This window comes from Hibiscus syriacus, unplaced genomic scaffold, assembly GCF_006381635.1.
Source record: "Hibiscus syriacus cultivar Baekdansim isolate YM2019G1 unplaced genomic scaffold, ASM638163v2 tig00117027_pilon, whole genome shotgun sequence".
Taxonomy (NCBI): domain Eukaryota; kingdom Viridiplantae; phylum Streptophyta; class Magnoliopsida; order Malvales; family Malvaceae; genus Hibiscus; species Hibiscus syriacus.
This window is the reverse complement of record NW_024063530.1, coordinates 338,859-475,182: the sequence shown is the minus strand read 5'-3', so window position 1 is coordinate 475,182 and position 136,324 is coordinate 338,859. Positions and strand designations below refer to the sequence as shown.

General features: G+C 33.3%; 12 protein-coding genes, 1 long non-coding RNA gene and 5 pseudogenes across 17 annotated transcripts; 4 read left to right on the top strand and 14 right to left on the bottom strand.

The window, feature by feature from the left end:
• The first annotated feature begins 6,975 nt into the window (after nt 1-6,975).
• LOC120196136 (leucine-rich repeat protein 1-like) lies at nt 6,976-21,519 on the top strand. 3 transcript variants are annotated; one of them, XM_039198010.1, is made up of 8 exons: nt 6,976-6,991; nt 18,188-18,210; nt 18,246-18,536; nt 19,889-19,960; nt 20,127-20,270; nt 20,527-20,598; nt 20,687-20,758; nt 21,368-21,519. In XM_039198010.1, exons 3-8 carry the CDS (start codon nt 18,328-18,330, stop codon nt 21,438-21,440), a joined length of 642 nt encoding a protein of 213 aa, XP_039053941.1. In that variant the 5' UTR covers nt 6,976-6,991; nt 18,188-18,210; nt 18,246-18,327; the 3' UTR covers nt 21,441-21,519. The 3 variants fall into 3 exon arrangements, with proteins under 3 accessions (XP_039053941.1, XP_039053943.1, XP_039053942.1); XM_039198012.1 differs by lacking the exon at nt 6,976-6,991 and having other exon boundaries at nt 18,189-18,229; nt 18,303-18,536; XM_039198011.1 differs by lacking the exons at nt 6,976-6,991; nt 18,188-18,210 and having other exon boundaries at nt 18,236-18,536.
• A 3,906-nt stretch (nt 21,520-25,425) lies between these two features.
• Nucleotides 25,426-28,647, top strand: LOC120196137 (protein ETHYLENE INSENSITIVE 3-like). The gene is made up of 2 exons (XM_039198013.1): nt 25,426-25,615; nt 26,479-28,647. The coding sequence occupies exon 2, from the start codon at nt 26,536-26,538 to the stop codon at nt 28,366-28,368; it is 1,833 nt and encodes a 610-aa protein (XP_039053944.1). The 5' UTR covers nt 25,426-25,615; nt 26,479-26,535; the 3' UTR covers nt 28,369-28,647.
• Nucleotides 28,648-31,072: 2,425 nt separating this feature from the next.
• On the bottom strand, nt 31,073-32,028 carry LOC120196165 (NDR1/HIN1-like protein 13). Its single transcript, XM_039198035.1, has one exon. The coding sequence runs from the start codon at nt 31,953-31,955 to the stop codon at nt 31,173-31,175; it is 783 nt and encodes a 260-aa protein (XP_039053966.1). The 5' UTR covers nt 31,956-32,028; the 3' UTR covers nt 31,073-31,172.
• A 1,973-nt stretch (nt 32,029-34,001) lies between these two features.
• Nucleotides 34,002-38,403, bottom strand: LOC120196167 (annotated as a pseudogene).
• Nucleotides 38,404-39,173: 770 nt separating this feature from the next.
• Nucleotides 39,174-41,193, bottom strand: LOC120196162. The gene is made up of 3 exons (XM_039198033.1): nt 41,046-41,193; nt 40,369-40,696; nt 39,174-39,581 (listed from the first exon to the last, which is right to left on the bottom strand). Exons 1-3 carry the CDS (start codon nt 41,191-41,193, stop codon nt 39,377-39,379), a joined length of 681 nt encoding a protein of 226 aa, XP_039053964.1. The 3' UTR covers nt 39,174-39,376.
• A 7,348-nt stretch (nt 41,194-48,541) lies between these two features.
• LOC120196140 (60S ribosomal protein L30-like) lies at nt 48,542-50,207 on the bottom strand. Its single transcript, XM_039198018.1, has 5 exons — nt 50,092-50,207; nt 49,873-49,978; nt 49,449-49,550; nt 48,884-48,952; nt 48,542-48,790 (listed from the first exon to the last, which is right to left on the bottom strand). The coding sequence occupies exons 1-5, from the start codon at nt 50,110-50,112 to the stop codon at nt 48,750-48,752; spliced, it is 339 nt and encodes a 112-aa protein (XP_039053949.1). The 5' UTR covers nt 50,113-50,207; the 3' UTR covers nt 48,542-48,749.
• A 2,131-nt stretch (nt 50,208-52,338) lies between these two features.
• LOC120196157 lies at nt 52,339-55,702 on the bottom strand (annotated as a pseudogene).
• A 217-nt stretch (nt 55,703-55,919) lies between these two features.
• LOC120196143 (L-ascorbate peroxidase 1, cytosolic-like) lies at nt 55,920-58,055 on the bottom strand. The gene is made up of 10 exons (XM_039198020.1): nt 57,946-58,055; nt 57,720-57,843; nt 57,452-57,626; nt 57,286-57,351; nt 56,902-56,950; nt 56,705-56,790; nt 56,525-56,604; nt 56,321-56,423; nt 56,171-56,229; nt 55,920-56,091 (listed from the first exon to the last, which is right to left on the bottom strand). The coding sequence occupies exons 2-10, from the start codon at nt 57,836-57,838 to the stop codon at nt 56,076-56,078; spliced, it is 753 nt and encodes a 250-aa protein (XP_039053951.1). The 5' UTR covers nt 57,839-57,843; nt 57,946-58,055; the 3' UTR covers nt 55,920-56,075.
• A 522-nt stretch (nt 58,056-58,577) lies between these two features.
• Nucleotides 58,578-59,210, bottom strand: LOC120196156. The gene has a single exon (XM_039198030.1). The coding sequence runs from the start codon at nt 59,208-59,210 to the stop codon at nt 58,578-58,580; it is 633 nt and encodes a 210-aa protein (XP_039053961.1).
• Nucleotides 59,211-69,767: 10,557 nt separating this feature from the next.
• Nucleotides 69,768-76,661, bottom strand: LOC120196155. The gene is made up of 14 exons (XM_039198027.1): nt 76,557-76,661; nt 76,256-76,396; nt 74,661-76,151; nt 73,645-74,574; nt 73,409-73,535; nt 73,244-73,332; nt 72,857-73,101; nt 72,253-72,339; nt 72,037-72,136; nt 71,657-71,864; nt 71,443-71,578; nt 70,533-70,683; nt 70,371-70,496; nt 69,768-70,016 (listed from the first exon to the last, which is right to left on the bottom strand). The coding sequence occupies exons 1-14, from the start codon at nt 76,659-76,661 to the stop codon at nt 69,768-69,770; spliced, it is 4,185 nt and encodes a 1,394-aa protein (XP_039053958.1).
• Nucleotides 76,662-87,003: 10,342 nt separating this feature from the next.
• LOC120196154 lies at nt 87,004-88,574 on the bottom strand (annotated as a pseudogene).
• A 3,790-nt stretch (nt 88,575-92,364) lies between these two features.
• LOC120196185 lies at nt 92,365-96,000 on the bottom strand (annotated as a pseudogene).
• On the top strand, nt 93,938-116,478 carry LOC120196189. Its single transcript, XR_005523140.1, has 3 exons — nt 93,938-94,067; nt 107,126-107,131; nt 116,468-116,478. It is a non-coding gene; the product is annotated as an uncharacterized LOC120196189 (long non-coding RNA).
• On the bottom strand, nt 104,847-105,442 carry LOC120196187 (protein EARLY FLOWERING 4-like). The gene has a single exon (XM_039198053.1). The coding sequence runs from the start codon at nt 105,363-105,365 to the stop codon at nt 105,015-105,017; it is 351 nt and encodes a 116-aa protein (XP_039053984.1). The 5' UTR covers nt 105,366-105,442; the 3' UTR covers nt 104,847-105,014.
• On the bottom strand, nt 106,862-109,206 carry LOC120196186 (DNA replication complex GINS protein PSF3-like). Its single transcript, XM_039198052.1, has 6 exons — nt 109,049-109,206; nt 108,878-108,946; nt 108,688-108,788; nt 108,011-108,103; nt 107,213-107,352; nt 106,862-107,014 (listed from the first exon to the last, which is right to left on the bottom strand). Exons 1-6 carry the CDS (start codon nt 109,091-109,093, stop codon nt 106,905-106,907), a joined length of 558 nt encoding a protein of 185 aa, XP_039053983.1. The 5' UTR covers nt 109,094-109,206; the 3' UTR covers nt 106,862-106,904.
• LOC120196188 lies at nt 110,406-114,994 on the bottom strand (annotated as a pseudogene).
• Nucleotides 116,479-123,571: 7,093 nt separating the features above from the next.
• LOC120196139 lies at nt 123,572-125,358 on the top strand. 2 transcript variants are annotated; one of them, XM_039198017.1, is made up of 3 exons: nt 123,572-123,924; nt 124,849-125,131; nt 125,242-125,358. In XM_039198017.1, the coding sequence occupies exons 1-3, from the start codon at nt 123,648-123,650 to the stop codon at nt 125,294-125,296; spliced, it is 615 nt and encodes a 204-aa protein (XP_039053948.1). In that variant the 5' UTR covers nt 123,572-123,647; the 3' UTR covers nt 125,297-125,358. The 2 variants fall into 2 exon arrangements, with proteins under 2 accessions (XP_039053948.1, XP_039053947.1); XM_039198016.1 differs by having other exon boundaries at nt 123,581-123,924; nt 124,849-125,125; nt 125,238-125,335.
• Nucleotides 125,359-126,028: 670 nt separating this feature from the next.
• On the bottom strand, nt 126,029-129,982 carry LOC120196138 (cytochrome P450 90A1-like). Of its 2 annotated transcripts, none has more exons than XM_039198014.1 (8): nt 129,387-129,982; nt 128,472-128,621; nt 127,920-128,162; nt 127,172-127,258; nt 126,984-127,062; nt 126,797-126,908; nt 126,550-126,726; nt 126,029-126,427 (listed from the first exon to the last, which is right to left on the bottom strand). In XM_039198014.1, exons 1-8 carry the CDS (start codon nt 129,912-129,914, stop codon nt 126,337-126,339), a joined length of 1,467 nt encoding a protein of 488 aa, XP_039053945.1. In that variant the 5' UTR covers nt 129,915-129,982; the 3' UTR covers nt 126,029-126,336. The 2 variants fall into 2 exon arrangements, with proteins under 2 accessions (XP_039053945.1, XP_039053946.1); XM_039198015.1 differs by having other exon boundaries at nt 126,550-126,680; nt 126,802-126,908.
• Between the last annotated feature and the right edge of the window lie 6,342 nt (nt 129,983-136,324).

Below are 136,324 nucleotides of genomic sequence, written 5' to 3'. Positions count from 1 at the left end.
TGTTCCTTTTCCACTTTTTTCATCTCTACTGTAATAGTCATTATGTCATTATCTCAGTTAATTTATTTTTTAAGTAAAGTTAGGAATTTAAATCGTCGTGTTTGCGAATAGAGCAAATTGGATTGAAAGAACCGTTATTACCTTTATAGTACTCAATCCAAATTAGTTAATTAATAAATTGAAAACCGATGGTTATAAAAAAAGTCATTATGTTATTTAATCACTAAACCAATCTATATAATTATATATTTTTATCAAAATTTGTATTGAGTTAATTTAAAATCGAAATTAATTACATTTAAATTAATTATTACCTTATATCACCCTAAAAATTATATGTATACTATAATGGTTTCTCACATTTGTTGCAGTTTTAATAGAATTTAATTAACTATATCTTTGTTTTGAGAATATAAGCTCAAATCTCATATGTTAAATCTATTTTTTTCTAAAATTTATTATATTTTAAGATGAAACTCTTACTGTTTAAATCTCATCAAGTATAATCATGTTTTAATTATATATATATTATTGTTATTAAGAATTCATAATCACTAAGAGAACTAAAAGCAAGTCCAACATAAATAAGGCACGTATAATAAATAAGATTTAATATAATTTGATTTAGTTAATTTTCATGGTAGAAAGAAATAATAATCCATTATAAATATATAGAGATCATTGACGAATCTATAATTTTTTTTAAGATGAGCATATATATACCAATAACAAAAATTATTTATATGGGATAGACACAAATAAAATTGAAAGGTGGATATTATCAGTAAAATTGACAACTACCCTAAAAAAGTTTAAAATTTAGTGCACACCCTCAACTATTACATCAACCACATATAGAGATCATGAAGAAAATAAATACACGATATTTATAATTTGATATATCCCAAAACATTTTTTTCAACATCTTTACAAAAACTACCTTGTTCCTTTCAACTTGCTATTTGGGAAAAACACAAAAGAGTTGCATATCTTTAAAACAATTATCTCAATAATTTAAGAGGTTAGGCAGAATTGAGGCAATAATCCAAGCGAGCCGTTTATTTAGCCCAATAGGGCATCATGGTTTTTATTTTGGTATCTACGGCAATTGCTATAGTCTCCATGAAACTCGTCACACCGGTGTGACGAGTTCTAACGGCTACATTTGAATTTTAAAAAAACTAGATGTTTATAGCATTTGGATGGTGTAGTATTGTAACACCCCAATTTAGGGGCTAAATTTAAGAAAATATAAATTGGTGGATTTAATTTGGTATTTTGAAAGAAATAAGGGATTAAATTGTAAGATTTCAAAGTTGATAGACCGTTTTAAGAAGTGCATGAAGTTCGGTGGCTAAACTCTTGGTTTAGCCATTTTTAATTATGAGATGTTATAAACCCCAGACTCCCGTATGTTTCTGGAAAATTTTCCAGTTTTCCTCTCCCGTTCTCCCTACTTCCAACTCCGATCTACTCGTCGTCCGACCTCCAAACGACAAGCCGAAACAACCATCGTGTTCGTTGTCAACCGAGGAACAAAACCCCTCAAACCTTTCGTCGTGAATCATCGCCGTTCGTCGTGAATTTCAGTCGGAAGTATCGTCGGTAATAACTCGGTTTTAGTTGGTTTTTCATCGATTCACGACGATCGGGTCATCCGTTTACGACACCTCCCAAACCATCGTGTTCCTTGTGCCGTTCCGAGTCCACCGGTGTTCTTCTTTTTCTCCGGCGGCGTCGGCGCGTTGGGAGGTGAACCGGTCAAACTTCCCGATTTGTTGAAATCGAGCTCTCCGCCGTTCAAAATTGTGAACCGAGCTTTGTAAGTATCTCGAAATCGCTTAAAATAATTTTTAGAAAATTTTCCGAGATTTTATCACTGTTCACGCGCCCCCACGCGCCGCCATTGCGCGTGGGGAAGGGAAAAGTGACCGGTTTGACCGGTTTTGGAACTGTTTTGACCGGTTTGACCGGTCACAACCCGACCCGACCCGTTGACCCGACCCGACCCGTTGACCCGACCCGACCCGACCCGTTGACCCGACCCGACCCGTTGACCCGACCCGTTGACCGTTGACCCGTTGACCGTTGACCGGAGTTGACCACTGTTGACCAAAACTTTGAATGGCTTTGATCGGGCATTAAACGACCTTTGACTTCGACCGAGTATACCTATCCTGACATTTTTCGACGTTCCAAATCCGATTCCGCTGTCCGTTTTTCGAAATTAGAACCCGAATGCCTCGAAATTGTCAGTCAAACCCGTTGACTTTGATTTTGACCGAAAATTCCAAATTTCCGAAAAGTCATATTTTATGCTTTCAACGTCCTGAATCCGAATCCGAAGTCCGTTTCGCCAAATTCGAACTCGGTAAGCCATCTTTCACTGATTTATCACCCGATTCGATCCGTTTATCGTAATTAAGCTCCGTTTCTGATATAATTTATGTTGATATGTATCTGAGGAATTATTGGAAGTTGAATTGAAGATCAAAGGCGTTCGAATGGAATTTTTATGGTCGATCAGTATTGCACGAAAATCGAGGTAATACTTTACTACCTCTTTATGTTTTATAGAACATGTTGGTATTGGTAAATGCATGAATGGAAATGTTTGGTCTTATATGTGTAATAAATGAAGATCTACACTAGATATGAATACGGTAGAAAATAGATAACTGAATATGGCTCAGATGATTATTATAAGAAATTAGAGGACAGTTGGAATTAAATTACAAGTTCTGAAATTAAGTGATAAAAGAATCAATCATGGATTGTATATTATAATTTATCTCATTAAAGGTACTTAGATGATAAATTATGAGAATATTTCGATTAGGTAAAATTACGAAATTACCCTTATGGTGGAAAATGACAAGAATTGTCTCTGGAAGTAGATTAATAATCTGAAAAGAATTATTGATCTGCTAAAACTATTCATGTGCATAAGGAAATGTTAGTTTTACTTGGAAATTATGGATAACCGGTTTTTAACACCAAGAGGGTTTATGCAAGATACTATAAGTCTGTTAAGGAATCACTTCAAGATCAGAGAAGGTTCGAGAAAGCAATTAATCATAAGATCTCTAAATTATATTATTTTCGTTAAAAGCTAATATCGAAATTATCTGGTTAAGAAATTACAGAAATACCCTTAAGAGATCGAATAGTCTGAGTTAACCCTGAATGAGAAAAATACTTAGAGGATTCGTACTTAAGTCGATTAAGTACAGATTTGATTGTTAAGATCATGACTTAGCATGAAAATTCATGATATTCCGTTTGTAAAATTTGAGAAGACACTTGACTCGAAAATATCCGAATAATGAGTAAATACTTGAAGAATAATTTAATGGGGGTATTTTGCTGTCAGAATTGTTCGAAAGGACTAAAGTAAAAGATATAATTGGAATTAATAATAAGACCGAATGGAGGAAAAAGATTGAAATACCGTGGATCTGTAAAATGACCAAAATACCCCTGTAATGGAAATGACTCAAGAATGTCACCAAGCTAAGGAATGATTGGATATCATCGAGCTCTGAAATGAATGGAATAAAACTGAACATCAAAATTACCAAAATACCCTTATGGCCTAAAGTAAGTAAATGTCTTGGATTAATTAAAGAATCCAAATAAGCATAGGTATTGGCCTACCTTTAAAAGTAATTGAACACAATTTAAGTGAGTAGATCAACCCTAAAGCTATGTCAATACCTGAATGACATAGATATTACTGGAATGCGTGTTCGTCTTCTTAAGTTTGACTCGATGATAAATTTTAGAAGTATTCAACTTAGTTCAACTCTGGATCGCATTCAGTACTAAGAATTGGATGTTTGCACGACAAATCAGCCACAAAGACCAAATTGAATGTAACGGAAGTGCAACATGTGTCTGAAAAATCAGGAACGCTTGAATTACTCTGGAAAATCCCGAAGTATCTGGAATGGACTTGAATGCTAAATAAATTAAGTAACCACAAGGACTGAGGATTGAATAAGTGAGTTGGATGAATCTGGAAATGTTAATGAACATATATGATGTAATGTTCTTATGGATTATGAATTACAAAATCAAGTACGTCAGTATTTCATGATATGGTGAAAACGTGAACATGAAATAAAGACATTAGAAGATTTATTCAACGTTAATTTCGAAAATGAAATATGAACAAGAATTTGTGGTATTAAAGGGTAAATACCCTGGAAGGAAAATGAATTGACCAGTCGACATAGATTGTTAAGGTTATGAATCTTCGTTCTCAAGTTGTTCGATTATCCGATCAATTGACATGGATGTAAAGGATTCTGAATACCCTTCTGATTACGTACAACTTCTGAAAATTGTCCGAATAAGATATGATCCTGATAATTCACATTCTGAATAACTGATGATTCCGTCAGTTATTGAACTTTTTACAATAGTGATTCTAAATTCCGACATTCTATCGGTATACTGAAGATCCATATTTCTCTACTTGCTAAGATTATCCAGTACCTTTGAATAATATTTGTAAACTCTGGTGTGTTCCCTACTTATATGAATATTTTATCTGATTTCTGATTTGAATTCTGTTTTGACATCTGATCTGAAATCTGTTCTGATTCCTAACCTGGATTCTGTTCTGATATCTGATCTGAATTATGTTTTGATTTCTGATATCTCCGTTTACCGACGGATAAATGTTTTATCTGGGGGTTTATTGTTGGAGGAAGATTATCTGCAGACTCCTCGGCTTTGTGCTCAGGGTCTAAATGGCATGTGCGGTTGGGTGTATGGTTCTGGGGAACCTACACATTTATGATGTGAACGGATGGGGGTATATATATATATGTTTTAAAAGATCTGTATCTTTTTACTGAATTTTTCGAGAACACACTAGAAAACCTATTCTGATCTCCTCAACTCAGTCATCCGAATATTTCTCTGAACTGAAAGCTCATTGTCCGTTACCACCCGAAATATCAGTAGAATCTCTGCTCAGCATAAAAATATGTAAATGCTCAGAAGCAATAAGGAAATAAATATTTATCTGTATCTGCACGTTCATCAGCATCATCTGGTAGTTCTGTATTACTGAGCTTTCCAAAGCTCACTCTATTACTCACCTTTTCAGGTTAAAAGAATTGTACCAGTGCATCTATCGACTTCAGTAAGGGAGTTCTTCCGGCGTTGTTGCAGAGTATGGTACATGTGATTAGGGGGCATGTAATTGTATTTTGATTTATATACGAGTCTGGAAATATGTTTTATTTTTAAATAGTGACAAATGATTTTATAAGTTTACATGTTCTGATAAAAAGATTTAAATTTTTCGCTATTTTTACAATGGGTCGCTCCGGTGGCCCTAATGTGACTTCCCGGATCGGATCGGGCTACCCTTATCGGTCTGTGGGGGTTACATTTAGTGGTATCAGAGCTATGGTTTTGAGTCAAAATTTTCAAGATAGACCGGCCGGTCAAATGTCAAAATATGTCTGATCAGTACATGCCCCTAGACTGCAATCGTACCTCTCTGAGCCGGAACTCCAGGGCTGAGTCCCTATCTGTATTGAGTAAACCAAAGTTTCTATCTGCTAAGACTATACTTGTACAAAAAGGAATACCAGTAACATCTGTCTAAACGCTGTAAAGTATCTCATGAGCCATGTGAGAGTTATTCATCTGAGAATTTCTGACTCGACTCCGGAAATGAAATTGAGATATGTTGCTGCTCTACGAGCCTATTCACGTATCCAATGCTGAATTGATTTCACAAGAATAAAGTTGTTCTGATTATTTACTTGGACTGAGGGAGAATTCTGAAGAGATTGATTACTCGAGAAAATTTTAAATTCTTTTATTGAAATAAGGAAAATTTATGATAAGAATGTATGCTCAGTTGGTTAAGGATAAGTGGATGAATCGTACTTTTATAAAAGCTATTGATAGATTTGAAAGAACTGATGGAAGTTTCATTTATGCAATTATGTGACATGAATGAATTTCGAGGACGAAATTTTTTTTAAGGAGGGGAGAATTGTAACACCCCAATTTAGGGGCTAAATTTAAGAAAATATAAATTGGTGGATTTAATTTGGTATTTTGAAAGAAATAAGGGATTAAATTGTAAGATTTCAAAGTTGATAGACCGTTTTAAGAAGTGCATGAAGTTCAGTGGCTAAACTCTTGGTTTAGCCATTTTTAATTATGAGATGTTATAAACCCCCAGACTCCCGTATGTTTCTGGAAAATTTCCAGTTTTCCTCTCCCGTTCTCCTACTTCCAACTCCGATCTACTCGTCGTCCACCTCCAAACGACAAGCCGAAACAACCATCGTGTTCGTTGTCAACCGAGGACAAAACCCCTCAAACCTTTCGTCGTGAATCATCGCCGTTCGTCGTGAATTTCAGTCGGAAGTATCGTCGGTAATAACTCGGTTTTTAGTTGGTTTTTCATCGATTCACGACGATGGGTCATCCGTTTACGACACCTCCCACACCATCGTGTTCCTTGTGCCGTTCCGAGTCCACCGGTGTTCTTCTTTTTCTCCGGCGGCGTCGGCGCGTTGGGAGGTGAACCGGTCAAACTTCCCGATTTGTTGAAATCGAGCTCTCCGCCGTTCAAAATTGTGAACCGAGCTTTATAAGTATCTCGAAATCGCTTAAAATAATTTTTAGAAATTTTCGGATTTTATCACTGTTCACGCCCCCACGCGCCGCCATGCGCGTGGGGAAGGGAAAAGTGACCGGTTTGACCGGTTTTGGAACTGTTTTGACCGTTTGACGGTCACAACCCGACCCGACCCGTTGACCCGACCCGACCCGACCCGTTGACCCGACCCGACCCGTTGACCCGACCCGACCCGTTGACCCGACCGTTGACCGTTGACCGGAGTTGACCACTGTTGACCAAAACTTTGAATGGCTTTGATCGGGCATTAAACGACCTTTGACTTCGACCGAGTATACCTATCCTGACATTTTTCGACGTTCCAAATCCGATTCTGCTGTCCGTTTTTCGAAATTAGAACCCGAATGCCTCGAAATTGTCAGTCAAACCCGTTGACTTTGATTTTGACCGAAAATTCCAAATTTCGGAAAAGTCATATTTTATGCTTTCAACGTCCTGAATCCGAATCCAAAGTCCGTTTCGCCAAATTCGAACTCGGTAAGCCATCTTCACTGATTTATCACCCGATTCGATCGTTTATCGTAATTAAGCTCCGTTTCTGATATAATTTATGTTGATATGTATCTGAGGAATTATTGGAAGTTGAATTGAAGATCAAAGGCGTTCGAAGGAATTTATGGTCGATCAGTATTGCACGAAAATCGAGGTAATACTTACTACCTCTTTATGTTTTATAGAACATGTGGTATTGGTAAATGCATGAATGGAAATGTTGGTCTTATATGTGTAATAAATGAAGATCTACACTAGATATGAATACGGTAGAAAATAGATAACTGAATATGGCTCAGATGATTATTATAAGAAATTAGAGGACAGTTGGAATTAAATTACAAGTTCTGAAATTAAGTGATAAAAATCAATCATGGATTGTATATTATAATTTATCTCATTAAAGGTACTTAGATAATTATGAGAATATTTCGATTAGGTAAAATTACGAAATTACCCTTATGGTGGAAAATGACAAGAATTGTCTCTGGAAGTAGATTAATAATCTGAAAAGAATTATTGATCTGCTAAAACTATCATGTGCATAAGGAAATGTTAGTTTTACTTGGAAATTTGGATACCGTTTTTAACACCAAGAGGTTTATGCAAGATACTATAAGTCTGTTAAGGAATCACTTAAGATCAGAGAAGGTTCGGAAAAATACTTAGAGGATTCGTACTTAAGTCGATTAAGTACAGATTTGATTGTTAAGATCATGACTTAGCATGAAAATTCATGATATTCCGTTTGTAAAATTTGAGAAGACACTTGACTCGAAAATATCCGAATAATGAGTAAATACTTGAAGAAGAAATTTAATGGGGTATTTTGCTGTCAGAATTGTTCGAAAGGACTAAAGTAAAAGATATAAATTGGAATTAAATAATAAGACCGAATGGAGGAAAAAGATTGAAATACCGTGGATCTGTAAAATGACCAAAATACCCCTGTAATGGAAATGACTCAAGAATGTCACCAAGCTAAGGAATGATTGGATATCATCGAGCTCTGAAATGAATGGAATAAAACTGAACATCAAAATTACCAAAATACCCTTATGGCCTAAAGTAAGTAAATGTCTTGGATTAATTAAAGAATCCAAATAAGCAGGTATTGGCCTACCTTTAAAAGTAATTGAACACAATTTAAGTGAGTAGATCAACCCTAAAGCTATGTCAATACCTGAATGACATAGATATTACTGGAATGCGTGTTCGTTCTTAAGTTTGACTCGATGATAAATTTTAGAAGTATTCAACTTAGTTCAAACTCTGGATCGCATTCAGTACTAAGAATTGGACGTTTGCATGACAAATCAGCCACAAAGACCAAATTGAATGTAACGGAAGTGCAACATGTGTCTGAAAAATCAGGAACGCTTGAATTACTCTGGAAAATCCCGAAGTATCTGGAATGGACTTAAATAAATTAAGTAACCACAAGGACTGAGGATTGAATAAGTGAGTTGGATGAATCTGGAAATGTTAATGAACATATATGATGTAATGTTCTTATGGATTATGAATTACAAAATCAAGTACGTCAGTATTTCATGATATGGTGAAAACGTGAACATGAAATAAAGACATTAGAAGATTTATTCAACGTTAATTTCGAAAATGAAATATGAACAAGAATTTGTGGTATTAAAGGGTAAATACCCTGGAAGGAAAATGAATTGACCAGTCGACATAGATTGTTAAGGTTATGAATCTTCGTTCTCAAGTTGTTCGATCCGATCAATTGACATGGATGCAAAGGATTCTGAATACCCTTCTGATTACGTACAACTTCTGAAAATTGTCCGAATAAGATATGATCCTGATAATTCACATTCTGAAAACTGATGATTCCGTCAGTTATTGAACTTTTACAATAGTGATTCTAAATTCCGACATTCTATCGGTATACTGAAGATCCATATTTCTCTACTTGCTAAGATTATCCAGTACCTTTGAAATATTTGTAAACTCTGGTGTGTTCCCTACTTATATGAATATTTTATCTGATTTCTGATTTGAATTCTGTTTTGACATCTGATCTGAAATCTGTTTGTGCTCAGGGTCTAATGGCAGTGCGGTTGGGTGTATGGTTCTGGGGAACCTACACATTTATGATGTGAACGGATGGGGGTATATATATATATATGTTTTAAAAGATCTGTATCTTTTTACTGAATTTTTCGAGAACACACTAGAAAACCTATTCTGATCTCCTCAACTCAGTCATCCGAAATACTCTGAACTGAAAGCTCATTGTCCGTTACCACCCGAAATATCAGTAGAATCTTGCTCAGCATAAAAATATGTAAATGCTCAGAAGCAATAAGGAAATAAATATTATCTGTATCTGCACGTTCATCAGCATCATCTGGTAGTTCTGTATTACTGAGCTTTCCAAAGCTCACTCTATTACTCACCTTTCAGGTTTAAAAGAATTGTACCAGTGCATCTATCGACTCAGTAAGGGAGTTCTTCCGGCGTTGTTGCAGAGTATGGTACATGTGATTAGGGGGCATGTAATTGTATTTTGATTATATACGAGTCTGGAAATATGTTTTATTTTAAATAGTGACAAATGATTTTATAAGTTTACATGTTCTGATAAAAAGATTTAAATTTTCCGCTATTTTTACAATGGGTCGCTCCGGTGGCCCTAATGTGACCCGGATCGGATCCGGGCTACCCTTATCGGTCTGGGGGTTACATTAGTGGTATCAGAGCTATGGTTTGAGTCAAAATTTTCAAGATAGACCGTCGGTCAAATGTCAAAATATGTCTGTCGTACATGCCCCTAGACTGCAATCGTACCTCTCTGAGCCGGAACTCCAGGGCTGAGTCCCTATCTGTATTGAGTAAACCAAAGTTTCTATCTGCTAAGACTATACTTGTACAAAAAGGAATACCAGTAACCCTGTCTAAACGCTGTAAAGTATCTCATGAGCCATGTGAGAGTTATTCATCTGAGAATTCTGACTCGACTCGGAAATGAAATTGAGATATGTTGCTGCTCTACGAGCCTATTCACCCAATGCTGAATTGATTTCACAAGAATAAAGTTGTTCTGATTATTTACTTGGACTGAGGGAGAATTCTGAAGAGATTGATTACTCGAGAAAATTTTAAATTCTTTTATTGAAATAAGGAAAATTTATGATAAGAATGTATGCTCAGTTGGTTAAGGATAAGTGGATGAATCGTACTTTTATAAAAGCTATTGATAGATTTGAAAGAACTGATGGAAGTTTCATTTATGCAATTATGTGACATGAATGAATTCGAGGACGAATTTTTTTTTAAGGAGGGGAGAATTGTAACACCCCATTTAGGGGCTAAATTTAAGAAAATATAAATTGTGGATTTAATTTGGTATTTTGAAAGAAATAAGGGATTAAATTGTAAGATTTCAAAGTTGATAGACCGTTTTAAGAAGTGCATGAAGTTCAGTGGCTAAACTTGGTTTAGCCATTTTTAATTATGAGATGTTATAAACCCCCAGACTCCGTATGTTTCTGGAAAATTTTCCCGTTTTCCTCTCCCGTTCTCCCTACTTCCAACTCCGATCTACTCGTCGTCCGACCTCCAAACGACAAGCCGAAACAATCGTGTTCGTTGTCAACCGAGGAACAAAACCCCTCAAACCTTTCGTCGTGAATCATCGCCGTTCGTCGTGAATTTCGTCGGAAGTATCGTCGGTAATAACTCGGTTTTTAGTTGGTTTTTCATCGATTCACGACGATCGGGTCATCCGTTTACGACACCTCCCACACCATCGTGTTCCTTGTGCCGTTCCGAGTCCACCGGTGTTCTTCTTTTCTCCGGCGGCGTCGCGCGTTGGGAGGTGAACCGGTCAAACTTCCCGATTTGTTGAAATCGAGCTCTCCGCCGTTCAAAATTGTGAACCGAGCTTTGTAAGTATCTCGAAATCGCTTAAAATAATTTTTAGAAAATTTTCCGGGATTTTATCACTGTTCACGCGCCCCCACGCGCCGCCATTGCGCGTGGGGAAGGGAAAAGTGACCGGTTTGACCGGTTTTGGAACTGTTTTGACCGGTTTGACCGGTCACAACCCGACCCGACCCGTTGACCCGACCCGACCCGTTGACCCGACCCGACCCGTTGACCCGACCCGACCCGTTGACCCGACCCGACCCGTTGACCCGACCCGTTGACCGTTGACCGGAGTTGACCACTGTTGACCAAAACTTTGAATGGCTTTGATCGGGCATTAAACGACCTTTGACTTCGACCGAGTATACCTATCCTGACAATTTTTCGACGTTCCAAATCCGATTCTGCTGTCCGTTTTTCGAAATTAGAACCCGAATGCCTCGAAATTGTCAGTCAAACCCGTTGACTTTGATTTGACCGAAAATTCCAAATTTCCGAAAAGTCATATTTTATGCTTTCAACGTCCTGAATTTCGACGTTCCAAATCGATTCTGCTGTCCGTTTTTCGAAATTAGAACCCGAATGCCTCGAAATTGTCAGTCAAACCCGTTGACTTTGATTTTGACCGAAATTCCAAATTTCCGAAAGTCATATTTTATGCTTTCAACGTCCTGAATCCGAATCCAAGTCCGTTTCGCCAAATTCGAACTCGGTAAGCCATCTTTCACTGATTTATCACCCGATTCGATCCGTTTATCGTAATTAAGCTCCGTTTCTGATATAATTTATGTGATATGTATCTGAGGAATTATTGGAAGTTGAATTGAAGATCAAAGGCGTTCGAATGGAATTTTTATGGTCGATCAGTATATTGCACGAAAATCGAGGTAATACTTTACTACCTCTTATGTTTTATAGAACATGTTGGTATTGGTAAATGCATGAATGGAAATGTTTGGTCTTATATGTGTAATAATGAAGATCTACACTAGATATGAATACGGTAGAAAATAGATAACTGAATATGGCTCAGATGATTATTATAAGAAATTAGAGGACAGTTGGAATTAAATTACAAGTTCTGAAATTAAGTGATAAAGAATCAATCATGGATTGTATATTATAATTTATCTCATTAAAGGTACTTAGATGATAATTATGAGAATATTTCGATTAGGTAAAATTACGAAATTACCCTTATGGTGGAAAATGACAAGAATTGTCTCTGGAAGTAGATTAATAAATCTGAAAAGAATTATGATCTGCTAAACTATTCATGTGCATAAGGAAATGTTAGTTTTACTTGGAAATTATGGATAACCGGTTTTTAACACCAAGAGGTTTATGCAAGATAATAAGTCTGTTAAGGAATCACTTCAGATCGAGAAGGTTCGGAAAGCAATTAATCATAAGATCTCTAAATTATTATTTTCGTTAAAAGCTAATATCGAAATTATCTGGTTAAGAAATTACAGAAATACCCTTAAGATCGAATAGTCTGAGTTAACCCTGAATGAGAAAATACTTAGAGGATTCGTACTTAAGTCGATTAAGTACAGATTTGATTGTTAAGATCATGACTTAGCATGAAAATTCATGATATCCGTTTGTAAAATTTGAGAAGACACTTGACTCGAAAATATCCGAATAAGAGTAATACTGAAGAATAATTAATGGGGGTATTTTGCTGTCAGAATTGTTCGAAAGGACTAAAGTAAAAGATATAAATTGGAATTAAATAATAAGACCGAATGGAGGAAAAAGATTGAAATACCGTGGATCTGTAAAATGACCAAATACCCCTGTAATGGAAAGACTCAAGAATGTCACCAAGCTAAGGAATGATTGGATATCATCGAGCTCTGAAATGAATGGAATAAAACTGAACACAAAATACCAAAATACCCTTATGGCCTAAAGTAAGTAAATGTCTTGGATTAATTTAAGAATCCAAATAAGCAAGGTATTGGCCTACCTTTAAAGTAATTGAACCCATTTAAGTGAGTAGATCAACCCTAAAGCTATGTCAATACCTGAATGACATAGATATTACTGGAATGCGTGTTCGTCTTCTTAAGTTTGACTCGATGATAAATTTTAGAAGTATTCAACTTAGTTCACTCTGGATCGCATCAGTACTAAGAATTGGACGTTTGCACGACAAATCAGCCCAAAGACCAAATTGAATGTAACGGAAGTGCACATGTGTCTGAAAAATCAGGAACGCTTGAATTACTCTGGAAAATCCGAAGTATCTGGAATGGACTGAATGCTAAATAAATTAAGTAACCACAAGGACTGAGGATTGAATAAGTGAGTTGGATGAATCTGGAAATGTTAATGATATATGATGTAATGTTCTTATGGATTATGAATTACAAAATCAGTACGTCAGTATTTCATGATATGGTGAAAAACGTGAACATGAAATAAAGACATTAGAAGATTATTCAACGTTAATTTCGAAAATGAAATATGAACAAGAATTTGTGGTATTAAAGGGTAAATACCCTGGAAGGAAAATGAATTGACCAGTCGACATAGATTGTTAAGGTTGAATCTTCATTCTCAAGTTGTCGATTATCCGATCAATTGACATGGATGCAAGGATTCTGAATACCCTTCTGATTACGTACAACTTCTGAAAATTGTCCGAATAAGATATGATCCTGATAATTCACATTCTGAATAAACTGATGATTCTGTCAGTTATTGAACTTTTTACAATAGTGATTCTAAATTCCGACATTCTATCGGTATACTGAAGATCCATATTTCTCTACTTGCTAAGATTATCCAGTACCTTTGAATAATATTTGTAAACTGGTGTGTTCCTACTTATATGAATATTTATTGATTTCTGATTTGAATTCTGTTTTGACTGATCTGAAATCTGTTCTGATTCCTAACCTGGATTCTGTTCTGATATCTGATCTGAATTATTTTTGATTTCTGATATCTCCGTTTACCGACGGATAAATGTTTTATCTGGGGGTTTATTGTTGGAGGAAGATTATCTGCAGACTCCTCGGCTTTGTGCTCAGGGTCTAAATGGCATGTGCGTTGGGTGTATGGTTCTGGGGAAACCTACACATTTATGATGTGAACGGATGGGGTATATATTATATATGTTTTAAAAGATCTGTATCTTTTTACTGAATTTTTCGAGAACACTAGAAAACTATTTGATCTCCTCAACTCAGTCATCCGAAATATTTCTCTGAACGAAAGCTCATTGTCCGTTACCACCCGAAATATCAGTAGAATCTCTGCTCAGCAAAAAATATGTAAATGCTCAGAAGCAATAAGGAAATAAATATTTATCTGTATCTGCACGTTCATCAGCATCATCTGGTAGTTCTGTATTACTGAGCTTTCCAAAGCTCACTCTATTACTCACCTTTTCAGGTTAAAAGAATTGTACCAGTGCATCTATCGACTTCAGTAAGGGAGTTCTTCCGGCGTTGTTGCAGAGTATGGTACATGTGATTAGGGGGCATGTAATTGTATTTTGATTTATATACGAGTCTGGAAATATGTTTTATTTTTAAATAGTGACAAATGATTTATAAGTTTACATGTTCTGATAAAAAGATTTAAATTTTCCGCTATTTTTACAATGGGTCGCTCCGGTGGCCCTAATGTGACTTCCCGGATCGGATCGGGCTACCCTTATCGGTCTGTGGGGGTTACAAGTATAAATGGATGTTTTGGTTGGTTTGATTATTTACTTTAAATTAAAAATTCTATTGAGATTAAATTTTTTTTGTTGAAATGGCATCCAGATAATAAATATTACGTCTTGATGATGTTCATATTTCCTCGACCGAGCTGACTACGGTAAAATTTCATTCTTTTATTTGATTTTTGTAAAAATTGCAATATTAATATTTATTATTTTTAAATTTTTATTAATTATTTTATTTTATATTTGTAGCAAGAATAACAGGGCATTCATCATCGAGGAATAACGAATGAAAAGCCACATGAGCAAATTGTGATTTATCTTCAACAACCCAGATTGTATTTAGCCACATTTTTCGTGGTTTTAAGGTGACGCCGACATTAATGTCGGCGTTGATTGAACGTTAGAGGCCCAAAACTCATACGTTTCATTTTCCTTGTGATAGAGTGACCATAACATTAGAAGATGTTGTGTATCAATTTGGCGTTTCGATTAATGGAATGTCATTGATGATTTACAACAATTATGCGCGAGATATGTTTATTTATGATTTATTGGGAAATGAGGCTCCAACCGATGTTATCGATGGGATGCGAATACGAATGACATAGTTGGAAAAATAATTTAGAGTGAATTAACAATCAACCGAGCAAGAGGTGAAATATGCAGCCTGAACATATCTTATGACGTTGATTGGAGGGTTCTTGTTATCGGATAAATCGATGAATTTGGTGCACGCCTAATATATTTTGGTATTGGAAGATTTCCTTATATGTCGCCAATATAGTTGGATTCCACGATTTTAGCTTTTTTGTATCGTGAACTTTGCAAGACGACCATAGTGATTAGAGGACAAAAAACGAATATAGTGGGTTGTTTAGTTTTACTCCAATCATGGGCGTGGTATCGTCTCCCGTTTTTATGCCTATTACATCCGCTCCTATCGAGTTTCTGTTCCCCGCAAGATAAATTTATATATTTAAATTATAGAAATTTTTGAAAATTACAATAAATAGTGTAGTTGTTAATTTGTATTTATTATGTTGTTTAGATGGCGACACTGAATAACCGTACAAAGTTGTCGGATGCAACCAAAGTAGATATCCAGATGATGATCAATATTATCGATAGACATGCAGTAAATATTATTAATTTTTCCATTAACATTGAAATTTATAATATTAATTCTTTAACTATACTAACATAATATTTTTGATAATTAGAACTCCAATATAATCGTTAAAACTCGTCATACTAGCGTTACGAGTTCCTTTGATTTAAAAAAAAAAATTTATTGTTGGCCAATGGTTCTCTCAACAACAAAAAAATTCAAATTTCCAACTTGGAAGTAGTCACTCTTCCTTGTCCCAATAAAAAAATATTACTGTTTTTAAAATCTTTTTTATTACGAAAAAATAATTTTATTGGGTGATGAGTCCCCAATAATATATTAAATAAATTAGGTTTGCAGGACCCACGTACATGAGAACATTAAATAATATTATCTCATGCGGTAAATATTATTAATTTTTTTATTAAATAAAAATTTACAATATTGATTCTTTAACTATGCTAACATAATATTTTTTATAATTGAAACGCTAATATAGTTGTTGAAAATCGTCATACTAACGTGACGAGTTCTGTTTGATTTTTAAAAAACTTGAACGTTGGCCAACGATCCCCTCAACGGCCAAAAAATTCAAAATTTCAACTTGAAAGTTGTCACGCTTTCGTGTCCCAATAAAAAATTATTACTTTTTTAAAATCTTTTTTATTACAAAAAATATTTTTTTATTTGACTCGTCACGTTGAAGAACCTAAAAAATTCAAATTTTCAACTTGGAAGTCGTCACGCTTCCGTGTCCCAATAAAAATTATTACTTTTTTTAAAATCTTTTTTATTACGAAAACAATAATTTGTATTGGGTCATGTGTCCCCAAAATATATTAAATAAATTAGGTTTGCGAGACCCACGTCTCTGAGAACATTAAATAATAATATCACATAGAACTCGTAACATCAGCGTGTAACTTCTATAAGGACTGTAACAATTATCGTAGATCCCAAAATAAAAACTTATTTACCCTATTGGGCTAAATAAATGGCTCGCTCAGATTATTGCCCCAACTCTGCCGAAAGGTTAGTACATATTCTATTTTAAATACTTGATCATCAAAAACCTTTGTTTCATAAATATTTTTATATAAGTAAATTTAATTATCAAATAATCTTTTATCATTAAAATTATTATAATAAACTAATTTAATTATTAATTAAAAATTTAAATTAATATCTAATAATTATTTTAAATATATAATTAAAGAGTATATACAATACAGCATCATTTATAGTTTAAATTTTATATAAATGAATTATTAGTAATCTCTTAAATTTTATATAAATATAAAATATGACGCAAATATATGAATTGCCGCGTTAAATGAGTATGAAACAAAGATTTGGACGTATTCAAAAATTAAGTCCACTATATTATTATTTTACATATAAAACCAAAGTGGTGGAGCTGGTCAGATTCCTCATACTTTTCCAACAGTAATTAGGAAATAAATTGTGATTAAATATAATATAAGGTATATTTCCTTTCAAATTTAAATTAAATATTTATTATTTTAGTATGACTTAACTATTTGAAAATTCGAGCGAATGTAATTAAATTAACCAAATTACAGTTTAGAAATAACAAAAGAAATGATTGAGATTACTTAAAGCCACTTTTATTATCCAATTTTCCTTACATTTATTTATTCATTTTTATAAAAAGAAAAAGAGAAAAAAACTATTTAAAGTATAAATTATATGTTTAATCAAATTTTTGTTTCAATAAAAAGAAAATAATTTTAAAATATAAATGAAGTTGAATTCATTAAATGATTTCAATGATAAAAGTAAATATTATATTTTAAAAAACTTAAATTAAAATATAATTACGTCTGTAAATGTATATATACATTATAGATTAATTTTTTTAAATAGTTTAGAATGATTCTAGGATACCATATATTCATAATCTTTCTTACCTTACAAACATAACTACTCGAACCTAAAATCTAAAAAAATAATACTCTATTTAATCATTAAAATTATTTAATATATTCATAAATTATAAATATTAATCTATAATCATCCAAATTAATAAAAAAAACACCAATGAAATTAATGTTAGATCTTAGATGGGCCCGTGTAAGTCAATAGAAGACTTTAGTAGTTGCACATATTGTACGCAAAGTTGATTGTGGAAAAAAGATGAATCAGTTTAGTCAAACAAAGACCAACTCACCCCAAAACCAACGTTTTCCTCTTCCTTTTTCCACCGTCGCTACTGATTTTTACGTTGATTTTACTTTATTTTCCTTAAAAAAAAGTTGGGGGGGGGGGGAAGAAGCATAAAAGGAGAGACCATGTTTTACTCTGCCATTCCCCTTGGAAATTTGGTGGAAGTAGTGGCTAGAATCTTTAAAAAGGCCAACCCCTCATCTCCATCTCATTTCTTCTTTGTTGTCCTCTCTTCCTTATCATTAAATACTAGCCCCAACAGAGCAGCTGCAACTAACATCATCCATGGCGGCACCGATCTGGCTATGGGCTTTTGCTGTGTCCCTGGCTCTGATTCCATCTGCTTTTGGAAACTCCGAGGGAGATGCTCTTTACACGTTGAGAAAAAGTTTAGTCGATCCGGATAACGTACTCCAGAGCTGGGATCCGAACCTTGTTAATCCTTGTACTTGGTTCCACGTTAGTTGTAACCAAGATAGTCGAGTCACCCGAGTGTATGCTGATTTCTCTCTCTCTCTCTCGTTTGTTTTTTTGAAATTTTTCGTTGTTTTCTTTTTATTTGTCCTTTTTAAGAAATAAAAGAACTAAATTGTTATATATGATTTGAGGACATGTTAGATCCCTTGTACTTGCTTCGTTTAAACTGGGTTTGGATTTTTTTTTGTTTATTTTACTCTCATGTTTTTTATCGGGAAAAAGTGGGTAAATTCTTTAGAAAACTGTTGGATTGAACGAGCTTGTACTTCTTCTGCTTATTAGTAGTAGTTATTACAAAAAGGCAACTACGGAGCTTATTGAAGTTTTTTCATCCGGAATATTGATAGATTTGGCTCCATAATACCCTTTATCTTGGTTAATTGTGACGTTTGAATCATATTCTAGTTTATGTTTTAGATCTTAAATAGTGTTGTAATGCCCAAGGTTTTGGTTTTTGGAGGATTCATTTCCTTTGCAAGTGTTGGGTTATGCTGTTATAAGCAGAATTACTTCACAGTTCACATTTTCCTTAACATGTTTGTGTTTGTTTCAACGGAAGTTGTACAATTGTCTGCCTGAATAAGAGCTATATATGTATTTTAATCTTCTTTTCCCTTTATTATGGGAAGAAGATTGCCTTTTTGCCCTGTTGTTTAGTTTTTTGTTTGTTCTTCAATTTGGAGCTTTAGATATTTTGAGTGTTGCTTTTGTCGAAGTTTGGAACTAGATGTGTCTATAACCTACATGTCCCTTTGAGAAGAGCAGCTTTGTAATTTATGACATAGAAAGGGTTACAAGGTGGTAGGTTTTTTGTTGGTTTTGATTAAACAGTTTTAGAAGTAGGTTTCAATTTGGTAAGAGGTGTACCATTTGCATGCTTTGGAAATCACGTCTTATGGGATTTTGACATGCCATGTCAAATGGTAAGTGGTTTATGCCTTTGGAGAATTCCTTTCTGTCAAACGATACATCGGGTTAGGCTGTTATAAGCAGTGTCACTTTGCAATTTCTGTAACATTTGTGTTTGAATTGATGGAATTCTTACCATTGCCTGCCCGAACAAGAACTATACATGTATGTTCATCTCCATTTCCCTTTATTCTGGAATAGAAGATTGCCTTTTTGCGTGGTTATTTAGTTTTTATCTATTCTTCAATTTGGATCATTAGACATTTTAAGTGTTTGCTTTTGTGGAAGTTTGAACTTATGACATAAAAAAGAGTATACAAGTGGGATACTTTTTGTTGGTTTTGATTAAATAATTTCAGTAATTTCTAAATACAACTTTTTATTTTATTTTCTTGAGAATTAGCACCTCGGGATTATGACATGCCATCTGAAATGATATTTTTTCCCTTTCTTTTTGCAGAGATTTGGGTAATTCCAACCTGTCTGGACATTTGGTACCTGAGCTTGGGAAGCTTGAACATTTGCAGTATCTGTATGTTCTTTCCCCTTTAACCTTTGCCCACTTCTGCTCATAGTATCTGAATTCTGGAGCTACCAACATATTTGCACGTGCATATTATTTGTTTATCAATGTTTACTTGATTATACATTGCCATGCATAGAAAACTTCACTGGTGGTTATCTTCTCTTCCATGCAGGGAGCTTTACAAAAATAACATCCAAGGAACCATCCCTGCTGAACTTGGGAACTTGAAGAGCCTCATTAGTTTGGACCTATATAACAACAACATCTCAGGGACCATTCCTCGGTCACTTGGGAAACTGAAGCATCTTGTATTCTTGTGAGTGCTCATGTCCAAGTGTTAATCACTTTATGCTTGAATAGATTATAGTCAAGCTTTCATTTCTAGAATCTAGACTTAAGAAAATGAATTATCAGGGCTTAAGATTACAGGAATTAGATAATGGTTGTCCTCTACTGGTGTTCAAAGAGTGCCACCATGATCACTCCCTTTCGAGTTATTCTCATGTCACGGACTGCAATGCTGGTAAATTTTTGTTCTTTTTGTTTTCACTTATTGCCGTTTCATTTTACAGGCGGCTTAATGACAACAAGTTAACTGGACCTATCCCTAGGGAACTTGGTGGTGTTTCAAACCTCAAAGTTGTGTAAGTATTGTGACTTTAACTACCATTATCTGGATTTCTGAGAAGCCTTAGACTTATGGTCTTTGAAATTTTACCTCGTTTCTTCTAGTGATGTCTCAAACAATGATTTATGTGGACCAATTCCTACCAGTGGACCATTTGAGCACATTCCTCTGAACAAGTGAGCTTACCCCCCCTCTCTTATTATTATTTTTTTAAATCTGGTTACATTTCATGATCATTTACTATGATGTCAGTTGTACGTGAAACCTTTAAAGCTGTAAAGGTTAAGCTGGATTTCTAACTCTTTTTTTTATGCACATGTGGTAATAATGATAATTTTGATTTTGGGATAAACTATAAAGACTTTGAAGAGTTTCTCGAGGAATGTTTAAAATTAAATGTAAATGACTACATCATTTAAAGCCTTTGGAGAAGATCAAGCTCAATTTATATCTGCTCTGTAGATAAGCTAGGCATATTCCTTGTTTGTGGCCTTCTGCCCTTCACTGTGCTTTTGCTATCAGTCTTAGTTATTAATGGCAGTTTTGCAGAAAGACACCGTGCTCTTTATTCCTTTACACCATAATGCACATTAACGAGAGTCTCTTGGCTAGTATAGCTTCAGTTATTTTAGGTGTTCCTGATTGACGATCTGCCTTTAAGTTTCTGCTTTATTTCTTCATTGACGGCTTCGTTGGTGCACATTGCTAATATTTTAGAGCTATTTGTTTCTTTTGTTTTCCGTGTGCAACGTCACTGATCTTCAATATTTTTCCAAAATATGTAGCTTCGAGAAAAACCCTCGCCTAGAAGGTCCCGAGCTTCTGGGGCTCGCTAGTTACGACACGAATTGCTCGTGAAGTACAGGTTGATGTTATAAAGGTTGGAGTTGAATATGTACTCGCATGGTTTTAGGCCTATAAAAAATTCATAGATGTGAGAAATGATGATAAATGTTACATCTTAAATATCTTATTATGTAATTTATATCAATTTTAAGTTTTTAAGTGTTAATTAACTTCATAAATGATATTATAATGATATAACACATATCACGTTATTATTTTATGTAATCTTGTACATGCTATCTTATTATGTTATGTGATAAGACTTATGATACATTATTAATTAAGTATATATAAAAATGTCACATCAATAAAATATATTGATCATTTGTTGATTAATGATTTTTATCTAATATGGGAATTTCGATCAAAAATATTGATGTGACATTTCACAATACTAATATAGTAGTGTACAATGTCGACTTGATTAATGATGTGGTCAATAGGTTAAATTGTTTTTTTCTACTTGAGTTTGAGAGTCAAATTGATATATATATATTTTTTAAAGTTCAAAGACTCTTTAAACTTTTTGATAATAAAAGCTCATACCCTTGACATATTTAGTGTTCAAACCCAAAACATCAATAGATAATAACAAATCTCTTAACCATTGAGATCGTTTGATTCGTACTACTTAAAATATTTAAAAAACCATAACACATACGTTAAATTCTAAACCCTAAGATCAAATATTAAAGCGTAAAACATATAAACCTAAACTCTAAACAAGACACTTAACCAATATGAAACTATGGAGACAAATATAAATGATAATAAATAAGTTAAATCTCTAATTATTTTTTTGAACGAAAAATATGTATTAAGTAGCAATAGCATTTGAAAGAATAACATGTACAATACGATATGACAAACATAAGAAAAATAATAAGATTGGCGATGGGAGGTTGTCCAATGAGCAAGTTCATGCATTTCGTATTAGCATTCCGACAAATATACGAAACTTTGATATAAAAATCATCACTGATATAAATTTAATTATTAAATAATTAATATAAAATTTTAAAATTATAAGATTATGATTTATTTTACCTAATTTTAAAATTAATAAGAATTTAATTAATATTTAAACTAAAAAAAATAAGAATTACACCTAGTTTATTTAATTTAAAATAAATAGGGACATATTAAATATTTAAATAAATAAATACGATCAATACTTTATGTTTTTCTAATGTTAAAATTAAAAGAAATCTTAAAAGTAATAGTATTAAAAATTATAATTTTTAGTTTTAAAAGTACGAGAGACTTAAAAAATAATTTAACCCAAAAATAATTTAACTCATATGATAACTTCATCCCTATTACACGTGAAATATTTTTTTTCAAATTAGTATAAAAATATTTTTATATGTATTCATTTTCTATGGTCTCTAATTTATTTCATTTAGGTAAAATTATTATTTATTAAATAAATTGCACCAACAATCAGTTGGCCTAGTTAGATATGACACTAGATTCATCAAGTAAAGTCAGAAGTTTAAATTTTGATGTTTGCGTATGGAGCAAACTGAGTTGGGAGGATCGTCCTTACCTGTACAACACCCGATTTGAATTAATCAATTATTAAATCAGATACCAACAATTATATCCAAATAAAAACTGATGTTAGCCTAACATCAAAGTAATTACGATTTTGTATAGTCATATGATATTTTTATATTTCAAAAAATTATTTGAAAATTTTAAAAATATTAAATTATTTTTAAAATATTTTTAAAATTGTAAAAAAATAAAGTATATAAAATATTTAGAAAATATAAAAAATTATTTTAAAAAATCATAAATTTTACGTAATAAAATTATAACATGTTATGATACAAAGTACTTTGAGACTCGATTATAAAAATTAATTATTAAAATATCTAAAATAATCACGATCAAAGTTTAAACATGAAAAATTTAATAGAAAATAAACTTAATGAGATGACAGGAATGATAAAATACCACACCCATTGTTTCAATCAATTAAACCAAAAACTATATTTATTTAATTAAAATTACATTTTAGATATAATTAATTTATTAATTAATTCATTTTCTTAATAATTAAGAAAATTTGTTTTCCTTTGGATTTCCAATTTGAAATTCGCTTATACATAAATATGAATTTTTACTATAAAAAAACTTGAAATACTTTAACGGTGTGTTTGGTTAATGTAAGATTACTGGCGAGAATATGATTACAGGCGGGAATAAGATTACCGGGAATGTTGCATTGTTATGTTTGGTTCTTTTAGCAGGAATATAAGATTACAGTGTTTGGTTAAAAGAATAAAAGATTATTGGAATGTATATTTTACCAAAATATTATTATTATATATTTGTTTTTAACAAGTTGAATTCTACTATAATTAATTTATATATTTTCTTTAAAAATTTTAAATTCATAAAATTTATATAATTTTTTACAAAATTGAAAAGATAAATATGTTTAATGAAAAGGTTAAATTTTATTTTAACTCCTAAACTTCATATAAAATTCTAATTATGTTTTTTTTTGTAAATCTAAAATAGTTTAAGGATAAATTTACAATTTAACATTCGTAGGATTTTTTTTATTCAACGACAGAAGAAAAATATTTTTGAAAAAAAAAATTAAGGGTATTTTAGTCCAAAACACCAGGAATGTAACAATACCTAAGGGAAGGAGGGAATCACATTCCCGACAATATACACCAAAATATCACTGTTGGGAATAACTTATTACCGGGAGTTGAGAATGTTTACGAATCAAACAGGGGAATCACATTCCATTCCCCGGATAATGTGAGATACCCCAAACCAATCACCCCCTAAACATATAATATTTTATATTTATTCAAATTTATTAAAGTAAAAAGAAGGGAAAAAAACGTAGGAAATGGATCTTATCGGCTCAGCCTTCATCTTGGATTTTGGTTATGGGCATAAAAGAATAGTAAATAAAAGAGGGCTATATGGTGTACGTGTCAAAATAGTGCTCCACAAGATTACCATTTTCTATTAATCCTTTAACATAAGCAACGGAATAAACTAATACTGTTGACTAAACCATGCGTTAATTTGTTTCTGGTCCAATCATTTTATTCTTTTTATTATTATTTTATTTTAATTTTTTGCTATATTATTTTACGACAAAAAAATTACAAATTTCTTTGATACACCTGTTTACTAAATTTTAAAATATATAATATTCCCTCGTCCTCCTAAAATTATTAATAATTAATTGGTTCATCCTTTCACAAAGTTGTTTTTATATTATGTATATATATATATATTCAAACCGTTTTATAGGTTCATGCTTTCACAAAAGTTTCATTCTTTTTAATTTTTATTAATTAAATTAACAGAAGAAATATTCTCTAGTTAAAAAATAATATATAAAATGACATAATTGTTTGATTATATGAATTATTTATTGAGAGTTAAAAAGGGGAGGCATATGGTAAATATTGTGAAAAATAAAAAGATTAAAGATTTATTTTAAAATTTGAGGGATATTATAGTAAAATCCATAGTATTTAGTGGCTGTCAAACATTCAGTAAAGTCGTTCTCTTATGCAAGTTTTTGAAAGTTATTCAGTTATGACGACTTCAAATATCTCATACATACTTTAAAAAATTATGATAAATTGTTAACAATTCAAAAAAATTATCGATAGTTATCAACAATTTTTAAGTTAAATATCGACGTCTGGAAAAATATATAAACACGTAAATACAAAAAAACCTAACTACTGATTAAAGAATCTAAATCCTATAAACAAAGAATGAATTATAGTAAATCATAAAATTTCAGATGATAGAAAATTAAAATAAATATAATTAGATAAATCAATGCAAATGATTTTATTACATTTTTTTCAATATATATTTTGATTTTACAAATCCCTAGCAGTTATGACAAACACACACACACACACTCTGCTTTTAAATCACCAAACAGGGAGCCAGGTAGCCGCCACCTTCACTTCTTACCCTCTCTTTAATATTTCTCTCGTTTGGGGTACCAGAAAAGTTCCTCCTTTACAAACCTCAAAAAGGGATAAATATTCATTTCCTTTCCTTTCTTCCCATCCCTCCCTTCTCTATACATCCATTTTCTTATTTTTCTTGCAGTATCGATTTGTATGAGCTTTGTGGAATAGGCCAAAATCTGGGTTTTTCTTTCTTTCTTTTTGTTTTTACTGGTAAGTCAGTTTGGACTTGGTTTGAGTGGATCTCCATATGTCTTACTTGATCTTAGTACTTTATATGGAGTTTTCTACCACTTCTCTGATATCGGTTCTTTCTTTTTTATTATTGTGGATTCATAACAATTTGATGTTTTGATTTCCTCTGATAATTATCCATATCGTGTTTTCATTATTGGTTGATAAAGTTGAGGTTTGGTTTTCCGGGTTGTTTTTCTTTTCTTTTCTTCCTTTTCTGATTTGGGTTTTAGTTACTGCTTGGTAAAAAAATTGTTATTGATTGAATGTATTGAAGTTTTGATTATCTTTGGGATTTTCTACTCTCCTATTGTGTTTTTTAATCGATTATCAAACTTGAAGCATTGATTGTATCAGATACAATGAATCTGAGTTTGGTTCTATTTTTCAGTTATTTTTTATTTTTAATACACGTAGTTGTCCGGAGATCTGACTTTTATCTGACTATTCCTTAATTTAAGATTTATGAATCAGATTTTGTTTTTTGGTCTCTTTTATGTCTTGATAACTAATTCGTATGTAGCTGATCGGGCTTAGTTTGATATGTTCAATTTTCTTACAATCTTTTTTGTTTTTGGACCACTTAATAGTCTATGTCTTAACATAGGTTTTAGGAATTCGACATCTTTGTTTATGCTTTTATGGCATTGGCTTAACTGAATTGTCAGTCATGTTGTCGGTGAAGTTGTAGGGTTTTAAATTGTTGCAGTCATTTTTTTATATTAAATTTATGTGTAGACTGTCTTTTGATCACTTCACCTTTCTTATGATGCTGTTTTATCTGGGAAATTAACGGCACTTGCATGGTTTTTGTTAACCGATTTATTTATTTTTATGTGCAGGCTTAACTTGATTCCTTCAAGTTTCAGACTTATCTGGGAGTCGGATCCGATCTTGGAATGATGATGTTTGATGAGATGAGTATTTGTGGAGATATGGATTTCTTATGTGCTCCCCTTGGGGAAAAAGATGTGGCGGTCCCGCGGATGGAAGTAGAGGCCGCAGTAGAGGATGATTTTTCTGATGAAGAGGTTGATGTCGATGAACTTGAGAAGAGGTTGTGGAGGGACAAAATGCGGCTGAAACGGCTCAAGGAACAGCAGAAGGGCAAGGAGGTGATTGATATCGCCAAACAGCGTCAGTCCCAAGAACAGGCGAGGAGAAAGAAGATGTCCAGGGCCCAGGATGGGATATTGAAGTACATGTTGAAGATGATGAAGGTTTGCAAGGCTCAAGGTTTTGTTTATGGGATTATTCCGGAAAAGGGAAAACCGGTAACTGGAGCATCTGACAATCTTCGAGAATGGTGGAAGGATAAAGTCCGGTTTGATCGTAATGGTCCTGCTGCTATTGCCAAGTACCAGGCAGATAATTCGTTTCCTGGCAAGAACGATGGCTGTAACTCCACTGGCCCGATCCCGCACACCTTGCAAGAACTTCAAGATACAACGCTTGGCTCTCTTTTGTCTGCACTGATGCAGCATTGTGATCCCCCTCAGAGGCGGTTTCCTTTAGAGAAAGGTGTTCCCCCACCATGGTGGCCTACTGGCAATGAGGAATGGTGGCCACAACTTGAATTGCCCAAAGATCAAGTCCCTCCTCCTTATAAGAAACCTCATGACTTGAAGAAAGCTTGGAAAGTTGGGGTTCTCACGGCAGTAATCAAGCATATGTCGCCTGATATTGCCAAGATTCGCAAGCTCGTAAGGCAGTCTAAGTGCTTGCAGGACAAGATGACAGCAAAGGAGAGTGCAACATGGCTTGCTATCATTAACAAGGAGGAGGCTTTGTTACGAGAGCTCTACCCTGATTCCTGCCCACCACTGTCCTCGGGTGGAGGAAGTGGGAGTTTTGTTCTCAACGACTGCAGTGAGTATGATGTTGAAGGGGCTGACGTTGAGCCGAACTTCGATGTGCAAGAGCTTAAACCCGGGAATCTCAATGCATTCAATTTGGGTAATACAATGAGGACCGTTCAACAACAATCATATCCTAGTACTGGAGTTGTCAATAATCTGGATTTCATGCGAAAGAGGAAACCGTCTGATGATTTGAACATGATGGACCACAAGATCTACACTTGTGAATTCCTGCAGTGCCCTTATAATGAACTTTGCATGGGATTTCATGACAGGATTGCCAGGGACAATCATCAGTTAACTTGTCCGTACAGAAACTCCTCCAGACAGTTCGGTGGTTCAAATTTTAACGTGAATGAAGTGAAACCAGTCATTTTCCCTCAACCTTTCGCGCCATCCAAGCCGGCTGCACCATCTATTACATCTGTTACAACACCCTATGACCTATCAGGACTTGGTGTTCCAGAAGACGGGCAAAAGACGATCGGCGAGCTCATGTCAATGTATGAGAACAACATGCAAGGCAACAAGAACATGAATTCTGGAATCAATCTAGTTACCGAAGGTCAAAATATCCTTCAGCCGAAAATGCAACAGCAACAGGATGAATTCTTCGGCAGTCAAGTCATGGTGGGGGGAAATTTCTTCGGGGAATCCAGCATGCCTCGTAACCATCAGATATTTTCGCAAGGGGAAGGGCAATTTGACCATTTTAAAGCTCTGAATCCTCCGTCCGAGACCAACCACAATAACAACAGCTTCCAGATGATGTTTGGTTCTCCGTTTGATCTTTCTTCTTTTGATTCCAAGGAGGATCTACAAGCAGCTGGGGTGGATACCATGCTGAAGCAGGATGGTCCATTCTGGTATTGAGTAACAAAGTTCTGATCACATTTGGCAGCTCACCACAGTTTTCTTGCAGGAAGATCTACCTTTTACTTCCCCTAATGTCTTTCTACACAGAACTAGCTACAAACCACATTTTTTTATTTGGTTTTTGTATTTTTCTTAATGCTTGTAGAAGCTAGCAAGTTTAGCAGGTCTTCATATTAGGCTTTCAATAGAAACAAAAAGCCCCATAATCCTGCTATTGATTTACATAGGATGCTACTTTTTCCTAAATAAGTTTTATGTATTGTCACTGTTTTTTTCTTCCCCTTCCATTTTCACTTGTTAATCAGGTTATACCATTCTCATGTTTTGTAGGCTTCTGAGTGTTTTTGTCCTGTAATGGGTACATAGTTGACAGGTTGTGTTGAATGGAAACTGTTTGTCTTTTAGTGTAGACCTATCCTTGTTGTTCATCCCTCAGCAGTTAATGCAAAGAAGATGGTTAAGGATCCTGTCTTTGGTGGAAGATGGAACCGGTCTGGTTTTGTGCCAAGTGTGCCAGTGTTTGGTGGGGTCGGCTTTCTTTGGCTTCGTTCAAAGTTTGGAACTTTTCTTTTCAATGGTCCCCATTTCAGTAAAAAATAACAAAAGCCAGGAAATAAAATATTTCATTTCCACCCAAAGGAAAAAGGGGCAACGATCCAAATATTCTTGGCGTCATGGTGTTTTATATATATATATATATATGTATATGTTGCATATGAGGTTTTATCTGCAAAATTCATCTCCCCTTTTAGTATTTTGGGTCCTTTCTTTCATACAAAGCCAAGATCACATGGCCATGGTACGTGGCTTAAAAAGGAGTATTATAATTTATTTTTGTGGCTTAAAAAGGTATTATAATACATTTTATCTTGAATTAGAATTGATTTTTATTGTGCATTCAAAATAAGATTTTATAGTGTAAATATCATATTTCCTGTCTTAAATTAGAATTGGTTTGTCTTTTTTTCTTGTGTATTTAATATAGGATTACAGTTTAAGTATCGTACTTTATGTCTTAAATTAGAATTGATTTCTTAATATGGTTATGTCATTTTTCTTGGGCATTCAAGAATTTGTCTACAAAAATTATATACGATTGATTGATTCTTTTATCATTGTGTGGTCAAAGATATAATTATAAACGACAAGGGAAACAAGATAAAAACAACAAATTATGATTTTCAATTAAAAGAAAATCTTAAATAAAACCTACAAATCATTTTTACTATCTTTAAATTATTTATGGCAACACGTGACGACAATCATCTTTAAAAATAATAATTAAAATTGTATAACAAATAATAAATAATTCACCTTTTAACCATAAACGAATACAACCTATGTTGTTCAAATGCGGATCTGATGTCCACCACGAACATGCAGATGATTTGAGGATAATCAAATTTTAAAATAATATAATATAACTCTTATGTCATAATTTTATATTCATATTTGATAAAAAAAATCGTATATTTATATTTAAATATACATCAGACATCCTTTCCAAAAAAAAAAAAAATTCAGACCTACGTTTACACAGAATTCAAGAGCAAGTTCAAAATTGTTGTTGCGGAATTGAGGAGGCGGGTGACGGTGGTTCGGCGGTGGCGGAGTTGGAGCGTGGGTTGATTAGGGTTTAAGATTGAGATGAGTATTCGATTGAGTCGATTTGAGTCTAAATATTTCGAATTAGTTGAATTGACGAATCTTATTTTATAGTTTAAACTTTATTTCGATTTTTTTTCTAGTCGAGTTGTTCGAGTTTTTGTTTAAATTTAACTGTAAATATTTATAATGTTACGATATTATTTCATTTTAGTTTAACCGATTTTCTATAACCATATATGATATATATTGTTTTTTTTATATTTTTCATATGTAATATACATATATTATATATCATGTAGAGTTAAAGATTCGACTCGAACTTGAAAATCAATCTAATAATTATTAAAAAAGTTCAAGTTATTCAAGCTCTATTTTATACCTTGACTTGAATTTGATTTTTTTTAATTAATTAAAATGAATAAAATCATGAGTAAAATTAAATTAAATTAAAAAAAATTGTACTCCCCAAATTTAAAACTATACATATAGGAGATGAAAGGCTTGGTAGGGCTGAGAAGTTTTTATACATAAAAGTAGGCGAAGTAGCCTAGGAGGGAATACTTGGGTTTGAGCCTATAATCCATCATTTAATTACCCAGGTCCAATAGGTTAGGTGTTAGAAGATGACTTAACCCCACATTTTATTTGAAATCTCTTGTTCTGTTTCTTCATTTCTGCCATTAAATAAAAACATTATTAGAATATTATTACTCTCATATTATATATTTTACATTAAGTCATATCAATAATTAGTTATTACAGTAAGATGAGATATTAAATTTTTTAAACAAAACTAAGAGTATGAATCTTAATATTATAAATGTAATAAATTAAGTTACGAAAATTACATTTAATATAGACTTTTATAATATCTAATTTGAATTAATCAACCAATAAATAAAATACTAATGAATATAAAAAATATTACATCAAAGTCATGAAACACATTACACTATGCATCTTTCTTGGTAACGATATATATATATATAAATTCCTGCATTCAAATTGAAATTTTACACTTTTGAAATTACAATCTTTTTATAGAAAAATAATTAAATAAATCGTATCTTATAAATTTATTTAATTGAAAATATGTCATGTATGCCACTACTATGTATATAGAATAAAATATTACATTCATGGCGCACTATCCCTGCAACCAAACACTCTAACTGTACCAATTGCTACAATCTTTACCAGAGATCAACTCCATAATCGCAATCCTTTGATACAATCCTGGACGCCGCCGTTAACCTGTCCACCGTAATCTTGCACGTCACTTTAACAGTAATTTTCCACGTCTTAAAGGACCCCACTTTGATCTTAACTGGCGCTCTCAGCTTCAAACGAAACGGCACCGCTCTCTTGTTTTGCTGGTCGGAAAGAGCCCTAAGCGCGCCGTTTGTTAGTTCAATTGCAGAGCCCTTTAAAGCTGTTTTGAACACCGTTACGTTATTCGTCGGCTGGTAAAAAGCTGGCAACCCGCCTCTACAGAGGTTAATGTCTTCGTAGTAAACTCCAACGGAGCTGCCTTTATCGTAGTAAATGCCAATTTTGTCGTTGGGGTTGTGTGCCCGGACGGTGATGTCGAATTCAGGAGAGATCGGAGATGATGAATTCAAGTTGAATCCCTTGATGACAACGTTCTCGACGGAGTAATTTGGAGACTCGGGCTTGTAAACGAAGTAAATCACCGCGGCAGCAATGGCGGATACGAGGAGTAGGACGATGACGGTAATCAACAAGCAGAAACAGCAGCTGCGACAGCTACTCCGACGAGCCTTCCGTTTGGATAGATGCTCATAGCGGCGCGCGTTATCCGGAGAAGGGACGCGGTAGATTTGGTCCTTGGGAATTTGGATGACGTAAGTTCCAGGTTGTGGAGCAGGTTTCTCGGGGGACGAAGTTGCTGCTTTTGAAGTTGGGTATTCGCCGGAGGTGGGTGGAGAATCGGCCGGGTGGACTCGTTCGGCCATCGCGATGTTAACTCAGTAGATCCTATAAGAAGAAAGATGGAGAAAGCAGCAGTTCAGTGTTTTGATTGTCAGAGACAGAAAGCAGAGGTTTAAATACTAAAGATTTACGCGGTTTAGGGGGGAAAATATCCGGATTTCATTAAAACAGGGGCGTGTAAATTGACTGTAATCTTAATCACTAAAGTCACTTTCCTCTACAATAACCATTGCACTTTCCATAAAAGAAACAAACAAATTAATGATAATATTTTCCCGCGAACTAAACGGTTACATTGCTTTGGCACACTGAATCAACTCGTAATGCAATGACTATTCCATCGAACCAAACGCGGCAATAACCAGCTAGAAGTCGAATTTAAAGATTGAACATGCAAGAAAAAAAAATGTAACAATGGAAGAACATACCTGAAAATAAAGAGAAATCAAAAGTCCAACAAGCTTTTATTTTCGTTGCTCAATGCTTCTGGTGCCGTATACTGATAACTTGATGGAAGAATAAAGGGTTTGGAGAGCTGGCCAGTATGATGAATGAATCAAAGGGATTTATTTTGCTTTTTAGAGAGCGAAATGTCAGGAAATGGCGTCTTATCTGATGTGTGGTTGGCGTACGTGTTTCTTCATTATTGGGTTTTATCTGCCGCTTTTCATTGTTCCTCCCTGTGGAAGAATTCAACGTGTGCCACTTGGCATTGGGCCCCTTTTCCAATTTTCATTTTTGAGGGATAAATATATTATTTTTTTATTCACAAATTTTCAGTTGAGAAAAATGACAAGAGAGGCACGTTTCACCGTTAATGATATTCAGACATAATTCCCTCTTCTGTTGGTTACTTGGTTTACTCAAAATGAGAAGGAAACACGACACCAATTAGAGTAGTAAACAAATGTTAGTGTAATATAATTTAATATATCATGTCAAAATATGATTGGAGCGACATGAATAGGAATATTAAGTGAGTGGAATAGTTCGAGTTTAATTTAATTAAAATTCGATCAATTTTTTACTCGAGTTGACTTGATTAGAACTCGAATTCGACTTAAGAACTTAATAAATCGAATCGAAAAATATCTAACTCAACTCGATAAATTCACATACATATCGTTAATTTTTTATTATTTTATCTTAAGATGTTGATTTTCTCAATTTTAAGATTAATTATGTATTGACAACTCAAGAATAGTTGTAATATGTTAATTTGATGTTTTCTTAAATTGTTCCTTTGAATGTAATATGTTTGTTTGGTGTACTTGGGTTTGTAAATTGTTAGTTTGGAGTTTAAAATTTGAAATTGATTGACACACTTTTTTAATTTTCTTTTTTTTTTTTGGCACAAAAAAGTTTAGTTCAGTAATTGCTCCCACAGTCCAGGACATACCTTTATGAATGACTCTCTCAGTCAAAGGCATATTTAAGACTCAATTAGAATTTATATAAAAATTTACAGATTGCTGTGACGGTGGTATAACTATTTTGATTTTCTTTGTTAAACTATATTTATATTAAGCTCTATATACCATTAATAGATTTTACATATATTAAAAAGAACTAGATTTTACATATACTTAAAAAAAGATAAAAATTCTAACGAATTCAACAAATAAAAAGTATAACCGGGTAATGATTTTTTTTAACGAGCATGAATCGAGTGAAATTTTATCGAACATCGAGTCAAGCATGAATGAAACAGTTTTTGAGTGAGTCAAGCACTTCTCAACTCATCGACTCCCGAAAAACACCCCTAGGCATGGGAAGAGGGCAAAATATTTTTGTTCTTGCTCAGTGCCCACAAATTGAAAAGCCCCAAAACATTCTCAAACCTGATAGCCTGGGTTGATGTTCTTCATTATGCCTGCCACAGAAACTAAATTAAGCCTACCGTTTTTGAACCTATAAATGTGGTTAGGAAGTTCAAAGATGGGCTGCAAAAGGCATCTCCACCAACTCTTGTGTTCTTTGTTCCACTAGAATGTTTAAGATTAGGAAATATGAGGTAAAATGTAAAGAAACATAGGGCTGTATAAGAAGGCTTGTATTACATGGAATGAGTCGAATGAAGAATATACCTAAAGTTACAGTCATAAAGAAGGGTTAAAAAGGAATGGTCAACCCACCATCTGAAACTTTATTCCTTCCCACTAACCCTATCCGAATGATATTTACTACACGAATGGAAGTAAAGAACCAATAAATGGGAGTTTAGTAGTTAAGCTACGCGGTTATAACCCCTTTTGTTTACCTTTCTGTGACATGATTACCGAGAGATCTTCGTAAACTGATTTCATATCGGGCCTCTCTTGTGCCGGTAGGATGCATCTCAGAGCCACCTGTAGCATGCCATCCAGCGTTCTCTGCGTGTCTTCAACGTAATCCCTTTCCAATATCATAGGATCGAAGCAGTCACTGGAACGGTTTTCCGATGCTAACAACCTCACCCAGTCAGTTAGATCAACCATACCTGTGCTCCCTGAAACTATCTCTCCCGAACTCTTTCCTGTTAGAAGCTCCATTAGTATAACCCCAAAGGCATATACATCACTTTTTAAGGATGGACATGGTTTGCTTGAGCTAGCAAACTCAGGGGGGCGATAGCCAAGAGCACCTGCATTCAGAACTTGTTCAGTGGTGCCTGCTGACGTCAGTATCCGATGGAGTCTGTAATCAGTGAGGCGTGCATTCAAATTTGGAGTTTCTAGTAAAATGTTTGAAGATAGAACGCCAAACATTGTGCATTTATGTAATTTGATATGATCAACTTCTCATGCTCCTTGGGTTCCCAATAATAACCCTGAAGAGAAACTAAATTTGGGTGTTTGATGTACCTGAGTTTCTTCACTTCCCTCGCGAATTCCTTTTTACCTTTTGCCATCCTTCCTTCAACCATTTGATAGCCATTACATTACCAGAGTCAAGTGTAGCTTTATACAATGTACCGTGGCAACTCCTTCCAATAATTTCAGCCGGAGCACGTGAAAGTTCGTCTGCGGTCAGTGTCAGAGATCCATCAAAGAGATGCAGATCCCCGGCCAGTTTATCAGGAGAACGAACCTTTAGTGCACTCGAACTCTCAAATGGAAATTGGTCTTTTGGTGGAGATGCATTTGAAGACGACAATATAAACATTGGAGAAGCCAAACCATCATCTCTTCTTGTGGACTCGAGATGACATAGATATTTAGGGTCATTTAAGACGAATGAACTGTTTCCCTGATCATAAGCAGAACCCTTTTTGGTCGATGACAAAAGCTTTTGACGGAAACTAAATGAAGACGAGGATGAATCCTTGCTTCTGTAAGGTGCTGATGTATAAGAATGGGAATACTCTCCTTGATGTACAGTTTCTTTGCTGCTGTTTCTTTTCAGGCCCTCGCTTGTAGTTTCCTGCCAGTTGTTCCTATAATAAATCATTACGCTCACAAGAGCTATTATAGCAGCACCACCAACCAAGCCTACAATCAAGGCAATTCTGGCGACAGGTTTCAGCTGAGACCCGTGAGCCTTCAAATTCAGGTCTTAAGAACCTTTTGGCGACAATGGAAAAGAAACAAACTTCAGTAAGGAGTTTCCGGGATGGAATGATGAGTTGGGATATCCCCTCAAGTTTTCAGATACAGCACCAGAGAAATTATTAAAAGACACATTGAATCCTTTCAGTTCATTAGGAAGACTATCAGGGATGCTACCCTCGAATTTGTTATTGGATAGGTTAAGAACCTCCAAGTTATGGAACTTGGCGATTTCCAGGGGCAAGCTGCCGGTTAATGAGTTATAAGACAGATCAAGAGTCACCAGGCTAAAATTTTCTGCAGAACTTATGGAAGGCATGTTCTTTATGTCCTGAAGAGGTAGTGAACCAGTAAAGTTATTGCCTGAAAGATTGAGATCAGTCAATTTTGTTGACATGAAGAGGCTGGGAAGGAGAGATCCGTTAAGGTAGTTGAGGCTAAGATCGATGACCTTTAGTTCTGGGTATGTACCTAAAATTGATGGAAGCACACCTTGTAATGAGTCGTTTGATACCTTGAATGTAGTCAGCCTTAAAAACTGAGAAGTTTGGTTCGGCAAGGTCCCAGTCAGAGAGTTTGAATTGAGTTCAATAACTTCAACATAATTCCCCCAGCCTTCAATTCTTGACAAGTCCCCTGAGAGTATGTTGTTACTGAGGTCTATGACGGCACAATGCCCTATCCTATACGGTAAGGACCCCGAGAGTTTGTTTGATGATATGTTGAGCTTCTTTAGAGTTGATGAGGTTATACTTCCTACTGGCCCTGCATGGATGTGGATTCATGAAGAAAAAAATTATTAACAAAAAATTGTTTGAAAATATAATAGCCTGGAACCAGAAGTAATCAGCATATGAAACCTTAAAGAATCGACTTTGAACTACACATACGGAATCGATAGAAAGGACCTACTAATTTTGGATAAACGAAACAATGTACAAGGTAAACCTCCAAGATAAATAATATGAAATACACTTGCTAGCTGTAAACTTCTTTTAACATATTTTAACTACATTTAAGGTCAAGGTGTGATACTATTTTCAAACACTTAGTGTAACTTATTGTCATGTTGCATAGCTACCATGTTAGTTTGATCATCTCTCAAATGATCCGAGACAAACTTGTTTGCAGGTTTAGGGTTTAGTTCAAGATATGGAGACTATGATGTTTTCTGAAAGCTGGAAGAAAAGAAGCATATGTTATAGGTACAGAGGCATAATGCGACGCTCCAAGAATGCCATTGCACTGCACATTACTTAATTAGCAATGCAGGGTAAAATTTATGATATAAAGCAAACTAGGATTGAATAGCACAATACATTGACAGATGCAATTGCTCACTGAAGTTATGAAATAAAGAGAAAATACCTTCAAGTTGATTAAGGCTGAGATCGAGTTCGGATAAGATCATGGAGCTTTCTTGCAAAAGTGCTCCCGGTAATGATCCTGACAACTGGTTGTTCCCAAGCCGAAGGATCCGCAAAGAGACTATAAAATTGAAAGAAGGTATAGTTCCCACTAACTGATTATTACTAGCATCCAAAACTTCTAAACTGTCGAAATACCGCGTTCCATCATGAGCAAAGAGCTCTCCAACCACCAAATTCTGGCTTATATTTAGATACTGAATCGAAGAAACCAAACTGGAGCTTCCAAGCCCCAAGTCCAGTGAACCAGATAACCGATTGCTGCTCATGAAGGACACTTTCCAATTGTGATATAAGATTCATGATATCCCCAGAAAAGCCATTTGTTCGTAAATCTAAATATTTCAACCTCTTAAGGTTGCCAAACCCAGAGGGAAATGTGCCTTCGAAACTATTTGAAGAGAGATTCAGAAGAACCAATCTTTTAAATTGACAATGCCTGATGGTATAACCCCATGAAAGGCATTAACCGAGAGGTCCAAAAACTCGAGAGACCGAATCGAGCCAATGTTTGAGATGGTCCCTGTCAACTGGTTGCTTGAAATGGATAAATTTCTAAACGACTTAAGACCAACAATGACAGGGAAACTGAAGTTTCCAACCAAACCCAGGTCATTTAGAGTGATTGAAGCTACATGGCCTTCATCACAGGTGATGCCAAACCAATTCTTGGGACACCCATCAGATGCCAAGGACTTCGAGTCCCATGAATCAAGAGCTTTACCAGAAGGGTCTTTCTCAATTACTTTCTTGAGCTCTAAAAGTGCTTCAAAATCAGATTGGGCTAATGCAGTCGCTACCAGAAACAATAAAAATACAAAATTGAATCTCCGCATTCCTTCAAAACAAAGTCCCCAAACCTCCACCATCACAAATCTCAGTGAATATATCAGAATGGAACAGGAGCTATAGAGAACTTCTATAACAAGCTGCAATGCTGAAATGAGCTAAAAAGACGACACAAAAATGTAGTTCAAGACTGAAAGAATTCAACTATGTCAACAATGGGATACTTACAAAAGCCAAGGATGCTTCCTTTTTACACTAATCTAAGGGGCCAATGAATGAACTTCAAAACCCATGTCCATTGAGATAAACTGAAACCCAAATCAAGTGAAACAAGCTTAAAAGCGCCAGCTATATCATAAAAAGAGTCTAACATCACACGAAAGAACTGAGCCTGAGAGTGAGAGCCAGGCGAGAAGAAAATGCTTGGCAACAAGGAAAGAAGAGAGCAACCGTGGAAAAAGGGTAGCTAAAAGCCTTAAAGTGAGAATCTTGATCCTGAAGTGGCTTAGGAAGTTGAAAAGAAAGTACGACAAAATGAATTGAGATGGGAAGTTATTTAAGTAAAGAGAAGGTCAAAGATGCAGGGAAAGACCAGAGACCGAGGGAGGAAAGGCCATGTTAAAGAGTGAGATAAGGCCTAAGGGAGGTGTGTGTGAGAGAGAGAGTGTGGAAACGAAATGTGTTAGGTGGTCTGGGTTTTAATGTGGTCGTAAATTGCAGACACATTTAATGAAGAACACTAAAGATTTAAGAAAACAAAGCAATGATTTGTGTTTCTGGGTGTTGACTGGTTCTTAAAATCAGATAATTATTTCATTGAAGAAAACATAGTAACATGCAATGAATTGATGAACTAATTAGCTGGTCGAGTTTTTGATTAATCCCAAGACTGTTTTACTTCAGTTTTTTTATGCAGGTTGAAATATTTTATTACTCTCTTTGCTAGCTTTCACCTAAGAATCTTCCATTTAACTTTGTTCCACCATTAATGATCCATATATTTATTACTACATTTTTTTCTTCTGATTTCAGCTATTAATTTATCAAAAAACCCATTCTAATTTATAAAAGTTTAAGACCCAAAGAGTGAACTGGAATGAAATAATTCTTATTACCGAACAAACCATGTTTTTTTAAACTATTTTGTGATAAAAATTCAAGGGTTAGCTTGAATTTTATAAATAATCAACCTTTCTTTTCATGATTGGAAAGTTTGTCGCTCAATTATTTCACTTTGCCGATGTTGTTCAGTGAAAAATGACATCCTTCAATGAAAAATAAGCACCATTAGCTGAGGCTGTTTAAATGCCCTTGAAGGGAGGGTGTTTTTTTTCATTGGGTACCATAGCTACTGCACTTCCAGACAAAAGTGATGAGAAGAAGAAACCGGGTCCCTTCGTTGAATTTTTTGTCTTTAAATGACAATGAACTTCGCCGAAAATCTTGCTTTAGAAATTCACATATAAAGTGAGGTTATTTAGAGAAAACATAGATAATCTGAGAAACAGTGATCTATGTAAGTGATCGTTAAGAACAAAACAACATCGACCATTGCTGGAAAAGTGACCATACCATAAACACAGACAAGACTGACTAGCAAGAAGAGAACAATCTTGTAATCCACTTATGGCACAACGAACATTTTAAAGTGGATGATGGGATCCTCTAACCAAAATATATGCCCGCGGGATGCTGCAGTACTCAAAGACCAACGATTTTCCTGTGCACGTTATGTCCATGCAAGCCTTCGTCTCCATCATGATCGTGAAAAATGAGTGTTAAGATCCCTACCAAGCATAGCACCGAACCCACAAGAACTTTGTCATATCGCTCCACCCAACGAAACTTGAGCTGGCTAGCACCATAGAAGGATAAAGCCACCAGCGAGGTCATCACAGCTATAGTGCTGCAAACCCAATGTCAGCTTAAGTTAGCCATGCAAGTAAAGCCGGGGTTATAGGCTTATAACAGACTAGGCCATCTATACAATATCTTGTCTGATTAACAAGAACTTTAGTATTCCAGTAGATTATTGACATTCAAAATATCCCGTGTGAAACACAAACAAGAGCTACTGAATTCTCACAATCACATAGAACACTTTTCTAGTATATTTTCTCCAACTCAAATCAGTTCCTCATAATATAAAATCTTATGCAAAGAAAGCTATTGCTACCAATTAACGTTAAGAATTTCAGCGTAGATTACAGGTTGAAGATGGAGTCAGTTATAGAAAATTATTGCCGGCAGAGATAAGTATAGTGCGAACATCTTAGTCCAAGTAAAGTAGTAGATGCTAATGAAAAGAATATGAAAATCACGCAATTTGTTTTCAAGAAACGAAGTACTTAGCTCAGCACAACAAAAGATGATTTATGTCTAAAAGTAATTCAATAGTCTACTGGGTTTCCGATATCTGCCGCCAGTTCATTATTATAGCACAAATCAGTCTCTATCCCCATGCCCTTAGGTATTCTAAGTTTCTGCTAAACATACATAGTAAATAAATAGCACCACGACTCTCTCTCATTTTCTAATTTACCAAGAAAAAAAAGAGATTGAAATTAATATGAATGATGGAGACATACATCAAAATTAATTGCATGCTACTAACACCAGTCTAGGGATAACTGAAGAAGATATACCAATTGAAAACACGATTCACAAAATTTAGAATCCCTTGTCATGTATACCTGAATAGCAGCACTAGAATGGCAAGTATCATCATGGAGGAAGAATTTCCGACAGCTAGAAACACAGGAAGAGTGGTTGCACAAGGAGACAACGCCGGAACAAGGACAAGGCCGGCTACTGCCATTCTCTCCATGGGTTGGTTATGAGAATGACTGTGACCACCCTTACCACACAAAAACAACAATATATAGCTAGCACCAAGGACTATGAGCAAAAGCGAAGCGAGTTTATGCACTGTTTCTTCACCAGCAATTGTGTTCGCCATAGTTATGGCTGCTATACCAAGAACCGAAGTGGATATTACATGCAAAACCGCTCCAAACGCGGCTGCGCATAAACAAATAACACAAAGATAAAGAAGAATGATCAAAGCAATGCCCAAAAGGAGTTTGAACGTTTAATAGTATTTGCTTCTCTTACGTTTAACTTTCTGCAATAAAATATCTTAGCTTTGCTCAAATTAAAGAAACCTAGAAAGCAAATCCACTGCAAATCAACATATTAGAATCAATTGTGATATTTAAGCATGGTAAAATTATGGTCCCAAGAACTAAAGAAACGACAAATTATGAAATGAAAATAAAGTGTTTTTTCTTCCTTTTCTTCTAAAATCTGGGCGTGGGCATATGCAAATTGGAGATCTAAAAGCATATATAGTGAGATAAATGGAACTTACTGACGAAAAGGGTACGGGAAAGGGTCCATTTTTGGGCACGGCCGACAATGGAGAATGGAAGCCAATGGGTGGGAATGAAAGAATGAAGAAGAGATACAGTGGCTATGCCGCCTATTGTTGACAGATCTCCGGCGCCGAAACTCTCCATCAGCGTTTCTGTTTCAGAGTGAATGGAGATTAAAGAATTTGGGATTCTCTAAAAACTCTATTAGATTCAACGAATACTTTCCGATATTACATCGACATTTGTTTTACATTTTTTAGGGTGGAGAAATGGTGGTGGATTGGAATAAATGGGTTGTTTAGGTGTCACCTGAAGCTTTTGAGAAAGAGATCTGAAAATGAAATGAAGCAGAGGTAAAAGGAAATCAGAAACACGATGGGTTTTCGCTGATGATGTCTTTTCACCAAAATTTCTTCAATTTTACATTGAAATATATTCAGAATTTATAATTAAATTGTTATAATTAAAAAGTAAAAAAACGAACATATAAGCTTTATTCTCATCTATTCATATAGATTTTTTTTAAAAATTAAATTGAGGGTAAATTACATAAATGATTGCCAAACTTTTAGAAAACATTCCTTTTGATCCCCTAACTTTCAAAACTTGTAATACAATTACTAAATTTTTAATTTGTTTTCAGAAAGGTCCCTGACGTTACCTTCCGTTATCTTCCACTAAACCCTTCTTCTTCTTCTTCTTCTTCTTATTTTTAATGTATTGAGTTACTGCTTTTCAAAAGAATACTAGAATATTCATCTTACTAGGAATACGATGAGCTGCTCGTTATGCAACAGGTTCTTTATACATGAATTGGATGCAGTTACTTCCTCACTAACAACCTAACTAACTGCTAACATACTACTAACAGCTGCTGACTCAGCAAACTGTTACTTACATAGCTTACACAGCTTGTACACGTACATACATACTCATACGTGCATGTATATACCTCTAATATTCCCCCTACATCTTTACCTTCCTTCCTTTATCGCTGCACAACGCACATCTTCTCACGAAATTCTTCAAATGCTTCTTTTGACAACGGTTTGGTGAACCCATCAGCCACTTGATGGGCAGCTAGTACATAATTAACATAGATATGTCCAGCAACCACCTTTTCCCTCACAAAATGCACATCCAATTCTACATGCTTGGATTGTGCATGATATATCGGATTGGCACTCATAGGCACTACACTGGTGTTGTCACACCAAATCACAGATTTTCCTTGCTGTTGAATACCTAAATCGGTTAACAATGTGTTGATCCATGTGACTTCAGCTACAGCATCAACTATACTTTTGTATTATGCTTCCATGGTACTTCTAGATACTGAGCGTTGCTTCTTCGAACTCCACGCAACAAGACATTTGCCTAAGAACACTTCGTAACCCGACACTGACCTTCGATCATCCAGATTAGCACCCCAGTCTGCATCTACAAATACTTAGATCAATATTTTGTTATCAATTGGAGAGAATTGTAACCTATAGTTTACAGTATCTGCTAGGTACGTAAGAATTCTTTTCATTGCAGCAAAGTGTATTACTCGAGGTGCATGCATAAACTGGGCTACTTTACCCACGCTCAAGGACAAGTCAGGCCGAGTGTGACAAAGATATAGAAGTGAACCCACTATACTTCTATATTCACTCGCATCCTCTAACAAATCTCCTTCTTCACGAGATAATTTGCAAGCCAACGTCATAGGCGTAAGGCATGGAGCAGCTGTTTTCATGCCAACTTTTTCCAGTAATTCTAACGCAAACTTCCTCTGACTAAGGACAAACGACTTGTTGGTCCTTAACACTTCAATTCCAAGGAAGTAGCTCAGTGCACCCAAGTCCTTGAGAGAAAATTTACCTTGCAGCATATCAACAACAGTTTTGATCCCATGTGATGACCCTACCATGATCAAAATGTCGTCTACATACACTAACAAATATACTCGATCACTACCGCTGTCTTTAAAGAACAAGGACGAGTCTGCCCGTGATACTTGAAATCATATTCCTAGCAAAACTTCTTTTAACTTAGAATGCCAATTACGAGGTGCCTGTTTTAATCCATATAGGGCCTTTTGCAGTTTGCACACTATGGGGGAACCATCATCAGGCAGCTGCTCGAAGTAAGGGGGTTGTTGCATACATCCTCCTTAAGATCTCTGTTGAGGAAGACATTGTTTATGTCTATGTGTCGTTGCTCTCATGCATTAGACACTACCATGGTGAAAATGACATTTACTATGGTAAATTTAACCACTGGACTGAAGGTATCACAGAAGTCATGTCCAGGGACTTGTGTGAATCCCTTAGCCACTAACCGAGCCTTGTACCGAAAGATTGAGCCATCAGGATTATGTTTAAGTTTAAACAGCCACTTGCAGTTCGTCCAGGTGGAAGTTTAACTAGTGACCACGTCTCATTCTTTTGTAAGGCATTAATTTCAGCTTGAACATCATTCCTTCATTCTGAAGACTGCATTGCTCCCTTTATACTTGTAGGTATTGTATTGTCAAAGTGACTTGAGAATGTCTTTGGTTTAAAAACACCGCATTTTCTCCTTGTCAACATCGGGTGAACATTCTGCAGCGGATATATTTCAACTGGTTCACTGGGTTCCTGCACTTCTGCTTGTCCATAGCTGCTTGTATTATCGGGGGGTTTTGCAATATCTTCTTCTTGAACATTCTCTACTCCATTATCAGCATGCTGTTCAATGTGTCCACTGCTGCTAACCTGTAAGTCAGCACTATTCCCTACGTGAAAACCATCCTCTCCATGTGTATTAACATTCTCCTCATAAGCTGATGACGTACTCCTCAGGGACTCACTAATATTCTGATTGTTGTTACCTTGCACATTCTGAAGTAGTCTGATATTCGAAAAAATATCAAGGTATTGGGGGCAATACATGTTTTTATCAGAATCGATTGGGGAGCTGGATTTTTCTTTAAAAGGGAATGCCCATTTATTGAACACCGCATGCCTCTATATGTATATACGACCATATCGGGCTAGACATTGATACCCTTTATGTTGTGGACTCACACCCAAGTATGTGCAGGGCTGAGATCGAAAGTCGAGCTTGTACTTCTGAAACGGTTGAAGGTGGGGAAAACATAGATAGCCAAAGACTTTGAGCATTTTGTAATCGGGTTGCTTACCATACAATTTCTCAAAGGGAGAGACTCCTTGAAGAACTTTAGTTGGAAGTTTGTTGATAAGACTGACGGCAGTAACCATAGCATATGACCAAAACTTTATGGGCATTGAGGCTTGAGACAACAACACAAGGGCCAATTCAACTAGGTGGCGATGTCTCCTCTCAACCTTGCCATTCTGCTCAGACGTATGCGGGCATGTTAACCTGTGAACAACGCCAGCCTTGGCTAAAACATCAGTGAAGGACCAAAACTCCCTACCCTAGTCGCTTTGGACTGCTTTGATGGACATCCCAAATTGTGTGTGTATCATTTTGTAAAATAACTGAAAGGCTACAACAGCTTGGGATTTTGCACGAAGTAGATAAAGCCATGTGTGCCGAGTATAAGCATCAACAAATGATATGTAATAGCGAAAACCATTTGAAGAAATATGAGGAGGCCCTCACAAATTGGTATGTACAAGTTGAAAAGGAGAATTGTATTCAGCAACAGATTGAACAAACGACAGTTTGTGACTTTTACCTACATGACATGCATCACAAGTTTTATTTACATCAAAAGAGAGCTTTATATCAACAACCTTTGTTATTTTGTTGAGAGTGTCAAACGAGGGGTGACCTAGTCGCCTGTGCCATAACTCAGCAGCTGGCATAGAATTTGAAGCTATATTGATATCACATTTGATTTCTGTACAGACTTTCTCAAAGATGTACAACCCATCAACTTCTTCACCGCTCAATAGAACATGTCCAATCGCTTCATCACGAACATAGCATTTTTTTGCATGGAATTCAAGGAATACACTATTATCCCTAGCAATCTTAGAGACCGAGAGAATGTTTTTGGTTATTTGCGGGATATGTAAGAGATCGTTTAACAACAGTACACAATAAGTAGTAGATAAAGCAGCTTTGCCAATGCTATCAATACCAAGATCTACTCCATTACCAACCGTAAGCTTACCTGGCCCAAGGAATTCTGACTGATTTATCATATTAGACGCATCAGGAGTAACGTGGTGCGTAGCCCCCGAGTCCACCACCCATCGATCGACTGCTGTAGTAACCATATTTGCCTGAGGTTGTATGCTAGAAGAATGACCATCCACACACGCTTTAGAGCTTTTTTCACAACTTGAACTAGTTTTCCCAGAATTATAACGCAAGTTCCCTGAGCCTTCTTTGGTTGAACCATAACTATCAGTTGCTACACAACTGAATCGTTCATCATATCTATGCCAGCATCGATCGACTAAATGACTAAGTTTGCCACAGAGTTGGCATTGTAATTTGGTTTGCCCACGCCCCCTGCCATAGCTGCTCGTACCAGATCCATTCGCAGACTGTCTTGGCTTGTAATCTTGGCGATTAGAAGCATTGAAGTGCCCTCGATCTGTACTGCCCTGAGCTAGATTTGTACTCACTAGCAGTAAATCAGTTTGTTCATCAAAACCTGCTAGTTGTGACTCAACATCTATTAGCATTGTATAAATGCTATCTAACGACAAAGTTTCTTTCATGGTCGTTATAATCGCCATGAATGGTTGGTATTCACGAGGCAACCCTTTCAAGATCGTAACAATATGTTTAATATGGGAGATAGCACTCCCACAAGAGGCAAGTGCATCACACACCTCTTTCACTCGTGTAAGATAAATGTGCATGCTATCCCCGCCTTTCTTCAACGAGTGAAGCTTATAATGCAGGTTCATCAACGTTGTTGTCGACCTGTTTGCAAAGAACTACAGCACTGTTTGCCAAATTGCTGCAGCGGTTTCTGCTCCCACGAACTGAGGAAGAAGGTGAGGGCTGATGGTCGAAATCAACCAAGAAGCAACATCACTATCTTGTGCAACAAACTCTTCATAGCAAGACTCTGGTGGGGACAGCATGACTCCGGTTAGAAGGCGTTCAAGGCGATGACTCCGAATCGTTAATAAAATCTATTGCTTCCATAGCAAGAAGTTGGTCTCATCCAATACGATGCTAACCTTCTTGTTGGAGAAATTCTTCGAACCTCCAATCGTAGGATCCATAGTAATACGATTTGTACGAATAGTGGAAGGAAAACTCTTCAAGAATTACCCAGAACTGCCGGCGATTGATACCATATTGAGTTACTACTTTTCAAAAGAATACTAGAATATTCATCTTACTAGGAATACGATGAGCTGCTTGTTATGTAGCAGGTTCTTTATACATGAATTGGATGCAATTACTTCCTCACTAACATCCTAACTAACTGCTAACAGCTGCTGACTCAGCAAACTGTTACTTACACAACTTACACAGCTTGCACACATACATACATACTCATACGTGCATGTATATACCTCTAATTTAATGCATTAAGGAAAACGAAGAGCCGAAAATAAATGAGAAGTCTACAAGATCATCTATATAACTTCGATAATCAAATTCAATGTAGGATGGATTCGATAAAACTATAAACATAAAACAAAAATACTAAAACATAAAGATACTCACGCGGATTGAGCAAGCGATATATTCGGGTTTCTCTTGGTAGTCTATCCTTGAAAAGGCTAAAATAACGACTCCAGCAAGCTATGGAACGACACCAATGAAGAAACCAATTATAAACCTTCAAAGCAGCATATTTCTCTTATTAAACAAGAAAATTTTCATGGGAGTATGAGACCTTCATCTAGGACCCTTAAAATAAAGAAAACGTCGTAAACTTACAAGAACCATCTGACGCAAAGGCCTTAGCACGGTAGCTCATCTCTTACTGGTCTTTCATCAACAACATCATACCCTGACATAAATGATATCATGGGAGTAACCACAGGTAGAATAAGAAACTTTTGACAACAAAATACAGGCTGAATCGGAAGAACAGTCATTTTAGATCATGTAAATTGTTGTCAACACGATTATATACAAGAAACCAAACTTGAATCACACGATGGGCAAATCATACACTGAATCTAGTTATACATATCCATGAAGCAAATCAGTCTAACTCTTCGCACAAAATTTAGCAACCTAAACTTTTCATTACATACGACAGTTGATATAAGCAAGTTTTCAATGATCAGAGATGAATTGTTTATATTACATATATATTTATTATAGCAAAAGTTTTAAGTTTTCCTACCCCTATTCAGGTCACCCTTAAAACAAAAACTACATTCATCAGAAAACCAAATCGAAATAATATTGCTAATGTATCTATGCATTTATTTCACTTCTTCCTCTTCTATAGAGCTCTTTGTATTTAGACAAATTTTCATCCAAAACTTGGATCGTTCATATTAAAGAACATCGTTATCCTTCCATCAAACAAAAACTCAAATATAAACATTCTTCATTTCAATTAAATAATCAAAAAGAAAGTTTTTTTTAAATAATTGTAGAATACCCGGCACGGTCTGTGGTAATATTGAGGACTAGGGATAGAGGGAGTTGGAGAAGGCTAAGGCAACCCCATTGAGCCACGGTGCTATTGCGGACGTTGAGGGCGTGGAGGAGGGTAGTTAGCAACTCCTTGGAATGTTCCATATTGGTTTTGCTGCTGCTGATCTCCACTTGAACCTATGTTTCTTCATCATTCATTTCTAATTATCTGATTTTTTTTTCTTTGGGAAAGTTTTGATTATCGAAGTTAAAGAGAAGTTTAATGTTTTTGGTGTTTCTTTAATGCATTAAAGGGTTAATTTCGTATAAAACTAACAAGAGATAACGTCAGAACCTTTCTAAAAACTAATTAAAAGTTTAGTGATTATAATACAAATTTTAAAAGTTAGGTGACCAAAATGCAAGTAATTTAAAATTCTTGTGACCATTTATGTAGATTATCCTTAAATTTATGTATCAATGAACTTTACCATTTTCTTTTCCGCTTCTTAAGTTCTTTTACTGTTTTGTTTTTTCTTTCAAATCCTTAAAACTTTTCTTCTTCAAAAATATGATTTTTCTTTAGTTTATTTTATGAACTGTTACAAAATTTTGACTATACTTTACTTGTATGTGCATTTTTATTTTGTACTGTAAATTAATATACAATAAAATTAAATAATATCTTAATTTCTGTTGTATATATTCATAATTTGACATTTAATTTTTTAAATTAATATTTCAATTTTTTAAACATGACAAATTATTTAAAATCAAATGCATATAATATATATTAAATATGAAAAGTTATTAAAAAAAAGAAACGTTAAAAGAACTTCCTAATTTTTTTCAAATTTAATAGATATAATATCATTCTTAAATGTTAATTATGTAATGTGAATTTTTTAATAAAAAAATAAACTTCTTAGTCTCTCTAAAGCAGCATTAAGAATTTACTAAAAAAATATATGAAAAGAGATGATTTTTAACGAAATCCACTCAAAAAATACTAATACATGGGGCTATAACATCACTGTCCCATAGATAAAACACAACAAAGAAAGATCTGAATTTCAGAACAAGTTCTCTTCAACATCCATCAACAATGTTTCCAGATACCCAAAAATAGAAACTATCAGAAGAAAACCTAGGAAGATAAGTTTCCTCCCGATAGCTTAGTGATTGCCGGGCATACTCTTTATGATATCAGAGTCACCTGAAAAACATAAACAATAGTTACTGCGATCAGAACTTTATAAAGATGTATAATAGTTAAATACAAAACTGTAATCAGAGCTCTTATATATACCAGGATCAACAATGCTAAGGCAGCACACTCTGAAATATTTTCCGCAAGCAGTGCCCAAGTCTACATTGTCTGCCAGAAAAAAAAAACCCATCATTTACTCATATTAGGAATACTCTTTAAAACCAGTGTTGAATTACTAGAAAACTTCAAACAGCAAAGTTATCACTCCATTGTCCATTGGTTCACCAACCACCATTACATATGAAACATGAGAATATGAGATCGATGATTATGGTAGTTAAGATATTACAGAGATAAAGAAAATAAATAATGGACCACATCAATCACTTCATTAAGGGCTTTGATTATGGAAAGAACATATGAATCAAGTTTATGTTATTAAATATTCAGAGGTGCGTGTCACACAGATGTGTCTAACACGGATGAAGTTTATTGATAATTTTATTGATGCTGGAGTAACATAGCTGAACTAATAAGCTAATCTTATTGATAATCTGCTTTGTTCAATGTGATATAGAAATTAATCCAACATACGAGTACTCAAGTCATGGCACAAATAAGTATTAAAGTATGTAGCAAGAGCAAGATTGGTTAAGGAACATACTTCCATTGTAGTGGTGAACTCCAACCTTGCACAACATGGCATAATACTCGATCTCCGACTTCCTAAGAGGAGGGCAGTTGTTGGCAATAATAATCAACTTACCTATAAAACATTAGAATTTATATATGAATATCAGTCTTCCAATGCTGAATCGATCAACATTAGATCGGCATCAGAAATGCAACAATCCTATATAAAACAAATTCTACAAAAAAAAAACCTCATGCCCTTATCCTAGTTAAACACTATTGTAATCAAGATGAAATTCATTCAACTTCAATCCGCCATCCAAAACAATAAATTTAGAAGGGTACCATAATTTTCATCTAAACTGAGGAACTTAAAACGCCAGAAATAGTCAATCATGAATCATATAGCTCGAAAATTTTGAAATCTTAAATCAATGTGCAGAATTATCCAATACCTTTGGAGCTTCTGAGAGATTTGAGGACGGTTTTATAACCCAAAGTGTATTTCCCACTCTTCATAACGAGAGCCAATCTGTTGTTAATGCTCTCATGAGTCTTTTTCTGCATTTCATCGAACACACCCCAGTATATCCATTAACTAACACATTTTCAGAAAATTACTAATGAATACGTGTAGAAAATTCAAAAGAAACAAAATGGGAATGCGATCTTACGGTCTTCTTGGCGGCAACCATTTTCGTTGAAGGAAGAGCTTCGGTGAAATTGGGGGGGGGGGGGAGCTACAAATGGTTCACCACCAAGGGAAGAAACCCTAAAACCTAAACAAACATATCGATGCCTGAGTTAAGGTTTTTAGAGTTGGGCCAACCCGAAATTACCTTTTATGGCCCAAAATCATTTTCAACTAAAAATTAAAGAGATAAAATCTATACATACTTTTGAATTTTGAATTTTTTTATCTTCAGTCGTTCTCTTAAAATTTTAATTTTTTTATATTTTAAATATTTTATTTTTTAAATTTTAGAAATTCACTTATTATAATATTTATAAATTAAATTTTCTGGTCGTAGGTAATTAGTATGCCTCCTAATATTTCGAAATCTAGAATTTAAGATTTTGAGCGGAAAACTCGATTAAACAACGCCACTCGAGGATCACATGGATTGTCTTATACTTCCCCTACCATTTGCCAAAGGTCCTACCATCTTGCAATCCCATTATGATTTCAAGAAGTAATAGATATTTAGCTACATACCCAAACAGTTGAAGTAGAGGAAAGCATTTGCCAAAAATGAAGACATTTTCTATCATTAGCAATAGCACAGAGAATGCATTAAGAAAATGGGTTTTTTCTTCGAGCGATTCCATTCCAGCCAATCAGCCATAGGTTTGTTGGTGGCTTTTCAAAATGGTTAATGAAAATCCCCATATCTCTCTTCCATCTTTGTTCATTTTGACACTAGGATGGTGCATCAACACAACACTTTCCAGATTTGGAGTGCAAACTATATGATTGATATGCAAAAAAAAAAAAAAAAACGCGTACAAATCAACTTTCTTCCAAATTAGGAAAACGTGTCATTCAAAGAAATCGTAGTCTCTTTGAGATTTTTTATTTTTTTTATACAAAAAGACAATTTGATGAATAATTGGAACAGTGGATTATTCATCTTTCTCCTTTTTGGAAGACGTAACATCACCGAAGAATAGAAGGGTATTTGGCTCCACATATATCTTTCTAATCTCTTAAACTCAATCTTCCAATATCCTATGATTTGACACTATCGATGGATGTATTTTCCCTCCTAAAATTTGAATTTGATTAGTTATTTATTTTATTAATTGTGTACATCTTAAAATTTTGCTTTTGTCTTATCTATATAAAAATTTGAATTATTAATATATATGTATCAATTGTAAAAAAAAATTTAGATCTACTGATTGATCACGTGGCCTGTTCCTACTCGTTGTAGCGGTGTTAGAGGCCTGCGCAATGCGGAAAATAAGAAACAATCAAACAGGGCTATGGATATGGATGAGGATAGTTGGTCCACCACTATAATTGAACCTGTAGGTACTTCGAAATTGAGACCAAAGTGACGATCCATTGATAGAGTTTGGGTCAACTGTTATGGTGGAATGGACTGACATTGGGGTTTCAATAAGTACACCACTTGACCATAGTGCCCAAAGTCTTATCATAGTTTTGAGATCTACTTGTAGTAAACTGCATAACTTCCACGGTCTTGCCATTGATCCATCTGAACCAATGTCTCTTTCGGTTATCATCGCTGCTCGGTTTAAAACCCAAGTCAAAAAATATATATTTCAACTTGATTTGAATGTCATTTCTTAACTAAGCCATGGTTTACTTGTTCATATGAATATATATATATATATATGTTCTTTTGCTGCTAATGATGTCAACTTCTCGAGGGGTTGACCGGAGGACATGTCATTGGTCTCACCATCATATTAAATGTCATGCATCTAAATGATTACAACTTAAACGACCCAAGTTTCACGTGTGATGTGAACAACATAAAGTGGGTAATCATATTTCTTATGCATTTGGAAGTTAATAGTTTTTACTCGAGACTCCGTTTTGCTCTTTCAAACGTCAATCATTTTTGTTCCACTCTGTTCATGGTAATAATCTTCACAACCTTCCTTTTCCTTACACCAGCCATGACAGCAAGAAGCGGACTCGTAAATGATCTCCCTCAAGGCTGCTCAGGTCGATAGAATCGATATCCGGCCAAGAATATGGCTAAAGAAATGAAGTTAGTAAGAAAACATATGGCGAAACCAAGAGACCAGCTAATGATTTCCACAAAGATAATTGCAGGGGAACCTATCATGGAAGCTGCAGAAACAGTGAAATAGAACCAATTCAAGAGAGTTCCTTTCGATATTATTGAAATCTTGAAAAAAAATGGACATTAAGCTTTCCAGCTTTGTTTATTCAGCAAATTTACATTTCAATATTATTACACTTATATAACATGCCACACACTAAAAAGTAGATAAAATTCAGCGCCCCTTGTTTAACTAAGATCCAATACAAGTTATCTAGCCTCCCACTGTTTATATTTTCGGGCAACCATTCTGTAACATTCCTGATTAGGTCAATCAGACGTGTACTGACATAGAAGGCAATGCCGACGACTAAAGAAACCATGGCTGTGGCCGTGCTTCGCAACGAGGCTGGGAATTCTTAGTAATACAACGCAACTTGTCCCGGAAAATGAAGTGCGTCACCAATGCCAACCACGAGTTGCGGAAATAGCCACCAGACTTGCATAGGCACTATGACACCAGGGCGTGCCTCGAGGTTGTTATCATGGACTGTTCTGAGCCGTTTTGACTCCACCATTGCTGAAATCGCCATGCTTAGAACATTGATCACGTGGCCTAATCTTATTCGTTGTAGTGGCGTCAGAGGCCTGCCGGTCAGCTTCTTCCATGCGGGAAATAAGAAACGATCAAACAGGGCTATGAATATGGATGAAGATATTAGAACCACCACTATAATAGATGCTGCAGGGATGTTGAATCTGGAACCGAGTTGTCGATCCATTGATAGAGCTTGGATCACTGTTATGTTGGATTGGATTGCTATCGGGGTTGTAAGAAATATACCGCTTGACCATATTGGAAAAAGTTTTATCAGAGTTTTCAGATCCTCTACTTGTTGTAAACTGCATAGCTTCCATGGTCTGGCTATTGATCCATCTGAATCAATGTCTCCTTTGTTTTAATAGCTGCTCGGTTCAAAAACCTAAATCAGAAGAGAACACGTTTCAACTCGATTCGAATTCCATGCTTGTTAAATGATTACAACTTAAAAGACCCAAGGTTGAAATCTCAACGTGTGATGTGAAGAGCATAAAGTGGACCATTATGAAGAACCCTCCTTACCTATATTGATGTTACACTTGAAAGTTAAAAAAGATGACATTTTTAAGGCAATATGTACTAAATCATCATGAAGAACCTTCCTACACTATACAAGGCAATATGTACTAAAGTTAGAAAGTTTTTACTTGAAACTCTGTTTTGGAGTTGCGGCAAGACCTTGTTCGTTCCACACTGTTCATGGTAATAATCTTCATTTCTTGATGACAACTCGACCTTGCTTTTCCTTACAGCAGCAATCAAAACACGAAGCAGAGCCGTAAACGGACTCCCTCGAGGCTCATCTTGTCTATAGAATCGACATCCGGCCAAGAAAACGGCCAAAGCAACGATGTTAGCTGCAAAACATATGGCATACCCAAGAGCCCAGCTAAGGCTGTCCTCAACATAGACAACCGCAGTGGAACTTATTATGCAAGATGCAAAAACAGTGAAGAAGAACCAATTGAAGAAAGTTTCTTTATCTTTAGGCATATCGAGTTGATTTGCTCCCATTGTGGCGAGTGTATATTGACTCCCTCCCAGCCCTACAGACGCCATTGTTATACTTAAATATATAACAGCATACTGTAGTTTTGATGGAGTTCTGCACAAGCTTGAACCGGTCTCACATGGTGGAGGTCCAAGAGAGCTTAGTTTTGCTGTTAAAGTCAGCAAAATGATCCCCTGGGAAAAGCTTAAAACTTGATCAATGAAGTTACTTAAAACCAGAAAAGAATGGAACATAAGAAGACCAGTATACCAGTGTGGAGATAAAGCTAGAAATTGCAACAGGGAAAATTCCCTAGAATGAATCAGCAATGATTGCTCCAAGGATCGGAATCAAGTTTATACAACCATGAACAACGTTGGAAATTTGAGTGGCATTAATGCTCTCCAAGTTGAATTCCTCGACCAGATAGACGATAAGGTTCGCCAACCATCCGAAACCAGACAACATCACTCCCGACACCGTCCCTGCTTAGTGCATCTCCAAACAAAACACAAAGGTTAGTCCCAACCTGTAACATACCGTTTGAAGTCGAAGAACAAAACGCACACAATATCTAACATATTCGACAGTCACACCCGAGTCGAGAGAGAGAGAGAGAGTCCTGTAATGAAGAATAAGGTTATGAAACCACCATTTTTTGTCATGGAAGGTGACATTTTAGCTTCGATATCAGCAGGGACCACCATAGACTGAGTGGTTTCTGCCATCAATGGCTGTTGTTGAAGAGTTTGTTATGTGGCATTCAGTTTATAGGCAGAGAAATGGTGGTGTGTTATCATATCCTTTGAATGTGGTGGCTCACAAACTGCCTGTGCTTGTGTCTCCCTCTTAGCATCAAGGCCAAACGATAAGGTAGCAGCCTGCAGCAGATAAAAGCATTAAACAAAATATAAACGAATTAAAATTTGGCTGTGGGATCAGTTTCCTCCAATAATCAGTAAAAGCCGACGCTGCCAAGTAATTGCCACCCACGGACACAACAGTTGAATATTTCCTATGTTAGTCCTATTCTTTTTCTTTTAGCTGTTAAATATTTCCTACAACAGTTAAATATTTTGAATAAAATCAAAATAAAAAGTTTCAGAGGGCTAAAACAAAAGTTTAGCCTAAAGTAATACAAATATAAAAAGAAAAGGACCCGCCTGTCGCAGCCTTCACTCTATACTCCGTTGTATGTGAGAATCTTTATTTATTTATTTGGACATTGAAAATGAGATCGTGAAGTTTTATTTAGATAAATAACTTTGTTTTGTCTCATGCTTGCCTAAGTTTCTGCCTTTCTTTTCTTTATTTGGTAATTCACGTCCAATTTCTCTATTATTTAAAGAAAAATATCAATTTATTAAATAAGAATAACTAAAAAATTTATCATAAAATCCATTTTATTATCCAAATAAAATTATATAAAATTGTCAACTCGAAGGTCGATATCGTGACCTTATTGATGGTCCAACGACCTATCACTTGATGCAATAAGCGTGTCATCAACTTCAGAAAGATAAGTTTATCTATCACCAACTAACAATGAATAAAAATCTTGATCCTGTATATTAAAAACATGTGGAATAAAAGGTGTAAAATTTATGCTGTAGATTTATATTTAGTGTATTAATAGTGTGTAAATTATAAATTATTAGTTGTGTAACTGTTATATGTTAACAAATTAATTGTTTATATTTTATTTTTTTAAAATTGTATATAAAAATATGTTTTTATATTATTTCTTCTAATTTAATTTTTTTATTAAAATAATGTCACAAATTAATTCGTTATCAACTTAATTTGGAAGAGACGAATACACCCTTGAGGGAAAAGGCCCCACTTGAGTCGAACCAAAAGTCTGGAAAATAGAGAGGCAGAAATGACAAAAGATCACCCACAACCAACACAACATGTAACCGTTTTTGGTGCATTGTAATCTGAAGTCGGAGCATTCAAATATCATAGACAGAACAGAATTATCAAGAAGGAAACGAATCGGTAATAGCATGCTGAGAGGTCACGTAGCTGCAGTAATGCGGATCATACATAAGCATTATCCAACTAGAAAGCCAAGTTAAAAGGCAAAATGATCCGCTATTTTGGAGGAAATTGTATATTATTTATCGAGAAAATGCTCGAGTTCCATCAGAAATCTCCACAAAATCCATTCAACAAATTAAAACTGCAAATACCCAGATTCTTCAAGCAACAACTGCCTATTAACTAAACTTCTTTGAGATTACAAAACCCAATACATTTTGGAGGCAAAAGTTGTTGGCTTCACCCTGTTCCGCAACCACCAGCTTATGCATCAGCAAATCTGCAAGACGAAATAGAAACCATCAGTTAAAAAGAATAGGAGCGAAGCTGCAGAACATAATTCAAGTAGCAAAAGTTACCCTAGCTCAGAGAGCTTCAGGTGAGCTTCAGCATAGTCGGAGAAGAAGGCATCCTCATCCTGCAAATAGGTGAAAACCATCAATAAATAAACAAAATTTAACTTCTGAACAGCAGATTTATCAACTGAAATGAAGGGAAAAATTACGTACAGCTGCATATTTATCAACCAATGGACGAAAAGCAGGGTCGGAAAGGAGAACTTTGTCCGTTGGTAGCTGAAGAAGGCCTTCCTTCTCCCCAGACAAGAGTTCCCTATAAAAAATGTAACCGAATTAGCATCAAGTTTACAGATTTCAGATTTGTACTCCCAACAAATGAAGAAAAATGCATGACCCGTAAAAGGAGAAACTCACTTGAAGTAAGAGTTGTCAAAGATGAGAGGGTTGGTAGTCCATGGTCCCTCAAATCCAGACCTTTCCTTGTGACACCTTCCCTATATCAAAGACAAAAAAAAACATAAAATCATTAAACGGATACACAAATAACAAACACATCAAGCTCAAAGAAAATATTGGAATTTGAAGTTTATTTACCAGGGTGTGGCCACCAGAAAGAGCTACAATATCCTGGTCACTGAGACCCATTTGAGCACCAAAGACCTGCCTCAAATGATCAGCTCCTGCAAGATATTCATCACAGGGATTAAATTGAAATCATCAACTAAATCAAAGCAATCAATCTTATTCTCAATATAAACAAAGGCAATTCGCAATAAATAGTACACACTAACCCTTGGTAGCATCAGGAAGACGGCCCTCAGGTGGTGGGTGAGGCTTGTCCTGGAATTTTTCACAAAAGGAGTACCAGTATTAACAATGTCAAAGATTAAAAGTTGTTTAAGTTCTTGTTCTAAACGATGGAAACTAACTACAGCTTCTATAAATCTAACCGTTTTGAAATGTGAAAGGGACAATAATTACAAAGGCAATTACCCTCTGCAAATGAAAAACGTACATTTGCTTTCATTGAAATCAGTTGATATAAACTTAAGTTTGCATTCAGGAAACAAGCAAGATCCCGTGGTCAAGCCGTGAACATGTAAAATTGCATTAACGTGTTTCTTAAAATTGACAGTTAAAGAAACAATAACACTGTAGCAGTTGACTTGACTGACCTCTCTTCCGGGGTGGAATGGAATTTCAGGTCCACCAGTAATCCCAACGGCGACGACACCAGCAAGCTACAAATTATCCAAACAAAAAAGGGGGGAACCAAAATCGGTCAAATTACACATAAACCTAATAAATCTGGAGGAAGAAAAGATCGATTAAAACTAAAACCTGATAGAAGTCGGCGTAGGAGAGAATAGGGAGCTGCTCCTTGATCGGCTCGAGAAGTCTGACGGCGATATCAAGGCCGTTGTTAGCACCATGTGCGAGCTCGGTAGGTTGCTTCATGGTTCCAAATGGACCACCGGTCTTAGTCTTGACGTCAAAAGTTCCGGCTGAGTGCCATCTGTCATCCACGATCACCGTCCGATCCATCAACATCATCAATCTCAAAATCAAAACTGCAGATCAGACGACAAATAAAAGAGGAGAAGCTTACGCTAGACGGAGCATGAGTGGGGCACAGTTCTTCTCAGCGATGAGACCTCTGAGCTTCCTCTTAGCCTTTTCAACTGCCTTCTGATATTCCTCGCTCACAGTTGGGTAACACTTCGTCATTTTCTCTGTTTTTTTAACGAAAACAGATTCATATTAACAAAATGAGAAAATTCAAATCAAACACGAAAAATCTCAAAATTTAGATCCGAACCCAAATCGACAATAACCTTCTTGTGCAGTAACAGCTAGAGTAATGAATTGAAAGAAAGATGAAACACCTTTTAAACCACGTAATGGACACGAGCTGAGCACAAGCACACTTTCATGGAAGGGAAAGATATAAAAGAGGGGGAAGGTTCTAATAGATTAATATCAGCCGCTGGATTGAGTTATGATCTTGTGGTTCATGTCTGCTTTAGGAATAACGTCCTTGATCTGGGTTGAATATTCATGTTGTGCCGCTGATTAAAGAAATTAATTGTGCCTGTTTTCATTTTTGAATAAAATCATTGTAGTCAAAATTTTGTCATAACATTTTGGGAGAAAAAAGACCTGCGGAATATCATTAAAATGACAAATTTATCCCTATAAAGATGAAAAATGCTCTCCTTTGTATTTTTCTCAAAATATGTTATGTTTAGGTAAGAAAATATTAAGAATTTAGAAGAATAAGGAAAGGGAATTCAGAATTTTCATTAGATATTTTTTAAGATTTTCCAGTACACTCCATTTTGTTTTATGTTGTACATTGTACTATTTCCGTTACTTCCTCCAATTGCATTGGATTTGCTTACCACCAGATCAGCCTTAGTTAATTCAGTGGGTCAGCTTGCTCTAAGCCCATTTCCTCAACACTAAGTCATGTGTCGTTTTGACTGCACATTCCTTCAACCGGTTCTTTAATCCCCAATTCTTTAATTTCCACCTCTTTTAGCCCTAATTTCATCGTACTCACTTCCAATTCCTTTTCTATCTTCGATTTCTCCGTCCCAACCATGACATTACCCTCCCCAGCAGTAGATCCTTGACCCCAAGGATCAAAATCAGGAAATTGAGACTTCAAGGCGGAATAATCCTCCCAAGTTGCATTCTCCGGTGACAAATTCGACCACTGAATAAGCAACTGAGTCACCGGCCGATTTTGACACTTCACACTCTGTTTGTCAAGAACAATAGCTGGATAAATTTTCAATTGTCCATCATCCCCTACCTCTGGAGGATCGAGAGAGGTAAGCATATTCGACCCAATCTTTTTCTTTAATAAACTCACATGAAAAACTAGGTGAATTTTGGAATGTGGAGGCAACCGAAGTCTGTAAGCAACTAAACCAATTTTTTCAATGATTTTGTAAGGACCAAAATATCTGGCAGAAAGCTTCAAGTTCTTTCTCAGGGCCAATGTAATTTGTCTATACGGTTGTAATTTCAGGTAAACATCATCTCCCACATGGAATTCTCGTTCAGTACGATGTTTATCTGCTTGCTGTTTCATTCGATTCTGAGCTAGCAATAAATTCTCCTTTAAAATTCTATTCAATTATGTTCTGTGTTGCATGATCTCATGAACTGTTTGTACTGGAGTAGTAGTCTGCTGTTGTAATAATGGGGCTTCATAGCCATATAGTGCTTGAAATGGTGTTGTGCCAATGGCAGTGTGGAAATTGGTGTTGTACCACCACTCTGCCTGAGGTAGCCACCTCGCCCATTCTTTTGGCTTCAAAAAATATAGACTGCGTAGGTACTGCTCCAAGCACTGATTAACTCTTTCCGTTTGGCCATCTGTTTCCGGATGGAAGGCAATACTGAATAGGGTAGATATCCCCAATTATTTTAGAAACTCTTTCCAAATCAAACTTGTAAAGATTTTGTCTCTGTCCGATATTGCAATTTGAGGCTGACCATGAAGTCGATAAATGTTATCTAGAAATTTTCGAGCCACTTCCACAACAGTACATGGATGAGAAAGGGATATAAAGGGATAAATTTATCAACAACCACTAGAATCGTATTAAACTTAGATGAAGTAGGAAGCCCTTCAATAAAGGTCATAGTAATAACAGTCCAAGCTTGAGTAGGAATACGAAGGGGTTGCAATAGACCTGGTGGAGAAATATGCTCACTCTTCGTTCGTTGGCAGATATCACATTGTTGCACATGAGTAAGAATCATAGATTTTAGCCCAGGCCAATAAAAATAACTCTTGATACGTTGCTAAGTAGCTTGACCACCCGAATGTCCACCCAAGGGAAAATCATGAAAAGTTCTAAGTAATTCTTGCCTCAATGTACCACTAGTCCCAACATATATTTTTCCCCGAAATCGAAGCACTCCTCGAATATATGACCATTGTTAAGGTCCTATAGTTCGTATGGAAAGGTTTGTAATAACTATTTTAGCCAAATCATCATCAATATAGGTAGCTTCAATTTCTTGCACCCAAGCAGGTGTAATCATAGTGGCGGTGAGTGTATTAAATTCAGACTCCTCTTCAAAACATCTTGATAAAGCATCAGCCACCTTGTTTGAACTTCCTTTTCTGAATTTAATTGTATAATCGAGTCCAAGAAGTTTAATAAGGCCTCGTTTCTAGATCGTCGTTGTTAATTTATGTTCCAATAAATGTTTGAGTGGCTCATGATCAGTTTTGATAATAAATGGTCGAGCTTCCAAATAATGTCTCCATTTAGTAACAACCATCAAAATTGCCAAATATTCCTTCTCATAGATGGACATATTTGCATGTCAAACTCCTAATGCTTTACTAAGATAAGCTATAGGACGACATTCCTGAGACAAGGCAACTCCAATACCACGAGAACTTGCGTCAGTCTCTAAACAAAAACTCTTTGAAAATCTGGCAAAGCTAAGACAGGGGCTCTGCACATAACATCCTTTAATAGCTCAAAAGCTTCCTTAGTAGCTGCAGACCAAAGAAAATTTTCCTTTTTCAGCATATTGGTGAGAGGTCGGCTAAGCTCTCCATAGTTCTTAATAATTTTTTTGTAGTAGCCAGTCAACCCCAAAAATCCACGCAAAGATTTTAAATTTTTAGGAAGCTGTCAATTTCTCATTGCCTCCACTTTAGATGGGCTTGTGGCAACCCCATTAGAAGAAATAATATGCCCCAAGTATTCAACCTACTGTTGTCCAAAAAAACACTTTTCCCTCATTGTAAAAAGCTGATTAGTTTTAAGAATTTGCAGAACCAATTCCAAGTGATGCATATGGTCCTCTAAAGAAGGACTATAAATTAAAATATCATCAAAAAATACCAAAACGAACTTCCACAAATATTGTCCAAAGATATCATTCATTAAAGATTGAAATGTGGCTGGTGCATTTGTTAGGCCGAATGGCATTACCTTAAACTCAAAGTGGTCGTGATGAGCTCGAAATGCTGTCTTATGGACATCCTCTTTCTTGATGAGGATCTGCCAATATCCCGACCGTAAATCAATTTTTGAAAAAAAATGTTGACTCTGTCAACTCATCCAAAAGATTCTCAACTACAAGAATAGGAAATTTGTTCTTGATTGTCCATTGGTTGAGTTGTCGATAATCGACACAAAACCTCCAAGTACCATCCTTCTTCTTAACCATCAAACATGGAGAAGCAAACAGACTCTTACTGGTCTGGATAATAGAAGCAGCCAATAATTCATTAACCTGTTTTTCGACCTCAGATTTCTGCTGATAAGGAAAACGATATGGTCTCAAATTAATTGGTGGAGCATCAGCTTTAAGAATAATAGATCATGGTTTCGAACCGGAGGTAGTCCTTTTGGTTCATCAAAAACTTGCTGATAAGCTTCCAGTAAGGGCTGAAGAATAAGTGGAACTTCCTGATAATCAACTTCTGCACTTAACTAATAGAATTCTCCAATAACCTCGGTTTGTTTTGAGGTCAATTCCTGCATCTTGTCTCCCGAAATCATCTTAACAGAAGGAATTCGATGACCACCTTGCAATGAAATAAGATTCCCATCTTTCTTGAAAGTTAATGTCATCTCATTGAAATCCAAGGTAATAGAGCTGAATTTCTTCATCCAATCAACCCCTAAAACCATATCACTTCCCCCCATTTGTAGTACTCTGAAATCATGTACAAAGCCATATCCTTGCATATGCCATGTAAACTGATTACTTCTCGTTGTACTGTGAAGTCGTTCCCCACTAGCCACAGTGATGACTAAAGGGTCAGTTTGTACTACCTCCATTCCTTCCTTTGCCCATCATGGAGTAATAAAGCTATGGGTACTCCCACTATCCACCAAGATATTCAAAAGTTTAGTATTAACAGTACCTTGTATTCTAATGGTGTTGTGACCAGCAGTACCATTTAGAGCATTAATGGAGATTTCTAGAGCTCCATCATCATGTTCACTCTCTTGTAATAGTTATTGTTGTATGTGATTGTCTTGATTTAAAGGAGGAACATCAGAGTCGTGGCCTTCATCCTCCTCCATCATGTTCAATTGTTTCTGTTTACATTGATGCCTAGGGCCATATTTGTCTCCACATTTAAAACAGAGTCCATTAGCTCTTTGATAATCCACCAACTGTTGTTTAGCATTGGTTTGAGGTTGCAAAAGTCTAGGGTTCATCATCAGAGAAATCCCTTGAATTCTCGTAGGTGGCAGAACAGAATTCGACTTAAAAACGGGTCACCCTTTTCTATTTTCAACTTCCATGGATAACTCATATATCTTAGCCTTTCTACCAGCTTCAATAATTGTTTTAGGCTCAAGAACTTTAACTTTGTGCTTGAGCTCGTCTTTCAACCCACTCAAAAAGCAAGAAACAAAGTACTCCTCCCCCAATCCAAGATTAATTTAAAGAATAAAAGGTTGAAGTTCTTCAAATTTATCCTCATACTCTTCCACAGAAGACGTTTGAGTTAATTTGTTAAACTCATCTATAACATCAATATACCCTTTATCATAAAACCTGTGGGTAATGTCTGCCACGAATTCATGCCAAGAGACTCGATTTTTCTTCGTAACATAGCCATCAAACCAAATCTCAGCCCTACCGGTTAGATACATAGCAGCCACTTCCAGCTTCTGACTGTCCGGTATAGAAAATATAGAAAAATATTTGTCACACTTCCGCACCCAACTCCTTGGGTTACAGCCATAAAAAATGGAAGTTCTATTTTTGGTCTAGGAGTAAACATATCCATATTATTGGATGTATGGCTTTGTTCCATTAATTTAGAATATTTGAGGACAAATGGTTCCCCAAGTGCTGGTGGATTTCCCCCTAATTTCAATTTATGCACTGTAGAAGGTACCTTCGAGTTATCTCCAGGAAATATAGGTTTTGAAGCTAAAATCCCAGGTTCCATCGATTGAAATGAATATTTCTCTCGGTCATCAATAACAGTTACTTGTATAGGTGTTTTTCCGATTACCTGTGGCTGAGTTTTTGTCATATTGTTTTGATTTGTTGCAGGTGAAGATTGACCCGATTCATCTCCAGCTTTCTGCATTAGACTCAAGAGTTGTTGCAAATAACCATTAGTCTCATTCATTGTCTTCTCCAAAGATTCCAATCGTTGCTCTCATTCCAGTTTTTGGTTGACCCACCAAACAGAAACTTCTGCATTGAGAGAGCCGTCAGGATCATCCATGGTATCTTTGGTTTGCTCGGTCTGTCCCATCTTCTGCGTCTTCTTAGTCTTTCCCAGCTTGAAAAAAAATTGGATCAAATTTAGCCTAGCTTTGAATACCAATTGTTATGTTTAGGTCAGAAAGGATTAAGAATTTAGAAGAAGAAGGAAAAGGAATTCAGAATTTTCATTAGATATTTTTCTAGATTTTCCAGTACACTCCATTATGTTTTATGTTGTACATTGTACCATTTCCGTTACTTCCTCCAACTGCATTGGATTTGCTTACCACCAGATCAGCCTTAGTTAATTCAGTGGGTCAGCTTACTCTAAGCCCATTTCCTCAACATTAAGTCCTGTGTCGTTTTGACTGCACATTCCTTCAACCGGTTCTTTAATCCCCAATTCTTTAATTTCCACCTCTTTTAGCCCTAATTTCATCGTACTCACTTCCAATTCCTTTTCTATCTTTGATTTCTCCGTCCCAACCATGACAAAATAATTCATTCTTCCATTTCTAATATCAAAACTCCGTTTGAATTAAAAATTGGCGCATCTCTATTGGGATATAATGTTTTTTAAAAGAATATTAGGTAATAATATTAATTATAAAATTTAAAAATATTATTATAAAAAACAGCACTAACCAAATTACTTTAATGGTTAAAGAGATGTTTGTTATTCCTATAAATCTCGGGTTCAAGCACCAACGATCGTAGAGTATTCGGATATTCATTACTAAATGATTGAGAGCCTTTAGAACATATACTATCACTTGTAATCATCTTATATTAATAAAAAAAAATCATAAACTTTCATAATATTATTATAAAAATAATTATAAATTTTTAAAAATTAATCTTTATAATCATAAAACAAATATAAAAATATTTTAATTATAAAAAATAACCCATGCATCTTCATCGATATATGTTGATTTTTAATATAAATGTTTAATAGTGTGATTTAAGTCTTACAAGGCAATTTTAGTCTCATGGAGCTTTGGGAAAAAATGGCTAAAATGAGAGAACAAAAAATATTTATTGAAATGGGTGAAAGTTATAGTGAACGTTGAAAGACTGCCAAAGCATATATCATCTTCTGAAAGATAGCTGAAGCACATGTCGTCTTCTGACTCTTCGCCTTCATCGTTGCCTTAAACGTGAATATGCAGCAGAAAGGGAGGTAGAAAGAGGCTATATCAGTGAAAGAGAATAAAGGGAGGGAGGGAAAAGAGAAAATGAAGAGAAAGAGGCTAACCATGGTGGGTCGACCGGAGCTTGAAGACGTCATGTACTCCGGTCGTCTTCCCAAAGACACCAACTGTTCTCGGTGTCTTTCGACGATATTGTTCATAGCACCTATATGGAAAAATAATTTTTCTCCTCGCCAATATCATCCATTTTTATCCTTCAAAACTCCATTGGAGCATTTTTGCCGGTCTTACAATGTATTACGTGGAGGACAATTATTACCAATTATTTGTAGTTAATAAGAATAGTAAAATTAAGTTATTTAGTTTGATATCTCACCAATCTATTAGTATTATTAGTAACATTTTTATTTTTCGCGCGTTGGGTCACGAAAATAATTATTATTAGAGGAAAATCATATATCCACGTTTGGTTTAATAACATTCTCTTTCAAGGGTAATAAGTATTCCCAACAATAACAATTTTGAGGTACTGTTCTGAAAATGTTATTTCCTCTTTTTTTCTTAAGTATTAAATAATTTATTTTTCTTTAGACAATAATACCTTGAAATAATTTATTTATTTATTTTTAATAATTTTAGATTTTTAATACTTATTATAAAATAATATGATGTATGCAAAATAAAAAGTAAAATAAACACATATCAAATTTTATTTTATTCTAATTATTTATTATGTATGTGTTCGATTCAAGTTTTATTTTTTGTACGTGTTTTGTTACATTTATTTTTTAGTATTGCTTTTCATACAAAAAATATATATTATATTTTTTATATTGTCTATTAATTTTGTCAAATAATTTGATATAATGTTTCGTTGTACAACTCATTCATGTAGCATGAATAAAATAAAAAAAGTGTATCAATTAACACATTTATATCAGTGTAAGTATATACATCTTCCAATATATTGGTACCTGAAAATAAACACAGAATTATATTAGTGTAAATATGTTTCTATATTTTCAAAGAAATAAAAAATATATAATAAATTATTTGTGTATAAATTTTACTGAAAAAAATCTATAAATTAAAAATATTATTTTTATGAACTTTCATGTAAATATTTTGAGTTTAATATTGAGAATTCAAATTGTTAAAAAAGAAAATATATTTCAATGACAATTTAATAAAATATACGGTTTTCTTATCTTATATTTCTTCAACAAAACATTATAACCTTACATTTTTACCAAACAAATCAAACAATATAACACATCATTTTAGCAATATGTTAAGTAATATAATATTTTAATAATAGTATTCTCAAATATAATCTTAGATTTGGGGTATATTTGTTTCAATAAAAACTTTTTTCGAAAAATATTTTTCGTAAAATAAATTATATTTTTTGAAAAATGTTTTCTGAAAAATGTTTTACGATGTTGTTTAAACCCTTTTCCACTAGTTGATGATTTTTTTAAAAATTATTTATTATAAATATTAAATACAATAAATAATATTATTTATCATAAAACTTATTATTATTACTTTTAAAATATTAAAACGATTAATTTATTATTAAAATATTATTTTTATAATTTTATTAATAAAAATATTAATATTGATATATTTATTGAAATAAAAATATTATAAATTATATTAATTATTTATTAAAGTAATAGTGTTATATTGTATTTTAAAAATATTAATTAGTATATTTTAAATATCTTTATTAAAATATTATTAGATTATTATTAAATATATAAATAATATTATTCATTATTAATAATTTAATAATATTATTTCTATGAAATTAATAAATAATATAAATTTTATTAATAATTTATTATATATTATTAAAATATAATATAATATAATATCTTATATTATTATAATATAATTGATTATTTTATTATAATATTAAAAATATAATATTATATTATTGAAAATGTTAATAAATATATTTTAAATATTTTAATAATTAATATTTTGATTAAAATGATATTAAAATATTTTACTAATATTAAATTTATAAAATAAAATTATTTTAAGTATTTATCCTTGAAGTGAAAAGTTCAGAAAATAGCTTACGTAAAATCATACCGTAAGTCATTTTTCAGAAAACACAAAAGAAATTTTATTAACCAGAAAAATGTTTTACGTTGATCAATCAATTTACTTATAATCAAACAATGAAAAATGAAGAAAATAGTTTTCGAAAAATATTTTATGTAAAACAAACGGACCCTTATTAAACCAAATCACCCATAAATGAAATGAAATGATTTCAAGTAATGGATGGTTACACTGTAGCGGCCGCATGGGATAGAAACGGCAAGCAGGGGTGTTTTTGTCGTTTCAAATACTATTCAGTAAATTTAGGTAATTTTTTTTAAAAATAATACCGTGGAAAATACTTGTAATACAGTGTGAACACGGCGAGAGGGGGACGATTCCATCGAGGCAATGATAAAAATACGTTTCGTTACACAGAAACATTTATCACCCGCTTATTATTGGTCAAATAAAACTCATATTTTCTCTAGGGTAGAACCAATAGTTTCCCGCCACGTAGATTGTGCTTTATCATTATTCATGAACTTCCTTTTCCTTATTAGGTGGCCGCCGGAGCTTGGACACTCCTCCATCCATGTTCAGAAGCAATCGGAACGCACTTAGCGCCCGTTTCGTGCCACTTTGCACGTTGGTCTACTAAAAAAAAACACTATATTTATTCTTATAGATCAATCTAAAATACTTTAATATTATTTTTATTAAATAATTATTTTTTAAAATATCATCTTTCCTCTGACTATCCACATAAAGATTATATCACCATTGTGGCATAAATCACCTTGTATAATTGCACCTAATGATAAGAACTCCTAGACAACTTAACATTTATTTTTGGTAATAATATCAATGTTATCCATTTGTTTGAACCCATTTTATAAATTAAAGCATTTTATAACTTCAATCGTGTTAATATCTAATTTTACAATAAACTATTTTTTTGAACGACATTACATTTATCATTGTTATTAAAATATGAAATTATCTGTCAAGCTTGCATGAAAATTTCCAGATGGGACGAAGGAATTTTTGTTTCCACCGGCAGTGACTCTGTCATGGAGTTTTCCTTGCATGGGTTATAATTATTTATTTATTTTTCTGTATACATAAAAAAATGTTAAATTGTAAAAATAACAGATGACATTTGCAACTTTTAGAAAAGTATAATCTTATGCATCTTCGTTTGCCTGAGCGTTACTTGGGTGTTTCATTGGTCACAAGAAAACTTAGTGAGAAGGATCGTGTGGGGTTAATTGAAAAATTAAGGCTAAATTGGTTCAATGCTCCAATAGGCATCTCAGCCTATGCTGGTAGGTTATAGCTTATTAAAACTGTTTTATTTAGCATGTCTAACTATTGGTGCAGACAGCCCATTCTTCCCCAGGCTGTTATTAGGAGGGTGGAGCAACTATGTTTTCGTTTATTCCGGAAGGAATCTGACTATGTGGCTACCGGTGCTCGAATTAGATGGGATCATATCTGTTTTTTTTTAAGTCTAAAGGAGGCCTTGGGGGTATGAGACATTAAAGCTTGGAACAAGGCATGTAGTTTTCAATTGATAAAGTCCATTCTTGCTGGGGAGGGATCCCTTCGGATGGCATGGATCCATGCTTATGTGGGAATGAATGCTAGTTGGAGTCTTCGAAGGCTTATGAAAATGAGGCGTGAAGCTTATCCTATCCTTGCAAATGTGGCTAACAGAGCTACTTTGAAGGCTGCCCGGTTTTGGGAGCAAATTAGGATCAAAGATGCCAAGGTTGTTTGGCAGAAATTAGTAGGGAGGCTTCCCACTTGTGATAGATTATTGCGTTGGGTCATGCAAGTTGATGGCAGATGTTGTATTTGAAATGATGCTATGGAGTCCATTGATCATTTGCTCTTCGAGTCCTTTTGCTACAGACAACTGGAGGGCTATCTTGAGGCTTCCCACTTGTTAATTATTAAATGTTAATGTTAATTTTAAAATCTTTTATGTTAGTCACTTATGTTTAATTATATATATATATTATTCAAAGTGAGTGGTGGGAGAAAACTTTTTAAAAGAAAGATTTTTGCGTGAAATTTTTTGATTTTATTTGGGAATTTAGAGGTAAATTAGGAAATTTTGAGAATATATGGAAATTGAGAATTTAGAGGGAAATTGGAAAATTTAGATGGAATAGAAAAATTTGGGAAATTGGCGTTAAATATAGTGTCCAACAAGATATTTTTGGGTTAATTAAGCTCATACTCCTCCAACAATCATCATTTTTCCACTTGTATTTAATTTTTAATTTCTTTCATTTTAGTTATGGTTTAATTGTAAATATCTTCTTAAATTTTTAATTCGATGCAATTTATAGAAACACTATGTATAAACTATATAAAGTAATAAAATATATAGTTTATATAAACGGTATAGTTTATATTTATATTATTTTTCATTTATGTTATAATTGTTAGATAATTTTTTGTACAAAAATTAAACATTATAGTTTATATTTATATTTTAGAGAATTAATCACGTTTAATACTAATATTCATTTATTATGAAATTAATTATTATTTTATTACCAAAATTATTTATATTATTAATGTAAACCATTAATATATATTACATAATAAATACTTTCATTATTAATATTATTTTTTCTTTATATAAATTAAACTATATAATTTATATAAATTAAACTATATTAATTTTCCTTTGCATTATTAATAATGTTTTATCTAATTTACATTTAAATAATTTTATATAATAGGTCTATTTATTAATATAATTATTATAATAATTATTTTATTATAACATTTAAAAAGTAATCATATTAATATTTTAATTACATCATAAGTTAAAAAACTGATAATTTATAAGATTTCCATGGTAATATATAAGTCAGATAAATATCAGATCAGATCATTAACAAGTCGGATCATTTACAAGCCAGGTTAAAAACATGTCAGGTTGAAAACAGGTCGGGTAATACCAGTTATTTACCAGGTCAATCTCGGGTTCGGGTTCATATCAGTCGGATGCAGTTCGGGTTCGGGTATCATATTTTCTGTTCAATTCGGGTTTAGGTCGGATGCAGGTAGGGTTCGGATCCATAATTTCCCAAGTCCAAATCGGGTTCAAGACAACACCAGTTCCGACTCGAGTCGGTTTCGGATCGCCACAGTGCAGGTCAAAAACAGTTTTGACTCAAGTCGGTCTCATTCAGTTTTTTACAGCCCTAATTCTTAGCCGCCGTGTGCAGTCCTTTCGTGAAGCTGATAGCCTCAATCGAGTGCGGTCCATCCATCCGCCTAGCCATCCCTCCCATCATCATTCCGTGCTGGTCTCGAGCAATAATGCCAATAGCGGCTGCACCCGTGTTGGGACGGAAAGCCTCATCAACATATAATTCATTAGTTTGAGTAGTTTTATGATGCTTAATGGCATTTATACTTCTACAAGATATAATGCTTCTTGTCACCCAACACTACAAAACCATCAAACAAGCATGAAATAAAGGAGATTCATACAAAATTGAGTGACTTTAATGGTAAAAGAAAATATTTTTCTTGAAGAAATTATGTTCGTATACTACTTTATAATCACTTCAAACTGTTCAAAAATGAAAAACTCAAAAAAAATAAGGGAATTATACATGCATGATTAATATGGACAGAGGACACTCAATGAGCACACACAACGTTATTCCCTAGACTATACATTAAGACATTATTAGACCTTATCCGAGCTTGAGATGTTGTGTCCAACTGTACAGAATATTTAGACATCCATGACAGTAAAATTTGGATGCCCATGAAAGCAAAACTCATCTCCTACTTACACATATCTCCCTGCGCTTACACAGCCTGTTAAAATTGCTAGGAATGCTCTTTCTTTTCTTCAAACCGGTATCCTCGGCTAAGCACTCTGGATTGATAGGAGCCTCACTTTGTGTAGGTTGGTTTACCTGTAATTAAAAAATGGGTCAAGAAATTGGTAAAACAAGAAAGAGAAAATGTGGATCAGAAAGGAAAAATGAAATGAAAGATGGTGTTGATGAAGGAATGATAAAATGCTTTGGAGTCGTTAAAAGTACCGCAACGAAAATCTGAACATCGCTTTGACTGCTACTAATCCCTCCTACTGTATCAAACCTGACTTTAATTGGCATATTCAGCACCGTTGAAAGCAGTAAGTTTTAACAGAGAATAGAACACCAAACAAATTTGAGGGGAAAAAAAGGAAGTTGCTCATAATATGAATGGCCCCAAGTGATGTTTCAGCCCAAATGATTCTAGAGGATAGGAGGATTTCACTAGACTGATCTCTCTTCAAATTTAAAGATGCATAGAAAACCACAGGCTCAGAAATAAACAGATCAATAGATGGTCAATATAATCTTCGGTACAAGCCTCAATGATGGGTTTCCAGATGAGTAATAGTTATCAACTTTGCAATTGAACCCAACAAGACAATTTTAAAGAGGATATACAGAGAATGATGGCAAACTATATGCACAAAACACATGGTCTTTTTCCAAATGCTAAAATCAATATTAGTAAAGAGCATTTTCCCAAAGAAAGTAAGATCATCAATATGTAGTGTATACACTATATATGTGTTTGATAATAGAGAGGCGACTTTTGATGTTGATCATTTCTAAAAGGTTGGTAACTGATATTTGAAAAAATTAGGATCTAAGGTACAACAATGAACATGATGCCACTATTACTACCGAGAACCTATCAATCTGAAGCATGAAAATCCAGGTTGTGTACTACAGGTTATCGTTAGGATACTAAGCCAGTAGTTATCTCGAGTTTGGCCCATCCTAAGGAAAAATGAAGCTACAATGCATTTTACCAATTTCAATTTTTCTCTTCTAAATAGATTACTGAAGAGGTGAGACATACTCCAGTAGTCCTTCACCCATAATTTTGTTTTCACTGATTTGTCTTGCTTGGGATACTTCACAGACTGAATCAGACTCATCGTCATTGACATTATCACTGCTTTCAAATGCATCACTATGAAGTCCAAACTGGGATCCTGAAAATAGTGGAAACTAAAATGTGACTCACTGCAGTAACTAAGACTTGAACTAGGTGGCTAGGGAATTGGGAATACCAATTGATAAGCTTGATTCTGGTAAAGGCCTCTTAAGCAAAAGCTTCTGGCACATGGTAGCACCTTGGAAATCTAAAAATGTATAATCTACAAACTCTAATCTATCAGATGGCGTCATCTCTGAAAATCCAAACGAGTCGGTCCATGTGCGCAGCACATCAGGGACAGCAGGTAGTATCAGCCTCTCCACTCCTAATTCCATGAGCATCTGAAGAATTCATGCAAGAAGCAATGGTTAGAAATTTGTCAGATGCATGCATTTAGCATGGCAAGAGTTCGATGATATCTAATCCCAGAAACTTCATGCAATATAACTTGAACAAATAGTGGATATAAAGCACTACTAATAAAAGAAACAATACAAGCGTGACATAGCTTACCCTTTCAAGTTTGTTCATCAAAATGCTGCACATTCCAAGTCGCCTATGTTGAAACCTGGTACCAATCAAAGGCATTTCGTCCACCTTTTCTCCATGAACCCTTTGAATGGTAAAATAGAAATAAAAACTACCATTATGAACAAGGTAAACATACAAACATCCTAACCAAGCTCTTCAGTCCTATATAGCACACTACTGTTAGTTAGAGAAGCTTACCTGATATTGGCAACAGTAATGAGTTCATCATGTCTTTCCAGAAGTATTGTGTAGAAGCCTTGGAAGTTCAGGCGGTTAAGTTCTGAGCTGTAAAAATCAAAAACCAAATGAATCAAACTTTTAAGCCACTTACTTTGATTAAACAAACAAAATTCGAATAAACCATAAGTGATAATAGTAGAGCAGCAACTAAAACATTATGAATTTGAAGTGTCAGCAGTAGGTTAGTATGGCCTACTGGCAAAGAAACCAATATGCTACCAAGAATAGCTATAAGGAAGAGTAAATGCAGGTAATTTAATAGTAATCTTTAAAATTAGCCAATTCAAACCATTAAACATTCAGTCCAAGATAATGTTTTGCCAGATTAACATAAACAAATCACACAAAAGTAGATCATTTTCCTCCCCTAGGCGCAGGCATAGACAGCATACACCATCGTTATCATAAGTCACTCCAGCCATAAATCTAAAACACTCAAGTTTTGCCACATAAAAATTTGATTTGCAAATTAATGCAAAGTTTAAAGCAACGATTTGCAGAAAGAGTATCCAGCCCATACTAAAACGATCAAAATGACATGAGAAAAATAAGAATTACCCACCTTCTACTGAATATAATATCTGCAACAAGATCTCTTCCTGTACGAGATTCTTTGACAGGCTCAAAACACTCATGCATCACTTCAAGCGCAATGCTAAGTTTGCTATAATTCTCAACCATAGTTTCATTATATGAAGCACCAGGATCATGACTCTCCGGCTGCACAGATTTAATTAATGTCCATGTTAGATTGTCTGTTCCAACAGGAATTGGTCTCCCTAAAAGCTTATTAAGGCCCAAAGATATCTGCAGCAAAACAGCAATTGTAAGCACTCAAAAGGTTACTAAGATGCGAAATGACTTGCGCCCCAAGGAAGAAAGAAATATCATTAGCTATCACTTGTAAATGCACAACACAAAATACAAAAATAAAGCTGATTGAAAGTACCTCTTCACACTTTTTACTGCAAAACCAATTTTCTTTTGCACACATTTCCAACCTATCTGCCCCTGCACTGCATATGCAGCCAACATGATCTGCATCAAATACACAAAACATTATAAATAAACCAATGTGCTTTTGAGTTATCAACAAATACAGAAAATAACATACATTTATGTGCACACTGAGCACAAGTGAAAAGTCTGTCATCCACTATACTTGCACCATCTTTAAGCTTGCTTTGACCACAAATCCCACAGCAACATGATGGACAGAACCAATCACCTTCTGGAACTGTCTATGACAGAAAATTTCAAAAGAAGAAATCAAAGATCTGTAGGATTTAAGAAAATGGAATATAAACATATTATGATGGGATGAACTGATAATAAAAACAAAAGTGATACCTTTAAATCAAGGCAGTTTTTATGGAATGAGGATGGACATTGATCACATAAAATTAGTTCACCCCCATACTGACAAACAGAACAAATTTCATCATTCTGGTCCATTCGGCAATTGCAGGTCAACTGGGAATTCTTCTTTTTTCCAAACTTCACTCTACTATTTTGAATTACTTGCATCTGGCAGTCCAATAGAGACCTGCCATCTTCCAAGAAGATCTTGGCAGCTGGTCTCTGGTGGTCACCACCGCCATGTGATACAAAACTACCAAGAGTGTATACCTTGCCACAACATTTGCACATAATTCCATTACGAGTTATCCTCCCTTCAGCTTTCAACCTCTGCTTCTTCCTCCAGTAATGTACTTTTGACCTTGGCAAAACAATATTTTTATCTATTAACCAAGACAGAACAGTTCGTGGATTTTGATGCAATGAACTAGGAGTTACAATCTGCTGCACTCTTTTGGTTGATTGTAGCACACGGTTATGTTGACTACCTTTAAGATTCTCTCTTAGTTTGATCAGTGCCGCAGGTAACTTTCCACCTTTCAATCTTGAGATGCTAGTGTATTTAACAGGTAAGTCAGCTCGCCTTTTTTTTAAGTCAAATGCAAGATATGACAAACTATCTCTTCTCTTCCTTTTAGGCTTTTGAATGACCCTACTTTGCTCAACGACATTTCTTCTCTCAAATCTCGAATAACACTTCTTGGACCAGTTTGCAGATTCATTATTTGATGGCATCCAACTTCTCTGGATATCCACAATAGCAAGTGTAGAAGAAAGCTTTTCACTCACTAACTGACAATCAATCTCCTCAACAGCATAATTTTTTTCCACTGGACTAGAGGGAGAGGCATCAGTTTGAGAAAGTCCGCCTTTTTTATACAGTTTTTGCAGGCTTCCCGAAGTGACTGGTACATCCTTCCTCTTGGAGAAGTGTAGCACAAATAGCGCTTTCCATATTTGGTTGCATAGTGAAACGCCCAACCCAGCCATGAGAGATGCTTTTTTGCCTTTAGTGTCATATCACTTCCCTTGCATCTGCGAATCTCATCCAATTCAGCCTTAGACCAGTCCAAAACAGCTTGAGGACAATATTCTGGTTCAATAAAATGTACTCCCTTGATGTTTGGTTCAACAATACCTAGATGTTGTACATCTTTGGGGTTTGAACAAATTTGCTTTCTGGAGCGATCTGTCAGAGCTAAACAGATCTCATGAAGAGAGTAATAACAACGCCCAGCTGGTGAGAAGTATCTCCACCTGAGGATTTTTCCGTCTTGCTTGGTCTCCATTTTCCATCCTTGATACAGAAGATGCTTCCTAACATCAGCTATCAGAGAATTATCACGCTCCTTACTAGCAAGAACATATTTGGTAATGGCATCAGGGCATGACTCAGCTTTAGGAAGAAGCTCGGGGTCAGGAGGCATCCATGTTGCAGTTACATTGGGCCCTGAATGTTTAGCCCTCCTTTCAGTTGTATCTATATCAGTGCCGGAAATCCCTTCATTGCTAGCTACAGAACAGATGCTGGAAATTCCACCTACAACAGAGGGTGAGATCAACAAAGCCTCAGGTGAACTACAGACAGCTTTATCAACACAGGTTTTGGGCAAAACACTGTTATCATCCTTGAAAAAATGCATCAGCTGACCGGAACTTGATTTCCTTTGAATTGATGGAGTTCTAACTGTGTCTGGACTCAACAAAGAACTGTTAACGTGATTCTTAACTGGTACAAGAGCAAAAGTGTCACCTAAATTTGCATCAGTACTCATATAAACATCTGCATCCGGTATAACAGGCTCCTCTTCTGATTTGGTTTCTGGTTGGGAGAAAGCAGGAAGGCCTAATACCTTGACAAAATGATCCGCAGTGATTTTATGGTTATCTTTTATTACTTCTAGCACCAATTCTTTCCACAGAGACTCACAAGAAAATGTCCACTCTCCAACATTTTGAAAATCCTTTCTCTCTCGTAAATCGTACCAAAATTGTTGTACAGAAAAAGAAAGAAACCATTCTTTCCCGTATTGTTCAATCAACTCAAGAAACAACCAGGTTCCACGTTTTTGCCACTCCTCTTCGAAGTCGTTCCAATCTTGAGTAATTCGTAAGTTGCCAATTTCAGCAGTCATTTCATCACCCAAATCAGGGAAGAAAACTCTCCTCTTCTCTGAACCAACTTCATGGTCCAAAATCACACCTTCCCACCAAGCATCATTATACAATACATCAACGCAGAGCCCGTAGCAAAGGTTCCATTTGCAGAACTCTAGTTCAGGTGGCAATTGCCTTATAGTCCCTCGATAGTTATAGTGAGTCTCACATGAACAAGCAAAAACATTTGTTACAGCAGAAACACTCACAATGTCGACGAGCTTATCAGAACCATCATCAAGAAGAAGATGATCATACTTGACGTGACACTCTCGCTTATTCCATGAAATAACACTTCCTTGATGCCATGAACCTTGAAACCCTTCTTCAACACTCCTCACCTACAAAATTTCAACTTTGTTATGCAAAGAACAAATCCATCAATATCCATATTTAAAGTTTAAAATGATCAAAACAAATTACTGTAGAATTCTGAAACGACTACTATTAACATTGCATGGCAACCAAACAGACCCCAAACAGTGCTTATCTTCGCATTGTTAATCAGGTAAACAATTAAGCAGCAGAATGCAGCTCTAATAACACTGATTAAAAGCAAGCTTTCATCATTAAACAAAACCCAATTCTAAAAATAAAAAAGCACCCACATTAATTAAACTCCGTAAGACCCAAGAAAATTAAAACCCAGAATTCGAAACCCCTAAAAAGAAGAAAAGAAACCGACCAAGAAAGGATAATTAAAGGGGGGGACTTAAAAAAAACGATAATGGAAACAGCCACATTACCTCGACTTTTTCGTTAATATCAAATTTCTTTCTTTCAAAAATTCTCTTACGTTCCGTTTTCCACGAAGCAGAGGCTTTGTGTTCTAACAAACCCATCCCCGCCATCGGAGACCCGAAAAGCGTTAAATACTTGATAACCAAAGTACGTTATAAAGAGAGTAGTACCACCGAGAGACTCTTATACAGAGAGAGGGAAAAAATAACAACAAAAAGGAAGGAAATCGCTATAAAATAACAGCTTGTTTTTAATATAAAGAGAGGGAACAAATTTCTCCTTTTTTTCTTTATGCTTTCTGGCCAAGTAACAAGTTTTCTACTATACTATTCTCATTATCTTCCTAAAACCCCAAACCCTCTGCTTTTGCATGCAATATCAACTGTTCATCAATTAGGACCCGTCAATGAACGGTTGCTTTCTCGGGAAAGGAGAGAGAGATTCATTAGTCTTTTAGTCCTTTAGTTGTGTACATAAAAAAAGAGTTTATTTGGTTCGTGGGACTAATTTCAATTAATTTTAACTTGTATTAATTATACGGTCAAACTGTGAAACTCGTCTTAAAACAATAATGTTTAAAAATATATTTTAGATCAACCAAATTATATAAAAAAAACTTTATAAAGTTTTGAACTGCGTTAAAATGAGTATATAGTTTTGATTTAAGTTTACTTCAAATTTAATTGATTATTGTATATGCAGAATTGGATGATTGGATCGATAGGAGGGTGAAATTGGTGAAGACGAAGCATCTTAGGTGGAGCGGGGGTTTGTAATTTGGAGTTTAGGGGTGTTTGATGCGCAAAAGATTATTTCTCACGTTTAATTCACAGAAAATTATTATAATGTAATAATTTATTATTAATAGTAGTATTTTATTAATTGAAATGATGGGTATGTTATTATCTCGGTAATTAATCATTCTAGTCACTTTAGGTAAAAATGTCTTTGGAATAATGTATTCTTTTTAGATGGATCATTTTTAATCTTAATTTTTCGTGTTTTACTCAAAATTATAAACATAATAATAATATACAAAGAGTTTGATTTAGTAAAATATTAATAAATTTGAGCCTTTAAAATTATTTCATAATTTTAATATTTAATATATTAATCATTTTAAAATTTTATCTTTGAAAAAATGATATTATTATAAAAATTTAATTATTTAAAATAATATTTAATTTTGAGTTATTAAAAAATAAATTTTATATTTTAAAAATATTATTTTTGTCAACTCGAGATCATAACATTATTTTTCATATTATATTATATTTTATATAAATAAATATGATACTTATAAAAACTGTTTAAAATATAAGTTTGATAATTGATATACTAATTATATTAATTATATATTAAACATGTTTTTCTTAAAAGTTAGATAGTGTAACAATTAAAATATTTTTATGAATTTTTATTAAAACATTTATAATTTTATGTTAAAGTTTAACTTGTTGAAGAAAACAAATATCACAAGGATAATTTGGTAAAATATGCATCCAAATAATCTTAAATTCCTCAAATAAAACATTGTAATCTTACATTCCTATTAAACAAATCAAACAAGGTAATAAAACATTCTCATAACAATATTACATCCCAATAATTTTATTACCAAATGTAATCTTCCATTCTATAAACTAAACACCCCAATTTAGGCATAAGATTTAGAATATGATTTTAAGTTTTTTACTTTAATATATGTGGCATAAATAATATAAAATATGATATTAGTAAAATAAATCATATCATTTGATTCAGCACCAGAATGATTAGAAAAATATCAATTTAAAAGTTAAACAATTAAATTAATATCAATTTTTTCTTAAATTAATAATATTATTTTGTTCTATTAAACCATAAAATATTTTGAAATACAATAAGAATCTATAAAAATAAGTAGAAACTAATTATATAAGTCGAATATTTTTTTTAAAATTATTGAAATGTACAAATTAAATTTCTAAAAAATATATCATACAAGTAAATTATTATTCAAACAACTTATAAACACAAACACATATTATTATCAACAGTGAATGATAAAATCATCGACATTAACATAAAAATACATATAACAATGATGAATCATTGAGAAATTGACACTGTCATAATTCTATTGTGATCTATCTTTTATGATTATCAATATAAAGTCCAGTGGTCTAAATTAAAAATAAATCAACAGAATAATTAGATAAATATCATATAAATATAAAAATCATAGGTACGAATGATGGGTCCAATAGTGCTCAAAATATCTTTCCTTATTCATTTGGAATCGAAATTACCAATGCAGTATTCGCAAAAACAGGTTTTGCATGCGGCAATACTAATTCTGAATCGGTTTGTTTGCTCATAATCCCTCTGTGGGTATTTCAGATTTTCCCTTTTTACCTCTGGGTTTACCTTGATTTATCTTGCAATCTAATGTTTCTGCTGGTTTTGGGTTAGTTTTAGTTTTAGAGTTAATTGGTTGATAGCTTTGTGATCTGGATTCTTGAATTCTTGAATTATATTTGATTCTGTTGCTTTCCTCCTTTAATTCTTTAATCTCTCTTGGTTTGTTTTGAGATCCATAAAGCCTAAAATCTTGACTGTGATTTTGACTCTTTTCACTTCAATTTCTGATTTTGTTTTAACTTTGTTTATAGTTTCCGTTAAATTCAATCTGTGATTTTCTTGAAGTTTAATCCGAACTGTATATTTAGAATCATCAATTAGCTTTACTTTTTGGTAGTTAGAGGCTCTTTGATTACCAAAGACTAAATTTTGTGCTAAATACCCTAGCAACCTTTTTAGCTCTGTTTCCATCTCCTTTTCGCTTCAGATTTTAGAGGTTTTTGGTTTATTTATTTTTCTGGGTTTGATTCGATGTTCATCTTCATCTTCAGATTGTAGTTTAGAGTTTTTTCCCCTGGGTTTGGTCTGTTTAAACTCTCAAGAACAGTGAATACCTCAATAGTGATATATATGCTTGCTTATTATCATTTTCTCTGCAAAATTTTCTGGGTTTGATGTTCATCTTCACTGGTTTTGTCAACTTATAGTTTCTGTTACTGGATTTGGTCTATTTTACTCTCTGAAACAGTAAATACCTCGAAATTATTTGATTAGATTTTGTTGGAATTAACTTAACTTCTGCTCTTTGTTTCCAGTCTGCTATTATCTTCATCCAGTATTCTGCTTAATTAACCTCTAGTTATTGCGTATCTTAATTTTCTAATTAGTAGTATCATTTTTATCTATTCATTTTATTCTATTTCCTCCCTTTTAACACTAAGCTTTTAGCAATAATAACAATAGTAACCAACTAGTAATAATTAAAATCCTACTTAGTAACCAACTAGGCTTTTTAGTACCCCTCAATTCTCTAGCGTTTTATTGGTGCATCTTCTGTCTTCTTTGGATCATTTTTCATAGTTTCTCATAGCTTCGACTATAGATGATTTCTTGAGGTCATGTCCTTCTTTTAGAGCCCATGGGGCATAGGAGGAGGGCTCGACAGAGTGGTGACAAGGAGACTAGACTTAGAGTGTGCTCGTTGAATGTAGGCACATTAAATGCTAGGCTTCTGGAGCTGTCCGACGCACTTAATAATAGGAAAATAGATTTTGCTTGTATTCAGGAGACTAGGTGGAAGGGGCTCGCGCCAGAGAGTGTAATGGGTACAAGTTGTGGTATTCAGGCGTAGATAACGCTAGAAATGGGGTGGGTATCTGGTTTCCTCTAGGCTCAAGGAAAATGTAGTTGAAGTTTGTAGATACCGGGATAGGATCATGATGATTAAGGTTATTATAGAAGAGGAAGTGGTGAATGTCCTTTCAGTGTACGCCCCACATGTTGGCCTAGGGGAGGGGGAGAAACGTTTGCTTCTGGGGATCAGTTAGATGATGTACTTAGGAGAATTCCGGAGGACCAAGAGTTTTCATAGGGGGAGACTTCAATGGCCATATAGGTAGTACAACCGACGGGTATGACGGTGTTCATGGGGGTTTCGGTTATGGTAGCAGGAACGATGAGGGGCGTACGTTGCTTGAATTTGCTACTGCTCACGATTTGGTGATCACTAACTCCTTATTTAATAAGAGAGATGCGAACTTGATTACGTTTCATAGCGGGGGACATTGTACCCAAATCGACTACGTCCTGGTTCGAAATCGGGATCAATGGGCTTGTATTGACTGTAAGGTGTCCCCTGAAGAGGCATGTGCATCGCAATACAAATTGTTGGTTTTGGTGTTCCGCGTTCCGCACGGGCGGAACACTCATAGGAGGGCTAAACTGGGTAAACCTAAGATCCTTTGGAAGAAGTTACATGGAGCGACAGCTGATGACTTTAGGAGTAAGGTTTTGTCTAATACAGGTTTTGGAACTACAAACTCAAATAATGCAGATTTGTTATGGAAAAATATGACAAATTCCATCAGAGAGGTGGGCAAAAACACCCTGGGGTTGTCCACAGGGAAGGCCAAGGAACATAAAGAATCGTGGTGGTGGAACGACGAAGTCCAAACTAAGGTGAAGACAAAGCAAACTTGCTTCAAGGAGTTTCTACAATGCAATGACGACGAAGTAAGGTCGAGAGCTAAACAAAGATACAAGGAGGCAAAGCGGGAAGCAAGAAAACGGTGGCTAAAGCAAAGGATAAGGCATACGAGGAAATGTACAAGAGATTAGACACCAAGGAAGGACAAAACGGCATCTTCAGGCTTGCAAAATCTAGGGAGAATAGGAAAAAGGATCTAGGTAGCATTAGATTATTAAGGACAACAATGGTGTTCTTTTAGCGAAAGATCTGATATTAAGAGGGTTTGGGGTAATTACTTCTTTGATTTATTTAATGACGGTGCCTCTCCTGTAGAGAAAGTACCGTTGATGGGTCATCCGACCATCATACATCGGCCAATGACTGCCCTACAAGTAGGATTGGGTTTGAGGAAGTCAAAATGGCTCTTAAAAAGATGGGAAGGGACAAAGCTGTCGGTCCTGATCAAATTCCTATCACTGTGTGGTTGGCCCTAGGAGAAGATGGAGTTAAGTGGTTGACCAACATCTTTAATATTATTTTAGAGACTGCCAAGATGCCAGAGGAGTGGAGAGAGTCCACGGTGATACCAATCTATAAGAATAAAGGAGATCCCCAACGTTGTGGTAACTACAGAGGTATTAAACTACTCAGCCATACCATGAAGCTATGGGAAAGGGTGATAGGCTAGGTTGAGACAAGTTACTAAGTTTTCGGAAAACCAATTTGGCTTTATGCCAGGCAGGTCTACCACGGAGGCGATTCATCTACTTCGACGACTTATGGAGAAATATAGGGAAAAGTCTAGAGATCTTCACATGGCGTTCATTGACCTTGAGAAGGCTTATGATAGCGTTCCCCGCGATACGATCTGGAAGACTTTGGAAACGCGACGGATCCCAACTATTTATTTCGGACGATACGTGATATGTATTGTAGATCTACTACATACGTCAGGACTACAGTTGGCGACACCGAGGCATTCCGGTGGAAATCGGAGCATTCCCGGTGGAAATCGGACTCCACCAGGGGTCTCTTAGCCCTTACATCTTCGCCTTGATTATGGACGACATCTTTTGTGCGACACCAGACGGTGTACCATGGTGTATGCTTTTCGCTGACGACATTGTCCTAGTGGCTGAAACAAAATCTGAGTTGAATAGTAGACTGGCTAACTGAAAGACTGCTTTAGAAGAAAAAGGTCTAAGGATCAATATTAATAAGACAGAGTATTTTATGTTCAAACTTCAGTAGGGACCAAAACGAAGACGATGTAGAAGTATGCATAGAAGGACACGTTCTCCCTCAAAGGATTGTTTCAAGTACCTAGGGTCTATGATACATAAAGATGGGGGTGTATGATGACGTTACACACCGTATAAAGGCGGGATGGCTAAAGTGGAGGGCCGCTACTGGAGTTTTGTGTGACAAGAAGGTACCTCTAAAACTTAAGGGAAAATTTTATAGAATGACAATAAGACCAGCACTATTGTATGGATCTGAATGTTGGGCAACCAAGAAGGATCATGTAAGGAGGATAGAGGCCTCAGAAATGAGAATGCTTCGGTAGACAGCGGTAGGACTCTGTGGATATGACAACAAACTCTGCTATTAGGATGTCCTTGGGGGTGGTGCCTGTTTCCGAGAAATTGAGGGAAGGAAGACTACGGTGGTTTGGGCATGTCCTTAGGCGACTACCATCTGATGTGGTCAAGAGGGTAGAGTCGATTACAGTCGACGGTACCAGAAGGAGAGGACGACCAAGGCGGAAGTGGGAAAACTGCTTGAGATCTGATATGATGGATTTAGCCCTTACCGAGGACATGACCTCTGATAGGAAAGTATGGAGACTTAAGACTAGGATAGTCGAGTAGTGTGGGTCACATCTCTAGGGTGTATCATCTCTGTCTCTTTAATGCCTTTGTAGTAATTTACATAACTTCTACTTTTTATCCGTTCTGTTATTGGTATTTATGAAGGCTTAGAACTGGCCTTGCTATCGTTTGACTTCTGTGTATCTTTCTCTCCACTTTTAAATTTAGTCGGTTCTTATGTTTCTGTCTATATACAAAGATTACTGCCCATTACAGACGCGCATATGATATAATGATTAATGACTGCATATGAATACTGTACAACTATGTATTATGTATTTATTTATACATGCATTGCATTTTATCTATATTTTTAATTTTCTGACTGCCGGAGGTCTTCCACGGAAGCTACTCTCAACCTGGCGTTGGGGGCAGCCTACTACCCTACCTCCCCTTACCCTATTGCATATGGGAATTGGGTTTTGTTATTGTTGTTGTTAGTAGGAAAATGGGAGGAAAGTGAGACTTTTCTTCCCCTGAATTTCTATTAACGGGTCGAAGTCTAATCTTCAACGGGGTAAGATTTTCTTTAACTTATACATCTTCTTCCACGCTATCATTATCAATAGAGATTGAGATAGACAGGGGAAGGGTCCCCTACAAGTTTTTGTTTTGGTTTACTTGAAAGATTAAAGATAAAATGCAAATGCAAATGCAAATGTAGAATTGTGGAGTTTGAAATTTTGAACTCCAAAGCTGATTGGGCCTTGAATTTCATGCGTATGTTGGGTCACGCGCTTTGGAACTTGGGTATATAGTACAAGGCAATTTTACTTTATCGTATCATATTCAGGTTGGGGAAGGTTTTAAAATAATATTATATTATTTGATTTTATAAATAATGATAAAATAAATTTATTATTAATAATAAATATTTGAAAACATAGAAAATAGTAATATTCTCTCTTTTTAGGTAGTGTAACATTATCTAGAAATGTTTCAATTTTAGATATATATATATATATATTTCAATTTTTTTAAAAACTAGATTTAATTATACGTCTAATCAGATATGGGTACAAGAATAAAATGTAATGGACTCGATTCTTTTTTAAAAAATAAATTTGGATTCGATTTTAATTTAAGGTAAAAATCTTTAAATCTGATATGAGATAATAGTATAATTATATAACTTATTTAGAGATATTGTAATAACACTTCTCTTTCTATTTTTTCAATTAAGTTCCTATTTGATTGAATAAAAATGAAAATTATATATGTGTTAGGTTAAATTGAATCAGATCAGATGTAGATTTTTATCCCAATAATCAAATTGGGTTTCTTCTAGTTGGTAAAACTTCTCTAGGACTAAGTCAAGTGACAAGCAAAAGATATATATTTAATTAAATTCGATTGACTTCAATCCCACCCAACACATTCATCTCTAAATCTAACGGCTATCTAACACAATTTAAATATAATTTAAATAAATTAAAAATAACTTATACGTAAAGAAATGAAGATAATGAGAAGCAGTTTTCCTCTTATTTGTCATAGAGATTTTGTATATGATCTCTTGTGTTTGTTTATGACAGATTTAAAACTATGATTATTATTTATTAACTAACGAAGTATATAAATAGTGAACTAAATTCTAAGAATTTACTAAAATCTAGTGAGAATTTTTTGTTGGTCTAAAAACATTTTTATATAAGAGTTCTTTATTATATGATGTTACTAGACAGTAAGTGTATAAATAAATAGAGTGGTCGATGAATTACTCGTGAAATGTTCATATAACATTCATTTATGTTTATTTATTAAGTTAGATAAGTGAGAATGGACAAATTTTTTATGCTCATTTACTAAATGAATGTGAATAGAAGTATGTTTGATTTGTTTATATTTACAAATAAGCTCGTTTATTGACTTATTTATAAGCTTGTTTGTTTGCTCATTTGTAAGCTCCTTTTCCTTTTAATTTCTTTTACATCTTAATTATTGATAAAGATATGGACTAAATTGTACATAAGATAAACTTTGGAGATCAAACTATAAAATCTAAGTAACTTAAAAACTAATGACATAATTTCACTATTTTTCTTTGGGTTACAAATAAAAATAAATAAAAGAGACATGAACCAAGTAGTCTCATGTCTATCAGTCTATGTGGTAAAAGAATTCCTTGAAGACCCAAATTCGAGATTGATAATATCAGGGTGTGGGTGTTCAATACAAGAGTTTGATAGTTATCTTTAAACAGATATTACGTTGTACTTACCTCGAATTAATAAAAAAAACTTTAGTTGTCGAACATTAAATGAACGTAAAATAATTATTTTTTCAAACATTAACATACATTTTATAAATATTGAACGAAATAATACAACCACATTAAAATAAATAAATGAATACGAACAAAATATTTTGTTCAAATTTAATTCATTAATACCCCTAGTAGACAGAGTTATATCTTCGTAGATGTAACAAGAAAGAAAAAATGAAAAAGCATTCGTAAAAAAACGCCATATTAAGAAATCACAATCTTTTAGAAAAATACATAAATAAGGATTAAAACCAATAAATAAAAAGCAAAAAGACAGTAAAAATGTCAGAAAAATGAAAAATACAAACTTTAAGTAAATGCGGCTTAAATTAACGGGCACGTGGAGAAAAATAAAAACCAATATATGCACTTTTGGGTTGCGAGTAGGTTAGAGAGAAGCGAGTTGGGTGGACCAGAACGACTGAGGAGAGATTCCAAGCTGTAACCGAGTCAGTAAAGCAATAGCGTGTTTCTCATTCCACTTTATTCTATTCTCGGGTGGGACCCATATCCATATCCATATCCAAAAATATTCACAAATTTACATACCAGTCTGGTTCTGTCCGGTCCACACAAATTATCTATTTTTATTAAAAAATAAATAATAATATATGTAATTTTGTATTAATATTTATATAATTTTGCAATTAAATGTTAATAATATAAATATATTAAAAGTTTATGTATTATTTTAAAATTTCATCATTATAATTTATTATTAAAAAATTAAGTCTTTATATTATTATTTTAAAAAAATTAATTTCCCTTATAAATTTTATTCAATATTATTTTTTAAATATACGAATTAATTTTTAAAATAATAACAAAAGAACCTTGTATATTTAAACCTAATATTTTATATTATTTAATTTATATCCAGATTGGAACGGCCTGCGAGCTGAAAATCATTATCCAAATTTGGTATGTGGTGGTCGAGCAGTCCCATGGACAGGGACGATACAAATATAATACGAAAACATTATACTTTTTCTGTATTAAAAATATGGATATTTATTTTCATTCATAAATTGAAGAATATTAAATGTATATTTGATTATGTATTTATTGTATAACATATTAATGATAATATAAACATTATATAAATATACAACCCCAATAGTAACATCTAGTTACAATAATAAGATCAATGCTGATAACAGTTCAAATAAAAAATAAATTGATTTAATATTTAGTGTTTTTGGTTTTTAAAAAGCCAAATTCAACATAAAAGCTACATAAATACACGGTTAATTATATGAAAAATTCTACGGTTAACGTGGTATACCAAAACATGTTCACATCGAAACATACAATTAATGAAATTAAAGGGTAAACTACACAAGTGATCACTAAATTATGATAAAAACTATTTTGACTATTGATGTTTTAATTTGATCAAAAAGTTCACTCAAATTTTTAAATGATTCAATCAAGCCACTGTCTGTTAATTTTTAACAGAGATATTGACGTGTCCGTTAATAAAAATGACATAAATATACTTTTGGTCCTCAATATTTACGCATTCTATAAATTTAGTCATAATTTTAATTTAATTTAAAAAATTAACCATCTAATCCGGAAGTGTCACTTGTCAACATATTATTGTGACACATTTTCATACATTTTGTTTTATAATATTTCACACATATACATATATATCAAATTATTGAAACAAATCTAATAAATAAATTATATTTTTCTCACACATATATATAATTATAGTTAATACAAGATTTGATTTTTTGATTTTTTTGTTAATATAAATAAAATTTAGTTTAATATTTTTATATTTTTAAATTGTATCCTCCCCCACAGCTCCCACAAAAGGTATCTCCCTGCTCTTCTTCATCCTCCTTATAACTATTATCAGCTAACCTAGGATTGCTTCTCGTCTGTCCATCGATTGACCTCTGTACAGTGAGAAAAATACCATAAAAAACCGAAGGCAAGCAAGCGAAAGAACAATGATGATACAGAGTTCAAATTGCTTTCACCGTTCACCTTCGTATTGTACCGTGACTTGCTTCCGCTTTCTACCATGGGTTTGTCTTTCACCTGCTTCCTTCCAGTTACCACTTCGAAGGCAGTGGGCAGATCGTTTATCATGCTAAATGAGCGCTTCCTGTAGAGTGAAAGGCAGAAAGTTTGTGATTTATAAATCCTATATCCGAAAAAAGTCCCAAGGAACGGTACTTGTAAGAGTGGATATATATCAAGCATCCTATGTTACTCCGTCCAAGACTCACGTTTGACGCATATCCACCATCCGGACATAAATACGGGGATATACCCTCAAAGAAACTTATAAACAAAGGCATACTTATATCCAACATTCACACCTAAGTTCGAGTAACATAGTCAAGCATTCCAACAATCACATCAGTATACGAAGAGTTTACCAAATTTCAGACTCAGACTCAACCGGTCTCTTTTCTCGTGTTTTTTTTTTCTCCTTAATTTTTTGTTTTAGATCAAGTCAAACTGTCAAAAGCATTCATATATCATTGTGAATAAGACGTAACCTTTTAGGGAAGCGACGGATCACAAAGACAACATCGATTCACAGCTGTAAAATCTAGGGTGCATGTGAAGAAAAGAGAGATGTCATAATATTGTACCTCTCGTTACGATTTAGTCGAGCTCCGAAGTAGAATGCCACGGAGAGCAACCAACAATCACTATGCACAGCAAGTCAGCAACCAGCGAAAGCTAGTCTTTACGGTTCACCCCATCTCTTGCAAAATTAATGCCCAATGCCGGCTCAGGGAGCTCCGGTGGAACTTCCTCCGCCGGTAAAGCTACCTCCCATGCCTCATTCGGGTGTCCGTAAAGACACAGGTTCTTCTTATCTGAACAACAACAAATTCAAATACTAAAAAGAGGATGCAAAAGCTACCTCCCATCACATAAGGACTACTCAGCTAACTCCAAAATTAAATGCCTCACAAGCAAAAAAGAATTCCCATCTCAATTTTCTAGTCAACTTTCTCGGCAAACCAAACATAAATACTAAATAGAAACACTGGCGAAGAAGTTTAAATACCCAAACCTGACCTGGACCGCATTGCGAGTAGAAATCATCTACATCTGATCCAAACAACATGGAAACATAAACATATCAATAAAACCCAAAAAGAAAAACAAAGAAAACAATAAATTCAATGAATGAAAATCTAGGGTTTACACAAAAAGAGAAAAATTACCGTAAGTGAGAGCAAGAACAAGAGCAGAGCGTCGAGCGTTATAGTCTTTGAAGATATCTTCGACAGTGCGAGGACTAGAGGAAGCCATTTTTTCTTTCCGAAATTACTATGAATAATGATTACAACTTACAAGTGTTTTTCTTCTCAATTTGTTCGTGGGAAAAAAAAGGAAAAAATCATCATAGATTTCTATACTTTTGAAAAAAAAAACCAATGTGGCCCTCTATTATTTTTCTTTTAGTGTGGCCCTCTAACTCAAAAAATAAATTAAATATGGCCATTTAACCAATTTTTTTTGTATTTAAATGTGACAGTTTTCAATCTGACGTGGTAGTCTATAGTTGCTGATAAGATAGTCTGGGGTGGTAGATTAACATGGCAAAAGACATGACAAATTAACTAAATTAGTAACTCAAACATGACAGATAGACTGTTAAGTCAGCACTGTGGACTGCAAGATCAACACCGCGAACTAGCACTCCAGTATTGTAACAGTCAACGATGAAAAACGTTGGTCAAAGAGCCACAATGGATTTGCTTTATGAGTTGGAGGGTCATATTGTGAGAAAAATAATACGATGACCATATTAATTTTTTTCTAAAAGTATAGGGACCTCTGATTTTTTTTAAATAACATATTTTTTTGTCAGTTTGTTCTCCGAAAAACAGACATTTTTAGGCTCTTATTTTGAGTTAATTTCACTACACGTCCTCAAAACTATAACACTCACTCTAAATTAGTTACCAAGTTTTTGTATACTTTAATTTCATCCCTAAACTATAACTCTCCTTCTAAATTAGTCCCTCAAATCTTAAACATTTTGAATCCATCCTCAACCTATGACCCCATTCTATATTGATCTTTAAACTTTTGAATATTCTAATTTTATCTCCAAACTTTTGAATGATTTAGGGGGAAATTATTGGAATGTTCAAAAGTTTGGGAATTTATTTAGACTGAGGGTCATAGTTTGGAGATGAATTCGGAATGTTCAAAGTTAGGGACTTATTTAGAATGATATTCATAGTTAGGGATTGAATTTTAATTTTAAATTTTAAAAACAAATTAAAATGAGAGTTATTTGAGGACATATAGTGTAATTAATTCCATTTGCTAGTACAAATGTGTGTATAAACACTAAAATATGTTTGTAATGTATTTTTTAATAAAAATGACACATTAAAAGAAATTTTCGAAAATTCAGTCACCCCCCAAGCTTATAGATGGATATGGCGAGTGTCCATATTCCTAGCCTATACGAGAAAAAGAATATGTTTACGAGAACCCTAAAATGGGAGAAATTATTTCATAATATAGGCTCACTAAGTCATTCATGATTCAAATCAATCATATATTTCAATTTTAAAATAACTTCTAAATAACTATCAATTATTTATTTACACGTAGGAAAGATGTGAAGATTCACCTAAGAAGAAATGAGATGAAAAATATTATTGGTTGGGATCACGGATGACGTGATGAGCCAGATTCATCTAATGATTTTTCCTAAAATGGATTGCATCTTCACTTTATGTAACGAAAATTTAAGGGTAAACTAGTCACTAACATTATCAATTTATTAGAAATCGATCACTCGCCGTCACTCGTCATTAACAGCCGTTATTGCAGTAATGGAATGCTGAAATGACACGTTAAACCAACTGACTCAGCATGTTTGACCGACTGTTATACTCTTCTCTTTTTCTTCATGTTTGACCTATTGTTTAACTTTTTTTCTTCTTCTTAGTTTTAAGTGAGATGGTTCTAGTCTAATCATGTCTGATATGATTCATGAATTATGTTTGAAACTTGTCAAATCATGAATGAAAGAGATGGATCCACTGGCTTTGGAAGAAAGTGAGGTGATAATGCAAAGCAAAGCAACCGTTAGATACTCAAAACTCAAAGTGCATTGTTTAGCCTTTCCCAAGTTACACATCAAAACAAGGAAAGACGGTTGTGATTTGTGAACGAATAACACGATCCCTTTTTCTTGAATATAACCGTTGATACTCAAAACTCAAAGTGCATTGTTTAGCCTTTCCCATTACACATCAAAACAGGAAAGACGGTTGTGATTTTGAACGAATAACACGATCCCTTTTTCTTGAATATTTAAAAATGAAAAATTTATTCCTTTTAATGAACTCGCATTTCGACAGTGATCTGGATTTGATCCAGTTCAAAATATTGAGATAAAGTAGAATCAATGGAGTCTCTTTTCTCCCTCAAAAGATAAGTCTTTCAACATCAAATCGTCAGGGACGCATGTTACATTTGTTCTTAGTTGATAGTTGGACCATGCATGTAGGTATGTTACCCCCAACAAAGGTCTCACCTGTACGCAAGTAAAAGGGTTCTTAAACAAACATCATTATCATGTACCAAAAAAACAAACAAACATCATTATCTAAATTAGACACACTCATTCACAGATGTATTGTTTAACCAAGTGTGTTGAAAGATAACAAAGCTATTGCCGTTAAACTCAAAATGATAGTTGGTGCCATTTTAAAAAAACAGTATACAAATCAAGGCTCCAACATAAGAGGAAGCGAGAAAATCTTCTGTTTATTCATACAAACACTTATGGCGGATAGATAGGATCTTTTTAAGTGGGGAGAGAATCAGATGTATAACACAATATATATTACGAAATTTCTAACTTATTTAGTGATTTCATCCACATTCATGGAACCATGAACTGATAAAAGTAGTATTATTTTTAACAGCACAAAAAAATATGCTGCTAGCTAAACAGTGAATCATGAAATTCAGGTTTTTATAGATCAAGAGCGAAAGAAAATTGAACAAGGGATCGGCCTTCCGATGAACATCTGGAATGGGAATCCATTGCCTAAATACTTTTGAAAAGAGGCTTTGTTCCAACTGTTTGAACTAAAATTATTACTATAGGAAAAGATGACCATCTTCAAAGTTTTATATCTGATATAACAAGAGTCTACCCATCAGACTTATAAGTTGGAGTGTCATCGTGATTGTTTGCAGCAATATGTTCTGATAAAATTATAGCTTCCTCCGGAGAACATAGCAGCTCCTCCATTCATCTTTTGCTCCTGGTGGTTCAACTTCATTCATTCAATCCCAGAGTCTCGAGAGACTTTCGTAACTTAATGTCTAATGAGAGTAGCTAAGACTGAAAGAGAGAGAAGATTCGTGGATATCATCTTTTTGCTCGTCGTAGTTCAGCTTTATCATCCAATCCGAGAGCCTCAGGAGACCTTTGTCACCGTGATATGTTCCAGCAATCAGAGCTGACGATGATGATAAAACAAAACACACGCTCGATGGTGCATCAAATTTCTGTTGGAAAAATAATAATGATGTTGTTAGACAAACAAGTTACTGGGAAATGCTTCTTTAGCTTGTGAAAGAGAACCAAACAGATTTCATGTACATAAACGAGGGCGATGAAAACAATAACAGTTTACAAATAATTATAAAATGGTCACTAAACTTTATTATGCTTTTATAAAATGATCATTAAACCTATCAAATTATTAAAAAATAATCCTTAAAACATATCACTAATTTGTGGTATACAGTAATTATTCTGTAACAATTGATAAGTACAATTATCATTTATAATCTCTAAAATTTTAATAATTAAAAAATCATTTTGATATAATTGAATGCTCAATTATATATTTACCCTTAAAAATCATTTGTCAATGTCATCAATGGCTTATATATGAAAATAATTGAATACCGTATATTAATTAATTATATTTTACAAATTTAAATATTACAGATAATTTTTATTTTCAGCAAAACTTAGATGTTTTTGGTTTCAATTAATATTCTACATTAAAACTCATTTTATTTATATGAATAAATTCAGATAAATAATTTGATATATCAGACTATTCCAATCGAGCATCAAAATGTACTATCAAAACTTAAAAAATGTATATAGTCTTTTTTGTTAGATAACAAATTATACGGAAAAATTGAACACATTCGTGTCAGAAACATGTCTGTATCAACCCCTTATACTCGCATCCGACTCCTCGAACCCAAACAACACATGTATAAACCATAAACACGCAGCAAACATGTGGTAGATAAGGTAAAATGCACACAAGCTCACAAAATGTCATAAAACAAATTGAAGGTTGGTTCGGAAATAGGATGGAACTCGCCTTCGAGGGACTACAGATCGACGAATTCAAGCGCATGAGGAGCTTCACTGAGGTGTATTTTTCACCTTTGCGGCTGTTAAGTGAAACAGCTCGGATACCACTTCTTAGCTCCGTAATCGGTAGGCATGTTGGCCTCCAAAGTCATCCTTTTCGGACATGTCATATTCGTGCACCTCGATACGGAGAAGAGCAAGTTCCGGACAGTTAGACGGAATTCAAATTCCTCGTTCCAAGAAGGCACCCAATTGTCCTCTAATGTCTTGGTTTTTTCATCACAGAATCTACCGGAACTCCAGCAATCCCCACCTGGTTACAAATTAACCAAATTCAAGATCAAGATCTTTACTTTAACACGGATCGGGTTCTATCGGAGGTATTTCCGGATATGTCGGTTTATCGACTTACCCTTGCATAAAAGTCCGGAGGCGAATAAGCGTCGAAATGAGTGTGATGAAAATAATACCAGCCTTCCCCCATGTAAACAGTTACCTTCAGGAAACAAATCAAGAAATCAGCACTTCAGGTTAAGAAAACCGAAGAACTCGAATCCCATGGACATAAAAGCACACCTTCAAAATTTTCTTCACCGGTAACTTGACTCGCGGATCAAAGACTTCATTAGGGTTCAATAGAAAATCGGGTTTTTTTTCAAGTATCCACATCCGCCATTGGCCTTAAACATTCCATGCATCAACCATAACGATCTTCCATAACCCTATCACAAACCGATGAGGAAATAAAAGAATCTTAGGATTCGGTGAAGCGGACAAAAATGTCGACTAAGAAAAACCGATTGTTGGATTGTCGGAACAAGTATGAATCCTATAATCAGTCTAGGATAACGAATGGCGTCCTATTGATTTCTCATTATATGCACAACAAACTTGTATGCACATAACGTGCACTACAAGCAATCAGTTCTTCAACTACCGCATAGAATCCAAATACTTCTTATTAACACAAGGAAAAACCCGAATTTCGCTGAACTACACTTAAAATGATCACAAATGAGTAAAAGCGAGGAGAAGGTGTATAAACCTGCATATTAAATGCGACCATTTGAGCGCCGTGCATCCATCCTATTAAAGGGTTGTAATTGGAAGAGTCAACGCGTGTACCCTTCGGGTATACCCTAAGAATATTCCGCTGCGTAAATCTGTGGCAGTTGAAACTCAGAAAAGAAATTCGAAGCTTTATCTAATAAAAAGGATGTTCTTTGCCAAATCTTTTATGAATTACCTGACAATTTCTTTCCATGAGTAACTGCAGCCTTTTCAAGTGTTGCTCACTCATGCTAAGACGCCTCACCTTGTCCGGATCCACCCTTAGACACTCCTCTAATCCGCCCTTTGGCTTCCCGGCATGAATAGCGATTAAACGTTTATATTCTGGTGCTAAAGCATGCTGTGATTTATCTCCATCATCGGTATCTTCCTCATCTTCTTCATCCAAGTCGTCCTGTCATATGAGATAAAACATAAGTGAACTGTAAATCTTACAGTTACAGCTAGTAAACTCAATTTGAAGTAATGAATCACACTCGGAACACCAGAGACCTTGTATTCTGCTTCGTTAAGGTCTGGAACTTCTTTTCCCCAAGCTTCTTCATCGGGACCTTACCCCTTCTCGACTCATTCTCTTTATCCTTAACTTCTTTGGCCTCAAGATATTCCTTTGGTGGTTTTGTAGATATGATTATCCGCTTCTTCAAAGACTCCGGAGACGGGAATTCTTTCAAGCATTCCGAGCCAGGCGAAAACAGGATGTCTCCGAATGTTTGAGATACCATCTAAATCAGCCACTGAAGCGTAAACTATGGAAACATTAGCCATTTCAAATCCCAGCATAAGCATCAAGGGACTCACCTCGGCAACTTTAGCCTGAAGTTCCGGGGTAAGATGATCTTCTAGAGTTATAACCGGTATTCTGACGCAACAAAAGCGTATTCCTTAATAGACCTCAAACACTTGATGATTTCCACCGGAGTAGTCAGTGTCCTACATGAAGAAAGTATTCGTAAAATGGAAGATCCATTTCATTTTAACAGCTTAGAAGGGGAACAACTTGCGGACCGAGAGTACATACCTTCCATGAAGAACATCGACATTATCTTTCGTGGAATTGGGCCATATATCCAATTCTATCACTCTCACGCCTCTCTTAAGTGCATTTATGATGGGGACATCGCTGCAGTCGCTACTGAGTTGATTCCCGGTAAGATAGGAATTGTGACCGGTATGTATGAAATAAGACAAAGGAGCATTCATATCATGGTGGACCTGAAAACAAACAAACGAAAACGACATAAACAACGGATTCAACAAGAACACACACTGAATAGACAAGTTCAAAAGCATGTGATTGAATATTTTAGCTCGGAGTTACGAATTTTCTGAGACATCGGCATCGTCACGGGGCAATCATCAAAGCTATGAAAGTAAAAAAACAATTCAGCCAAAACACATTGATTACTGAGCTGAAAATAAGTATTAGTTTCATCTAAAAGACTAAATCCCATAAAAGATACCAAATTTTTCTTCTCAAAAATAATACCCAAATAGGAACAAAACACAAACATCATATATAAAAAACTTCCATTTTCTCCCAAAATTTCCCCAGCAACCAAACAAACATGCGAGCTGTCGAGCATAGTCTAGCTAGCTCGATCACCTTGATGTTTATCTTGAATCGAACTCATGCTTTGTAGCCTCAAATTTCGAGTCAAATTCGAGTTCTTATACAGCTTGAGTTCAGCTAGATTACGCCCTACTCAAAAGTAGAAGGATGACATGAAAAGATCCCAATTTAAGTTCAGCCAAATTAATTGCAGGAAACCCAAATAGGAATAAACTCGATGATCACATACTATATAAATAATTCCACTTTTCTCCCAAAATTTCACAGCAACCAAACAAAAACATAAACCATATAACTTTAAACCAACCCTAAAGAGATCAAACCTTCATGCTTTACACCCTTTCTATAGAATTTTCCCGTCAACCAAACAAAACAAAAATCATAAAGAGATGGAAAAGTTTTGAATACCCCAAGAGAAGCAAGAGGAGGATTAATATCACCAAAGAGATACTTGAAAAAAGCTTCGAGATTTAACCCCTTTCTATGAAAATGCTTGACACTGTCAATAATCTTCCGAGCATCTTCTGTGGTTGCCTTATCTTCTTTCTGGACTTCAACTAAGAACCTTTGAAGTCCATCGGCGTCCATTAATCCATTATCGGAGTAATGTTCGAACAGTTCCTTGATCTCCTCCGGTGCCTCTGAAACTGTGACCCTGAACCTCCGCCGGAAACAGAAGCAGACCCTGTAAGTTTGTTTGGACATTTGGGTTTCAGCTACAATTCCCAGAAATCTGATTCAATAAACCCAAAATCAAAACTATACATGTGGGGAATTTATCATCGTTTCATCCCTGCTTTCTCTTTTTTACCGGAAAAAGTAGGATGGATGATTGCGGGACCCACATACTACGAGTGTAAACTCGTGGACCCTGTCGGACAGTTGGCATCGCCAGGGATATGCTGCTAAGATTTCATGATCCTGTCGTATTTGATCGTCTAATCCAGAAGACTATTTGTAACTCTCAAAAGGTCAACTTGACAAAAGTATAAATCTTTGGGTAAATATACATTTTGGGGGCTGAATTTAGCTTAAGGTTTAATTTTTTATTGAATTAGATATTATTGTAGAATGTCCATGATTTTGTTTTCTTAGTTTCTATCTTATATCTAATCACACGGAGTGCGTCAAAGAAGGAGTATTTAATGCAAACAAACTTCAAAACATAGTACAACGAATCGGTTAAGAATTTGACGATAATATAAAATAAATTGTTGAGTTTATGAAACTTGAAAGATCTGTTGGAGAAACAAGAAAGTCAAATGGACGTAGCGAGTTCGTATCTAAGTCTTTAATCCTTAAATAAATTTTTTAGGTAGATACCTAATTGCATTAATAAGTCAAGTTCAAGCACCTGGTTAGATTAAAAAAATTTAGGTATTAAATTTAACTTGAACCCTGAAGTCAAGTTTAAATACCAAAATTTATGGTTTCAATCCCTCTATTGTACTAAAATTTGAGCTTTAATTCTTTATTTTGATTTGACATTATTTTTACTTTTTTATATAATGCTATTAATATGTCCAAACTGATAATAATTATTGTAGTTAAAGTAATGATATAAAATTTATTATTATTCTTTATTTTATTTCAATTATGTAATTTGAATTTTTAAAATTTATGTGTGGATTATATGTATTATAGACTTTTAAATTTAAAATTTTAGATTTTTTTTATATAATTTTTTAAAAAACAATAATTTAAATAAAAAATAAAAAATTATGAAATGGGTACCCATGACCCGGATTATATATAATATAATTATATACATATCAACTTAAAAATATTTTATTTTCATTTTCATTTAAAAATATATAATTTATTTTAATTTATTGAAAGTATGACTAAATTGAGAGAATATGTAAATAACGTGGACTAAGTGTGTAATTATATAAAAATATTTAATTGTTGTTAACGAAAGTTAACTCGGGGTGACCAATCTTAATTAAATAAAAATAAAAGTGACTATATATTAATTAAATAAAAATGAAAGTTTTTTGAAATCAATGACCAAAAGTATACAAAATACAAATATAACTAATCATCTGTGTAATTAACCCTAAAATTAATCTCAAATAATTCATTAGTTTTTTAGTTTTTTTCACAAAATTTTATACAACTTAAACTATTTTCAATTAAAATAATAATACATTTAAGTATATTTTTTATTTAAGCCAAAACACTTAACATCAATGTTGTAAAAACATTCAATAATTTCTTTCTATAATTAACCAAGGTCAAATAATTTGATATGACATTATCTCATTTTACCTTTTAGTATTGATAATTGGGGGTATAATTTAATCGTATTTTAGCTAATAAACTTACATTTTTGTTTGTTTTATTATTTTTAATGAATATATATATATATATATATATTATTTGTGTTCGTTTAAATTTTTAATACTTTGTTCGTGTTTGTTTTATTATTTAAAGGTATTCATGTTCACTAGTTTAATATTTTGCAAATATTTTCGTTTATTGTTTGTGAACATGTTCTCTCAATATTCGAGAACATGTTTTTTTAAAGTATGTGAGCATCTTTATTTTGTTTAATGTTCAATATCATGCTCATTTAATATTCACGAATATGTTTTATTTAAAGTATGTAAACATGTTATTTCGTTCGTTTAATATTCACAAAAATGTTCATTTGACGTATGTCAACATGTTAATTTAACGTTCGTTTAATGTTCGATAACGAACAATCTTTTTTTATATTTTTTTGCAAGTAAAAAAGTAGTCAAATTATATCAATAGTCCTTAAGTACCTTAGGCTTCATGATTTGAACTCCAAAATCAACCTTATGTTCAATTTAATTATTATCTTCATGAATATTTAAAATATTATAAAATTCATTTAATATAATATAGATGAAATAATTATGTCAACAATATTTTTATCAACAATAGCGTGATAAAATGAAGTGTCATGTTATATCATGATCATATAATATTTTTTTTAACACAGAGAATATAACTGGGCATTAATATATATATATATATATATATAACTCCATAAATTATTTTTTTAATAGTAACTCCCTTAGCAGATTTGTTAAAAAATACCTTTTAAAGTGTCCATGTAAGATTACATCGCGTTTTATAAGGCGTGATTTCCATCGATTTTTTCATACAAAGTTATTTATTATTAGATAAAAACAATAATAAATGCATGAAACTAATTTTTCGTAAAACACAAGATCTAACCTCGTTTTTTACGGAACGTGAGATCATCATACATGATAGTTTGAGGGTAATTTTCTAACAAATTTGTTAGGGGTTATTTTTCAAAAAAACAATTTTTAGGGGTTTTAATATAATAAGACCATATAACTAACTACTAGCCTCAGTGGGGTTTTCAAAAGAATTGCAGATGTGATTAGAGAGAAAATTAAGGACGAACGTGGGGAGTCAAATGGCTCGGACGACTGAATGGTACTAGTGTTAGTTACTCATGAGTTGATTTTTAAAAATAACTGAATGGTACTATGTTATACTCATGAGTTGATTTTTAAAAATAATTATTTAAATTTTTTTAAAACAATAAAATTGGTTAAACTATCAAGGGTTCCTGATGTTGAGTAAGTTTTTATTTTTCTCTACCAAAGTTTCAAAAGTAACAAATCGGTCACTAACATTATCGATTTATTACAAATCAATCCCTCCGTTAATAGCCGTTATCACAGCTGACATCGCACGTTAAACCAGTGATTCAACATATTTGACCGACCCTTTGGCTTCTTCTTCTTCGAATTCAAAAACAAGAAGCCTATGGATGAAAACAACCGTCTACCATACAAGCTAACTAAAAGAGGAAGAGGCAATAAATAAGAACAAACTCCCCACCTACAATAAATAGATAGCAGCAGTAATTTAAACAGAGGTTTACAGCTTTACAAAAGTTTTAACCCAAATAAAGCTAGGAATTTGGTATGATAAAAGTGAATTACATGTATAAAAACTTTCAGGAGAAAATTAATAATCATTCATGAAGTTGATGTCAAAAAAGCATCCCAATTGATGGAATATGTTCATAAAAAGATTAAAGTTGGGCCAGCAATTGGCTATAACATGAAATATTTGCGTAATGATGCCTTGCTAACAAATTTTGGCAATCGGAGAGAGATTGGCCTTTTGGCAGAAAGAACGTCACTCTAAGGCAAAAAGGGAGGAAAGAAAGCTAAAAAAGATAATTCGGAACGGATTTCAATCATTCGGTGGAAAAGGCTTCTGCAAGCTAAAAAAGATCTGAAAGGTTTAATGGAAAAAGACGAGACTTTGGATGCAAAGATCCAAAGTGGCTTGGCTCAAGGACGGGATAGAAATACTTCCTTTTTTCACGCCAGGGCTAATGGTAGAAGGTAAAAGAACGGAATTGAGAGGTTGGAGAAATGAGGGGCGGTGGGTGGATCATTTGGATGAGATCTTTGGTGTGGCATGTGATTATTTCACCCTCTCTCTTCAAATCTTCAAGGTTGGAACCATCTAATATAATTCTCAACACCGTGGAGAGACGTGTCTCAACAGAAGACAACGCAAGGCTTTTGCGGAAGTTCACTGCTAGGAAGTTCTTCTTGCCTTCTCCCAATGAACCCTAATAAAGCACTAGGTGTTGATGGCCTATCCGGTTCCTTTTATCGTTCTTTATGGAATATTATAGGTTTTGATCTAATCTCTATTTGCCTGGACTTTCTTAATGGTCTTACTAATTTTGCATCGATCAACAAAACTGTCATTGTCCTTATTCCGAAAACTACTAATCCAAAACTATGAGAAACTTTAGATATATTAGTCTTGCACGGTAGTTTATAAAATTGTGTCAAAAGTAATTGTCAATCGTCTCAAGCCGTTTATCCAAGTGTATTGCCATTAATCAGTGTACTTTCATTCCGGGTCGAATAATCTCTAATAACTTTCTTGTTGCTCACGAGTTCACTCATCATCTCAAAGGTAAAAAAAATGGTTCTAAATCGATACCATATGATTACGGGACGGATGTACTTTTGGGCTCTAAATCGATAAGATTAAGTTCCATTTGATATGTCGGTGTGCTTTAGTCTATCTTTTCCAATATCCTAAAACAGTAAATCATTCATTCCAAATAGGAGACCACAAAATCCTACATTATCTCAAACATGTTTCAAACATGACAACAAGTACTCCCATAGATCATCAACTCAAAACACAAGCAACAGAAAACATGGTAAACATCTAAGAAAACAACAAAAATTAAAGATATTTTTTGGCTCATTCAAAATTTATTCCTCGTCTCATGAAATCAATCACCATTCTTGGGTCCCTCACCATCATCAACATGCCTATTAAACACAGTGGAAATTTGAAGAAATCGGAGTAAAGCGAAACAACCTTGGAGATGTTCCCATTGAGTTCTTGGATGAGTGCAACGTTTTTGACCATGTTGTCGTGGATCCTCGACTGATGATTGTCGTTGACCTGTTGGATCAACACACGGTTCCTGTCCAAAACCGATTGGACCTGCTTGAAACTATGATCGAATGTTGCCCAAATTTCAGGGTTGTCTCCATTTGCTCCCTCTGAATCTTGGTTCGCTTGGTGCTTTAGCTTCTTGTTGGTGTTACCCTTGTTTTTGGTTATTTGCCATGGGTTTTTTATTCGTTTGAGGTTCTTGCACAAAAAGAGCTTGTTTTGGTGTTTTGAATGTTATAAAATGGCGATTTCAGGCTATTTATTGGGGTCTCAAGCTGTGTCGTTGTGAAGATGAAGGGTGGGGGAGTTTTTTGAGGTTTACAAGTTTTCTTCAAGGATTGGAAAAAGCGGTGGAGCTTGGGAGAAAGAAAAGTTATACTTCACGCGCGACCAAAGCGAGTGTCAAAGACATATATTTCTTTTTACGGTAAAAATATTAACTTTCCTATCTTTGGCGTGCGTTAGATATCGGGATACCAAACTATGCAATAAATTGAACTTTATTTCATTTGTGAATTATGATACAAATTTAGAGTTTTTATTATATATTCTTTAGATTTTTTATTTTTAAAATTATAATTGAATTTTCAAAAAAATTATATGATATGTTTTTTAATAATCTGAAGTAATTAAAATGTAGTATATTCAAAAAAATTATCAATTGACAAAGAACACATACCTTACAAACACAACTGATCGAACTAAAAACTTTTAAGAACATCATTATTAGTAAAAAAATATTAAAAACACAATAATCATAAATTCAAATTAATATCACGGACCAAAACATAACTTTTCATACATGAATTATAAAAATGAAAACTCTTACTAAAATATTATTTTATTTACTCGAAAAATAATTTAAATTAAAATAATTTTAAACACACTATTAAACGCATTCAATTCACCTATGATTTTGCGATATTTTGGCTCTGTTAGCAAAGTATAAATTTAGACATATTTAAGTATCGAATATAAATAAGATTAATGTATTACATTTAAGTATGTATATTATACTTTAATGTACTTATATATGTTGTTCGACGTTTAAAAGTACAGCAGATTTGATGCAGAAGTAATATTTATCAATGAAATAAAACCACGCGCCATTTGAGAATGGTTATAAAGCACATCATAAATATCTTAAGGCGTACTTCCAAAAGGTCCTTTTCTGTACCAAAATATCTCCCGTTAGAAATATCGCGAAAATTTGCTTTATAATTTTTTTAAAAAGATTAATTCCACCAAACATCACTACAAATTGTTCAAATTTTAAATCAATCCTAACACTTCAGAATATTTGATTGAGCACAAAAAAGTTAGTACTACATCAATCAAATCCTTTCTATCGGCCTACATGTCATTTTAGGTGTTAAATGTCAATTCATATTTATATGGGTAACCTGAAAGAATCAATCATATTAAAAAAATCTCAAAAAAAAGCATTCAATGTTTTTTGATCTAATTAAACAAATCTGAACTCAATTCAACTATCATATGTGGTTGATCAAATTAAACTTAAAATTCTAAATTTTGTGTTTCGAATTCAGTTGACATATGCCAGACCATCCGAACCAAACATCATATTGATATACATGTGTACAACATTGTTCATCAATATTAGCTATAGCCAAACTAAGTAGATAGGTTACTTTCATGGGATGCATCTTGCTGCTAGAATCAGCTTAATCAAATGGCTTCCTCTTCCTACCAAAAACTGAAGCTCTTTGAAGCCTGGGGCCACCCATCCGCCACTTCTTAAAGGCTGCCATCGAAGCTTGGGCTGCTACGTTCGTTTAATTGTTCGATAACGAACAATCTTTTTTTATATTTTTGCAAGTAAAAAGTAGTCAAATTATATCAATAGTCCTTAAGTACCTTAGGCTTCATGATTTGAACTCCAAAATCAACCTTATGTTCAATTTAATTATTATCTTCATGAATATTTAAAATATTATAAAATTCATTTAATATAAATAAAGAAATAATATTATGTCAACAATATTTTATCAACAATAGTGATAAAATGAAGTGTCATGTTATATCATGATCATATAATATTTTTTTTAACACAGAGAATAATGGGCATTAATAATATATATATATATATAACTCCATAAATTATTTTTTTAATAGTAACTCCCTTAGCAGATTTGTTAAAAAATACCTTTTAAAGTGTCCATGTAAGATTACATCGCGTTTTATAAGGCGTGATTTCCATCGATTTTTTCATACAAAGTTATTTATTATTAGATAAAAACAATAATAAATGCATGAAACTAATTTTTCGTAAAACACAAGATCTAACCTCGTTTTTTACGGAACGTGAGATCATCATACATGAGTTTGAGGGTAATTTTCTAACAAATTTGTTTAGGGGTTATTTTTCAAAAAAACAATTTTAGGGTTTTAATATAATAAGACCATATAACTAACTAGCCTCAGTGGGGTTTCAAAGAATTGCAGATGTGATTAGAGAAAATTAAGGACGAACGTGGGAGTCAAATGGCTCGGACGACTGAATGGTACTATGTTAGTTACTCATGAGTTGATTTTTAAAAATAATTATTTAAATTTTTTTAAAACAATAAAATTTGGTTAAACTATACAAGGGGTTCCTGATGTTTGAGTAAGTTTTTATTTTCTCTACCAAAGTTTCAAAAGTAACAAATCGGTCACTAACATTATCGATTTATTACAAATCAATCACTCGTCGTTAATAGCCGTTATCACAGCTGACATCGCACGTTATACCAGTTGATTCAACATATTTGACCGACCCTTTGGCTTCTTCTTCTTCTTCGAATTCAAAAAACAAGAAGCCTATGGATGAAAACACCGTCTACCATACAAGCTAACTAAAAGAGGAAGAGGCAATAAATAAAGAACAAACTCCCCACCTACAGATAAATAGATAGCAGTAATTTAAACAGAGGTTTACAGCTTTACAAAAGTTTTAACCCAGAATAAAGCTAGGAATTTGGTATGATAAAAAGTGAATTACATGTATAAAAACTTTCAGGAGAAAATTAATAATCATTCATGAAGTTGATGTCAAAAAAAGCATCCCAATTGATGGAATATGTTCATAAAAAGATTAAAGTTGGGCCAGCAAATTGGCTATAACATGAAATATTTGCGTAATGATGCCTTGCTAACAAATTTTGGCAATCGGAGAGAGATTGGCCTTTTGGCAGAAAGAACGTCACTCTTAAGGCAAAAAGGGAGGAAAGAAAGCTAAAAAAGATAATTCGGAACGGATTTCAGATCATTCGGTGGAAAAGGCTTCTGCAAGCTAAAAAAGATCTGAAAGGTTTAATGGAAAAAGACGAGACTTATTGGATGCAAAGATCCAAAGTGGCTTGGCTCAAGGACGGGGATAGAAATACTTCCTTTTTTCACGCCAGGGCTAATGGTAGAAGGTAAAAGAACGGAATTGAGAGGTTGGAGAAAATGAGGGGCGGTGGGTGGATCATTGGAGATCTTTGGTGTGCATGTGATTATTTCACCTCTCTCTTCAAATCTTCAAGGTTGGAACCATCTAATATAATTCTCAACACCGTGGAGAGACGTGTCTCAACAGAAGACAACGCAAGGCTTTTGCGGAAGTTCACTGCTGAGGAAGTTCTTCTTGCCTTCTCCCAAATGAACCCTAATAAAGCACTAGGTGTTGATGGCCTATCCGGTTCCTTTTATCGTTCTTTATGGAATATTATAGGTTTTGATCTAATCTCTATTTGCCTGGACTTTCTTAATGGTCTTACTAATTTTGCATCGATCAACAAAACTGTCATTGTCCTTATTCCGAAAACTACTAATCCAAAAACTATGAGAAACTTTAGATATATTAGTCTTTGCACGGTAGTTTATAAAATTGTGTCAAAAGTAATTGTCAATCGTCTCAAGCCGTTTATGTCCAAGTGTATTGCCATTAATCAGTGTACTTTCATTCCGGGTCGAATAATCTCTAATAACTTTCTTGTTGCTCACGAGTTCACTCATCATCTCAAAGGTAAAAAAAATGGTTCTAAATCGATACCATATGATTACGGGACGGATGTACTTTTGGGCTCTAAATCGATAAGATTAAGTTCCATTTGATATGTCGGTGTGCTTTAGTCTATCTTTTCCAATATCCTAAAACAGTAAATCATTCATTCCAAATAGGAGACCACAAAATCCTACATTATCTCAAACATGTTTCAAACATGACAACAAGTACTCCCATAGATCATCAACTCAAAACACAAGCAACAGAAAACATGGTAAACATCTAAGAAAACAACAAAAATTAAAGATATTTTTTGGCTCATTCAAAATTTATTCCTCGTCTCATGAAATCAATCACCATTCTTGGGTCCCTCACCATCATCAACATGCCTATTAAACACAGTGGAGAAATTTGAAGAAAAATCGGAGTAAAGCGAAACAACCTTGGAGATGTTCCCATTGAGTTCTTGGATGAGTGCAACGTTTTTGACCATGTTGTCGTGGATCCTCGACTGATGATTGTCGTTGACCTGTTGGATCAACACACGGTTCCTGTCCAAAACCGATTGGACCTGCTTGAAACTATGATCGAATGTTGCCCAAATTTCAGGGTTGTCTCCATTTGCTCCCTCTGAATCTTGGTTCGCTTGGTGCTTTAGCTTCTTGTTGGTGTTACCCTTGTTTGTTGGTTTATTTGCCATGGGTTTTTTATTCGTTTGAGGTTCTTGCACAAAAAGAGCTTGTTTTGGTGTTTTGAATGTTATAAAATGGCGATTTCAGGCTATTTATTGGGGTCTCAAGCTGTGTCGTTGTGAAGATGAAGGGTGGGGGAGTTTTTTGAGGTTTACAAGTTTTCTTCAAGGATTGGAAAAAGCGGTGGAGCTTGGGAGAAAGAAAAGTTATACTTCACGCGCGACCAAAGCGAGTGTCAAAGACATATATTTCTTTTTACGGTAAAAATATTAACTTTCCTATCTTTGGCGTGCGTTAGATATCGGGATACCAAACTATGCAATAAATTGAACTTTATTTCATTTGTGAATTATGATACAAATTTAGAGTTTTTATTATATATTCTTTAGATTTTTTATTTTTAAAATTATAATTGAATTTTCAAAAAAATTATATGATATGTTTTTTAATAATCTGAAGTAATTAAAATGTAGTATATATTCAAAAAAAATTATCAATTGACAAAGAACAAATACCTTACAAACACAACTGATCGAACTAAAAACTTTTAAGAACATCATTATTAGTAAAAAAATATTAAAAACACAATAATCATAAATTCAAATTAATATCACGGACCAAAACATAACTTTTCATACATGAATTATAAAAATGAAAACTCTTACTAAAATATTATTTTATTTACTCGAAAAATAATTTAAATTAAAATAATTTTAAACACACTATTATAAACGCATTCAATTTTACACCTATGATATTTTGCGATATTTTGGCTCTGTTAGCAAAGTATAAATTTAGACATATTTAAGTATCGAATATAAATAAGATTAATGTATTACATTTAAGTATGTATATTATAGTTTAATGTACTTATATATGTTGTTCGACGTTTAAAAGTACAGCAGATTTGATGCAGAAGTAATATGAATTATCAAATGAAGATAAAACCACGCGCCACATTTGAGAATGGTTATAAAGCACATCATAAATATCTTAAGGCGTACTTCCAAAAGGTCCACTTTTCTGTACCAAAATATCTCCCGTTAGAAATATCGCGAAAATTTGCTTTATAATTTTTTTAAAAAGATTAATTCCACCAAACATCACTACAAATTGTTCAAATTTTAAATCAATCCTAACACTTCAGAATATTTTGATTGAGCACAAAAAATGTTAGTACTACATCAATCAAATCCTTTCTATCGGCCTACATGTCATTTTAGGTGTTAAATGTCAATTCATATTTAATATGGGTAACCTGAAAGAATCAATCATATTAAAAAAAATCTCAAAAAAAAGCATTCAATGTTTTTTGATCTAATTAAACAAATCTGAACTCAATTCAACTATCATATGTGGTTGATCAAATTAAACTTAAAATTCTAATAATTTTGTGTTTCGAATTCAGTTGACATATGCCAGACCATCCGAACCAAACATCATATTGATATACATGTGTACAACATTGTTCATCAATATTAGCTATAGCCAAAACTAAAGTAGATAGGTTACTTTCATGGGATGCATCTTGCTGCTAGAATATCAGCTTAATCAAATGGCTTCCTCTTCCTACCAAAAACTGAAGCTCTTTGAAGCCTGGGGCCACCCATCCGCCACTTCTTAAAGGCTGCCATCGAAGCTTGGGCTGCTTCGTACACTGCAAAGATCGAACAAAAACATAAATGCTACGCTGCTTCGATTCATCATCTCTCTCGAAATACCACGCATCAGACACTAGTGTCTGCTATACGAGTTTCCCGATACTCAGACTCAAGTTCGAATGTGTAATATGTATACATAGAGGAAGCATAACAATGAAAGAAATAATATTTATATAGAGAAAAAGGATTCTCACGATTTGTTTCTTCTTTTGTAAGAAGGGTCAAGAACTTGGAACTTGTTGTGAATACTGCAGTATATGCCTTGGTTAGGATCTCCTTATATCTGATCTTGAATGCCGATAAGAGCAAGATTTCGATGGTTTTATCACCAACCCTATCATATGAAAACGGAAATTAGTGACCAAGAATTCACTTCGTTATATGATTTCAATTTTTCATTTTTGTCAAACCACTTCTATCTAACAACTATATCCTACACATATTAAGACATAGATAGAAAAATATAATCCTTTAAAGACTTTAGATACCCATTTAAAACAATTTTCTTAAACCCTCTGTACTTATAAGACCTACTAGCTGGACAGCCAAGGGATGGACTAGGAGCACAAATCCTATCTTGTTAAAACTCTCCACTTTTTTAAGTACTCGAGCATCACACTCGTGGTCCAATACATGAATATGAGGATATAGCCTAGATCCTTCAAATACTTGGAAAAACACTAACCATACCCATTTCGACACTCACATCTAAGAAACAAAGGACAAGTCAGCCTATGAAGTCCACCAAATGGACCATCTTTTAGAAGGGCATGTGAGCACCCCTCAACTCCCCGAGAAATCACTTTGATTGACATCAAGGATCTTCTGAGATATCAACCATTAAGTCATTCATTTTCCAACGAATCTCCAAATTCGTGAAAAAAAATTCTAACAGCACCTATGCCAGATAGGTCCTATATACACACTTGAATCCCAGTAACATAGATTGTAAAAGACACTATAAGGAATTAAGGATTGAAAAAGAGACTTACAGTGGTGCTATCTTGCATCCAAACTCGTAAAAATATGGAGACCGAGATTTAAGATCCACACAAGCTGCATCAGCTTGGATTTCCAAACGCGTTCTGAGCATATAAAAGAAACATCATTAAACAACACAAAAAGACAACTTTACAAGCATATAAATCAATCATCAGCCTGCTGTCTCAAATAAGTTAATCATCATTCTTGCATTGCATATAGGAATGGATACGTGAGAATTAATAACTATTTACTGCTTCAAATAAATTCAAACAACATTCAATCATAAATAAAATCAAACACCTATAGGTTACTACCAAACCCAGTACGACATAACTGATTTTGGCAAAAGTACCTCCTTGATTCAAATTCAGATTGATAAAACATTAAGATCTGGGATTCAGATATCTCAATGGAACATCAATGTACCGAGATTCGATACTTGCGCCGACATAAACATACATCAATGATATCCGGATTCAAACATCTCACAGGAACATCAATGTATAGAACAGTTGCACCGCCATAAACATACATCAATAATATCGGGATTCAGACATCTCCCTGGACTATCAATGTATCAAGATTTGACAGTCTAACCGACATAAACATACATCAATAATATCGGGATTCAGCCAAATTACCTAATATGGAAAAAGTGAGAGCGATTTAGGGGGAGGGGGAATACCTTTGATTGAAACAGGCGGGGACGCTTATGGATATGGCTTGCCTTAAGTATAATTCTTGAGCAAGCCACAATGGTAGCTCCACTTTTGCTCCTTGTTCGACCTAAGAACCAAGCATCAGAAAATTAACCTTTCTTTTTTCCAAATTTTCGCCTTAAAAATGGGATTTTTTTTGGGAGGGGGGGGACTTACGGAGTTTGTCTCGGAACTGGGATCGATTATAACTCCATTTGCCGCTTTATGGAAAACAACTGGAACAAACTGAAATTTACAATTACCAAAAAAAACGATTTGAAAATTTTCGATTAGGAAATTGAGAAATTAAAAGTAAGCGAAAAAGAGCGGTGGAAGTGTAGAATCAACCTCTTCCTCTGCAAGAATATCATCGATATTGTAGTAATTTGCCATCTTTTCTTTATTTTCCAAATCGCTCTTTTTGTTCTGGATTTCTGAAGGGATAGCGGGAAAGAAAATCGTGCGATGGTTAAAGCTTATTTATGGGGTTTTGAACCTGTTTGGGAATATGAGAGGGAAAATTGAGGACAAGAGGAGGGAAATTAAACGCTCTATCTGAGTAATTTTCATGATTAAAAATTCAGGCTTGATCTAGTAAAATTATTGATAATGTACGAAATAATATTATCTAGTTTTTTAATCGATAATTTTATCATTTACTATTATTATTATTATCTAGTTTTTTAAAACAATTTGGTGATGGTACGAAATAATATCCATATATAATTTTTTAAATTATTGATAATGTACTCATCCTATATACATATCCATATCTTCTAACAAAAACATTTCTTTTTCACCACATTAGTTTTTTTAAAATAAAAACTAAATTATAAAAAGTAATAATAACGATTAGTTTTATTAAATAAAAAGTAAATACAATAAAATTATAAGAATAATTTATAAGATAAGAATAAAGTAACTCACATTAGCTGATTATTTAATCTAAATCCATCAAAGTGCATAAACTCAATCAAAGATTTGTAGGAACAAATAACCATTATATCAGAGAAGAAATAACTAAACTAATACTAAATGAATGTAACAATAATATAGATAAATTAACCTTAACATAACCCAATCAGGATCTATCTTTAAAGAATGTGAATATGTATCAATGATAAAGAACTAATTTAAGAATCCAAAGAGTAGATCAAATAAACAATAATAGAACAAGTAACATCAAACTCAGGCTTGAGAAAAGGTGTACTATATGAAAATATAGAAAATATATATTATGAGAACAAATAAAACCATCCATCATTCTTATACGAAAAGAAAAGTTAATTAACAAACTCATATATAAATAAAAACATCATAAATCAGTTGTCAACGACCAGTAATAAACAAATACAAACTGAGACAATTTGCTTAATCATATTCTTCAGTTTACTATCCAGTTCAATTGGTAGATTACAAGGTTTTTAACCTTGAGGTCGTGAGATTAAACCCCACGAAGGGCATTTCATAATTTAAAGGTCTTCTACAGAAGCTGCTCTCAACCTGATGTTAAGGACAGTCTACTATCTTACCTCTCCCTTATCCCATTACATATGGGTACAAGGGACAACCATTTTTTACATTCTTCAGTTTTATCATTGAAATTAATCTAGTTTTTCTTCTCTTTGCAGAAAATATTTTTCTTACAGTCAACGGTTCATCAATCGCCCACTTGAATGGGGGTTTTACAAAAATAATTGTGGTCTTTTAAGAAAACATGAACGAAAAATTCCATGAATTTTGTTCCTTTCGTTAAGTGATAAAGAATCAATATGTGTGCCAATCCTAACTCGAACAGCCTGCACCGAGGTGGTCGAGAGACTGCTTTCCGAATCGAATCGGTGTTCAAGTCCGTGCTTTCCGGGCTTGTAAAAGCCACAAGGCTATTTGTTATGCTAAAAGGCGAGCTTCGAAAAGGAATTCCTCAAGCCAGATATTAATCCGGCAAAATAATGATTTCGTCTGCGTCATCTTTGCCTCGGCAACAGCTCCAGAAGAAACTTTTCCGATTATCAAAAACGTATCCAGAGAAGAACCTTGCAACTGTTAAGCAGCAGCGAAAGACAATTTAGTGAATGAACCAAAATTCAAAAGTTTGGTGAAGTGCTCAAGCAATAAGCTCCTTATCATGGAGTCCGACATGTATTGAAACATAACTATGAAGATATATCCCGTACCCCGGACCAACAACGGAGTCAAAGTAACATTGAAACAAAGAACACAGAGAAATCAAGTGTAGAAAGGTAGAGAATACCAGAGAGTTATTGACTGCTCTTAAGCAATCGTTTGTCTTCAACATCAATAGAATAACACGGGGCAGTCGTCTGAGAAGTTCGGATATTTGTGGGAAATATTGAGATGCATACATCTGCAGGAGAAAATAGACAAGGCCAAGCAACAAGTGAGAGCCGATCAATTAAAAACAATCCGATGTTCAAACTTGTATAGCAAAACATAATCTCTAAACACAAAAACCGAGCTTCGATGGAATTCAATTCTTATTCGGGAGGGAGAAACCATTTTTGGCATCCATAAAACATCAAAAAGTATAAAATCAGTCACCTGTAGTTCGGAACAGTCGGTGTCTTTTATGACCAAATGATCCATGGGGGTCAATGACCCGATTCCAGGGCCTCATGTTACGATCCCTGCAAATAGCACATACAGGTCCTCTCCAGCGCCCAGTTTCATGCTATGTTCCTTTATTCCATTAGCATCAGAAAATACCAATGCCTGCAATGTAAGTCAAAGCATGAATTGACATATCAACCTATGTTATCCAACTTGGGGGTCTCGATAGGAGCATATGTTCAACACAGGTATGTTTATCTTTTCATTATATGCATTTGAAGGATCTTTCGATGATCATATCCTCGAACCCATGTTCATTTATGGATCAGATACATGTACATACTTGACAAAAAAAATGATGCATCGGTGTAATGTGAGTAAAAACCAAAAAAGCGTCAAGAAATTAATTCAAACTTTTCAGGAGAACAGTGGCCTACCCTCCAAAGAGAAGCATAGCTGAATCTAGTGGAGAAGTCGAGTTCTTTATAAAGACCATGATCTAGTAATATTAATTGTGGTTTTTTCTTGCCTGTATACAGAAGGATAAAACATCAGTAACCCGACTGTCTGTCGTATTGGGAGAAGTAACTGAACTTCACAATCAAGCACACAGGGATCCAAAAAGAAGTGCATCAGATGAACTTGGAATTTTAATGACTACAAAATAGAGTCCCTAGAAGGGGATAAACTGGAAAAGAAGGTTTTTCGTCAATTTATTTTGAAGTTGGAACACTTGAACCATTTTCCACTTATGAATCAATCACATGTTCCCCAAGATATTCATTCACTCGAAGTTTGTACGACTGAAGCTCTAAAAATGACATCACTAATAGCAGTGACCGAATTGTAAATATTCCAAAATTGCAAGTAGCTAAGCATGATTGGAGAAATTCTCAAATGATTTCAACATAAAAAGAAACCCTCACCAAAAATGCTCCTTTTACTGGAAGGTAATGGACGAACTAATAGATTAGCAGCATGTGGATCACAGTGAACAAATCCATGTTTAAACATCATCTCAGCAAAAGTTTGACTAACCTGCATAGAATCGTATCAAATATCATTCAGGATTAGTTTCGTGTACATATTAACAGCGATCATATAATTGTAATCAATATATATATAGGGGCAGGATCCGTCTACACCTAGTGTAAAACTAAGAGTTTTACTCCTTTTTAGGACCATCGGATGAGAGAAATCAAAGGTTGAGATTAACAGTAGGAAATGAGAAGATATTCACTGGGAAAAAAAGAGAGTTAATCTCAGCCTTTGATTTCTCTCAATCCAACTGTCCTAAAAAGGTGTAAAACTCTATGTAAGTGTATTCTAACCCATATATATATATATAAGTCTCATTCCCAAAACACACAAATGATTTTCCCAACATTGTTAATAAGAAGAAAAGCACGGGGTAGACGTTATTCGCAATAATTAGCCAAGAACTTACTAATCTTGAAAATTCACTGGGCTGCATTCCATGTCTTCGAATGGAATTCACATCATTCACTTGTGCACCATCCATGAATTCCATTGTTAACAGCTTTGAGGTACTTAATGACCAAAATACCTCCGGAGCATAAACATAATCCGCAATATGAGGAGACATCTTACGGAAATTTTCCAAACATTTAACGCTGTTCTTTGCCTCTATCAAAAAGTCTAGCTCCTGAAGTCGAAAGGTAAGAACCAAAATCAAATGATATATCACCTAGGATGGAAAGAATGCTAAGCACATAAAGGGAAAATGAACATATAAGTATCCGAGCAAGAGACAATTATACATATCGTCATATCCACCTTTGGCATGCAAGGATGCATTTGTAGGTATAAATCCAGAAAATAAAGCACAAGAATACCATGCCACAAGAAAATCAATTGTCTAATAATACATATAGATTTATTAGAATAATACATTTATAGAATTTTTAAGGATATCATGATAAAGGAATTCCTGGAAAAAATCAAAGAGAAGGTCATCAAAGTAACTTGCCTTGGGTAAACTTTCTCGAACTTCAGCAACCAAAAATCTGCATGCACAAGACAAGAAATTCATCAATCCTCACCATTTTTTTTTTTGAAAAGAATCAATCCTCACCATTTGAAACCACATAGACCCATAAGAATATGTCGGATAATGCACGCGTGAGTAAAAAAAACTATGGTCATGCCAAGAAACCATGTTTCTCCGACTCTTTGCTTTTGTAGAAGTACCCATATGTAGTACTTGTTCCCAACGCATATTTGAACATAAGTACAGAGATATGATCCTCTAAAAACCCTCCAAATACATGAAAAACATAGAAAAAATTGAACATGACCGTGTCAGACATACACCCGTATCCAACACTCACACCAAAGTCCAAAGAACATAACTAAGAAACAGTACCTATAATCAAAAGACGGGAATAACCAATGTAGAGTGTTGACAAGAAATTCCACAGTCGCTTGATCTGCAGCCGCAGTATCTATCATGTGAGTGTGTTGAACCTGAGTTTCACGGAAAATGATTCAGGCATGGAACGTAAACCCTAACAAGAAACACCCAAGTCCTACATGTACAAAAGTCAAATCGAAAATTTTCCTAGGTAAAAGTAACAAAGAGTGAAACCTTCACATCAACTTTTTGACCATCATGTGTACGAGCAACATGAACTTGTGCAAGGGAGGCACTTGCTATCGGTTCTGGATCAAATTCATCGAAAACCTGCACATGAAAAGCTAGTCTAAATGAACAAGTATAGCTTCTAGTTGTACATGTAAAAAGAAACATCCATAGCACTTATTATATTGGAAAAAACAGATATCCAACCTTTATAATCATTAAAAAATAATTGAATTCAGCTTAGTAAACACCATTTTTTTCAAACCGATACTTACTTTATCAGGCGTCTCTCCGAGTTCCTTCTTGAAGACTTCACACACTTGATCATATGAAGAAACCGAACACTTACAACATCGACTCCCTCATTGTAATAACACACTCTTGTCGAATTAGGTACTCTTAAAAATATTTAAAAAAAGGAGCAAAATATTTTCGAATCAAGTCCACAATGGAAGAGAATCTAATAAAGCCGAAAACCCATCGGCAAACTTTCTTCAACAAACATAGTCAGCATTATTAAAAGCATACCAATTGACCAATATGTTGACCAAGCTTAATATAAATCCCTCCATTTATAAAACAAAGTTCTTGAAGCTTTCGTGCCGATCTTAAATGAACTTCATGTGTAATCTTTGCTCTCTCTTTACTTCCTTCGGGTAGTCCCCATAATGAGTATTGATAATCTAATATCATCATTCAAAAGGGTTACCAAATTTTGAAGAGAAAAGAAAAACAAATAAATAAAAGCACCCAATTTCTCAGTTGTTTGCTAAATATCCATGGCATTGTAAGAAACATGTTCTTTTTCAATCAGCATCGAAACTTTGAGCTTTACCTAACAATTTTAATAAAAAATAATTTACAGTTTTGAAAGAGATCGAAAATTGCTTTTTGAGGTACCGAAGACGATGGAAGCAGCAGTTGTGGCGTCACGGAGAAGCCGGACAGGGACGGTGGTGCAGAGCTTGGCAGCAGAGGCGGGGTCGTCGGAGGTGGCGACGGATGCGGCGGCGCCTCCCGTACAGAGGGTGACGGCGGCAACAACTAGTTTGGCGCCCGAGCGCCACAAGGATCGGGTTGCCATTTTTTTGGGAAGGTCGCTCGCAAGGCTTACGGAGACACGCGAGCGAAAATAACTCAAAAGCGCTTTTTTGTCTTTACATATTTATCATTTGAATTTAGGGTTTAATTCGTTTGGCGAAACTATGTACAATAAGAAAAAGGGCCAATAGCCCATAAAGTGTACCGTTTTGTTGGGCTATTATAGGTTATTTTGTTTTAGTAGTGTCTGTTTGTTTTACGTAAAACGTTTTTTGAAAAATGTTTTTCTAATTTTTCAGTGTTTGATTGGAGAAAAATTGGTTGGTAAAATATTTTTCTGGTCAACAAAATTTTCTTTGTGTTTTCTAAAAAATGACATACGATCTGATTTTTCGTAAGTCATTTTACAAATTTTTCACTTCAAAAAATAAATACTCAAAATAATTTTATTTTTTGAGTTTAATATTAATAAAATATTTTAATATCATTTTAATAAAAATATTAATTATTAAAGTATTTAAAATATATTTATTAATTTTCTAATAATATAATTTTATATTTTAATTTTATAATAAAATAATAAATTATATTATAATAATATAAGATATTATATTTTTATTTTAATAATATATAGTAAATTATTAAAAAAATATCATTTATTAATTTCATAGAAATAATATTATTAAATTATTAATATATTTAATATTAATATAATAATCTAATAATATTTTAATAAACATATTTAAAATATACTAATTAATATTTTAAAATATAATATAACACTATTACTTTAATAAATAATTAATATAATTTTATAATATTTTTATTTCAATCAAATAAACCAATATTAATATTTTTATTAATAAAATTATAAAAATAAGATTTTAATAATAAATAAATTATTTTAATATTTTAAAAATAATAATATTTAGTTTTATAATAAATAATATTATTTACTATATTTAATATTTGTAATAAATAATTTTTTAAAAATTCATCAACTAGTGGAAAAAGGGTTTAAACAGCATCTTCCAAACATCGTAAAACGTTTGCCAGAAAATATTTTTCAGAAAATGTAATTTATTTTACGGAGAACATTTTCCGAAAAACTTTTTCAGTGAAACAAACGAACCCTTATTTTGGATTTAAGTTCAAGGATTGAATCGAAGTTTAATAATTTTTTAGTTAAGTACATTATTCATGCCTGGGTCGAGATAGTTTGAATATTTTAATTAATTATTAAAAATAGATAAATAATTTAATTAACTGGTAATAGTATAAAAATTTTCTACAAGTAGGAGTGAAACATCGTCATGTATTATAAGGTAATATTATAAAAAAATAAAAATAAAATTATCAGACACCGACAGTATAAATTTAAGAAATTATATATCTCATTTTATACACCTTTATGAAAGATGACAATCTTCAGTCTTACGTGATCCTACAATTATATTTCTTTGATAGTTTTATCAGTATTTGAAATTAATTTATTCAAGCATATGTTTGAAAAAGTTATATATTTCATTCGAGAATCTTCATGTGAAGTTTAGTAAGTTAATTATTTTCTTGAATCAAACGTTTTATGAGAAATTGTTTTCAGTATGAGTGTAATGGTTGGATACAAAACCAAATTTAAAAGTTGGATGGGAATGTGAAAGTTTGGAGTTGGGTTGGGTTATTAGGAGAATATGAAATTATAAAAAGGGTCCAAGTTTATATGCTCAAAGGAGTGAGATGTAAAATGTATAGAAATATGCAGTCCAGAATGTTTAAAAGTATCGATACTTGTAGAAAATATGAAAAATTTTGCAGGAGTATCGATACTCTTGGGCTAGTATCGAAACTATGCAGTCCAGAATGTTTAAAAGTATCGATACTTGTAGAAAGTATGAAAAATTTTGCAGGAGTATCGATACTCTTGGGCTAGTATCGATACTTTCAGTCTGTTTTGGATAAAAGGCCAATTTTTAAAGGAATTAGACTCAAGGTACCCCAATACTTCAGTATATCCTCAAATAAGGCTTCAAGCGAGAACAATAATTAATATCATAATAGTAGAAATAGAATATAGTTAGGTTTACATAAAACTAGCCTTGTTTGATGCTCGGGAAAGAATTAGGACACCCGAGTTCCTTTTCGTAGAAATATGACAGTCAGTGGATCCAAGTTAGTGCCACAACACTTCAGCAACGGATTGGGCGCCAGATGCCCCAAGACTAGACGGAGTAAGTCAGTGGGTGCACGTTTCCAATGCAAAATTATGTATCTCACCCAGGAGTTCCCGATGATGCTTCGATAGTGCTAGAGGGGTGAGTGAGCTCCGAGATGTAGAATCCCTCAGTCGCACCATGATGCCAGCCACATATTAGTAGTACAATATTTAGCATGTTCATACTTGTGCCACTTATCACTTCATCTAGTGAATGAATATAGTATAGTACAATTTCCAGTGAGACACTGAGCTCGTAAGCTCATTGTTCAGAATATGTTTCCGTGCACAGGTTCTTAAGGGCAGATTGTGGAAAGTTGTTGTTATAAGATATTCCAGTACAACAGAGCAGATTTCCAGAGATCTTTCAGAGTACGTCTTGAGTCATCTTTAGAGGGCATGTACTACTATAGGCCTCGTTATGTATTCAGTCCTAACTCTTGTTGAAACTCAATATTTGTATTATTTTGCGGATGCATTTTGGGAGCTCCCCATAAATTGTAAACCCATATTTTATTATGTTTTTAATATTATATCATGGATGATTAAATTTCAGAAATTTACAACTAGTTTTAAAAGAAAAATTTTCGGGTCACTATTGCGGTAGTCCTGTGTAACATTGTAATCCATTGATCTTCGGGTCAAACTAGATTAGAGTGTTACAGTTTGGTTCTAGTTAAACCATTGAAAACTAGGGAGTTGTAAAAGGATACTCTTGAACCTAGAAAAAAAAAAGAACAAATTAGTGAATTTGTTAGAAAATCCTTAGTGTGGAGCTAAGGTAGTGGATGTAGACTTGGTTGAGAAGTCGAACCACTCTAAACTATTGTGCAAATTGTCTATCCTTTCTCTCCTTACTCCCAAAATTTTTATTTGGCCAATTCACCCCCTTTTGGCATATTTCAATTGATCGAATCGAGCTTCATAAATCCCAACACATTGGATGACTATTTTAAAAGGTGACGAAAACTTAATGATCATTTTCAAGCTAAAAACTAAAAAGATGTATGTGTAGGCCTTGCCAAAGTTTGAAACTTTAAATTCAAAAGGATTGGCTCAAAATTGAATAAATAAGTCATCTTTTTCTTATCTATTAATATTAGATTGATATAAAATAAGATTTAATTTATATAAGTGAAATAAAATATTTTAATAAAATGTACATTTATAAAAAAAATATCACCAAGTAATGTTGAATATAGTGATAAAAAATAATTTTCGAATCAACTAATTAAAAGTTTGTTATTTTATAAATATTGATTTTTATAAACACTAATATTTAATTTATCAAATGACTAATGCATATGTTCACCACTTGTGACATTAATTAAAAACATTACGATAAAGTACAAAAATGATTATTAAATTATATTTAAATGGTCTTTTTGTCCATTAAAGTTTCAAAAAATTATAAAATGATCATTAAATTATTATAAAATAGTCATTAAACTTATCAAATTATTACAAAATAGTCTTTAAAACTTATCAAATTAGTATAAAATAGTCCTTAAACTTACAGAAATTTATCATAATTTTATATCAAGTAATGATTATTTTACAATAATTCGATAAATTTTATAATCATTTTATAAATTTTAAAACTCTAATAACCAAAAATATATTTCAAGACGATTTAATGACTATATGTATACTTTATCCAAAATTTTAATAATAAAATAAATATTAAAAATAAATTGCAAATTCTAAAGTGCAAGTACCATGCAAGCAAGATCCCCCCTTGTTTTCTAGAAAAGCATATCATGCCATATTATATATTCTTTTCAATATTATAGCATTATTCTATCTCTTACCGTGTGTAAGACGTGTGCATCAAATGCCTAAAATCCTCCAGCAATAAATAATAATGAAGCCCAAGGTCAAATCAGTGTGATCTTTTATCACTTGGTGTAATTTATCCAATAAATATAGGATAAACTATGTTATATTTGGTCACTCAACTATAAAAAAATACATTTTAATCATAAAACAAAATATTTTGCAGACAAATCACCAAGGTTAGGTTATAGTTTCATTTTAGTCGCTCAATTATAAAATAATTTTCATTTGTCACTCATGATTAAATTCTGTTAGTAACATGTGTTCATATATTTTGCAAGGGACTTGGCCTTAGTCCAACCCTTAAAGATTTTTTTTTCATTTTTCATAAATTTCCAATCAATTAAGTGGTAACACGCATGCATCACCATAATACGAGAACAGATGCCACTAACGGAATTAGTCATGGGTGATTAAAATGAAAGTTTTTTTTTTTTATATATAAACAAGTGAGAAAATGAAGATGAAACTTAATTTTGATGACTTCTTTGCAAAAAAAATCCTTTTCAGTGACCAAAGTGAAAATTTTTATAGTTGGATGGCTAATTGTGTTATTTACCCTATTTTTCATTAAACGAGTTGAATTATTAATTTATTTGAGATATTTCGACAACATTGTTTGGGTGAGAAAAAAATTTATTATATAAGTTGCAGTAGATATTGTTTTTTGAATTATAGTCTTTATTATGTTACTTTGTAGAAATCGTCCCAGTTACATGATAACTTTCAGAAAGGGTACAAATTGTTTAACAACTTTTTCATACAGGTAATGCGGAGGAATATGATTTTGGGTAGAAGTTATCATGTAACCCTAGTGACTCATCAAATACTGTAACAAAAATTTTAGTTTATAAAACAACATATATATAAGTTATCGAATTGAGATTAATTTGATGTTAGCACCAAATGATCTAATGATTTTAAATTTTAACATTTTGTATGTTTATTAGGGATTTTGATATTATCGATGTTAAAGCTCACACATTAAATTGTTTTGAAAAAACATTGAAAGGAGAAGAAAAAAAAAATTCGTAATACATATTGAACTCACGATCTAAAAAAGAAACAAAGAATCAATTGAAAAATTTTAATCATATAAATGAAAGATTGTTAACTATATACACTAATGATTTAAATGATTGGATGTGGCGACTGCCATTTCATCATAATATATATATACATGTATATATGGCATTTAAAATATATAAAATTAATGTTTTTTTTTCTTCTAATTGATTTAATTTAATATAAAATAAAAGTTGGAAAACAGAAATATCATTCGACCTAAAATTTATAGAATAGGATAATTTATAACACGACACTAACATGTATTAATAGTAGTTTTTTTTTCAAGAGCAGGTTTGAAAAATGCTCCATGTTATCACTTAGCAAGTAGCATGGACCAAAACCCAAAAATAAGATTCATCATTTCTAACTCCCACTCTCCACTCACAAAGTTTTCTCTGCAGCGGTTTATATTTTGCAACGACGGTTTTCCAAAGTCTTATTTTGAGTAGCAGTGGTGCTCGTTCACGGCCACCTCCACGTACTTCTGTTTTTTTTCCTCGTTCGTTCTTTATTTTATTAGTTTTTCATTGTTAGATTTAACTTAGTTTAATAATAATATTTCTTTTGGCCCCTTTTTGATAAAGGGTATTATGCCTACTGGTGTTTGTGGATTTTCGGTGTAAGTTTTTAAATTTGGTTTTCTTCTCGGTCTACTGTTTTATAAGAATCCATGGTTGGTTGCGTTCCCGATGTATGGTTCCTCTGTTCGTTTGTACAAGATGATTCGTTAGTTATCGTGTATATGTATCGGAAGAGATTATCGTTAAGGGGAGATCACTTTTTCTGTTGGCTATCACTAAGTGATCATTGTTATATTTTATTTATGATAGTCATGGCTGTATTTATACAGTTTGTAACTAGTAAAACATTTGTTAATACGACTTTCGATAAATGAAATATCTTGGTTAATTTTTTTAAAATATATTTGAAACTAATTTACTTAGTTTATTTGTTTCGAGTCCATTTCAAACTTGCCACGTTATTTCTTACGTCAAAAATAGTAAAATACCCTTTTAAATATTAAAAAATAAAAAATATATTGTTGAGGTAAAGATGATAATTTTTGAGTAATGATGTATCTAATAATTTTTTAAATTAGACATGAACCAAATCATCTTGGAGGTAAAGGAGTTGCTATTATTTATTAAAGTTTCGGGTTTGAGTACCATAAATGTCAAAGATATGAGTGTTCAATATCAAATAGTTCAAATGTCATATTTGAACATATACTACCTTGTACTTGTTCCAGATAAAATAAATTATTCAAAAGATAGCTGTTAAAATTTTAAATATAAATATGTAAAATTCAAAAATATCAAAAACTTAATTACATAAAAAAATAAAAATTAGGTACCTAATTAGGCCATTAAGAACTCGATACCTAATTACACTATTACAAAAAGTTAAACCCCTAATTTTACCATAAAAATAGCCAATTGTAAGAAAATGAAAATTACACATAACTATCAAAGTTAGATGTCAATAAATATAATTGCCCTATTATCTAAATTCTAATAATGTGAATATCACATATATAAATATATGCTCGACATAAATGTATTTGTTTTTTAAGACAATATACTTGAGGATTATATGCTATTTTTACATTAAAATGTATGACAAAGACTTAAAATACAAAATTAAAATTTATTTTTATTATATTGATTGAGTCTAAATTTGATTGATATCATTATCATAATTTTTTTTGATAAATCCGAGTGAATACAATATAATATCTGTACATAGACTCTTGACCATTCGACAACGAATGATCATACTCCTAATACACGTACTTGAACCTAAGACCTCACTAACTAATAACAAAACTTTTAATCACTAAAATCATTTGATTCGTACGATATTATTATTATCATAATTATATATAAGAAAACATGAATTCATTTATAGCTGAGGAAGATTTACTTAGTTTAATCGTTGTATTATTTAAATTTATTTTTATCATATTATAATAATAAATAATATCATTCTATTTTTTTTTTAAAATTCTTAATTATCCTACGCCTAAGAAGAGTCCTCTCTCTATATATACTAGGCCTCATGATCAATGTGTTTGTCATCTAGAAAATGTGCCATAGTTTTGGTGAAATTTGACAAAATAGGCGGCTTTAGACTACTTGTCCAATAAGCATTACATCTTCTTAATTATCCAAACATATAAAACCAAATCATTTAACAAATAAAGAAAAAGGCTGCTTCGTAGACCTTTACAAGTCGTGACGTACGTATTTGATTATTTATTGATGAGCCTACAATCTGAATATATTAATTTGACACATAATATGTTTCATTTGATGCTAATGATTTTTAAAAACTAAGTTTAAATTTGAATTTATGAAAAATAAATGAAAAGATACGTATTTGTAAAATTATCGACCATAACCGTGGCCCTCGATATCGGTTGGCGTGATTAGATTATATATTTTTATTAGTAAGTGGTTATAAGATAATATTTATTCGAAAAACTCTCAATTATTTGGGAGTGAACACAAACAATCTTATAAATATCATGCTCAAACTCGAGATCTATATAAATAATAACTATCCATTTAAACACTGAAGTCGTTTGATTTGTCCGCCCAAATAAATTATAGGTTAAATAAATAAGAGCGGAAAAAAAGAAAAAAAATAAAAGAAATTCGATTTTTATAATGTTTCAAAACAATATCGTTTTGGTTATACCTTCTCATTGATAAAATTATTGTTTATATATAAATGTTATGTATTAGAATTAAATTTATTAAAAGTTCAATAATATAAATAATATATCGTCTACAAAATAGTCACTTAACTATGGATAAGTTCTATTTAAAGCATTGATTTATTAATTTTTTAATCAAATCACTTAATTATTTAAATTATATCAATTAAAATTATATAATTAACAAAAATGCTAACATGACAGTTGAACAAATTTATATAATTATAAATTTGATCATCGTTATTTATATATTATATTAATTTGATTCTAATTTTAATTCCATGAATTTAATCATCTATTTATATGATAACACATGTCACTTTTTAATTGGATAAAAAATTAAGTACCAAATGCGGATCAAACTTGATTTAAGGGTTAGTGCTCTTAAACCCTAATGTCTCCAAGTTTAATCCACCTCCGTTATCAAAATTTTTAAAATTAGAAATCAATATAATATGTAAGTAATATGGATCAAATATATAGTTATATAAATTTATTTAATTGTCATACCAATTTTTATTTAACAACAAATAACTTAATAAATATAAATTAAATAATTTAAATGATCCATTAATAGTTAAATTAAAATGAATGATTATTCAAATAATTTATTAAAAAAATTATCTAATCCGAATCGAAATAAACTTATCGGACCGAAGCGATAATTAGAGCCGGGGTCAGTCGTTTATCAATCCCCGCCCCCACCTAATATCTTTGTCAATTGTCATCACTGTCGTCACAAAGGCCAAAATCCACAGTCAAACAATTTGAAACCTTCCTCCACACTTCAACTCCCATTTCATTTCATTTTTAAAGCTTAGAACTCCCTTCCTCTATCTCCCAAATTTTCAAACCTTCTTCTCTGTACATAAAATCTCTGAAATTTTCTTTTAAAAAAATGGGTTTCTCAAAGGAAGAAAAATCCAGAAGGATTTGGAGGGTTTTCATGACTATGTTTTTCTTGATAACAATGGCGATTTCGTTTCTTGTGTTTTCTGCGCCGGTTTTTCTTGTTCTTGCCGATGCGATATTGCCTTCTGCTTTGCTCTCTGCTTCGATTTCTCCTTCCTACTTATCGTTGAACAACCTTAGTTCGTATTTTGATAATTATGATTTTAGATCTTCTCTTATTGATATTCCGATCATATCAATCATCAGATCAGCCGTCATAATCTGTGAGTTAATCTTATCCCAATCGTATTTTCTTTTCTAGGTTGTTCAGATTGAATATGATTTAGTTGAATCATTAATCAAGCAATTTAGGCTTAATCCTCAACAAAAGATTCATGTCCTCCCTGCCTACAAAAACCCAGTTTTTTAGGTTTGATTAATAGATTTTAGGGTAAGCTACTGTTTAATACCTAAATCCCAAACTTTTAATTTTGATATGTTTAGTACTTATACTCTTAATTTTTTTTAAAATAATTTGAAATGTTTAGATTTTATTTCTTTTTTAATACCCATTAAAAATTTAGCGTTAAATTTTAAAAAATTGAAAATTTATGTACTAAAACGGATAGTTTAATTATTAATAAGTTTTAAAAAATGAGTACTAAAATATAACAAAGACTAAATATTAAGTTTGATTTTGAAAAAATTAAAAGTTTAAGTAATGAAACGATCAAAACTGATAATTTAAATATTAAACTAGTTATTTATCCTAGATCTTATTTGTTTTGTTTACATGCTTAATTAAATAGTAATTTTAGTCTATATTTTTAATATATTATTTTGGTCTAATATTTTATTTTAGGATAAATTTTTTTATATAAAATAAATTATATATAAAAATCGTTAAGTAACAAACTATTAACGCTTTAAAATAAGTATATTTTTATCTTAAAATGAAGTAATAATTGTGAAACGATTATTTTATTAAATATTGGGCTCTTTTAACCTTTAATGTAATAGTTAGTTAATAAATTATTAATTTAAAAAAAATCTTTTACCTTGAAATGAAACAATAGGATCAAAATATCGGAGAAAAAATAATAAAGGGAAAAGTGAAAGCTTTTCACCTTATAATAACAATACTAGCACGATATTAAAATAACAATTTTAATAAATAGTTGGAGTTAATTTGGATATTTTTCCTGCAGGTGTTTACAGTCTTTGTGATGGGCCAAACCTTTCGAGGGGACCATACCTGGGTATCACGATGATCTGTTCGATTTCATCATTGGTTTTTGTTTCATTAAAAGCTTCGTTGATGTTGAGTTGGAGAATTCCTAGAGAAGGGTATGTTACAGCCACGGAAGCTGCTCTCTTCATCTCTTCATGGGCTCTGGCAATTGCACACGTAATCGTGGCGTATAGGACAAGCTGCAGAGAAAGAAGGAAGCTACTTGTCTACAAAATTGACATCGAGGCTGTAAGCTTCCTATCTCTATATTTTTACATGGAACTTATTGGAATTCGGATTACCCTTAAAATTGAAGCGTTTTAAATTATATTTCTCATTCTAATTAATGAAGGTTATTTTGAAACTTTGAACAGAATGGGTTTCCAAGGTACCAAAAGATTCTCCCTCAAGAAAGAGCCAAGTAGATGCAATACTACTAACAATGAAAATTCTACTCTTCTCCCCTTTTGTTTTTGCTGGATTACAGGTAATATATGAATTATATTTCTCGTCTCGGATTATGATTTAAGATTTTTATATGATATTCGATTTAAAATAAAATGATTTTTTCCGACTCGAATAGATTTAACTAGTCTAAAAAAATCAGATTTCTTGTAATCAGTCTCCATTTGATATTTTATAGAAAAAGTGGTAGCCATGAAGCTTCAGATGATTAACTCATCTTCTTTTCTGCAGATTTAACCAAAAAACCAGTCTGTGGCATGAAATACAAAGATCACACGCAGCATATGTGTGTGTATATATATAAATTGAGGTAATTATAAAACATACCTCAATGAGTGTACAGTGTAACACATGTAAATATTTTATTAAAAAGGAATGGGCCAAAGGCCTTTTCGATATCCAAATTCGGATAACATAAATGGGTCAAATACCTTTTCGACATATAATGTAATGTTTGAATTACTCTTTTTTTTTTCACCTTAAATTCTTAAATCGAAATTAAAAGATATTACTTAAATTATACCGCGAGTCCTATTGTAACAATCTTGCCGATATAATAATTTACTTCTTCACTTTAATCATGTAATGCACACAATTATTGATAGATGAAAGAATTATGATATACCCTTTTGTGTCCTAGTTAAAGCTTTTGCATGCAGAAGTTACTAAATTAAAACTTAACCGATAGTTACATTAGAAATATATGTTTTTTTTTTTACAAAAATGTCAATCAAATACATAGTAGAGAGACAATGATTTCTGTTTTTCAAACTTTGTTCTCTCTTCCTCTTTCGTTTTATATTCCTAAAGACTGTTCGACCCCTGATGATCGTCTCTCCTCCTCTAGTCGACCGTATCCTCAACGTTAGGGACTTCTCCTCCATCTTTCGGTAATTCGAAGAGAAACAATGGCTTCCTCAATCGGATATTCCATCCTCTGACAACCCTTGCTTTCCTACACATACTTTTATCCCTCACCATCAGATTCGGACAAGTTAAATTAGCATCGACGCTGCAGATTGATGGGGTATCGTTTTTGTGTTCTCGTCGTGGGGAAGAAAACTAGCTTATCTTCTTCAGCAGGTACCCAACTGATTTAGAAATAAAACGAGTTAAACTTGTGCTCCTGAACTATACATTCGAATTGGACTCATATTCAGCTTAATTCTATCATAGTTGATAGTACCATTAATATCAATAAAAATATTAATACCTGAATTGAGTTACAAGGTGGTGTAAGAATACAGAGATTTCAACTCTAGCAAGCTCATATCCAGGGCACAACCGAGGTCCTCCTCCGAACGGCGTGTAAAAATTCCCGGAACAGCTCGTCCCCTGGACATTCTGTCCAAATTCATTCCAGGCAAATACGTAAAAAATATTTTTCTTCGACGAATATCGACGACAGTGAAAACCGAAACCACAAAATATAATTGTTTCATTGCGACTGCTATTTAGATTGTACCTGCCATCTCCACGGATTGAAAGTACGAGCGTCTTCAAAATGATCATGATCAAGATGGACGGCTCGAAACGATGCGAAAACCTTCCAATCCTTGGGAATTGTGTAACCTAATCATTGGTAAGCACTCAAAAATGAGCCTCATATGGTCACTCTTTTATAAAAAGAAATGTATATTTTCTGACCTTTTATGTTGACGTCGGTTATTGTTCGTCTGAAAACTCCACTGATAATGTTTGCGACTCGCAAGGTCTCGTTGATAACCTGAAATACATTATTGGGAATCATGGATTAAACAAGAAGGGCAAAGATCTAGGTTTAAGCCATTGCTGGACTGTCACGGCAATTTGTTTAGGACAATGAATTTACTTACACAGTGAGTGAATGACATTGACTTATAATCTCTCCATTCAAGAGCTTCCCACTCGCTTTTCTTCTCCCTAATCTCCTCGTACTCTTCCTGCCAAATTAAACAAGTCTCGTGTTTAAAATTCTAACAAATTTATAATTCACATGAAAGATGTGGCGTTAAAAGAAAATCATAGTCATACACCCTATCGCATACAATTAAAAATCTAAATCCCAATGACAAAAATTCCCTTGAAATTTCCGGTGCCGGGAAAGGACTCTATGGGCATTTCATGAAAGACAGCAAGATGATTTCGACAATTGGTAAAGTTTTCTCTTTTATTTTAAATTTATTTATTACAGGTTAAGGCGTGCAATTGGGACAGTCATCATTATGTCCGGTTAGGCAAATTCCAGTTCCTACTTTGACTTTTATGTTCTGCTTTGTACTCTTTGCCCCTACTTTTGACCGACAACATTAAAACCTTCAACATTAAATATATAATAATAAATTTTAATATTTAAATCCTAATCAAAATATCAGAAATAAACTAACAACTAATTATTCTAATAAAATGAGTTATTAAAGTTTAAATTTTAACTTATGTAAATGAAATAAATTGTGTTAAAAGGTGTCTCCATATTACACTTATAACTTTCAAATATAGATTGATCAATTAATTGAACGGACATAGATGGACAATAATTATATAAATATATATATCGAAATATATATATATATATATATATAGAATTAAAGAGGATAAATGTACCTTGAGTTGAGCCAAAGAAAGAGGGGTTTGGGTCAAGAATTTGACAGCAAGTGTCATGATAGTTGAAGTAGTCTCATAGCCAGCAACAAGCAAAGCCACCATGAAATCCACGATTTCCTCGTTTGAAATTCCCTCGTGCCCTAATAATCCTCCCAACATATCACTCTTCCTCTCACCTCTTTCATACCCTTCTCTTCTTTCCCTCACTATCTTCCCCAGTTCCTCTGCCACTTTCCTTCTTGCCTTCAAAAAAACACCCAATAAATATCGTTTTAAGTATAAACGTTTCTAAATTTATATTTGATGCAATAACAATATATATCAATTAATTAAACTATCAATGATATCTCAAACAAAAGTAGAAATTTATATTAGAGGTACGAATTGTAAAAGTTATATTAGAAATTTAGGAACGCGAAATTAGATAATTAATAAAAATATAAAAAGAATACTTGAGATATAAGATAATTTAAATTTTTAAAAAATGCAACTATATTTCAATACCTTCAATCCATCCCTACATATTTCAATAGAAATGAAGCTAGTACTTACTTTGATTGCACGACGATAGGTGATCGAAATTAAAGGTAAAGGGATGGTGAAGAAGCCTTCAATAACAAGAACGTATTGTTTTCTCAAACTTTCACTCCATTCACCGGGATCAATGCCCATTAGTTGTTTTATCGTTAACTCAAAAGTTATCTATAAAAAATAAAATAATAATAAATAAATATAAAAATATAATTATCACAATAACAAATTCAATAAATTTAACTAATATTTGTTTTAAAAATCAAAATTTAACATATGTAAATTACATTATTTAAATTTCGATTATTAAAATATAAAAAAAATTAATCACTAAAACCACTTAAGGGAAAAATAGCATATTGAATTTGAATCATATAGATGAAAAAAATTTAAAATAATTTGATTCTAAGATTTTATTTTGAGATTTTTGTGATTAATAATAATAAGGGTAAATTATATATTAGTACCTAGACTATCGTTTTTTGTTTATTTTAGTACTTAAACTTTCATTTTTTTCAAAATCATACTTAAAATTTAGTTTTTGTTTCATTTTAATATCTCGTTCAAAATTCAATGTTGAGTTTCGAAAAAAAAATAAAAGTTTAAGTACTTAAACGGATCAAAACTTATAGTTCAGGTACTAAACACATTAAGTTTTTAACGACGAGTATCAAAATAAAACAAAAACTAAACGTTAAATATGATTTTGAAAAAAATTAATACTAAAACGAATAAAAATAGATAGTTTATGTATTAAATGCATAGTTTACCCTAATAATACATTAATAATCACCAGCGTGACATTGAAATGATTCCGAGTCAGAGTCACCAACGCCCACGTTGATCATCTCCAACCGAACTCGAACGATTCATTACTGAGTGAACTCAGTCCGACAAATATTTAGATATTTGATTCTATTTATTTATTCATTTTACCTTCTTGGCTTCTTCCATGAGAAGGACACGGTCCGTCCAGGAATCCAAGTTGATCCGGATTAACCGGTCTATATCGACCAAGAGTTGATCTTTGATAATTGAATAGCTGACGGAACTCATGGTCAAAGAATGCATTCTTTTGTGAAGGTTGCCTTTCATCAATAGCAGCGAGTGTTTCCCAAGCAAATTCGAGATCGAACCGGGGTAACTAGACTCGAACAGCCTCCCTTCGTTTTGTAAGATGAACCGGTTCGTCTCCGGATCAGCTGAAAAGACAGTCGGTTCGCCGAAAATATGAGTCGTGAAGACCGAACCGTAACGTTTCACCCTTTCGTCGATGAACGGCTCGGGGTTCTCGGTCTTGTAAGCAGATATAAGCTGTAAGGTCTCCCCGATGAAAGGTAAACCCAAGTTTCCCGGTGGTAGACGGAGGCTCCGGAGACGCCTAGAACGGTGGAGGAGGAAGGAGACGACGGAGATGACGGTGGAGATGAGAATAATGAAAAGATAGTGAACGAAGATAGCCATGAACAAAAGGCTTTTTTCTCCTTATCTCCTTTTATTTTTTTCGAACATAAACGAAGAGAGATGGCAAACTCATAAGCAGGGTATGCGATTTAGCACATGAGGGGTATATGTAAGAAAATAAGGGGTGAAAACGAAAGGAAATGAAAATTTAGGGATATAATTGGTATTAAACGTGTCATCCCATACTTTCCTTAGGTTAGTCGACGATTATTATTTTGATAAATTATTAAATTTATTAAAATAATTGTAATTTTTTAATAAAAAAATATTTCCACCATATTAATCTATAACATTATTTTTAAATAGTATAAGTTGATTAGAATGTAATATTTATTTATAATATTTCTTAATTATTGACAATATATACACATTGTTAACGCAAATGTTCGAACTCAAAATCTCAAAAGATAACAACACTCTCATTAACCATTAAGATCACTCAATAAATTTTAATCTATAATAAACTCATTATTGAATTTAAGAAGTAAAATTTTAGTCTATAATAAACTTATTATTGAGTTTAAGAAGTAATTCTAATTAATATAAGATGATATATTTTATTTGATAATTTAAATTTCAATAATATTATTTATAAAATATGTGTAAATTTGTCTAAACATAAAAACAAACAAGTACTACAGCAATAATAAATTAATACTTTAACCAATATACTCAAATTCCACTCTCTTTTACATGTTGTCACCCAAACCTTCTTCCCATGATGCCTGTATTCTCTTGGCCCACAATGAACCTACTGGAAAAATAAAACACTCTCAACTTCATCATACGATTACCTTTATTCAAAAAATATTATACATTAAAAGTTTATTTTAAAAAAATACAAAAATAATTTGATTTTATTTATTATTTTATTCATCAATAGTAAGAAATATTTCACAATTATGTCGTTTGTACGTCATCACGACATATGTAAATAATTTTAAACTTTAATTTTTAAATTTAGAAATTAAACCCTAAATTGTATTTAGATGTAATAAAGTCATAATACGAATCGAGCGACTTCAGTGGTAAGGGAATTGTTGTTATTTCTTGAGGTCCCGGATTCGAACACCAAAAATACCAGAGATATGAACATTTAATGACAAATGATTAAGAATTATATTTAAGTAATACTACATTATACTTACTTCAAATTATTCAACTTTTTTTTATAAAATCATAAATCCTAAAAATACAATCTTAACTCCCAGGACATATGACAATATCATAATCCATCTTATGAAATAGCCTTTTCACTGTTAGTGTATGAAATATAGTTTGTTTATTTTTATATTTGTAGTTTATAATTTGACTATAAATTTGGTAAATAAGTTTTTTCTACTTATTTTTTTTAAATGAACCCCGAAATAAGAGAAGATCTATAGTTCATGGTCAATTTTATTATCAAACTCAAACTAAAGAATTTTGTTTTATTATCAACAACTAGTTTATCTAATAGGATGAGACACTAGATTCTTTAAGTAAGGTCAAATGTTTAAATTCTGACGTTTGTGAATTGAGCAAATTAAGTTGGAAATATCATATTTGTCTTTGCAGTATTTGATTAGGATTAATTAATTAATAAATTAAATAGTGATAGTTATAAAAAAAACGTGTATTATTTTTAAATTTTAATTGCAATTGCATGCCATTATTCATCCACATTGTCCCACCGACATCTTAAGTAAAAAATGAATGCATAAATAAAAGCTACTCTTTTATTTGATTTTAATTTTCTTAACTGATTATCTATTTCAATCAAATTAGGGAGGCTTAGCAACCTTCTTTCTTTCATTAATTATTGTAATTTCCGAGCAATACTAAATAATATACAATTTATGCTTCTATACCAATTACCATGTGTGAATTCACTTATATTCGGCGACAATTTTTTTAGTCTAACGACATTTCAAGTCCTCCAAATTTAAACATATGTTAAATAAATTGAATTAATTCAACCATACATCCTCAAACCATAATCCTCATTTTAAATTGGTCCCTAAACTTTTGAAGATTCTTATGACTCGAATTTTAAACTAACTTTTGAACATTCTAAATTCATCCTCAATCTATGACCATTATTCTAAATTGATCTTATGCTTTTGAACGTTCCAATAACATCCCAAATCTTTTATATTACTTAAGTTGCAAAAACTTTGTACCGTGAACTTAGTATCGATGGAACTAGGTGGGCTGGTTGATTTGAGACAGATTAGAAAATCCTTTCCTGAATTCCTGCGATTTGGACAGAATTTCACTTTGTTTTAATTAACTAAATTATATTTTTTATAATTAGCATTTGTTAAATAAGACAAGATTTTGGGATTGTTTGTTTAATTTGCAAAATTATTGTGGATCTTGTGGGAAATCCAAAACCCAAGTTCGAGGTGATTGCGCTGCCATCACATCCTATGCTTAATTAATTAATTAAATTACTCCAAAGGGGATAATACTGCCTGATTAAATTCTAATTAACCATGGTTATGTCAGTGCAAATCATATTGTTGGGTATGTTGAGACGATGATGCCTTTAGTGCCCTTTTGATTCCACCCGCATTGGTTTCTCTCAGTAATTGAGAGAGAGAGTGTTAAGTTTTAAATAATAGATAAAAAATATTAATCGTATTTTATTATCAATTTTTAGAAAAAAAAGGAATTGATTGATCAATAATTCATATACTATGTTATTAACAATATATATTTATATATGATGCATGATTTTTTACAATCAATATATGATTTTTATTTTTATATCTTTAAGATAATTGAATGTGTGGAAATAGTTAACTAGTATTATATATATGATTTTTGGTTGTTTCTTTTAAAAGACGGGAACAAAGTTGCCTAATTATAAGCATAAGGTTGGTACATTTGAAATCATTCATTGTCTATGCTTTACCTTTGATTTTGCAAGAAATGTTATGCCCTTTCTTCATTTCACATTGTGATAAGTGTGAACCCGAGCATTTTGTTCTTTTCTTCTTCCCAATGATTTCCCCTTTTCACCCTCAATTCATTGCATCTAAATTATTCCTGAGCTATAAAGCTTCCTTTTGGTCTCTTAAAGATTAAAAACGTGTCCATGGAGTCCAATGGAAGTTTAGTACGAATTAAACTATCCTAATGATTAAAGAAATTATTGTTATTTTTTGAAGTTTCATATTTGAGAACAACATTTACAAGAGATGTATAAATATTCATTATCAAATGATTAAGAGATTTTCAAATAGATATTATCTTATGATCATTTTAGACTACTAAAAGATAGTTTACTTAATTATTTTTTCAATTAATATCATAAAGAAAAATCAAAACAAAATACTATAATTAAGGTATTATAATTGTCTTCTAGAAAATTAAATCAACAATGAGTCCCACCGCACGTGCATGCTGCGACAAAATTCCGACATCATCGAATGCACAAACAAGCAATCCTCACTTTGATTAACCAAAAAGAAAAGATGTCTTAAAATCTTTATTTATTTACATTTCTTTGGTTCTTTTTCTCGTGTTGGTTAACTGATATCGGAAATGATTAATGTTGGAGTTTATGCAGAAACAATGATTATTTATTTTTGAAATTATAGATGTTTAATCATGATTAGAATAGGAAACAAAATATATATATATATATATATATATATATATATATATATATATATATATATATATATATATATTGTTGGAAATATATATTAAGATCTAATTCTTATTATAATTTTGTTATCTTGTTGAAATTTAAGATTAAATCCTTATATTTTAGTTACTTGTCTGAGATTTAGTTGAAAATCAATCTAAAGGATTTTTAAAACTTGATCTTATTTTAATAAGTTTCGTTTCAAGAATCATAAAAATTTGATTTTAAAGAATAAATTTATTTTTTTATGATGTTTTTTCTTAATAGTTTGGTGTGATTATAAGATAATATATATTTATTTTTTAAACTGTTCCGAGGGTCATAAATGGATGAATCCACTTTAAGAGCATTAAAGATTCTATGTATATGATTAGTCGGTTGAATTTAGGGTCTGTTTATTTGGATGTTTTCCTAATTTTCCCTTACTTGATTAAAGGAAAATTCATCAGTCAAAGTAAAATAGATTTTCCCCATAAAACAACTTACCAAATAAAAATGGACAAGTTATTTTACAATCCTGATTTCAGCCTTCAAAGCTCCTAAGTCCTCACACTTAAAATTGTCCGACCAAATATCATCACTTCTTTTCATCGCCGACAATTATTAAGGCGATCGTTCACCTTTCTCAGGTAACCACAATATTTGTTATCTCTTTTGTAATTTTATATTTATGTTACAAATAATTATACAGAAAACGCTCAAAACTTGTCACAAATAGTCCTGATCCTTTCAATCTGTAACTCTGTAACCTTCTCTTCTGCTTCGGGTTGGGTAGCCATATAAATGAGGGAAAAGAAAGTGTTAGGTCGGAGTTGTTTTTAGGCCAGCTGATCAAATTGTATATGAATAACGCACGTTAAAATAGGTTTCTAGCGTGCTTCTTTTCACAGGGATCACCCTTAGCTCTAATTATACGACTAATATCGCTTCGCTAGCTGCTCCAACAATGGGGTTTTAGAATTTTCAAACAAAAAAATGTAATTTAATCAAGTGAACATCTAGAAAGAGAATAGTAGAAAGTTATGGCCGTAGTGGACTTATTTGTTTTTGGTTGAGTTGTGAAAAAATATTTTCACCTCCTTTTATTCTTTGTTATATTTTGCTGCTCCAACAATGGGGTTCAGTTTAACAGTGCTAACGAGGGAAGAGAGCTAACACAAAAGTGGCTTTTAGACTAGTTGTTAAAATTAGACTTATAAGATTCTTCTTATCGAAATGGTCCTTAAGTTTTTTGGGTTATAGCGGAGAGCAATCTAATTTAATTTTAGAAAAGATTGGGTTTTAAAATAAGGAACAAATAAATAGATTTGGAGTTATCATCGACCTTTAGGCTAGGTAGATCGAATAATTAAAAATATCTTTTAAAATAATTTTAAGAAAAATAATTTTAAAAGATAAAAAAGTGATATGCGTTTAACCAGAAATTTATTTTGAAGAGGGTTCGAGAGTGAATTACGTGTGGGAAAGGATCAACACCCCGCAACGCCCAAAATCGATACCTAAGTGATTATACGTTATCTAAATGTTGAAATTTGCAAATTCAAATATATATTTAAATTATGATCCTGCTAGAAGAATTTCGAAAAGGGAATTACTTCGTGCGGACCATCTTCAAAAACACACTCCTTGCTAGTTAAGGCATGTTTTTATGGATTTTCCATATCAAAGAGTGAATGAAATGAAATAAAGAGATCATTGGAGTAAAAAAAGGTTATTTTGCGCGGTTAATTCTTAAAAACACATTCCTTGCTAGTTAAGGCGTGTTTGCATAAATTTCCCATACAAGATAATATACGTTTAATTTTTCTAGAGAGAACACACATGTTTAATATGTCTAAAATATAAATCCCCTTTTTGTTCTCTAATGGCATAAATGAGGGACTAACATGAATATTTTGTGAGTTTACTGCCAGAATTTAAAGTATGAGACACACAAAAAAACAACAAAATGAACAAGGCTTAAAATATAAATAATAAAAAAACGTAGAAGTTGGAAATAAATAAACCACAAGCACTATTAGTGGCTAAAATAAAATGAAGTGCAAAGTAAGATGCATAAAATGAGAACACAGAAAAATAAGTGCTGGAATATTAAAGGACTAAAACAAAATGCAGGAAATTAAAGGAACATAAAAATAAAATACTGAAAAATTAAAGTGCTGGAATAAAAAAAAGAATATTGCATAAATCTAAAAGTTAGGAAGTGTCATTTTAATTAACATTTTAACATGGACCATAAATAATGAGGGTCGTACCTCATGGTAGGTCATCGTAAGGTCATTGAATATTCGAATATTAGGAGGTTAGCGGGCTAGCTTGAGCAAATAAATAAAATGTTAGTAAGTTAATATAAACAACAAAATAAAAGTTAGAATATTAGTAAGTTAGCATGAACAATAAAATAAAATATTAGTATGTTAGTATGAACAATAAAATAAAATATTAGTATGTTAGTATGAACAATAAAATAAAATGTTAGTATGTTAGTACAAACAATAAAATAAAATGTTAGTATGTTAATACGAATAATAAAATAAAATGTTTGTATGTTAGTATGAACCACAAAATAAAATGTTAAGGCTGAAATCAGAACAAATAAAACATGTAGTATAACAGATTAGTGACTCAGTCGAAAGTAATGAAAATAAAATAAATAAATAAATGCAGTGGTTTGGTGACTAGCTTGTAAAAACACGGTAAAAGGGGAGTGGGTTATGCGTGATTTTCCCATTTTCTGACTTATAAATATCACATTTTAGCTATTTTGTGTATT

Bases quoted from the DNA above. Each gene is read 5' to 3' on its own strand.
- LOC120196136 (XM_039198010.1), top strand. From the start codon at position 18,328: ATGGCGGCACCGATCTGGCTATGGGCTTTTGCTGTGTCCCTGGCTCTG. The intron at 18,537-19,888 runs GTATGCTGATTT...TTCTTTTTGCAG, and splicing joins GATAGTCGAGTCACCCGAGT to AGATTTGGGTAATTCCAACC. The intron at 20,599-20,686 runs GTAAGTATTGTG...CGTTTCTTCTAG, and splicing joins GTTTCAAACCTCAAAGTTGT to TGATGTCTCAAACAATGATT.
- LOC120196137 (XM_039198013.1), top strand. From the start codon at position 26,536: ATGATGATGTTTGATGAGATGAGTATTTGTGGAGATATGGATTTCTTA.
- LOC120196165 (XM_039198035.1), bottom strand. From the start codon at position 31,955: ATGGCCGAACGAGTCCACCCGGCCGATTCTCCACCCACCTCCGGCGAA.
- LOC120196162 (XM_039198033.1), bottom strand. From the start codon at position 41,193: ATGGAGAGTTTCGGCGCCGGAGATCTGTCAACAATAGGCGGCATAGCC. The intron at 40,697-41,045 runs GTAAGTTCCATT...GTTTATGCGCAG, and splicing joins TTCCCGTACCCTTTTCGTCA to CCGCGTTTGGAGCGGTTTTG. The intron at 39,582-40,368 runs GTATACATGACA...TTGGGTTTGCAG, and splicing joins ATTCTAGTGCTGCTATTCAG to CACTATAGCTGTGATGACCT.
- LOC120196140 (XM_039198018.1), bottom strand. From the start codon at position 50,112: ATGGTTGCCGCCAAGAAGACC. The intron at 48,953-49,448 runs GTATGTTCCTTA...TTTTTCTGGCAG, and splicing joins AGTTCACCACTACAATGGAA to ACAATGTAGACTTGGGCACT. The intron at 48,791-48,883 runs GTATATATAAGA...TATGTTTTTCAG, and splicing joins CCTTAGCATTGTTGATCCTG to GTGACTCTGATATCATAAAG.
- LOC120196143 (XM_039198020.1), bottom strand. From the start codon at position 57,838: ATGACGAAGTGTTACCCAACTGTGAGCGAGGAATATCAGAAGGCAGTT. The intron at 57,627-57,719 runs GTAAGCTTCTCC...CGTGGATGACAG, and splicing joins CCACTCATGCTCCGTCTAGC to ATGGCACTCAGCCGGAACTT. The intron at 56,951-57,285 runs GTCAGTCAAGTC...GAAAAATTCCAG, and splicing joins CATTCCACCCCGGAAGAGAG to GACAAGCCTCACCCACCACC.
- LOC120196156 (XM_039198030.1), bottom strand. From the start codon at position 59,210: ATGAAACAGCAAGCAGATAAACATCGTACTGAACGAGAATTCCATGTG.
- LOC120196155 (XM_039198027.1), bottom strand. From the start codon at position 76,661: ATGGCGGGGATGGGTTTGTTAGAACACAAAGCCTCTGCTTCGTGGAAA. The intron at 73,102-73,243 runs GTACTTTCAATC...GTTTTGCTGCAG, and splicing joins GCAGTAAAAAGTGTGAAGAG to ATATCTTTGGGCCTTAATAA. The intron at 71,865-72,036 runs GTAAGCTATGTC...TGAATTCTTCAG, and splicing joins TGATGAACAAACTTGAAAGG to ATGCTCATGGAATTAGGAGT.
- LOC120196187 (XM_039198053.1), bottom strand. From the start codon at position 105,365: ATGGCAAATAAACCAACAAACAAGGGTAACACCAACAAGAAGCTAAAG.
- LOC120196186 (XM_039198052.1), bottom strand. From the start codon at position 109,093: ATGGCAAATTACTACAATATCGATGATATTCTTGCAGAGGAAGAG. The intron at 108,947-109,048 runs GTTGATTCTACA...TGTAAATTTCAG, and splicing joins ATATTCTTGCAGAGGAAGAG to TTTGTTCCAGTTGTTTTCCA. The intron at 108,789-108,877 runs GTAAGTCCCCCC...CTTGGTTCTTAG, and splicing joins CCAGTTCCGAGACAAACTCC to GTCGAACAAGGAGCAAAAGT.
- LOC120196139 (XM_039198017.1), top strand. From the start codon at position 123,648: ATGGGTTTCTCAAAGGAAGAAAAATCCAGAAGGATTTGGAGGGTTTTC. The intron at 123,925-124,848 runs GTGAGTTAATCT...TTTTTCCTGCAG, and splicing joins CAGATCAGCCGTCATAATCT to GTGTTTACAGTCTTTGTGAT. The intron at 125,132-125,241 runs ATCTCTATATTT...TTGAAACTTTGA, and splicing joins ATCGAGGCTGTAAGCTTCCT to ACAGAATGGGTTTCCAAGGT.
- LOC120196138 (XM_039198014.1), bottom strand. From the start codon at position 129,914: ATGGCTATCTTCGTTCACTATCTTTTCATTATTCTCATCTCCACCGTC. The intron at 128,622-129,386 runs GTAAAATGAATA...TATTTTTTATAG, and splicing joins TCATGGAAGAAGCCAAGAAG to ATAACTTTTGAGTTAACGAT. The intron at 127,259-127,919 runs GTACATTTATCC...TTAATTTGGCAG, and splicing joins TTTCTTTGGCTCAACTCAAG to GAAGAGTACGAGGAGATTAG.